The sequence below is a fragment of the Epinephelus lanceolatus genome, chromosome 7, assembly GCF_041903045.1.
Source record: "Epinephelus lanceolatus isolate andai-2023 chromosome 7, ASM4190304v1, whole genome shotgun sequence".
Classification (NCBI taxonomy): Eukaryota; Metazoa; Chordata; class Actinopteri; order Perciformes; family Serranidae; genus Epinephelus; species Epinephelus lanceolatus.
In genome coordinates, this window is record NC_135740.1 from 20,295,950 (window position 1) to 20,397,823 (window position 101,874).

At 40.9% G+C, this 101,874-nt stretch overlaps 5 protein-coding genes and 1 long non-coding RNA gene across 8 annotated transcripts in view; 3 read left to right on the forward strand and 3 right to left on the reverse strand.

Moving 5' to 3' along the window:
* The window catches only part of LOC117260820 (uncharacterized), a 15,827-nt gene extending 8,289 nt beyond the window's left edge, over window positions 1-7,538 (reverse strand). The window contains exons 1-8 of one of the 3 annotated variants that reach the window (XM_078169278.1): window positions 7,370-7,538; window positions 4,553-4,614; window positions 4,361-4,401; window positions 4,124-4,245; window positions 2,560-2,669; window positions 2,375-2,442; window positions 216-1,932; window positions 1-179 (exon numbers count right to left, since the gene is read on the reverse strand). The exon at window positions 1-179 is cut by the window's left edge and continues 938 nt beyond it. In XM_078169278.1, the coding sequence (XP_078025404.1) occupies window positions 1-179; window positions 216-1,932; window positions 2,375-2,442; window positions 2,560-2,669; window positions 4,124-4,245; window positions 4,361-4,401; window positions 4,553-4,609 (2,294 nt within the window). In that variant the 5' untranslated portion in view covers window positions 4,610-4,614; window positions 7,370-7,538. Of the gene's footprint in view, window positions 1,933-2,374; window positions 2,443-2,559; window positions 2,670-4,123; window positions 4,246-4,360; window positions 4,402-4,552; window positions 4,615-6,897; window positions 7,002-7,369 lie in introns of those variants that run through there. The other 2 variants (XM_078169276.1, XM_078169277.1) reach the window with 2 other exon arrangements.
* A 4,386-nt stretch (window positions 7,539-11,924) lies between these two features.
* Window positions 11,925-12,889, forward strand: LOC144463886 (uncharacterized). Its single transcript, XR_013491881.1, has 3 exons — window positions 11,925-12,164; window positions 12,256-12,585; window positions 12,790-12,889. It is a non-coding gene; the product is annotated as an uncharacterized LOC144463886 (long non-coding RNA).
* An 8,134-nt stretch (window positions 12,890-21,023) lies between these two features.
* Window positions 21,024-22,087, forward strand: LOC144463887 (uncharacterized). Its single transcript, XM_078169651.1, has 4 exons — window positions 21,024-21,187; window positions 21,287-21,340; window positions 21,512-21,616; window positions 21,821-22,087. The coding sequence occupies exons 1-4, from the start codon at window positions 21,059-21,061 to the stop codon at window positions 21,932-21,934; spliced, it is 402 nt and encodes a 133-aa protein (XP_078025777.1). The 5' UTR covers window positions 21,024-21,058; the 3' UTR covers window positions 21,935-22,087.
* Window positions 22,088-30,711: 8,624 nt separating this feature from the next.
* Window positions 30,712-31,821, forward strand: LOC144463794 (uncharacterized). Its single transcript, XM_078169273.1, has 4 exons — window positions 30,712-30,954; window positions 31,046-31,099; window positions 31,271-31,375; window positions 31,555-31,821. Exons 1-4 carry the CDS (start codon window positions 30,826-30,828, stop codon window positions 31,666-31,668), a joined length of 402 nt encoding a protein of 133 aa, XP_078025399.1. The 5' UTR covers window positions 30,712-30,825; the 3' UTR covers window positions 31,669-31,821.
* A 135-nt stretch (window positions 31,822-31,956) lies between these two features.
* On the reverse strand, window positions 31,957-49,302 carry kif3a (kinesin family member 3A). Its single transcript, XM_033633350.2, has 17 exons — window positions 49,130-49,302; window positions 48,297-48,579; window positions 47,934-48,078; window positions 47,202-47,286; window positions 46,906-47,011; window positions 45,975-46,114; window positions 45,627-45,824; window positions 45,065-45,239; window positions 44,855-44,953; window positions 39,506-39,662; window positions 39,161-39,341; window positions 36,677-36,787; window positions 36,313-36,438; window positions 35,498-35,551; window positions 35,310-35,378; window positions 35,066-35,196; window positions 31,957-33,205 (listed from the first exon to the last, which is right to left on the reverse strand). The coding sequence occupies exons 1-17, from the start codon at window positions 49,133-49,135 to the stop codon at window positions 33,157-33,159; spliced, it is 2,115 nt and encodes a 704-aa protein (XP_033489241.1). The 5' UTR covers window positions 49,136-49,302; the 3' UTR covers window positions 31,957-33,156.
* Window positions 49,303-51,159: 1,857 nt separating this feature from the next.
* Window positions 51,160-77,788, reverse strand: sh3rf2 (SH3 domain containing ring finger 2). Its single transcript, XM_033632608.2, has 11 exons — window positions 77,567-77,788; window positions 76,807-77,234; window positions 70,431-70,715; window positions 67,968-68,063; window positions 66,492-66,893; window positions 54,574-54,695; window positions 54,223-54,393; window positions 53,716-53,990; window positions 53,312-53,616; window positions 51,903-52,207; window positions 51,160-51,773 (listed from the first exon to the last, which is right to left on the reverse strand). The coding sequence occupies exons 2-11, from the start codon at window positions 77,209-77,211 to the stop codon at window positions 51,593-51,595; spliced, it is 2,547 nt and encodes an 848-aa protein (XP_033488499.2). The 5' UTR covers window positions 77,212-77,234; window positions 77,567-77,788; the 3' UTR covers window positions 51,160-51,592.
* Window positions 77,789-101,874: the final 24,086 nt, after the last annotated feature.

The following is a 101,874-nucleotide window of genomic DNA, read 5'->3' on the forward strand; positions in this document are numbered from 1 at the left end:
GCATCAGTTTCTATTTGGTTGTCTTTCTTTTCAGTCTCATCTGTCACTTGACTGTTGTCCACTTCCTGCTTATTATGCTGCTCCTTGTCAGACTCCTCCACTATGTCTGCATCCCCTGCTACAGCCTCCCTAACTGCGTCAGCCTCCTCTGTAACGTCAGCCTCCTCTGTAACGTCAGCCTCCTCTGTAACGTCAGCCTCCTCTACAGCGGCGGCCTCCTCTACAGCGGCGGCCTCCTCTACAGCGCCAGCATCCTCTGCTACGTCAGCATGCACTGCTACGTCAGCCTCCTCTGCGTCCACTGCATTATCCATGTGGTCATTTTCTACATTAGTGCCCTTTCTCACTATGTGTTGCGCGTCTGCTAACTTTGACTCGGGGGACTCTTCCTTGTCCAGATTGTCAGCCTGCTTCTTCAAGGGAGTGGTCTTCAGTCTACTAGAGCAGTGGCTGGGTGGTGGGCTGTCTGCAGCATCAACGTTTACCTTCTCGCATTTATCTTCACACTGTTTTTTTATCTCTTCAGCTTTTTCTTTGTTTTCTGACATGGAGGACCCTAACCCATGCATGGTCACAACTGGCACAGGAGTCAGTTTGACTATGAGGTTCTTCATTTTGGGCTGGGTGGGTTGAGAGTTTAAGTTTTCATTTGACTTTATTTCAGCATCTTTGACTGAAATGGTATCTTCCTGTATGGGGGTGAAATCCTCAAGACCCTCCACCATCTGAAAAAGCTCATCAGGGACCGAAGGAGGTACAGACATAATGTCTTCATCAAGAAATGTTTCACCAGCTGACAGTAGGCCACCATCATATACTTCCATTTTCATTGTATTTTCGATTGCATCAGTTTCTGTTTGGATGACATTCATTTCAGCCTCATTATGCCCCTCCTTGACTGGTTCCTTTACTATGTCAGCCTCTCTTGCTGCATCAGCCTCACCTCCACATCCTGCCTCCTCTGCAACATCAGCCTCCTTTGCTGCATCAATCTCCTCTGCCACAGCAGGCTCTTCTGCTACACCAGCATCCTCTACTGTGGTAGCCTCCTCTGCTGCATCAGCCTCTTCTGCCACAGCAGCCTCCTCGGCTACATCAGCATCCTCTTCTGTGTTTGCCTCATTTGCTTCATCAGCCTCTTCTGCCACAGCAGCCTCCTCGGCTACATCAGCATCCTCTTCTGTGTTTGCCTCATTTGCTGCATCAGCCTCTTCTGGCACAGCAGCCTCCTCTGCTACACAGGCATCCTCTATTGCATTCCCCTCCTTTGCTGCATCACCCTCTTCCACAACCACCACATTTTTCACAACATTAGTGTTCTCTCTTACAATATGTTGCACTTCGTCACCATTCTGCAACTCCATGTTTCTGAATTCAGCCCCCAAAGCCTCTTCCAATGCACTGTGGGCTTTTTTCAAGTCAGCAAGCACGGTCTTGAAGGCTTTCAAATGCCGATACCTGACAGCCTCATCTCCCTGCTCCTCAGCTGTCTGCTGTATGAACTGAATGAATGTATTGTTGAGACCAGTAGTTGTTTCAACAAGCTTTTTTGTTTTCTTTATAAGTTCTTTGGGTACTTGCACTTTTCTGTAGGAGAATGTCATGGTCCCTGAGCCTTCAGTATGTTCTTTCCCATTCACAACTACTTTGTGCTCTTTGACGGCTTTGCTCTTGTGTCTCTTGCTCTCACGTTCTTTGCCTCTGTCCAATTTTCGTTGCTTGAATTGCAGTTCTTGTTTTTCCATGATGTGGTGGTATTTAGAGACCAGATCCTGGAGAGGCTCTGATCTGCAGACATAGCAGTGCCACTTTGAGTTCTCATCAGTAATGACTGAAAGCTCCTTCCTGCCCAGGTTGCGCAGAATGCACTTTTTGCAGAAGGCATTGTTGCAGTAGTCACAGCAGATGAGATTGCCACCTTCAGCACACCATCTGGGAAAGAAAGCGTGACTAAGTTTTAGGGTATAAAGCAAGTGAGGTCTTCACTTACATATTTATCCAAAATGAACGTTACTTAGTTAAGGACTGAGACCAAAACAAATCTACAAAAGACTGGTCATAAATAAATAAATACACAAAATAATGAAAAAGTGTAAGAAATAAGTTTTCAATATCTCAGTAGATGTTGCTTCCAACAGGGTGTTCGAATCATAGGCCACCCGTGTCATACACACACTTACAACAAAAAACAACCTTTCATGTGAATGTCATGTCATCATGGTTGAATAAATGCAACATTATGTTCATTTGAGATCCACAGCCAAGCCTTCAATGTTAGACTTAATATCTTATTACTGATATTGTGCATCCTCTGGTCATTTTATTTCAACAAACAAATCATAATATTTTGTGGTTCTTTTATAATATCCTTTACCTGCACTGCTCATCCATCCCATCAGAGTCTCTGGTGAAGTCATCACTTGTGTAATACTTGTAGCATGACTTGAGAAAGAGAAGATCGTGTGATCATACATCAAGAATCGAAAGACTGAAAATTGTCAGCATGAACTTCCTATAATGGCTATGAAAATATGTGAAATGTATTTTGAACCTCCCTACCTTGCAAATAAGTACTTTGAGGACAGGATGCTCGTACACAGAGTTGCGTTGAAACTGATTTACTTTTTTTCCACAGGCAGTGCAGTTCACTTTCTTCTGTAGGGTGTCATCTGTGATACAGAGAAAAGACATCAATAATTAATACTTTGTTCATTTAACTTTTTTCCAATCACTAAATTCTTTATTTTCATTCCCAGATGGTGTCAGCACATGCCTAATCACAGACAAAATAGCTCTGCGTCTTTCTGGAAGATTACTGACTGAACACCCCCCCTTAACTCCACTAACAGCCAGGCAAACAAACTGAATGAGTTCTGCTGTCAAGTTGATAGACAACGGGACCATTCTGACCCCATACCCCCTGACTCCATCTGTCAGCTCAAGCCCTTAAACTCCACCTCTGCCACTTCAGCAGGGGCCTGGTTCTTCAAAAGCAGAACCCCCCACAGCTGTAACAGATGCCATCTCTCCACTTATCCTGAAGTTCTGTGTTGAACAGCTGTCTCTAGTGTTTACAGATATTATTAATGCCTTAATTGGAGAAATACCACATACCAGCCTACATCAGGAACTCTACCATCATCTTTGTACTCAAAAAAAAAAACAAGGACCACAGGACTTAACAACTACAGGCCCATCAACCTGACCACTGTGATTACTGGGTCTTTGGAGCACCTTGTCCTACATCCCCTGCAGTTCAGCTACAGAGGCAACAGGTCTTGAGACAATACAGCCAACATGGCACTACATTTCATGCTCTAGCACCTGGACTACTTATGAACCCATGTCAGGATCTTGTTTGTGGACTTCAGCGCAAAACAATAAACAATAAAACCCCTCTCTGCTGCAGGACAAGCCCTTCCAGCTGTACGTGCCTGACTGCTTCAACACTTCCAACATCATGCTTGTCCTCAAAAAAATAAAAAGCTTTTTAAATCAGACCCGGGCCCAAAACTGCTGCCAGAGATGAGGCTCAGGTTGGGCTTGGACAGAAATTGTGTGGGTTCATATAGGGTCGGGCCTGTTTTTTCTAGAGCCTGATCAGAGCTCTAATCCTCACCTCCTGATTTGCTGATGCCACCACGTAGGACAAGGCCAAACTACAGTATTTCATTCACTCTGTGGAGAGGGTGATTGGCTGCAATCTGCCATCCCTCCAGGACTTGTACGCCTCCTGAACCCACCAAGCTCAAAATCTCTTGAAAGACACTCCACTCTGGCAGGAGGCTGCAGTCCATCAGGAAAACCACACACACACAACAAAAACAGTGTCTTCCCATCTGCAGCTTGTCTCATCAACAAGGGCCAGGTCCCCCACTGACACCAACACGTTAATCTTATCATCTACCCATGTGTTAGACTAATGCAAATCTTTTTGAACAACCATAGCAGTACACTGCATATTCTTTACTTTAAACCACTGAAGATTCTCTATAGAATGTATTTTTATACATTCCTGCCCAGCTCGCCAATTTTAAACAGTTACACTTTACACCAAAGCAGATTCCTTATGCAAACCAATTTGGCAATAAACCTGACCGACAAGTACTTTCATAGTTCATACCTTTAGAGCCGCTGCTTGTGTTGTTGTCTGCAGGGTTGTCAGAGGTGGCACCTTCATTTTCACTCTCGCCTGAAGTGACAGATTGATTCAGTCCAGTGATCTTAGCTAGAATGGTGGACTCCCTAAAATGAATTGGCACATAGGTTAAATATTTCAAGCTCTGTCTGTGAGAACTCTTGAGAATGTACATCTGCAAATAAAACAATAGCATTCACATTTAAGAAAGCTGCTTCTCACCTGTTGCAAGAGGGCTTCATAGTTTCTGCTGAGCTATCAGGCTGACAAGGATAAAAGATTTATTTTAATATGTTGACAATTAAAACCAAAGTAGTGAATTTATCCCTGAAATCATTAGGGTTTTTTTTTCCAGTATCATAAACATAGAGGTCCAAACACATTATTTGACGGCTCCAGAGGCTGCATACTTACCTCCACTGCTTTTTCTGACATCGGGTCAAGGTGCGATTCAGGAGAAGCCAGACTCATTTTACCTGGAGAGATTTTTGTTTTCCAGTGAACACAAAAGTAAATTAAGATACTGTGCAATGTTGTATCTGAATCACAGAGATCTGAGTTAGTAAATATGTGTAGATATGCTTTTCCAGCGATATAAGCCCAAAAACAAGCATGCATGTGTTTTCAACTCCAGATACGGGTACTTGATATCACAACTCCACCTCTAGCCTGGTTCCAGACCATAGACCCCGCCCACTCAACTGAGTAGGCTTGCATTACTGGTCTGGCATACTTCAATGAATTTGCGATTTATCTCGTCCAAACGATGGACGGACCAATGAACGCTGGGGGTCTAGCGATTAGCCAATCAGCGCCACGCTGATGTCAAGCTGTATGCCGGTGGGTAACTGGTGAGAATAGCAACAATGGCGACCGCTACAGATCCTACAGACCACATTAACGATGCTATCGAGGTATTTCGCCACTACTCACATTAATGGAGGGCCAAATTAAGGAAGCTGCTAAACTGGATTTAACGGCGATGCAGCTGAGCGTGCACTACGACGGAGACATTTTAAACGGGCAATGCTCGCTTGTTTTCGGCACACCCGAGGCATGGATACTAATGACGTCAGATTCTGGGTGAGCCGTTGATCTCTACTGATTGGTTAGGGAAAAAAAAATCAAATTCCCTCCCCCTTGTAAATCGCCTTCAATGGAGGCCATGTCAGACTGAAGGTTCTGGGAGCTTCAGTCTGACACTCAGGCTACTCCACCTCAACTTTCTGTCATTGTTTCAGTTTATGTTTTCACCAAGGTCCAAAATTAACTCTGGTCTATCTGCCAGTGGCTGCTAAACTGATAAAAATACAAGCCAAAATACTTATCAACCAACCAAAAACCTGCATAATATGAAAAAACAAACAAACAATTGAGCAGGTTTTGTTTGCAGTGGTGGAAAGTAACAGTATATTTGCTCAAGTACTGAAGTACATTGGTACAAAGTTGAGGTACTCTGAAATCCTATGCTACTTTATACATCCACTCCACTACATCACGAATGTATATTTTAATGTCAGTACGTTTAACTGACAGCTTCAATTACTTCTAAGATTACGGTTTTTCAGCCCCTTCCTGTACAGTGAAAACCACAAATCTTCAGATGTGATGTTGATTTTGAATGTTTGCGATTAACTGAAGGATGAAGTCTATTCCGTATGAGTGGAGAAAATTCTCCTACCCTCCTAAGCTAAATAAACTCTTAAAAACCTTCTTGGATCGGCTGGAAAACGCATCATCACGAAGCTGAAAAAGGCTGTTTTTCTGAGCTCATTAAACTTGACTTTAGAGTGTAATGGAAAACTACTGTATACCAGCAACCTATAACTTCATGTAACCTCTGCTCTGTTTCTTTACTAAGTTGTTTACTAGTGGAATACTCCAGTAACTGCCTCCATGACTGTTCTCATGTAATCCAAAATCATGTAGGGCTTGTTATGTTCTTTCTGTGTCTAGGTTATGTTGACCTGCTAACTACAGAGCTGGTCAATCTAAGGAATTCTCTGCAGAAGTATTTAAAAGGGTTGTATAAAATAAATTCAGTTATGGAAAACGTATAAAGAAAGAATAGACTATATGAAGTTGTTGGGACGGATTTTATTGTGTGTGGCTATTGATTCTTCTGTATGAACTTTTTTTTCTGAAGTAGTGATGCATGATAACATCGGTACGTCATCTGTATTGGCCAATATTGGTTTTAAAATCAAATATCAGAATTGGCCCACGTGCTTTTTCTTGTTTTGCATACTGAATAAACATCACATACACTCAAAAGTACTGTATTTCATGTCTCCATCTGCTGGTGGGTCTTCATGATTAGAGCATGCATGCATAATATGTTGTTAATTCCACCACAGAAGAGGCTTTTGACATATCAATGTCGATTATCAGTCAAATTAGTTGTCACACATCAGCATATTAGATATCGGCAAAAGATCCAATATCATGCATCTCTATTCTGAACTAGCATTGGTTGTTTGGTAACTGTAACTGTCAGACCATCTTTATTTTTGTATATCTGTGTTTTGAGAAAAGGGGCAGGTAAAATAAGATTCACATAAAAAATTAAGTTAATGAATTATAATGCATTGCTGTAGATTAATGTTATATTACGTGACAATTCATCTCAGGCGATGTTGCAGAGTAGCGCAGGAGTTATATAACGAGTGATGTAACTAATTACTTTTAACATAGAGCGAATGAATACAGTACTGCATTATATTCCAACTAATGAGTAATGTGTACTACAGTACTTTTACCTCAACACTAACAACACAGATCTCCTGACAATGAAGGTTTTAGACGATCGAGATGAGCCTCGGTAACAGTTGCAGGTTTGGTGGACGCCATTGACGCAGAGCTAACGTTACTACTCCACGAGGTCCAGTGCACGCGCAAGCCCTCCCTCCCTATGACGATAACGTTACCATGGTGCTCACAAGTAGTATCCAAACCATCAATGTAACGTTAACCTTTAGCTAGCTAGATACAAGGCACGTATTTACACCTTTACAAACAAGCGCATTTTTATATTTTAATTTCTTTGACGTGGATTACATAATGCGCACGTGCACACCTGAATCTGCGTGTGTACGAATTTAAACACTGTGCAGCTAAAAGCTAAAACCTAGCTAGCATAACTTGCTAGCGCGACTCGTCGTTGGTGAAGGCGGCACAGTATTTGTTGCACAACAAACATGTCTATACAAACAAGCTAAACAGTTTTCCTACCTGCTTGGCTGGTAGACACACGTTTAGGTTTTGGTACAGGTGACCCAGTTTAGTCCAATTTGCAGAGTTTCGATGGAGCAGAAATAGGTATAACAGCAGAATTTAGAAACTAACTCGCTCAATGGAAACAAAGGTACGCAGCTTCCCGGTGGAGGGTTCTCTGACCCGCCTTACTCGCCACCTGATTGGCTATTATATGTTGTCTTCGTTGGTTGATTGGTTAGTTTAAGCCAATCAACGGCCGAGTAGGGCAGAAGATGGCGGATTATCTCTTTGCCTTTACTTTCGCTGCATTCTGTACTTTGTGTACCCTTTCCTCAGAGGGTGAAGCATTCACCATTTGTTTATTTAAATGGCCACTTGTGAATTAGTTTTGGTCTGATATTTAGTCATGGTTACAGTCATATAGTTTATTTTGTGGACAACCTTGTGTTAATTGCCTTTATTTAACCAGGTTTGTCCCATTGAGATCAACACAATTTCAACAACAAATAAAATTCACATAAAAGCATACATTTGAATAACATATAATGATTAGATAAAACAATTACACACAGACAGCCTGGACTCATTGGGTTTCACTATGGGTTTAAACTCATTCAGGGTCATCATGTGTTGAAGCTTTATATCATTTTACAGTTGTTCCATACTGTGGGTGCAGAGAACCTCAAGTTTTTCCCCCAATTCAGTTCTGACTTTGGGCACAATAAGACTATATAACTTCCATATTTCATATTCAAGAGAGAAGATAAGTAGGAAGGAATTTTACCAAAAACAGCTTTGTAAATAAAAGCACACCAGTGACTGAGGCAGCGTGTACATAAAGCAGGCTGATCCACTTTTGAGTATAAAACACAATGGTGAGTAAGAGATCCACAGTTTGTAATTAATCTCAGAGCCCCAAGATACACCAGCATTCAGAGAAAATAATGGATGCAGACATTTCAGATAATGTTGATCTTGTGATTATTTTGGGCAAATATCACATTCATACTTGCAAGTGGAAATGTGTGCTCCCTCTTTCACTGTCTTCATAAATAACTCTGCCAACTAGGCTACTCCTAAAATACATGGAAAAAATGAATAGTAAAGCTAAAAAACATAATAGCCTGTAGGTCCTTGCCCTTTGAATGTCTCTTGATTTGCTCTTTTGTGTTCCTTATTCATTTACCTGATTGTTTTTCCTTTTTTTTTGTTTAAAATATAAATGTTCTTGGAGCCAAAACGCATGCTAAAGTGCCCTCTTGGGAGCCAAAACACACGCTAAAGTGCCCTTCTGGTTGGCAAAACACACTAAACTGCCTTCTTGGGTGGAAAAAAAACACACTAAACTGCTTTCTTGGGTGGAAAAAACACACTAAACTGCCCTATTGGCTGGTTAAAACAGGACCCCCAGACCCCCCCACGGGTTTTATTTCCTTCATACATCCATGTCTCTGTGTTCTTCACAGTCCAACCTTGATTCTACACAGTTCTCGTGGATACTGATCCTACCTACAAACTAACTTGAGTAGTCTGTCTAGTTAGTCTGTTTTAAGGCTATATAATGTGCCATTTGTATAACATATAAACATGTCTAAAGTGCCCTCGAAAACACGCAGAACTTAGTGCTCTCTTCAGTGGCAACAACGTGCTGTATGTGCCCTTTTTTTTCTTTTCGCCCCTGCCCTTCAAAAAGTCTGTGCATGCCACTGTTCTCTCTTGATTTTAAGATAATGTTTCCTCTCTTGGTCTTTTTTGTATTAAATTGTGCTGTAGCATCATTTCCACCATTGCTGATAAATTCTATCTTTTGTCTCTGTACATCTGTCCCCTGGCTTGTTCTGTATATTTTCCTGTGTTCAACTTTTTTTTTCTTTTTTTTTTTTTTAAAGTGTAGCGTAGGGAGTAGGGCAGTGGGCATCCTTGAAGTTGCATTACTGCCGCCTTCTGGTTGTAATCTTCCTTTCTATTCTATGCTATTACAGCCTTGTGATTAGTCTAGTTGTTTTCAAAAACCTAAATATCCTCTCTCCACCATGTCCCCATGCTCAAGCACTTCTTTAATCTCAGCCTCAACTCGTCCAAGCCTACGTAGCATGGATGTATAAGAGACAGCTTGTCTTTCCTCTTCATAAAATCAGGACATGCACCGCTGTCCCCTTTTAATTATACTGATTACAGTGACCAGTTGTGTTTCCCTATGACAGCAAGTGTGCTATAGGTGCTGTACAATCTATTTAATTAATCCAATTAATCTAATCACAATTACTTGCTCTTTTCTTTTGGATCCTCCTACTTTAATCTGTACTTGTCCTCATTTTGTCACACTATTCTGATACAGCTGCCACTGTTTGATTATTTTCTTCCAAGCTATGCTTTGCTGCAGTCTGTATTTCCAGTGTATTCATTTGTTGATACAATGAAAGGCATGTGCGTTTTTTTTCTTTTCTCTTATCCAACATAATGTAGCAATCTTAATAGATAGATAAACAACAACAACATCACAAAACACAGTAATAAGTTGTGGAAGAAGTATTAATTAATGGAAGTACCAACACAATGATATAATGAAAATACATGGTTACACACACACACACACACACACACACACACGTATAAATATATACCATATACCCTCAATGTCTCTAAATACATATATCACATATTTATATTTGCAGAATTCGAGCAACCACAGACGTTGGCACATACGAATTGCATTTTCTCTCTTATCATTATCATCATTATCATTACATCATTACGTTTGTTTGAGTGTTTTCCCTTACCTTATCGTGGAAATGTTGAGATCGTTAAAGTTTTAGTTGTTGCGTAGTAAAGTTGCCCACTGTGGTGATTTCATCATGTCAGTCGGAACAAATGAAAACATTTTCCTAAACTTTTCTGAACCTTTCTCTGACGTTGTGGTTCTCATCATTCATAGATAGATAGATAGATAGATATCACTGGATAGGAAACTGTTAACGAACACTAATGAACATTCCCACAGGAAATACAAAGGGACACATTTTGAATGTCAAGTTTGAAGCGGTCTGTACATTTGTATGAAAATTTGTATTTTGACGTTTGAGAACTTTCCAACTGCACACAAGTAAAGGAAGATGATTATTAGGAGCACCTCTGCCTGTCCTGTGGTTTCTCTTCAAAGAAACTGCGCTGATGTGAATACTGTGAATCCTACAAGTTACATACATCACCAGAAGATGGGGCTCTTCTTCAAAGGTTGTCAGTGTAAAAGGTGGCGATGTCAATGTGTTGCAAATGTGCAAAGATATGAACTCAAGTTCAGCTAAAACTTCCAGTTAGTCTTTTATTCTGGAATCTTGTTAACCATAGTGTTCCAGCTGAGCTCCTGACTTTGTCTGTTTGATCAGACAATTGACCAAATATGTTACTAGCTCTATTAAGTACTCCTCCACTGGTCTGTCTTTGAAATTATCGGCATATGCGCAGATTTCAGGGGGGATGAAGGGGACACATCCCCCTCGATATTTAGAACATGTGCATTTGTCCCCCCCAATAGATACATAAAGGTGGCAGAGAACTTTTATTTCAACAAAACAGACATTTACGCCATAAACTAATGCAGAAAATATTCAAGTTGGTGCATGAAAATACACCAGTATAAAGGAAATTAAGTGTCTGACACTTGAAATTTTCGGGCGGAGGACCCCCAAACAACCAAACCACCATTTCATCATTTCAAGACTGGGTCATTCTCAAGCAAGGATGGCACAAGGTTCATCACTTTGTGAAAAAAATGTGTGGGCAAAGAGTCCAACAGTTTAAGAACAACATTTCTCAGAACAGAATTGCAAAGAATTCTGGGATTTCACCATCTACAATCCTTAATAGAGATAATCCAGAGAAATCTCTGCAGGTAAGAGGCAAGACTAAAAACCAACATTGAATAGTTGTGACTTACCACCCAGTGTAAAAAAAGAAACTGAAGCTGACAGGAATTGTCTCTGTCAGTCACATTTTCCTCTCGCTGATCTGTGTGTGGGGCAAAGCTATTTACCATGTGCCCACTCAACGCAAACATTTTGACATGTCATAACACAAAAAGCACAGGTGTTTTCTAATGATATTAATGATAACGGCTGCCTGCTGGTTCACTGTCACACACTTTAATAAAAGCAGGTCACTGTTCATTGCATCACTTCCACCTGGGCTTCTCTGTTGCAACAAGCCAAAATGTGCAAAGTAAAAAGTCATTAAACATCTACACTTCACAGCAGGTTCTTAAGTTCAGCTCAAAGGGAACAGCCTTTGTAGAAAAATACATTTAATAAAATTTGAATGTGACTGTTGAGATGATGGAAATCTCATTTTCTATCCGTATACATGAAGACAACCTTCAGATGTATGAGATCAACACAAGGTGATGACCAGTAATTCTTGGTGGGAGCTTTACTGATAAGGAATTAGCCACTAATTGCTTTGTAATAACACCACGCACCTAGTGGAAACATCTGATAGTAAGACAGATACATGTCACACTTTGGTCCTTATTTGGTGTTTTCCTCTTCTGACGTGTCTGTATACTGTGGTCTCGGGGTGTCAGAGTGTCAGCATGAGGACAATATATAAGTAGCAACAGTAGTAAGAGTGAGTATTCAGCTTTCCTGCTCAACCTGACACGGCTAGCTCAGTTTCTTCTAAAGACATGAAGACCATTCAGTGTTTGACAGTGGTGGTGATGATGACTGTGATGGTCTACACAGCATCTTTACCTAAAGATGAGCTGCTGAAAGACATTCATGATGCGGCACTAAATATGTCCAAAATTAATACGGTAAGAAAACTACAAAACTAAATGTGGTTTGTTTGTTTGTTTGTTTGACAATATACTGACTTATACTGTATATCTTATTTTGTCACTGCAGACACTGGATTTGTTTGTCAAACAGATAGGACCAGATGGTGGCCCAACATGTGTGGTATGTTGGAAATCTATTCTGATAATTGTTAATATTGTACACACGTCTCACGTAGTAGATGTGACTTTGCATTAAACTTGTGATGATGACGTTTAGCTGATTTCTTTAGACTGATTCAGTACTAACTCCAGCGTGTTAAATCCCATTACTAACGTGCCTTTCTCTTCACAGCACAACTTCTTCTGTTTGGCTGAGAAGTCTCTGGAGACCGCCACAAAGGAACACCACTTGCATGGAGAAAGACTCATCCGCCTGTTGAAAAGCTTCAACAACGAGGTAAAGAGGATTTCAGTGTGATTGAACATGCTTTATAGTCCTGAACTAAAATTCATGAGTAACATTTCAAATGGTTTACAGTGACTCTGAAAGGCATCTGTTCCTGCGATGAATGTGCTCTTTTAAGTCAAACATGTTCTCTATCACTTTAGCTCAAGATCTTTGTGTGCTTAAAACCAAAACTGTCATATGGTATTATTTCAGACTGGGATTACCCATTGTCAGCTGAACACAACCAATGAGCATAAGTTTAAGGAATTTCTGAAAGACTTCATGAAATGTGTGGACCAGTGGAGGATCATCCACAACCATCAGTGAAATGACATCAATGAGTTGGAATAATCGTATGTGTTATTTAACGCCTGTAATATTCATAACTTAACTTCTATTTATTGTAAAACATATTTATTTTCCTACACATCTTATTTTTATAGTATCTGTATTTGTACACCAATAAATTATGACACAGTGGTTTGTTGTTGCAGTCAACATTTTTCACAGTGTGCATGTTCATAATGTTTAAGGTATCATTCTTATTAATTATTATAAGTTAAACTGTGCAGTCAACCAGTAACAGCTGTTTCACACAAGACTTTTGAACATGAGGCCACTTTTTAAGACACCAATTATTTACTGGGTTTACACATTCTCCAACAGCAGGTAACGCAATCAAAAATAACACGTTTATGGCTGTTACATGCCATCATGATCTTTCTTTTTAAAGCTCCAATTTAAAAAAAAGGAAACAGAGAAAGAGCAAGAAGAATGTGAGATAAAACGTGTAAAGCGCTTTTCTGTCTGCTGCTGTGCAGCTGGAAAACCACACGCCGACGCAGTATGTAAGAATGCTCTGAATGGAGCATTTGTAGAAGGATACAAGCAGGTTCTGATTGAGAGTCTCTGCTGTGCCTTTTTGATGGTGGCTCTGGTGTTGGTGCTCCAGGTCAGGTTGTCCTTGATGTACACGCCCAGGTACCGGATGTTGGGGACCCTCTCCACACACTCCCCGCCAATGAACAGGGGCTGGATGTGTGTTGTCTTCCTCCTGAAGTCTATCACGATTTCTTTTGTCTTGTTAGTGTTGAGGATTAGGTTGTTTTCTTTGCACCATACAGACAGCTGCTCCAACTCATCCTGGTATGCAGACTCGTTCCCTCCTGAAATGAGTCCCACCACGGCGGTATCGTCAGCAAACTTTATAATGCTGTTGCTGGGGTGTATGGCGGTACAGTCGTGTGTGTAGAGTGTCTATAATAAGGGGCTCAGCACACAGCCCTGAGGGGAGCCGGTGCTGAGTCTGATGGCTGGGGAGACATGGGGTCCCATTCTCACCCTCTGGGGGCAGTCTGTCAAAAAGTCTTTGATCCAGCGGCAGACAGGGTCAGATATTCCCAGATCACACAGTTTCGACACCAGTCTGTTGGGCAAAATTGTATTAAACGCCAAACTGAAGTCCACAAAGAGCAGCCGCGTTTAGTTCCCCTGTTGCTCCAGGTGGGACAGAGCAGCGTGGAGGGCTGTCGTTATGGCGTCCTCTGTGGACCAGTTGGCCTTGTAGGCGTAAACAAGTGCCACCAGATGTCAGGAGCTACATTTGACGTACCATAAGCAAACATGCAAGTCACTGAATCCTCCACAACAAGTTCCTGCAAATGTTTCATAATAAAAGTCCGTTCATAGAAATGAAGGGATTCTTTCCACTGAAATTATCATGGGTTTTTCATTTTAATCAGCACACTACAACTGTTGTCATACCATTGTCCATGGCAGCAGATCGCTCTGTGTGTCTATGGGTCAAAGTGATGGCTGTGATGGGAGAAGTCGTCAATGACATAAAGAAAATCAAACATGATAGACTTTCTGTGGGAACGTCGTGAGGCGTCCCAGATACAGCATCGGTTGTTGTCTACTATGTCACACTACAGATGAAACCATGGATTACCACAAAAGACATCATTCAGGTTCCAAGCCCACACTTTACTACACTATGATAATAAGTTTGAAGGTAAAAACTGAGTCTGCACATTTGCAACACACCAGCTACAGCTGTATGGTTGCCTTGGATACGAGACAGTAGGTAGTGGTGGATGGTTACAGTTTATTGTGATGACATATCTGGTGGACCTTTGCCAACACAATAAATTTGTGCTGTGGCTTATGTTGTCTGTCACAGTTTTTCCTCTAGATAATACATTTTGTGGGCTGCTGTGGCCCCAGTGAAACCAGTGACCACAGATGGAAATGCATGGAAATTTGGATACATTTTTAAGTACCGTGTTCGTGCTATTAGCTACACCGATAGAGCAACTGAGTATCTGCTGAAACACTACTTCACTCTGATAGAAAGATTTTCCCCCACTTGCACAAACCACACTAAAGTAGCCCTATCATAAAATCAGTATGTCATAGAGTAGGTTCATATTATGTATAACACTTATTAAGAAATGCTGTGACATATGGTAAGATATTTTTTATTTGTAATTTTATTTTATGTACTTTGAATTTTTTTTAAACAATTTGTCTCTTGTTTCGAATTACCACATTATATCATTCAATCAAAACTACCTATGTTTAAACTAGGCATGGCTAAGAATATTTTATGTCAGTCTATAGGTTTATTTTGCAGTCTAGTCATACATCTATCCCCTGACTTGTTCTGTATATTTTCCTGTGTTCAACTTTTTTTTTCTTTTTTTTTTTTTAAAGTGTAGCGTAGGGAGTTTAGGGCAGTGGGCATCCTTGAAGTTGCATTACTGCCTCCTTCTGGCTGTAATCGTCCTTTCTATTCTATGCTATTACAGCCTTGTGATTAGTCTAGTTGCTTTTTTAGATACAAATAACACTTTAGAGAAGTATCAGTCTGGTTTTAGGATGAACCACAGTACCGAGACAGCCCTTTTAAAGATTTTAGACGACATCAGGTGCAATTTCATCTCTTTCTCTGGTTCATCTCTTACCTCACTGATCGACACTTCTTTGTAAGTATGGATACATGTTCCTCAGGAACCCATGAGATAAAGTGTGGGGTCCCCCAGGGGTCAATTTTAGGTCCAACTCTTTTTAATCTCTACATGCTTCCCCTGGGGGACGTCATCAGGAGGCACAGCATCAGCTTTCATAGTTATGCTGATGATACACAACTGTACATCGCCGTGTCTCCTGTTGACACAGGGCCAATTGATGCCCTTTTAAACTGCATTTTAGGCATAAAGTCATGGATGGCAGCGAATTTCCTGCAGCTCAACCATGACAAAACAGAGGTTTTAGTCCTTGGACCTGAAGGCCAGAGAGAAAAACTTTTACCAAAACTACAGGATTTTAAACCAACACAATCTGTAAAAAATCTGGATGTGATTTTTGACTCTGAGCTCTGTTTTATTTCACATATTAAAAACATAACAAAGGCAGGTTTCTACCACCTTAAGAATATAGCCAGAGTCCGCCCGTTTCTCTCTCAGGCCAGCACGGAGGTGTTGATGCACCTTAGATTATTGTATTGTAATGCCCTGCTCTCTGGTCTTCCCAAATAGAGTATCTCAAATCTACAATTATTATAGAATTCAGCTGCACGAGTGCTGACAAGGACCAGAGGGCGGGAGCACATTACACCAGTTTTAAAATCGCTGCATTGGCTCCCCGTGCGCTTCAGGATCGATTTTAAGGTTCTTTTATTAGTAGTTTTTAAATGTCTTAACGGTCTTGGGCCTTCTTATTTATCTGACCTGCTTTTACCATATCAACCCTTGTGGACCCTGAGGTCCTCCGGCACAGGCCTTTTAACCATACCACAAGTTAGAACTAAAACACAGGGGGAGGCGGCATTTAGTTATTATGGCCCCCGATTGTGGAACAGCCTGCTGGAGAACATCAGGGCTGCAGAGACTGCTGATGTTTTTAAAAAGAGGCTCAAGACTCATCTTTTTAATCAGGTTTTTAAAGGGCCAGTGTGTAATATTTGGCATGGTTTATTGTCAATCTGAATCTGAATCTGAATATTCTACCCATTAATATGTTTATACAAGTGTATGATCGCTATAAAATAAAATTCGGTTGGTTTTCGTAGCCTTATAATTATGCTTTTATATATATATATATATATAGCAAGGGCCTTGCTTTAGAGAGGTCGCCATCTTGCGCCACCATGTATGTACGGCAGACCGAGCGGACAATCCAGCCAGCCAGAGAATGTGTTTCGCGTGTATAAATAAACCAACGAAGACAGCGGGAGGAAGGAAGAAGGAGGAGGAAACAGCAGAGAGTGTTAGTAGTTCGTCGATAGAGAGTAATGAAAAGTTTTTTTAGTTATAAAGTTTGTGAATGGACCACACTTACCACGCAACAGGAGAGAATGAACCCGAACCGTCATCTGCGAGGAAAAGAAGACGCAACTTCACTCCTTGTGATGCACTCTCTGCGGCGCTTTTCCTCCTGGTGATATCTCCCCAACGATGGTAGTGGTAGCACCGAATCCCATTCTGTGCATTCAGCCTCTCTTCTCGCCCGCTCAGCATCAAACACATAGAGTTCCTCATCTGTATGCTCCGGCTCAAACAGGTATGGCTCTGGGTCTGTGTCCGCTACAAGAAACTCTTCAAAATCGCATTCAAAGTCGTCCATTGCAGCTACTATAGTCCGGAGATATTGCTAGGCTAAATAAACAGCTGAGCTCTGTTTACAGGCTACGCTGTCAGTCAGTGTGCGGGCTGGAGGTTGGCGGAGCAGAGAGGGGAGGGGGTCCCCACTCAGCATGGTAAACCAGTATGTGTGTAAAGTTATGAAGTGTGTCTGTTACGCTAGAAGGGACGGAGTCTTTTACCCCCTGGAGTGTTACCAGAGTTTTTGGAGTGCTCAAATAAACTGGCCTTTTTCCCGAATGCTCCTCTGGTCTCCTGCTCGTGAGTGATTCATTACAATATCGTAACATGGCTTAGATTTCTAAATAAACATACACCTCGTCGCTAGATAGACCTACTCCTGAAAAACTCGTGAGCAAGGCTTTTTGTCCCTACGAGGCCACCGTCATTTACCCGACGGGAGGGGTGAGCGAGTGAGCCCTGCAATCTAGAATTTGACCACTGATGTCACTGTTTTCAACCCATTTTACACACTGGCCCTTTAACTGATCTCTTTATCTATTTTAAATTCCTTTTATCAGGCTTTTAACGGATTTATCGATTTGTTTTTTGCTTCTTCTTTTTTTAAATGCTCTTACCCTTCCTCTTTTTACATTCTTATCTCATTTAATCTTTATCTTTTGTTATTTTAGTTATAGGTTTTAGTTTTGATGCATTTTATGTCTCTGTTTAGATCATTCTTACCTAGCTATTAACTTAATTTTATGAGCTAAATAGCTTTTTGTTTATTTGGTTCATTTTATACCTTTTATCCTATCCTACTGTTTTAGTCCCTCAGTTTTTAGCTCCAGTGTTTCCTCATGGGGGCCTACCACACTAAGAGTTGTTCCTGGTCTACCGATGGGGGTGCCATCCCGTGGACAGATCTGACCTGGGTGGCTGAAGGGCACTGCACCTCAGTGTGGAGCCTCATGTCTGACCGGGTCGGGGTGATCTCTACGGCGGCGCTCCCTATGGCCGTGGACCGTGGGCCCTCTCAGTGTGGACGGCCCCCAGAGGTGGCTTTTTCCTTGCCTCAGGTCTCGGTGCTCGGCCATGTCTCTCGAGTGATAGCTAGTGTGTGTGTGTGTGGGTGTGTGTGTGCGTATGTGTATGCTTATGTATCTCTATGTGGGGTGGGAGGGTTGGGTTTTCTCTTTTCTTTTTTGTTTTCTGTTTTGGTTCTTTGTTGTTTTTAACCTCTGTGAGGCACTTTGTGTTACTGTCGTATGAAAAGTGCCATATAAATAAAGTTGATTTCATTTGATTTCATTTGATTTGACTTTGATTTCAAAAACCTAAATATCCTCTCTCCACCATGTCCCCATGCTCAAGCACTTCTTTAATCTCAGCCTCAACTCGTCCAAGCCTATGTAGCATGGACGTATAAGAGACAGTTTGTCTTTCCTCTAATTAATCTAATCACAATTACTTGCTCTTTTCTTTTGGATCCTCCTACTTTAATCTGTACTTGTCCTCATTTTGTCACATGATTCTAATACAGCTGCCACTATTTGATTATTTTCTTCCAAACTATGCTTTGCTGCAGTCTGTATTTCCAGTGTATTCATTTGTTGATACAATGAAAGGCATGTGCGTTTTTTTTCTTTTCTCTTATCCAACATAATGTAGCAATATTAATAGATAGATAAACAACAACAACATCACACAACACAGTAATAAGTTGTGGAAGAAGTATTAATTAATGGAAGTACCAACACAATGATATAATGAAAATACATGGTTACACACACACACACACACACATACGTATAAATATATACCATATACCCTCAATGTCTCTAAATACATATATCACATATTTATATTTGCAGAATTCGAGCAACCACAGACGTTGGCACATACGAATTGCATTTTCTCTCTTATCATTATCATCATTATCATTACATCATTACGTTTGTTTGAGTGTTTTCCCTTACCTTATCTTAAATGGTGGAAATGTTGAGATCGTTAAAGTTTTAGTTGTTGCGTAGTAAAGTTGCCCACTGTGGTGATTTCATCATGTCAGTCGGAACAAATGAAAACATTTTCCTAAACTTTTCTGAACCTTTCTCTGACGTTGTGGTTCTCATCATTCATAGATAGATAGATAGATAGATATCACTGGATAGGAAACTGTTAACGAACACTAATGAACATTCCCACAGGAAATACAAAGGGACACATTTTGAATGTCAAGTTTGAAGCGGTCTGTACATTTGTATGAAAATTTGTATTTTGACGTTTGAGAACTTTCCAACTGCACACAAGTAAAGGAAGATGATTATTAGGAGCACCTCTGCCTGTCCTGTGGTTTCTCTTCAAAGAAACTGCGCTGATGTGAATACTGTGAATCCTACAAGTTACATACATCACCAGAAGATGGGGCTCTTCTTCAAAGGTTGTCAGTGTAAAAGGTAGAGATGTCAATGTGTTGCAAGTGTGCAAAGATATGAACTCAAGTTCAGCTAAAACTTCCAGTTAGTCTTTTATTCTGGAATCTTGTTAACCATAGTGTTCCAGCTGAGCTCCTGACTTTGTCTGTTTGATCAGACAATTGACCAAATATGTTACTAGCTCTATTAAGTACTCCTCCACTGGTCTGTCTTTGAAATTATCGGCATATGTGCAGATTTCAGGGGGGATGAAGGGGACACATCCCCCTCGATATTTAGAACATGTGCATTTGTCCCCCCCAATAGATACATAAAGGTGGCAGAGAACTTTTATTTCAACAAAACAGACATTTACGCCATAAACTAATGCAGAAAATATTCAAGTTGGTGCATGAAAATACACCAGTATAAAGGAAATTAAGTGTCTGACGCTTGAAATTTTCAGGCGGAGGACCCCCAAACAACCAAACCACCATTTCATCATTTCAAGACTGGGTCATTCTCAAGCAAGGATGGCACAAGGTTCATCACTTTGTGAAAAAAATGTGTGGGCAAAGAGTCCAACAGTTTAAGAACAACATTTCTCAGAATTGCAAAGAATTCTGGGATTTCACCATCTACAATCCTTAATAGAGATAATCCAGAGAAATCTCTGCAGGTAAGAGGCAAGACTAAAAACCAACACTGAATAGTCGTGACTTACCACCCAGTGTAAAAAAAGAAACTGAAGCTGACAGGAATTGTCTCTGTCAGTCACATTTTCCTCTCGCTGATGTGTGTGTGGGGCAAAGCTAAAAATTGACTCAAAATATTTCCCATGTGCCCACTCAACGCAAACATTTTGACATGTCATAACACAAAAAGCACAGGTGTTTTCTAATGATATTAATGATAATGGCTGCCTGCTGGTTCACTGTCACACACTTTAATAAAAGCAGGTCACTGTTCATTGCATCACTTCCACCTGGGCTTCTCTGTTGCAACAAGCCAAAATGTGCAAGGTAAAAAGTCATTAAACATCTACACTTCACAGCAGGTTCTTAAGTTCAGCTCAAAGGGAACAGCCTTTGTAGAAAAATACATTTAATAAAATTTGAATGTGACTGTTGAGATGATGGAAATCTCATTTTCTATCCGTATACATGAAGACAGCCTTCAGATGTATGAGATCAACACAAGGTGATGACCAGTAATTCTTGGTGGGAGCTTTACTGATAAGGAATTAGCCACTAATTGCTTAGTAATAACACCACGCACCTAGTGGAAACATCTGATAGTAAGACAGATACATGTCACACTTTGGTCCTTATTTGGTGTTTTCCTCTTCTGACGTGTCTGTATACTGTGGTCTCGGGGTGTCAGAGTGTCAGCATGAGGACAATATATAAGTAGCAACAGTAGTAAGAGTGAGTATTCAGCTTTCCTGCTCAACCTGACACGGCTAGCTCAGTTTCTTCTAAAGACATGAAGACCATTCAGTGTTTGACAGTGGTGGTGATGATGACTGTGATGGTCTACACAGCATCTTTACCTAAAGATAAGCTGCTGAAAGACATTCATGATGCGGCACTAAATATGTTAACTTTGAATAAGGTAAGAAAACTACAAAACTAAATGTGGTTTGTTTGTTTGTTTGTTTGTTTGTTTGACAATATACTGACTTATACTGTATATCTTATTTTGTCACTGCAGACACTGGATTTGTTTGTCAAACAGATAGGACCAGATGGTGGCCCAACATGTGTGGTATGTTGGAAATCTATTCTGATAATTGTTAATATTGTACACACGTCTCACGTAGTAGATGTGACTTTGCATTAAACTTGTGATGATGACGTTTAGCTGATTTCTTTAGACTGATTCAGTACTAACTCCAGCGTGTTAAATCCCATTACTAACGTGCCTTTCTCTTCACAGCACAACTTCTTCTGTTTGGCTGAGAAGTCTCTGGAGACCGCCACAAAGGAACACCACTTGCATGGAGAAAGACTCATCCGCCTGTTGAAAAGCTTCAACAACGAGGTAAAGAGGATTTCAGTGTGATTGAACATGCTTTATAGTCCTGAACTAAAATTCATGAGTAACATTTCAAATGGTTTACAGTGACTCTGAAAGGCATCTGTTCCTGCGATGAATGTGCTCTTTTAAGTCAAACATGTTCTCTATCACTTTAGCTCAAGATCTTTGTGTGCTTAAAACCAAAACTGTCATATGGTATTATTTCAGACTGGGATTACCCATTGTCAGCTGAACACAACCAATGAGCATAAGTTTAAGGAATTTCTGAAAGACGTCATGAAATGTGTGGACCAGTGGAGGATCATCCACAACCATCAGTGAAATGACATCAATGAGTTGGAATAATCGTATGTGTTATTTAACGCCTGTAATATTCATAACTTAACTTCTATTTATTGTAAAACATATTTATTTTCCTACACATCTTATTTTTATAGTATCTGTATTTGTACACCAATAAATTATGACACAGTGGTTTGTTGTTGCAGTCAACATTTTTCACAGTGTGCATGTTCATAATGTTTAAGGTATCATTCTTATTAATTATTATAAGTTAAACTGTGCAGTCAACCAGTAACAGCTGTTTCACACAAGACTTTTGAACATGAGGCCACTTTTTAAGACACCAATTATTTACTGGGTTTACACATTCTCCAACAGCAGGTAACGCAATCAAAAATAACACGTTTATGGCTGTTACATGCCATCATGATCTTTCTTTTTAAAGCTCCAATTTAAAAAAAAGGAAACAGAGAAAGAGCAAGAAGAATGTGAGATAAAACGTGTAAAGCGCTTTTCTGTCTGCTGCTGTGCAGCTGGAAAACCACACGCCGACGCAGTATGTAAGAATGCTCTGAATGGAGCATTTGTAGAAGGATACAAGCAGGTTCTGATTGAGAGTCTCTGCTGTGCCTTTTTGATGGTGGCTCTGGTGTTGGTGCTCCAGGTCAGGTTGTCCTTGATGTACACGCCCAGGTACCGGATGTTGGGGACCCTCTCCACACACTCCCCGCCAATGAACAGGGGCTGGATGTGTGTTGTCTTCCTCCTGAAGTCTATCACGATTTCTTTTGTCTTGTTAGTGTTGAAGATTAGGTTGTTTTCTTTGCACCATACAGACAGCTGCTCCAACTCATCCTGGTATGCAGACTCGTCCCCTCCTGAAATGAGTCCCACCACGGCGGTATCGTCAGCAAACTTTATAATGCTGTTGCTGGGGTGTATGGCAGTACAGTCGTGTGTGTAGAGTGTCTATAATAAGGGGCTCAGCACACAGCCCTGAGGGGAGCCGGTGCTGAGTCTGATGGCTGGGGAGACATGGGGTCCCATTCTCACCCTCTGGGGGCAGTCTGTCAAAAAGTCTTTGATCCAGCGGCAGACAGGGTCAGATATTCCCAGATCACACAGTTTCGACACCAGTCTGTTGGGCAAAATTGTATTAAACGCCGAACTGAAGTCCACAAAGAGCAGCCGCGTTTAGTTCCCCTGTTGCTCCAGGTGGGACAGAGCAGCGTGGAGGGCTGTCGTTATGGCGTCCTCTGTGGACCAGTTGGCCTTGTAGGCGTAAACAAATGCCACCAGATGTCAGGAGCTACATTTGACGTACCGTAAGCAAACATGCAAGTCACTGAATCCTCCACAACAAGTTCCTGCAAATGTTTCATAATAAAAGTCCGTTCATAGAAATGAAGGGATTCTTTCCACTGAAATTATCATGGGTTTTTCATTTTAATCAGCACACTACAACTGTTGTCATACCATTGTCCATGGCAGCAGATCGCTCTGTGTGTCTATGGGTCAAAGTGATGGCTGTGATGGGAGAAGTCGTCAACGACATAAAGAAAATCAAACATGATAGACTTTCTGTGGGAACGTCGTGAGGCGTCCCAGATACAGCATCGGTTGTTGTCTACTATGTCACACTACAGATGAAACCATGGATTACCACAAAAGACATCATTCAGGTTCCAAGCCCACACTTTACTACACTATGATAATAAGTTTGAAGGTAAAAACTGAGTCTGCACATTTGCAACACACCAGCTACAGCTGTATGGTTGCCTTGGATACGAGACAGTAGGTAGTGGTGGATGGTTACAGTTTATTGTGATGACATATCTGGTGGACCTTTGCCAACACAATAAATTTGTGCTGTGGCTTATGTTGTCTGTCACAGTTTTTCCTCTAGATAATACATTTTGTGGGCTGCTGTGGCCCCAGTGAAACCAGTGACCACAGATGGAAATGCATGGAAATTTGGATACATTTTTAAGTACCGTGTTCGTGCTATTAGCTACACCGATAGAGCAACTGAGTATCTGCTGAAACACTACTTCACTCTGATAGAAAGATTTTCCCCCACTTGCACAAACCACACTAAAGTAGCCCTATCATAAAATCAGTATGTCATAGAGTAGGTTCATATTATGTATAACACTTATTAAGAAATGCTGTGACATATGGTAAGATATTTTTTATTTGTAATTTTATTTTATGTACTTTGAATTTTTTTTAAACAATTTGTCTCTTGTTTCGAATTACCACATTATATCATTCAATCAAAACTACCTATGTTTAAACTAGGCATGGCTAAGAATATTTTATGTCAGTCTATAGGTTTATTTTGCAGTCTAGTCATACATCTATCCCCTGACTTGTTCTGTATATTTTCCTGTGTTCAACTTTTTTTTTCTTTTTTTTTTTTTAAAGTGTAGCGTAGGGAGTTTAGGGCAGTGGGCATCCTTGAAGTTGCATTACTGCCTCCTTCTGGCTGTAATCGTCCTTTCTATTCTATGCTATTACAGCCTTGTGATTAGTCTAGTTGCTTTTTTAGATACAAATAACACTTTAGAGAAGTATCAGTCTGGTTTTAGGATGAACCACAGTACCGAGACAGCCCTTTTAAAGATTTTAGACGACATCAGGTGCAATTTCATCTCTTTCTCTGGTTCATCTCTTACCTCACTGATCGACACTTCTTTGTAAGTATGGATACATGTTCCTCAGGAACCCATGAGATAAAGTGTGGGGTCCCCCAGGGGTCAATTTTAGGTCCAACTCTTTTTAATCTCTACATGCTTCCCCTGGGGGACGTCATCAGGAGGCACAGCATCAGCTTTCATAGTTATGCTGATGATACACAACTGTACATCGCCGTGTCTCCTGATGACACAGGGCCAATTGATGCCCTTTTAAACTGCATTTTAGGCATAAAGTCATGGATGGCAGCGAATTTCCTGCAGCTCAACCATGACAAAACAGAGGTTTTAGTCCTTGGACCTGAAGGCCAGAGAGAAAAACTTTTACCAAAACTACAGGATTTTAAACCAACACAATCTGTAAAAAATCTGGATGTGATTTTTGACTCTGAGCTCTGTTTTATTTCACATATTAAAAACATAACAAAGGCAGGTTTCTACCACCTTAAGAATATAGCCAGAGTCCGTCCGTTTCTCTCTCAGGCCAGCACGGAGGTGTTGATGTACCTTAGATTATTGTATTGTAATGCCCTGCTCTCTGGTCTTCCCAAATAGAGTATCTCAAATCTACAATTATTATAGAATTCAGCTGCACGAGTGCTGACAAGGACCAGAGGGCGGGAGCACATTACACCAGTTTTAAAATCGCTGCATTGGCTCCCCGTGCGCTTCAGGATCGATTTTAAGGTTCTTTTATTAGTAGTTTTTAAATGTCTTAACGGTTTTGGGCTTTCTTATTTATCTGACCTGCTTTTACCATATCAACCCTTGTGGACCCTGAGGTCCTCCGGCACAGGCCTTTTAACCATACCACAAGTTAGAACTAAAACACAGGGGGAGGCGGCATTTAGTTATTATGGCCCCCGATTGTGGAACAGCCTGCTGGAGAACATCAGGGCTGCAGAGACTGCTGATGTTTTTAAAAAGAGGCTCAAGACTCATCTTTTTAATCAGGTTTTTAAAGGGCCAGTGTGTAATATTTGGCATGGTTTATTGTCAATCTGAATCTGAATATTCTACCCATTAATATGTTTATACAAGTGTATGATCGCTATAAAATAAAATTCGGTTGGTTTTCGTAGCCTTATAATTATGCTTTTATATATATATATATAGCAAGGGCCTTGCTTTAGAGAGGTCGCCATCTTGCGCCGCCATGTATGTACGGCAGACCGAGCGGACAATCCAGCCAGCCAGAGAACGCGTTTCGCGTGTATAAATAAACCAACGAAGACAGTGGAAGGAAGGAAGAAGGCAGAGGAAACAGCAGAGAGTGTTAGTAGTTCGTCGATAGAGAGTAATGAAAAGTTTTTTTAGTTATAAAGTTTGTGAATGGACCACACTTACCACGCAACAGGAGAGAATGAACCCGAACCGTCATCTGCGAGGAAAAGAAGACGCAACTTCACTCCTTGTGATGCACTCTCTGCGGCGCTTTTCCTCCTGATGATATATCTCCCCAACGATGGTAGCGGTAGCACCAAATCCCATTCTGTGCATTCAGCCTCTCTTCTTGCCCGCTCAGCATCAAACACATAGAGTTCCTCATCTGTATGCTCCGGCTCAAACAGGTAAGGCTCTGGGTCTGTGTCCGCTACAAGAAACTCTTCAAAATCGCATTCAAAGTCGTCCATTGCAGCTACTATAGTCCGGAGATATTGCTAGGCTAAATAAACAGCTGAGCTCTGTTTACAGGCTACGCTGTCAGTCAGTGTGCGGGCTGGAGGTTGGCGGAGCAGAGAGGGGAGGGGGTCCCCACTCAGCATGGTAAACCAGTATGTGTGTAAAGTTATGAAGTGTGTCTGTTACGCTAGAAGGGACGGAGTCTTTTACCCCCTGGAGTGTTACCAGAGTTTTTGGAGTGCTCAAATAAACTGGCCTTTTTCCCGAACGCTCCTCTGGTCTCCTGCTCGTGAGTGATTCATTACAATATCGTAACATGGCTTAGATTTCTAAATAAACATACACCTCGTCGCTAGATAGACCTACTCCTGAAAAACTCGTGAGCAAGGCTTTTTGTCCCTACGAGGCCACCGTCATTTACCCAATGGGAGGGGTGAGCGAGTGAGCCCTGCAATCTAGAATTTGACCACTGATGTCACTGTTTTCAACCCATTTTACACACTGGCCCTTTAACTGATCTCTTTATCTATTTTAAATTCCTTTTGTCAGGCTTTTAACGGATTTATCGATTTGTTTTTTGCTTCTTCTTTTTTTAAATGCTCTTACCCTTCCTCTTTTTACATTCTTATCTCATTTAATCTTTATCTTTTGTTATTTTAGTTATAGGTTTTAGTTTTGATGCATTTTATGTCTCTGTTTAGATCATTCTTACCTAGCTATTAACTTAATTTTATGAGCTAAATAGCTTTTTGTTTATTTGGTTCATTTTATACCTTTTATCCTATCCTACTGTTTTAGTCCCTCAGTTTTTAGCTCCAGTGTTTCCTCATGGGGGCCTACCACACTAAGAGTTGTTCCTGGTCTACCGATGGGGGTGCCGTCCCGTGGACAGATCTGACCTGGGTGGCTGAAGGGCACTGCACCTCAGTGTGGAGCCTCATGTCTGACCGGGTCGGGGTGATCTCTACGGCGGCGCTCCCTATGGCCGTGGACCGTGGGCCCTCTCAGTGTGGACGGCCCCCAGAGGTGGCTTTTTCCTTGCCTCAGGTCTCGGTGCTCGGCCATGTCTCTCGAGTGATAGCTAGTGTGTGTGTGTGTGGGTGTGTGTGTGCGTATGTGTATGCTTATGTATCTCTATGTGGGGTGGGAGGGTTGGGTTTTCTCTTTTCTTTTTTGTTTTCTGTTTTGGTTCTTTGTTGTTTTTAACCTCTGTGAGGCACTTTGTGTTACTGTCGTATGAAAAGTGCCATATAAATAAAGTTGATTTCATTTGATTTGACTTTGATTTCAAAAACCTAAATATCCTCTCTCCACCATGTCCCCATGCTCAAGCACTTCTTTAATCTCAGCCTCAACTCGTCCAAGCCTATGTAGCATGGACGTATAAGAGACAGTTTGTCTTTCCTCTAATTAATCTAATCACAATTACTTGCTCTTTTCTTTTGGATCCTCCTACTTTAATCTGTACTTGTCCTCATTTTGTCACACTATTCTAATACAGCTGCCACTGTTTGATTATTTTCTTCCAAACTATGCTTTGCTGCAGTCTGTATTTCCAGTGTATTCATTTGTGGATACAGTGAAAGGCATGTGCGTTATCCTATCCTTATCCAACATAATGTAGCAATATTAATAGATAGATAAACAACAACAACATCACAAAACACAGTAATAAGTTGTGGAAGAAGTATTAATTAATGGAAGTACCAACACAATGATATAATGAAAATACATGGTTACACACACACACACACACACACACACACACACACACGTATAAATATATACCATATACCCTCAATGTCTCTAAATACATATATCACATATTTATATTTGCAGAATTCGAGCAACCACAGACGTTGGCACATATGAATTGCATTTTCTCTCTTATCATTATCATCAATATCATTACATCATTACATTTGTTTGAGTGTTTTCCCTTACCTTATCTTAAATGGTGGAAACGTTGAGATCATTAAAGTTTTAGTTGTTGCGTAGTAAAGTTGCCCACTGTGCAAAGATATGAACTCAAGTTCAGCTAAAACTTCCCGTTAGTTTTTTATTCTGGAATTTTGTTAACCATAGTGTTCCAGCTGAGCTCCTGACTTTGTCTGTTTGATCAGACAATTGACCAAATATGTTACTAGCTCTATTAAGTACTCCTCCACTGGTCTGTCTTTGAAATTATCGGCATATGTGCAGATTTCAGGGGGGATGAAGGGGACACATCCCCCTCGATATTTAGAACATGTGCATTTGTCCCCCCCAATAGATACATAAAGGTAGCAGAGAACTTTTATTTCAATAAAACAGACATTTACGCCATAAACTAATGCAGAAAATATTCAAGTTGGTGCATGAAAATACACCAGTATAAAGGAAATTAAGTGTCTGACGCTTGAAATTTTCTGGCGGAGGACCCCCAAACAACCAAACCACCATTTCATCATTTCAAGACTGGGTCATTCTCAAGCAAGGATGGCACAAGGTTCATCACTTTGTGAAAAAAATGTGTGGGCAAAGAGTCCAACAGTTTAAGAACAACATTTCTCAGAACAGAATTGCAAAGAATTTTGGGATTTCACCATCTACAATCCTTAATAGAGAGAATCCAGAGAAATCTCTGCAGGTAAGTGGCAAGACTAAAAACCAACATTGAATGCTTGTGACCTTTGACTCCTCAGGCAGCACTGAATAAAAACAGACATGATTGTGTCAAGGATTTTATTACATGGGCTCAGAAACACTTTGGAAAACCCCTGTCGGGAAAAGCAGTTTGTAAAGACAAAGTTTAGATTCTACTATGCAAAGTGAGAGTCATGTATCAACAACATCCAAACACAGCTGACTTCTTGGGGCCCGAGCTCACCTGAGATGGACCGACACTAAGTGGAGAAGTGTGCTGTGGTCTGACAAATCCATTGTGGATGTTGTGTCCTCCAGGCTAAAGAGGAAAAGGACCATCCAGATTGTTACCAGCTCTAAGTTCAAAATGCCCATAGCATTATGGGTAATGCTGAAAGCTGAAAGGTACATATGCTGCCATCCAGACAACATCATTTTCAGGGACATCCCTGCTCATTCCAGCAACACAACGCCAAGCCACATTCTGCACGTGTTACAGTTAAAGAGTCTGGGTGCTATACTGTCCAGTCTGCAGTCCAGAACTGTCTCCCATTATAATGTGTGGGCCATTATGAAGCACAAAATGCAATAATAGAGATCTAGGACTGTTGAGCAACTGAAGTTATATCAAGCAAGAATAGGAAAAAATTCCCCTCGTAAAACTTCATCAATTAGTGTCCTCAGTTCCCATACGCTTACTGAGTGTTGTTTAAAGAAAAGGTGATGTCCCACGGTGGTAAACATGCCCCTGTCCTAACTTTTTTGGAGCATTTTGCAGGCATCAAATTCAGAATGAGTGTAGTTTTACAAAAAAAATAAAAAAAATCTTAGTTTGAACATTAAAGATCTTGTCTTTGTATAGCTCAAAAAAGATTTACAAATCATTTCATTCTGGGGTTTTTTTAACGTTTTATACAATAAAACATTTAATAAAATACATTTAAAAATGTTTTCAGTCTATTGTTTTTACTTGTACTGTAGTATTCATGTATTCTGACTGCGCTTTACTGTCTGTTTTTACAGTGTGTTGCCAGAATGCCAAAAGCAGTTTTCTTATCTTATCTTGTCTTATCTAAATTATTCTAAGTAATAGAATTTTGACTTTTTTTCCCCCCATACTAATATTTCACTTGTTGTGTTTTTTTTTAATAATAACATAATTCATTTGCATTTTAAGAATGACAGACGAGTGGATGTTTGACTAAAGCAGCTGTTTTAGTTAAACATCTGGCTGGTCACTTACCACCCAGTGTAAAAAGGAAACTGAAGATGACAGGAATTGTCTCTGTCAGTCACATTTTTCTCTCGCTGATCTGTGTGTGGGGCAAAGCTATTTACCATGTGCCCACTCAACGCAAACATTTTGACATGTCATAACACAAAAAGCACAGGTGTTTTCTAATGATATTAATGATAATGGCTGCCTGCTGGTTCACTGTCACACACTTTAATAAAAGCAGGTCACTGTTCATTGCATCACTTCCACCTGGGCTTCTCTGTTGCAACAAGCCAAAATGTGCAAGGTAAAAAGTCATTAAACATCTACACTCCACAGCAGGTTGTTAAGTTCAGCTCAAAGGGAACAGCCTTTGTAGAAAAATACATTTAATAAAATTTGAATGTGACTGTTGAGATGATAGAAATCTCATTTTCTATCCGTACACATGAAGACAACCTTCAGATGTATGAGATCAACACAAGGTGATGACCAGTAATTCTTGGTGGGAGCTTTACTGATAAGGAATTAGCCACTAATTGCTTTGTAATAACACCACGCACCTAGTGGAAACATCTGATAGTAAGACAGATACATGTCACACTTTGGTCCTTATTTGGTGTTTTCCTCTTCTGACGTGTCTGTATACTGTGGTCTCGGGGTGTCAGAGTGTCAGCATGAGGACAATATATAAGTAGCAACAGTAGTAAGAGTGAGTATTCAGCTTTCCTGCTCAACCTGACACGGCTAGCTCAGTTTCTTCTAAAGACATGAAGACCATTCAGTGTTTGACAGTGGTGGTGATGATGACTGTGATGGTCTACACAGCATCTTTACCTAAAGATGAGCTGCTGAAAGACATTCATGATGCGGCACTAAATATGTCCAAAATTAATACGGTAAGAAAACTACAAAACTAAATGTGGTTTGTTTGTTTGTTTGTTTGACAATATACTGACTTATACTGTATATCTTATTTTGTCACTGCAGACACTGGATTTGTATGTCACAAAGATAGGACCAGACGGTGGCCCAACATGTGTGGTATGTTGGAAATCTATTCTGATAATTGTTAATATTGTACACACGTCTCACGTAGTAGACGTGACTTTGCATTAAACTTGCGATGATGACGTTTAGCTGATTTCTTTAGACTGATTCAGTACTAACTCCAGCGTGTTAAATCCCATTACTAATGTGCCTTTCTCTTCACAGCGCAACTTCTTCTGTTTGGCTGAGAAGTCTCTGGAGACCGCCACAAAGGAACACCACTTGCATGGAGAAAGACTCATCCGCCTGTTGAAAAGGTTCAACAACGAGGTAAAGAGGATTTCAGTGTGATTGAACATGCTTTAAAGTCCTGAACTAAAATTCATGAGTAACATTTCAAATGGTTTACAGTGACTCTGAAAGGCATCTGTTCCTGCGATGTTCTCTATCACTTTAGCTCAAGATCTTTGTGTGCTTAAAACTAAAACTGTCATATGGTATTATTTCAGACTGGGATTACCCATTGTCAGCTGAACACAACCAATGAGCACAAACTTAAGAAATTTCTGGAAAACATCATGATGTGTGTGCACCGCTGGAAGATCATCCACAACCATCAGTGAAATGACATCAATGAGTTGGAATAATCGTATGTGTTATTTAACGCCTGTAATATCCATAACTTAACTTCTATTTATTGTAAAACATATTTATTTTCCTACACATCTTATTTTTATAGTATCTGTATTTGTACACCAATAAATTATGACACAGTGGTTTGTTGTTGCAGTCAACATTTTTCACAGCGTGCATGTTCATAATGTTTAAGGTATCATTCTTATTATTCAAGTTAAACTGTGCAGTCAACCAGTAACAGCTGTTTCACACAAGACTTTTGAACATGAGGCCACTTTTTAAGACACCAATTATTTACTGGGTTTACACATTCTCCAACAGCAGGTAATGCAATCAAAAATAACACGTTTATGGCTGTTACATGCCATCATGATCTTTCTTTTTAAAGCTCCAATTAAAAAAAAGAAACAGAGAAAGAGCAACAAGAATGTGAGATAAAACGTGTAAAATAATTTAATAAATAAAATATCCAGGGGGTTTGGTGGACGTAAACATTTGACATACATTATGGTACAAAATAAAAGTCAGTTTGCCTCCACTACAGATCATGAAATCAAATTCTCTCCACAAAAACCTCACACTAGTGCATCAGACTAAGGCATACAGTATGTATAGTGTATTTCCACATAACACAAAGGGATCTTACATTTGAATAAAGACAACTTGCTCAGATTAGCAAATGGCACTAACATAAAAGCCGGCTGGCATGCACGCCCCTATGTGTCTGACCTACAGCAAAAAGTATGAAATGCACTTTTCAGTTTCATACATGATTCTACATACCCTCCCTTCCTTGTTCCTTCCACATTAGTCTTTATCTTTGACTCTCTCCATGTTGATGATCTCTTGTTTTCAATGGGAAGAAGCACTAAGGGTTACAGCTTGTGCTCAGAGCAGAATCACTGGCTTTAATTTAAATTAGAATTCAGTTATAGTGTATTCATATCAGCACGGACCCTTTAATCAGACTCAGTGTGTCACAGGAAATCAGTCATACAGAAATCACAAAACACTTAGTGTGTTAAAATACACTCAACAAGTTTCAGAGGACACGAATGCACTTCATAGTTCATGTCCACAATTCTGTTTTCAACATCTTTCAGATTGTTGGTCATTTTCAAAACCAGTGATGTTGCAAGTGAAATGTGTTTATGGTGAGTTCCTCCTTAATGCTAGAGGTAAAAGAGCTTAATTTAAACAGAAGCTGCTGCCGCCCAAACGCGTTCCCAAGCGACATGAAAATGTTGGACACCCATAGAGAGGTCTGTCACTATATTACAAATAACAGGTCCCCATGGCCAAGAGGTCTTGATCCTGTCATAGGTGCAGCTCATTCACATTTAAAACGTTACCAGCTATACAGTGTATTCAGATAATCTTTTAAATAATGTTTAACAATAAATTCTCGCCTAATGACCTCTTTCCTAAAGTAACATGTAAGTTGCAGTGACAGCAAGCTCTCCTCTGCGCTGTCTTCACTGCAGGAGGGATTCGATCACAGCGTCTGGCTTTGCAGATCTTTTCCTGTGTAGAGATAAGTGCACGATTGGTGTTATCGACAACTTCAGAAGCATCCTTATTTCTCAGAATAACTGTATATCATGATAGCGGAAAATATGTTCACACTTCATATCACCATTCTATAAATACACTAATTATACAGAGCAGCCAACATCCTAAAGCAGTAACTCTTCTGTGTACTCATAGCAATATGATGAAAAACTGTATGAAATGCAGAGTTAAAATGGTGAAGGTCAAACATTTAACTAGAAGGTTAAGTTGCAGATAACCAGCTAAGATTGGAAACAAAATACCACAGAATAAGGGCAATTAGAAAAAGATCTGATATGAAAAAGCAGATTGGTAGAGTGGTTTGTGATGCACTCTTGCCAGATGTTGAAAAGACGTAAATGCATCAGTGCCTCCAGGATGCATGCAAAATCATTACGCCTCCCAAATGTAACTGAGCCAGTGAACCGTCTGTGTGAGTGGAGATTCAAAAGATCTTTCCCTGTGATAATGGCAGCTGAAGTGACAGTGAAATTAAGCTGAAATCAGCCATCTCTCTCTGCCCGTCACAAGATAAGCAACAGCAACAAAAAAACAAAAACAAAAACACAGCTCAGTGTTTTAGCATGCACGGTCAAGCAGGGGGAGTGCTCAGCACAACCACTGACTGATCTGTATGGGTGAAGGAGTGTTGTCGATGACAGCCTGTGAGGACTCGCTCTGTGTTGTGTGTAAATGCTCTCTTTGAATGTGCTCATGTTTGGTAAACGGTGAACACAGCGCATCCATTTGCTACTAATGTATGTAAACGTGGGCATTGTTAACTCAAACAGCTCACACGCTATGTAGTTTGGCACCCAAGGATCTACGGCACCTGGCATGCCAGTGTTGTGTCGAAGATGGTGTTCCCATACCTAAATCTGAACCAAACCTCTTCCTTTACTACGTCGAAGGATGCTTTGCATTGTAACAGGAGGGAGACACTATCAGACTTTGACACAACACCAGCATGGTTGGTGCAATGGGCGATCCAGACAACACAGCCATCGGTACTGCTGAAGCAAGTTCTGTTATTTCAAGGAGGTTTATGAAAAAATCAGTTCAGATCCCAGTGGAGCTCACATTTTTATGTAAATTGTGTCTGCTGGGTCTGAATAATGAAGTGCCAACGTTAGCCACATTGGCAACAACTTTGAAACGACAAATCGAGCTGAAGCTTCCAACCAGTCTTGGGGAATATCTGCGATTGAATTATGATCACAAGACTTAATTTTATTTGAAAAAAGAAGAAGAAATAAACATAAAGTAGGTCATTTTTTGGAACTATGTACTTAATTTGAAATTGAATCGTGCACGACGAACGTGACCTAGTTCATTTTAATCTCTGGCATCTGAACTTTGAGCTACCTCTTGTGAAGTGTCAACGTTCAGGACGTTGATCTCGCTTAGAGTACATCCATGCAAGTCATACATTAGTTACACGGATAGTTATTAGCTAGGCTGACATAGCTGTTGTTGCAACTTAACTGCTAAACAGGTATTGTTGTTCTTGCATTTTTTTGTAAGGTACAGAACAGCCTCAGGTGCATCACCCCGACCCCAGACTAGCATGTAGCCCAGAGAAACCAAGATGGATTTAATCAGATTTATAATCCAAGAAACAGAGATGCATACATGTGGCTTGGTGTACACGAAAGTGAATTAAACTACATCCTTACAAGAGATACTTGAAATGACATTTGTAAAGACCACAGACTGATGATACAACCAACTCATGAGAAACTTAGCCGTGCACTGATTAGATCATATATGCTCAATAGGATGTGGTGCTTCACGCTGTCTGTCATGCTGTGGTCTGTGAAGAAAGTAGATTACCTTCGGCCCGTCTTGGGTCGACCACTCTTGCCACTTTTAGAGGTTCGGGGTCTCTCTAGTTTCATCAGAGACTGCCGCATGCTCTCCTCTGTGTAGGCCAGATACACATGGGACAGATCCACCTCAAAAGGCTACAGGAGGCAGGGACAGAAGACGAGAGAGGTCAAAAACACATTGTCAAGGAGGGAAAAGAGAAAAATATCAGAAACATCGGTTGTTGCATAAAAACGTGCAAAGAAATTACATCTTTTTCTTTTTTGTCTGGAGCAGGGGTCTGTTTTCTCATATTGTTGCCAGTGTATGCCACACATTTCTGAAAGACACAAGATACAGTCCATAGACACACATTACTGAGGAGCAGTCCTTGGCTCAGAGATTTCACCCTTATACTGACGTATATCAAACTGCGTAAGTTGTGCAAAGTGAACTCACCAGCTGCCATTCTCCAATGTCCTCATTCCAGTGCACGTAATTCTCTATCATCTCCTGCACAGAAAAACATGACAAAATATAAAAACTAGAAACGAGGACAGATATGTCACTGATGCAAAGCCCCCTTAACCAACTAATATCAACATCAGCAGATGTGGCGGCCAGTATCGCCAATGAACCTCACAGCATTTTTGTATTAATGTGGCTGATGAGCAGTCGCTGGAAAGTGGAATAGATGAAACAGGCCTCAGGTTGACTGGGAGACTGTTGTGCTCACATCTTAGCAGAGACCTAGCTCCATCGTGGCATCCCAAATTAGGCTGCTGCAGTTGCTGGGTAGACTGTGTTCCGCGCCGACAGAGGCTGTTAATACTTTTGCCACCTGCTTAAAGGCGAGATATTCTGCAACTGTATGTTTTATAAAGAGCAGCAAGGTGGAAAAATGGTGTGAAATTGCCACCTTGAACAAGCTGTGTAAAAGGGGCTTATGTTTGGTGCACAGTCAAAGTTAATGGACAATGCTTCCCTGATGCCGAAATTTTTAACGTTATGATGTGGACCACCATACTAACTGTCCAGAGAATTCACCAGTGTTTTAGTTGCTCCTGTTTACATTCCTCCTGATGCTGCAATTCTTACACCAGTGTCACCTGCAGGCAGTTGTTTCTTTATAGCCTTTCAATTAGTTTAAATCTCATCTGGGATGATCATATACATACAGAGTAGAAAAAAAACGGCTATATGGATGGATAAAAATACTGAAAATCAGACCGAGATGTAGTGCTACAGATGTAGGTACGCAAACACATACACACCTGGTATTCCTGGGGAATAAAGTTGTCTATAATGAGCATCTGAAGCCGCAGCTCGCGACTCAGCTGGCGAATATTTTCCAGGAGTCCCTCAATCTCTCTGTGATGTTCTTGCTGCAGATCTGCCATCTTACAGACAAAACATAACAACCACAGTGGATCAATCTACATTGTTCCCCTGATTATTCAAGACTAACGTCAGCCAGGGAGACTGTTTTATTACATTAAGCTTAAGCTTTGACTGAAAAGCATTCCATTAAAGTCTCTAAAGGCATTTAGTCTCTCATAAGAGTCTTAGGGCAAATGATCCTGGGTGTTGTATGACTGTATGTTCTTTCTCAGTGTTACTCTTTTATGTCATGCTGACCTCTGATTTGGCAGCCATCAGCATGGTCCATACTTTCTTCAGCTTCTTGGTCTTTCCTTGAGCCTCCTCCTGCAGACTAGTGTACTTCTCTTCTATGTCCAGACGTTCTTGCTGTTTTAAGAGAGAGAGAGATCAGCGATTATGTGGAAGCAAGCAAGTTGTTGTCAGTAGCGTTGTCACAATACCAAAATCTTTGTTTCGGTACCAATACCAATATGAATTTCGATACTTTTCGATACTCTTCGGTACTTTTCCTAAGGAAAAGTCCTTTTGGATACAAACCTTTAGAACAATAAATAGTAGGGGTGTAACGGTACCAAGAAAATCATGGTTCGGTAAGTACCTCGGTACTGACATCACGGTTTGGTAACTCAAATGTTCCACCAAGTTTGTGTTGTCTTGTGTTGTCTCCCTTTGCGAGGCAGACTTTCTCTTGTCTTTTTTCACATGCGCCAGCTACAAATGTTGATACAGGTGTTGTCATACACACCACTTGCGCAATCTGTGCTCCAAAAGGAACAAGAAAGGCGTTTGTGTGCATAAATGAGTAAAATAAATTAACTAAATTAATGAATTGAATCAATTTCAAAGTACCGGTATTTTCCAAACGCAGTATAGTACCGTTTGGAATACTCTAGTACCGCGGTACTATTTTAGTACCATGCAACACTAGTTGTCAGTTGTCATGATTGTGACGAACCTATAAAAGGCTTAAGTCAAAATAATGTCTTATATTATTGTTTGTTTATATCACTTTTTTTTTTTTCAAATCCTGAGGTTTGCGTCACTTCAAACCGAAGTCCCCTTGGCATTACTCTGAAAAATTCTCATTCACAGGAACAAAATAAGAGAGTGAGTATCTGACCATATTTTCCAACCACAATGATGCTACCGTTTAGGTGTAAATCAAGCTGAGGTTACCACTGACTCACGTAGATAATGCGGTATCTGATGTCATATCTTGCCTCTCACTTTATGGCTGACTATTCTGATTTCGGAAGTGAAATTCTTTATGCCCTTACCAGCTAAATTCACTGCATCAAACTGTTTATTCAGGTGTTTACTAAAGGCATCTTAGCAAACTAGAATTATCGCCCTGCAGTTGTATGCCTCACCAGTCAAGTTTCTCTTAGAGTTTACATTCATATCTGTATCACATTCACGAGCGTGACACAGACAAGGTCACAGTGGCCTTGGCCCTTGACCTATGACAGCAAAAAACTAATCAGTTCATCGTTGAGTGCAAGTAGGGCTGCACGGTATATGTGGTAGATGGTAGAAATGATATAAATTTGGCTCACGGTAGAGATTTTCGCTCTACCGTCCTATCGCACCTGCCTCAGTGTGAAAATAACTGCAAGCACAGAGACAGCGGAGCAAGAGGAGCTGGTTCACGTCCATGATTTGGCGTAGCACGTGCAACATGTGTTGCTGGAGAACTTGTGAGTGAGTGAGTTAATGTTTTATGAACAGCCCCGGACTTCTCAGACTCTTTTAGCGACTTACCGCTCAGAGGGAACTCATTCAGTGTCTCCTCTGGCAGCAGCACAGTGTCTCTCCCTCTCCTCTCTCGCCGTGCGCACACGGGAGTTGGTTTTCGGCAAGAGAGTTTGTCATAAACCTTTGGTAATGTAAACCTATGTGACGCTAGGGGCTCCACAAAAAACTCCATATGTAAATGTGTGATAGTTGTGGTATCATAGCAGCCTGTCACAGGTTACGGCGTGATGATTAGAGGAGAAATGGCAGAGCATAAAGGTCCAGGTGGAAAAAACACAACTTAGTCATTTAGGATTTTGCTAAAAGAAGGAAATTACCTTTTGATATAGATCTCAGGGGACATTTCGCACCATAGAGTACTGGGTTTTAATTTTGAGTTTTGAGATCTGCATTCTGCACAATAAATGCTCTAAAAAATACATTATATCTTTGCTTTTGTTGGGTTTTTTTATATCAATTTAGCTTTGCTAAGGGACTACAAAATCCATTCAGAAACACTTCTATTATAACTTTTACACTTAAATTTATACAGCGATATATACCGTTACCGTGAAGGGATTCGATTTATACCGTGATATGAATTTTAGGTCATACTGCCCAGCCCTAAGTGCAAGTGGACATTTGTGTCAAATTTGAAAAAAATCCCTGAGGCGTTGAGATTTAGTGCTCACAAGGTTGTCCATTGCTCTGTAAGGTCCCGAAAACATAATGCCTCTGGTTACAGCTATCACCAGGGTGGAGGCATAACAAACATCAAGCATTCATCTCCAGGATGATCAGTGGACATATTGTTTGGTGACTACTTTAATTTTACCACAGTTATAGCCTGATAGTGGTTGGAGTTTTCCATGTGATTTCACGGATGCACACCTTTCATGGAACCATTTCATACTGACAACGGCTTGAATGACTCAGTAATTTCTCGTTGACTCACTTTGTGACGTATTTGGTAGTCAGATTAGTTTTTTGATCATCTATCCTTACCTCTTTCTCCTCCAGCTCTTTACGCAGCTGCTCTGCTCTCCTGCGACGTTCTTCTAGTTCGTTGTTGGACTCCTGCAAGAGCTTCTCCTGCTCCTCAGCCTTGGCCAAGAGGTCCACCCCACCCACAATCACCTTCTTCTCTAAGGCTGACAATTTCTCCAGAAGGAGGTGATGCTCCTGTCTGAGGGGTTAGAGGTGGATCGGTTATCGAACTAGTAGCTACTACATCAACACATCCACTAACGCTTAAAGAGGACATTGCAGATTATTCGAGCAGTATCATCGAGAATACCACATCTTAAAAGATAATTAAAAATACAAATCATTTTCTTTTCCCGGACTCACTGAGCTTTAAGAAGGTCCTTCTCCCTCTTCTCCAGCTCTGCTCTGGCCTTGTTCCTCTCCTCCTCCTCCATGTCCAGCTTGGCCTCCAAGGCCTTTCTTTCCTCTTCAATCTTCGCCTGCATCTCCACCATCTTGTCCGGGGAAACCTTCTTCCTCCCTTAAAAAAAGACATCCAGGGAACCATAGTGTTTTTAATTGACAGGTTGTTTTAGATGCATCTTCCTACAGTACATTACTCATCAGGGTATAGGTTACAATGACTTCAACACATATTAATTCATTCTACACTGTGCTTTTAAATCAGCATTAGTATTATTAAATATGTGCCATTGTAGATAGGGCTGGGCGATATGGAGAAAATAAAAAAAATCACGATGTTTTTGAGCAAATACCTCAATATCGATATTGTGAAGATATTACAGGGTTAACTGTAATCATCATAATGTGGATATAATGACTGAGAAAGGCAAAGAATAGAAGAACTACAACAGTCTGTCAACACGATATCTAGTTTCGTATCACAAGATTGATGTAATATCAATATATTGCCCAGCCCTAATAGTGAATCATAAATTTGCACTACAGAAGTCAAATTTATGTTTTTATAAGGAACCTCAGTCCTACGAGTGAGTGCCAGTGACATCCAGCTGCAGAAAGTTGTGACTTGCTAATTCATTGTATTCATTAATTGTTAGTGTAAGCAACATTTTAAGACAGGGGAAACTATATAAAGTGCAAGATTCTCTTAATGACATGGTAGCTATAGAGATGGAGAGCATGAGACACATGGGTGGTAGTCATACAAGGACAGTCAGAAAAATGTTAAAGGTGATTATACAATAAATTTCTGTTATCAGATTAGTCAGTGTTAAGCCGCGTTTCCACCAAACATGAACATGGATCTGAACCGTACATCTGTCTTATGTTTCCACTACACACAGTGCTCTTTTAATGTTGTCGGGGTTATTAACAGATGGTAATAGTCTCAACACTGCTCCGTCCGGCTCTTGCTGTATTACCTCTTCACCAGTGATGTCTACAAAAGAAAAGGCTGGAGTGTACAGGAAAGCTGCTCCTCCATTTTTTTTTTATCTCCAAGTGAGGAAATATAAGCTTCGCAGTTTGCATATTTCAGTTTATATTCATTAATATTTTTTAAGCGCTCGAAGAGCCAATCATCATGAAAGCGTATGTCATGCAAGACAGACAATAAAAACAAATGGAATGGTCAGAGGTATAATACTGACATTTAGGGTGTGTTGATAGATTCATGACGTCAACTCATTGAGTAACATGAAAGACAACATTCCACCTTAGCTGCTGGCAGCACTGTGGATTAAATTATCTTTTCTTAGACTATGGCCAATTGTTAACTAGTAAAACATAAAATGGCAGCAAAGCATCCTCTTATTTTATAGTTGACTAAGGTATGTAAACTTGCCTCTGCACGAACGAGGGTTACAGTCCACTGTAGTCGAGCAAGATTGTCAATTTTCTATTGATCAATCAACAGACTGCAGTGTTTCTAGCTCCACCTTTTAGAATCGGATCAGTGTGCTAAGTACCTCAGCAGAAGGGTGATGAAAAGCGGGATGGCATGGAACAGTTCTGTTGGTGCAATTCATGTTTGATAATGAAGACGCAAACAAAAAAAATGTTCTACTGTGTAACAAACTGAACCAAACTGGACTGCTTGGTGGAAACAAGGCTTTAGTGAAATAACTACTGAAACACATGGTGGCCATCTGAGTAATTTGTGCGAGTAGAGACAGCATTGCTACGGGATAGCAGGACTGTGTTGTAGATTCTTACACCAACCTCTTTCTTCTTGAATTAAGAGGTGTATAGCAAGTCAGACAGGCGGCATTTGTACCAGGAGGAGGAAAGAAAGAGAGAGAGAGAGAGAGAGAGAGAGAGAGAGAGAGAGAGAGAGAGAGAGAGAGAGACAAAGAGCAACACATTACAGAGTGATCTCGAAAGTCTAAAGACTCTACAGAGTGGAACACCACATGTGGGACAAGGAGTGGGAGAAAGCGAGGTTTCAGTTATAGCAATGCTATAGAAGAAATGATAGTGACGTGGCAAAAAACAAACAAACAACAACATAGAAAACATCAATTCACATAATGAAACATGATGTGGGTGAATTACGTCTTTGAGGGACAGGAGTTATAAATTTCGCAATTAAGCCTGGCTTTACTGTAAGGATAAACTGAGGGTATGAAATCACCATGCAGACCCATTCTATGATGTCAAAACTATGTTCACTTAGGTCATGCATGAAAATAAAGTTGGAGAGATTTGACATCAGATTGTGCCAATGCTTTTGAAGGATCGGTTCAACAGTGCAACAGACCTATTTAGATTCATGGATCTGTCCTAAAACGTTCTTTTAGCAACACCTGCACACCAGGAGCCTTTGCAATTATTTTCATGTACAAATATTTGGGACATTACAGTCAGTAGTGTGGGGAGATCTGGGCTATGAGCCTACAGGAGTGGCACAGACACAGGGAAAGTATCAAGCCCCTTTCACACATGCAATGTAATCCATAAATGCTCTGGGAAAATTCACTCTTGCAATTTGCGTATTCAGGACCTTAAACAGCTCAAGTGTCAATTAAATAAACATTAACAGAGAAGGTACCGTGAAGTGTATTTACTTTGGTCCAATAAAAAAAAAAAAAAAAAAAAAGAATTCCTGAATCAATGGTGCGATGCAAACAAGTGCAAATGCAAAAGAGATAACATGCCTCCTTCTGCCTAGACTGCTCTTTTTTTATTTTAATAATGTAAAATACAGAGTAATTTTAGTGGCAGTAAAGGTGGGACCAAGTCATTGTTTTGCAAGTCAGAAGTCTCAAGTTTTTGCACTTCAGTCACAAGCAAAGACAGGGAAGTTCCAATTTCAAGACCTAAATCACTCTGCACCAAAGGTAATGGCAGAGTAATATGTTTAATTTACAAGAATCGTACATGCTTTTTAAATTTTGTTTATTTGTTAAAACGAGCTTGTTCTAAGTTGTGTCTCCATCTGTAATTTTCCACCAGCACGTTTTGCATACTGCAATTCCATTTCTCACTGACGATCCGGTTGTTTCTGTACACGAACGCAGGTATCTTTGTATAATTTTTTCAAATGGCACTCAGAAATGTTATGTTAGTTCTTTATGGTTCTCTCCTGCAACTTGATTGGATGGATTGACTTAGTTAGTTAGTTTTTTTTAAAGATTTTTAAGATTTTTAATCTTTGGGCTTGGGGGCGAAGATATAAATTCAAAAGGCATGAGTCACTGGTGTTAAAGTCCAAGTTGAGATGCAAATCTCTGTCACACTAGGCTGATGGGCCGGGTCAAAGCGAGTCAAGCCAAGCCAGCACATGTATGGAAAAGAGCTACTGGTGGTTTAGTGGTTACAGCACCTGTCCCCATTTTATGTCCAGCTGGGGACCCTTGCTGTCATTCCTCATCTCTTTTTTCTGCAACTTCCTGTCATCCCTCTACTATTGCCTGATCAAGGCACAAGATGCCCTAAAAATGATAAACACCACTAAAATCTTAATCTGAAATCTGTACCGGAATGAATAGATCATCTTAATGAAAGGTAAAAAAAATGGGCTTTCTGGTGTTAAGTTAAATAAAATTTCATGCAGGCCTGCTGTATTAAAACATGAATCATGTGCACCCACCTTCAGACAGCTATGCAATATCACATTATAAAACAAGTACAGGGGCTGAAAAATTGATCAAGCCAACCACTGTAAAGAGGAAATACTATGAATGACTCAAGCTGTAGACATCAAGTCATCAGGAAAAACCCCTTAGAAAACCACCTACATACACAGCACAAACCTAAAAAAAAATCACCACATTCATCAAACGCTTCACAGTTTGCTCTCAATTTCAACTTTCACTCATGCCAACTGTTACAAATATCAACAGAAAAATTGTTGCTACGAACAGCATGAAAGCAATACAGGAAGTGAAGAAAGAAAAAACAACAACCTTGAAATCTTTTGCATTTCTAAAGTAATGCAGTCCGGCTGCAGAATCCTCTGCCATATTCAATTTATAAGGAAACTGGTAAGGAACATCTCTCATGGAGAGCTACAAGGTGTTTTGACAACTACTGGGGATGGTTAAGTGGGGGCAAGCCTCCCAACGCAGTGCCTGTGGTCAGCAATCAAATCATGGAGATAAACTGCCAATCAGCTGCAAAATCTGCTTTCTAATCACTTTGACAGAGTGTATGTTATGAAAACTGATACAATCCTAATCCTTGGTGTCATTTTTTGCAACTTGATATCCTCGGGCAGTGATTCCACCATGGCGTGAAGAAAATCTGGACTGGACATGAGTGACCGACGTAACGTGGAATTTTTCCGAATAAAGGAGCTCAGTGTAAAAGCCAAAAGCGACACCTTACATTATATTTAAAACGAGCAATTTAATGGGTCCCATGTGTGAAAAGGGCTTAAGTTTGTGGGCAGGTGGGTCAGTAGAGCAGAGAGCTGCTCCAACTCACTATTCTGAGGTTTATCCTCAGTGGGCGGAGGGACTGAGGAGGAACAGGCAAATTCTGAGCTATTGCTGCTGCTGCTGCTGCTGCTGCTGCTGTCTGGAAAAAGAAGCAGAGGAAGCACCCCTCCCACTAACGCCCACAGTGAGCAACAGGTAGAGGAGGAAAGCTGTTGGTTTGCAGAGCTTGAAGCAAAATGCAGGTGCTTTATGTGAGTCCCACAAATCAGGCAGCTGCAGGTGCACCATGCAAATTGCAGATACAGCACGGCACCGTAGTCACAGAAGCTGAATGATTTGGTTAATAGTAATACTATGGTATTGGAAAGAATAATAATGACAATTGGAAAATATAAAGAGATATATCCTCAGAGGCACATCTTCACAGGAACATTACTTTCAGCACTGCCATGTAATGCGATGACCTACTTATGATTGTTCATCTGAATTTAACACTTTCCACTTAAAAACAGAGAAGACCAGAAGGTGAGAAAAGGGAAACTCCTGACTGAGAACAGTGTTACATGTACAGAAGCCTGTTAACACAGAAAGCAAAGAGTAGAGTCTAACTAGTGACCTAAAAGCAGCTTTAGCTTGATAATTATCTGCCGAACTACGCTGACTCATATTACATCTAGCATGCTGACGAGAGATTATACCAGATAGACACAAATTATACAGATGTATATCCAAACATTTACAAAAACCACACATTAAACCACTCTGTGAAAAAAAACTCCCCACAGGCAGATGAAGATTGCATCAGCAGATTTTCAGTCATTTGCTCTGCTGCACACTTGCATCTATGTGTGCATTAATTACAAATCCTTACCTCTTCTTCTCCTGCGGCCTTCTCCTGCCTCCCCTCCTTCATCATCAGCTTCATCCATCTCTTCTGACCCACTGCCCTCTGAGCCAGAGATTTCTTCACCTAGAATTGCACAAAACATTTCAAAAAGACAAAAAGTCAGCCTTGAAAAAACACCATACTTGTAATCCAAACAGCATGATTATTATTTTTTTTAACTGTCTGGCTCATTACCTTCCACCAGTTTCTTCTTTAGCTCCTCAATCTCTTTCTGAAACTGGCGCAAAAGGGCATCCTTAGGATCTTCGTTGATCCTGGCTTTGTTCTTGATGTTTTTAGCCCTGTTAGCGTAGCGCAGGGTACTGATGGTCTCATCATAGTTATAGTCTGCAGGGCCTATATTTGCACACTGGTGGAGAGAAGTATGTCATTTTAAAAAGTGAGGCAAAAATTGTACTATCAAAGTCAATATGACAAAATGCTTAGAATTTACCAATGACTGAGAAATGGTCATTTTGAGGGACTTTTACATATCCTTCGAACCTGTTACTGTCAATATTACAGTATGATTTGAGACTATTCTTAAAGTAAGTGAACAGCTGAAAATTTTTGGTTATTGGGTGGTCCCTGACTTTAATGTTAGGGGGGGGACTTCAGTTTCCTGAAGCACACGCTTGTACTGTACTGCCTTTACGTCTTGAAGAAAAAGTTGACCTGCCCTCGACTGTCACTGTATAATTTGCACTCTGCTTAGAAGAAGAACACTACTCTAGCGCAGCTTTAACTTTCACTCTACCATCATGGTCTTGGAGTTTCCTCCGAGTGAATCCTGCAGCAGACGCGTCAGCTTAGAGTTCCTGTAGGGCACGTGTGTGCTCTTGCCGTCCACCAGGGCAGAGATGACGTTACCCAGTGTGGAGAGAGAGAGATTGATCTTTGTTGCTTCCTTTAAACGCTGACCTGTAGCTCCGGTCTTGCCCTGTCTCTCTGAGCCCTGTAGAAGCAGGGTGGCAGATTAACTGGTTGTGGTCAGATGGGTGGTGAGCGATAAAGCAAACATCACAGTTATGTAACTGTCTCATCTCATTTACTAGGAAATAGTTCATTTTTTTTAACTCAGAAATTTCTGCCCGCAGATACGTACTGCAAGATCGACCAGATGAAGTTTTCCCATGCGCACATGCTGGTTTCCATCCACTCCCTTCTCGCTGCACTCGATGGTGATTGTGAAGATGGCATGGGAACGGGAGCTGTGTTCATTCATGTTTGTGGCACCGACAGACCCTACAAACAGTGGAATACCATTTGATCAGACAACATGACTCATACTGTCATGAACTTTAAATTCTGAGCTGAAGTTAGAATTCTTTTAAAGATTTTCTTCAGACTTTTCTGACTACTACCGGCGTGTAAGGTAGGGAGGACATGATATCAGGTTTTCACTATGATTATCGTGGCCAAAAGAGTTCACAAAAACGATACCGTTGTGATATCTACATAAAATGTGCGAGCGAGCGTAGGGAGGCAAAAAGAGTCTGTAACCATTAAGTGTACAAAAAGAGCAATTACACTCAATGGATATGAATGGATAGTAAAAAGGCAACCAGATGCCATTGGGGGAGGAAGACAAAGAGAAAACAGAAAGAAATGGTAAAGATTTAAGAGGCACTGGATTATTTACACAATATTATCATATTTATACTATTAAGATGAGATCAATACCAGTATCCCGTGACACCCCTAAACTTAAGTATGCACAAGTAGTCTTTGCACATGAGCGCACTTCATAATAGTTGGCATATACTGCATTTAAAATAAAGAAATTATTTTATTTTATGTTTATCAACTAACTAAAGCCACTCATTGATGTATATAATGCAAAACAGAAAGACTCCTAAAGCCTCTGTGATATTCGCCTACATTTCCATCTCTTGCAAGCACAAAGCCTCTTCTTGTTTCACATGTGTGGTTTTACCACATATTCTGACAGAGCAATATCTCAGTGAAATATGAGAGTAAAGGTTGATTTTGTGGCCATCTATTTCCGTCTCCATGCTGCTAGTTATTCTGCTTACGGTTTTTGTGTCCCAGCGTCATAATCCGGTCCATGTCGTCAGCATTGTTCACGACGTAACCAGAGAGGTCTTTGATATACACGCCAACATCTGGTCTTTCTTTCACCTTTGAAGAAAAAAATTGAACTTAAGCATGGAAAACTGTTGTCAACATCAAACTGCTATTACAAGCAAATCTATTCAGGAATCTTATGCAAGTTTTCCAGTCCTGGAAATGACTGCAGTGCCCTTTAAGACAGTTTTCATATGAATCACTAAACTCTCTATCTAAGTGTTGATTTTAAAGACCCATTTACCTCCAGCCTCTGCATCTGGTCCTTGCCCAACAAGTCTCGAACTTCCTCATTGTAAATCTCCAGGTACGAAACACGAACCAAAAACCTGTTAAAAGTTAATTGTGTATTCAAAGTCAGATAAAGGCTGAAGCAGCAAATGACAAACCAACATCTGTAAATAAATCTTTCACTTATAATACATGGAGCCTTGTATTCTGCTAATATGACCTAAATCAGAAAAAAACTGCCTCCCATTGGTAGACTAAGCTGAAAATCTGAAAGGAAAAAAAAATCAATTCTCTTTAAAAGGGGTGGGCTAAGCTTTCATAATCCAGTTTCTGAAACCAATTCTAACAGATAAAATGTCCTTTAAATGCTTTGTCCAAATACTCTGTATTTTCTTAATATGCATGAGCTCCCTCACTTGAGTAAAATGAGAAATACACAACCCTCTTTTTTTCAATTACTTGTTATTTACGAGTGTGTCTTTTTAAAAGAACATTTTTGAATAGGCGATATTTTTACTTGCAAGGTAAATAACAAATGCTTGCTCCATAACATTCTCTGTCAAAAGATTTTTTTTTTTTAAAGACTGGTTGTGGTGGACATTGCATTGTGGAAAAATAAACAAAGTTTCCACTGTATCTGGCGCGTATGTACACAGTGGGGATTGTCAGCTGGACTAATAATGTGCATAGACGAAATATTTTTGGGTGATTTTACTGTATGTTTTCTGGTTGATTGCTTTCTCACCTTGTGTCACCCTCTGCCTTGGCAATGTGGCCAAAAATATGAGCAAAGGAGTTTGGGATTATCCCTCTGAGTTCTGGCACTGTTCTCACACCCTCCATGGTGAATGTTTTTCCTGTGCCAGTTTGCCCATATGCAAAAATGGTGCCTGAAATGGACAGCAGAGCGTAAAGTCACAGTGCCAGTACTGAATATGTAAATCGAAGATCAAATACAGAATATTAGTTGCAATATTATATTACAGTTAATAACAAGTGTCTGTATTAAAATTTCTCCGACTGTTAATGCAGTCATGACATTTATGAGGCACATTATACAGCAATGGTTTATTGATAAAAATGAACGCTTATGTTACAGTAATATTACCGTTGTATCCCTCTAATACTGAGTCAATGATGGGGCGGGCAGTGAGGTTGTAGACATCCAGCTGTTTGCTGTCTGGTCCAAACACAGTGTCAAATGTGAATGTCTTGGGAGGCTCATGTGGAGTTTCCAGTTTGTTAACTGTTATGGTCCCACGGATCTCGTCCACAACGACGGCCTGTTTGTGGCCCATGACCTTCTCTTTCTGGTTGAGGGGACGACATCTCACCACCACCTTCACGTTGTCATTGACCTCCTGCTTGTCAGGTTTCTCAAGCTTATTGCTCTGGAAAAAAGGGCCGTGATGAGAGACAGCTATTCCATAGGATGTAACGATGAGTTATTATGTAGTGACAATTACCATACATATTTACAGTATTAGTTAACCAACATGGATAAGAGGGGGTAGCCGGCAAAAACAATTAGCAGTCAATGACTTGGCATATACGAAGCTAGGCGAGTTAGTCGCTTGGACGTTATCTGCCGTTTCCTGGGTTGCTAGGCAGGCAACCGCTAGTAACGTTTAGGATAACGTTAGCTAACTAACGGTTAAACGTTAACATTAGCTAACTAACGCTACAACAGAGAGAGAATAATTATATGGAGAATAATGGAGAATAATTATATGTGAAACCCACACACTGCTAACAAGCCGTGCTAACTGCTTCGTGCTGACTGACAAAACCCCAACGCTGAAAAGTAAGGTGCACCATTTCCTTGTATCCTACTGTAAGCTAACGATGCTAACCGGTTAGCATCACATCAGTGAGGTCGGAGGAAGGGAGGAACCCCTTTGCAAACAAAACAAAATAATCCAAAGAGGCGTGTCGACTTACCGGCATAGTGAGAATGCAGAAAGACGATTATAGTATACGTATAATGACAATGAAATGTTTGTAAGGCTTTGTTCATTTGAGTCTAGGTTATCCGAAGAATTTAAATGCCAGCGCAGTGCCCATATCATCAGAGGCTCACATCCGATAGCTTGTTGTCAGGTCGCTGTCACACTGCGCATGCGTCATGGGGGAAGCTGGAGAGGGGGTCTTCAGTTGGTTGGTTACAGTAACTGCTGCAATGTAAATGGCTCCATTGTGTTGATATATTTCATATATGCGGGGCATACATTTACTGTAGCACTAACTATTACCGTAGGTGATTCAGTGCAATGCAGTTGAATTAAAGTACAGAGGTAAAAAATTACTGGCTGGACCCCATTAACCCCCCCATCCTCCCACTCCCTGTGCATTGTATGACTTTCCTATGCTTGAATACTGCTGTGTGTTAGCTTGATTATACACACATTAATCTGGCACATATTCTATGTGCACATCAGTGAAATTTAGGCCTTAAAAGATTGAAAGATTTTGATTAGCTCTAGGCTGATAAGCAGATAATGAAATTGGCCAAGCCCATATTAGGATATGCAGATATATGGATATAGATAAGAATCAACAAATTACAGTGACGATATTCCAAAGGAATGCTTGAGGTTATTCGTAGATTCATAGGTTAGATTATTTTACATGAAGACATAAAATTAGGTTAATTTTTGTAATATGTGTCACTTAGTACATACTCCGTAATAACCAAATTGTAGGGATCTTAATCAAAAATGCTTGTGTTTGTGTGAAATAGAATTAAAATACAATGCTATGACAATGTTTTTCAAAATTCTTAAATATTGATATTGGCATCAGCCTCAAAAATTAATCATTGGTTGCACTCTGATTAGGAACTCTTCAAGACAAAATCAGGCAGGACCCACTTAAAGCCCCTTGCTTTGTTGACCTATACTGTGCTTTAGTGGTCCTCAGTCAGAATAATGGCTAGGTGGTGGGATGTCTGTCCTATCTAGCATCGTTTCCCTTTTCACATCTGTCTTCACACTGTTTTTGCATCTCTCCATCTTTTTTTTTGTTTCTGGACCAAAAATCTTGACCTAGGTGTTGTAAGAACTGGCAAAGGAGTTAGTTTGACCATGAGGTACTTTAGTCTGGGCTGGGTGGATTGAAAGTCTGTTGAGTTTTCATTTGACTTTGTATCAGCTCTTTGACCAAATTGGTATTGTCTATGAAAACAAGGTGGAATCCTCCAGACTGGTCTCATAGATCGGGGACGACATCTCACCATCAACTTGACATTGTCATCATTGACCTCCTGCTTGTCAGGTTTCTCGAGTTTATTGCTCTGAAAAAAAGGGCCGTAATGAGAGACAGCTGTGACATAGGATGTAATGCTATGATATAATGTAGCGTCAATTAACTTGCAAACCTACAATTTCAGTTAACCAATTTGTATTGTCTGTAAGAACATGATGGAATCCTCGAGACTCTCCACTATCTGAAAAATTCATCAGGAACCGAAGAAGGCACAGACATAATGTCATGATCTGGAAATATTTCACCACTTGACAGTAGCCTATCATCACATACCTCCGTTTTCATTGTATTTTCAGTTGCATCAGTTTCCATTTGGTTGTCTTTCGTTTCAGTTTCATCTGACACTTGATCGTCCCCTATCATTTTTTTAAGAATTCAAATGACCACAAACCAGATGACACACTAAGCTAGTGGGGCGCCAGGTAATCCAGTCATGCTGCAGTCAGCCAGGTTGCAGAATACGTTTTAACATGTAGAACATGGGGTAACTCCCAAAACACAATATGAAGTGGTTTACTCAGCTGCAATACTAAAACAGTTCTTGCATGACGAGTTTAACATGCTTCAAAAACAGGTCAGCCTCTTTTTGTTGTACTTACAAATGTTAATTTGCAGTTGAAGTTTGATTGCAAGACTTTTGCATTAAGGCAAAGATTTCTCAGTTATGTTATTGTTGTCAAAGAAGGTAAGACACTAAACTACAAACGTTCTGGAAGTATAGTTTATTACCACATTAAGCAGTACATATATTTTACCTCATAATTTCTCTAAATATATTTAAATATAGTTTGTTTCTTTGTGGGTTTTGACAAAGGCACTCACCAATGCGTGTAACATGGATATTAAACAAGGAACAGTCATTAGGTGGGATTTTGTGCAAATTCTTATAATAGTAGGCTACATGTGTAACAAACATGCACATACTGTAAGTTGAAGAACACACGATATATCTCCGGGGAATTTAACCACACTCTCATATACACTCAGGACAAAAATAAACACTTTCTTCAAAGGATTGTCAATGGCAGTATTAACCTTTGGACCTCAACACGCATCTTGTTGTTCAGCAGGTCAGTCAAGTCATTTGGCAGTTTGAACACATGGATTATAGAAATATACACTACTACAGTAGTACTACAGTCAGCTGAGCCTCTCGAGGTCTTGAAGAACAACGCTGTGGAATAAGCCTGTCTGCCCGCTGCTCTCCTGAGTAATCAGAACTCGTCCATCAGGTCGAGGTCTGTGGACGAGGACGAGCTCTCCTTGAAGCAGACTGAGCTCTGAATCCGTCTGGGCTAAATGCGTTGTGGTCACTCTGTGTCTGGAAAAAAAAAAGCAAAAGATGCAAGAGGTCTTTGTCAAATCAATGACAAACTTTCAAGTCTGCTTTGTCTGTCTGATAATCAATATGCAGTTTATTTTTAAGGAAAGACATACAAATCCAACCTACCTGCTGGGGCTGAACTGAGCTGACACGGCTGATAGCGACGGCTGTAACGACATTGGTTTCTGTTGGTTAGAATTTAGATCTGAGACAGTTGTTTCAAGGCCTTTCCTGAGAATAGGAGCTTTTCCTTCTTTGAGAATAATCCCTGGTCCGTCTCTTCCCAGGGTGAGCGATGGGGCCCACACTTCTAATGGAGGGGGGCCAGGGCGGGAGTTGGACGGAACCTGATTTCCTGATGACCAGGAGGAGGTGCGAGGTCTTGGAGGAGGGGAGTCTTCATCTGTGAAGAACCGCACTGACTTTGCCGGCTAGGAACGTAAAATATTTACAGTAAGGCACATGCAGAACAGTTATCATGGGAATAGTTTAAGAACAGTGGGCCTCATTCACCAATATCTTCCTCATTTTTTCATGAATTGAAAATGAAAATGAAAATTCTACATCAGATTCATGACGTATTCTTAAATCACAGATTTGTTTGCACCCGTGTTCTTATAATGATGAATCACCTTGTCCTCGCTACAAGCATATGCAAGCTGATCCTAATTAGCATGGTAAACACCCACAAAACCCCATAAAAGGGCACAAAACTGCAGGGCTGTGTGCGCACACAGAAACTGAACAAAAGGAAGAGTTGAGAGAATTAAGTGAAAAATGCCTGAGTAAAAGTCTGAAGAGGGTGCAGGAAGTGAACACCAAACAAGTTGTCACATTTATTAGCTTCAGTAGTGGATATAAAATAACACAAAAAGACATGGGAAGCCGAAATACGTGTTAATCAACCACTCAACAAACTGCACGTCTTTATGCATTATAGTAGCACGATCGTCAGGCTTGAGAACAGAGACAAGTACGTAGTGCTCTCCATGCTACGTGCATGTGTTTGAGAGAGAGTCAGAGAGAGAAGAGAAGGTGGAAGGTGGACTATTTCACCCAATGTCTCTGTAAGGTATTGCAAACTTAATCTGCATACTACTTTGTGACTTACACTTGTCACAATTATTATTAATTATCAGAGGGCATGGTTACCATTAACATAACTGATGTGAATTTAAGTGTTACTACAGTGTTTATTTTTCAAAGGCCATATGCTTTTTTAAAAAAATAATGAAAATAATTATTTAAAAAATTATAAAAAATAATATTGTATTTGAATTTCTATAATATTATACAACTGTAGAATTGAAGAAAATGCAATAACCAGTTATTTTTGCAAAGAGATGTTGGCACAAAATGTGCTTAGGAGTGCACAACAGTATGTCAGAATCTTTGTAAAAACTGCACAGGTGGGTTTTAAGAATAAATTCCTTCTTAAGAGCGGTTGTTGAATGAGGCCCAATGCACACAGAGTTCTTAACTTTAAACAAATGCATGCTCATGTCTCTCTCAGGAAATAATCAGTTTGACATTACCTTGTCTGTATTATTCTTGTGTGAGTCGGGTCTGACTAGAATTGAGTGAGGCCCATTGGGAGGCTGTCTGTCATGCTGAAACGTTGCCTCTGGTAAAGAAGTGAGCTCCCTGTCCTTAAAGACTGCAGCAGCAGAGGGCGCTGCTGGCTCAGTCATCCAGCCCCGTGGTCTGACAGAGTTGGACAGGATGCTGCTGTTTTTCTTCCTCTGCATGGCAGGTGAGTAGCCGGACGCCTGAACTTGTGCAAAGTGCTGTGAGTTGGACGGAACATTCAGATTGGACGTGTGGGAGACGTGGTTTGAGCCTGAAAAACAAAAACATTGAAAAGACAGTCATTGACAGCCTGGGGAAATCTCTAATTTAATCATCAGTTAAAGGGTAGATGTGGTGGTTTATCACTCACCTCTATGAGGGTTAAAGATGCGTCTCACAGTGTCCCAACCTTGTGAACTCCCATAGAAGGACGGTTTTACAGTGCCAGTGGATGACATTGCATGCTGTGCTCCATTTGGCACAGATGGGACCTGTCCTGTTGAGTATATCGCTCCATCAGAGTTTACCCTATCAAGAGCAAGGACCACAGCAGGATTCTTGGCAGCTGTGGGTTTCTTTCCAGCTACTGTGTTGTACTGTGAGGACGCATTAGCTGCTTTGGTCTCCAGGAGCCTGGCTGAGGTTCTGCAGTGAGGCAATGAGACACTTTAGTACATGCTGAAGTACCTGCTGAATATCAATTGTTATACTCTGAAGTTTCTTTGAACCAAGCACCATCCTCAGTGTTTTATTCCAATTTTATGATTCACTGAGATGTGTGCATGATGACATGTCATCCTGCCTACACTAAATTACTGTCTGAATCTAAATGTCGTTCAGCTCCCACTTTCTGCAGTCAGGGATCACAGCCTCTCACCTGAGCACAGGCGTTATGTAGTTGCTGGGCAGAATGCCCACTTTGCCCGTTCTGAGCGATAACCCACGCAGCCAGCCTTCTTTGAACTTTCCATACACTCCCACCATCTCTCCTTTCCTCAGCTCCAGCTCCTCGGGCCGACGTGGTTTGTAGGAGTACAGGACGGCACACCTGAGGAAACACACAGAGGGTTTGTCTATGTTACTACAAAACTTTCTACAATACACATCCAAATTGTGCTGCCTTTTTTAGGAGTATTTGAGTGTGTCTTGTTGCTTTGCCTATTCATATCTTGCACCTGTGATGTGACATTATCATATAATTAATATAATGTTTAAAACAGTGACTCACACACTGATGGAGAGCTGCTGCGTGGAGGAGGTTCTGTTGTCTGCAGAGGCAGAGGACATTTGGGGGTTCACCAGAGCCATAGAGATGGTGGGTGGCGTCTCACTGGTCATCTTCCTCTCACTCTGTTAGGGGATGGATTCAAATTATCTTCTCATGGAACGCAAACACTGATGCATGCCACAATATTTAAGAAGTTCTTGTATTTCTGTTTGCAAATTCACTTGCCTCAAATTGGCCCTGAAGGGAATTCACTGCATAATTTGGCGTGCTTTGAATGCTTCAGTCAGCATACTAACATATTCACAGTGACAGTACTAATATGCTGATATTCAGCGAGTATAATGTTTACCATATTCACAGTCTTAATATTACTTATACATTACATTAAAGGGATAACTCGGAATTTTTGAAGTGGGGTTGTATGGGGTACTTCTCCATGGTCAGTATATTACATACAATAGATGTCAGTCAGCACGCTCCCAGCTTGGAGAAGCAGCAGGAGTGCCGACAGAGAAGCTAAGCAACATATTACTGTGACCGGGTGCAGCAGCAAACATATTTTAGCCACCCAAATAAAGTCACAGTTAAAAAGGCTATGTTATGTTTAGAGTATTCCCCATCTATGATCTCCTAAGCCAGAATTTTGTGCTAAAAAGACAGCACCTTTAGAAAATGTCCACTTCATTTACATAACTCAGATTGCTGAAGCCTCGCTCTAACTATAGATAAACTTTGGAACATATTTCAGCAATGAGTGAGGACTGTGGAATTTGTCCCCCATCACTTCCTGTGGAAAGTCATTAGGATGTGATCTGTTAATGGTCAGTATGAACAGGAAGAATGACTACAACAAGCAAAAACTGTTTCAAAGGTATTTTGTGTTTTAAGACAAAATTGTAAACTTTAATATCCTCCTTCTCACAATGTAAAATAAGCTAATTAAACCAAATTATTGGTAATTTAATGATGGTGGCGGAGACACTGTCTGACATGTCAATCTCCCAGGTTTTCAACTGGGTAGAGTTATGGTTAAGATATTCTGCAACCCTGAATGTCAGATATGATTCACTGGGTTTTCTTTGTAAATGCACAGTTTTACCATCAGCTCCATCAATACAGGAACTGTGACGCACACCTTTTCATATTACGTAAAATAAATTAACAGATAGAATTAATATAATGGCCCGACAGACCTCTTTAGCATTTTATCTTCACAGATCCAAGCTGCTCTTTTTAAAGCTGAGAAACTGACAGGCTTTAAGTCAGCAGGCTGTGAGTCAGGCCTGACACAGCCAGTGAGTCACTGACACTGACTGAGGTGTGTCTCACAAAAAATCCCAGTATTATATGAAACTTAACCAATAATTACTTCACATCGAAAAAGATCCTTTCAGTGATTTTATTCTATACTTTTTATTTTCTCCTCCGACCAAAAGAAACCCTCACATAATGTTTTCTTGTTTCTATCATCACAGAGAGGCGGCAGAAACATTCCCAGCACCTATTATCTCCACTGTGACGTCTACAGAGGGTTGCTGCTATTTACAGCACCACCACTCAACAACTGGCCTGTGGGCCTGGGGTTCCCTCTATACAGCATGTGCCTGGATCCTGCAGCTCTGCCACTGTCAAGGCTGCAATGCATTCACACTGTACCTCAGAGAAGCACAAAAGGAGTCCTAATTAAGAGGAAGCCATCACTTTCAGCACAGCATCACTTGACAAAGGCAGCGCAGTGAGGCAGAAGTAAAGCGAGATAAAGTTATGATATAACGTGTAGAAGACATACCAGCCCTCCATCATATAGGAGAGTGGATGGACAAGCATCAGTGTCTTCTAAAGATTGTGTCTTTTGTGATATTCAAGACTTCCTGTGTCTCTTTTCTTTGACATAAAAACGAGAAAGCAAAAGCAGCAGGATGGACAGAAAGCAGTAAACATCTTTATGTGCAATTAATCACTATCTTTTAACAGCAAAGCACTGCCATCTTCTTAAACTCTGGTGTAACACAACAACAAAAAAGCCCAGCAACGGCTTTTTTCATGAATTATTTACTTCTTTTTATTACACTGTGTCCTTTTTCTATTCTTGGTTTGTGTTTTATCGGATGCTGCTTCAGTTATGCTGCAGTCACGCAATGGCCAGGTGCAGTGACCCAGCAGTGGCAGTGGCTATATTTATATGTAGAGAATAATTCTGCTATTGGTCAGGCAGTGAATAAACTCCTACTTGGTGTAAATGGTTGACATATTCCTGCAGTCAGAATTACTGCTGCCATAAATAAACCAATTAACAGAAAATTAATGTCCACCTCTTTGTGTCCTCCTGCCAGCGACAACGGTAAATCAGCAACCTTTCGCCTCACATAATCACAGTAAGACAGTGGTAATGAGAGGATTTTGTAGTTATACTAAATTATTTTACTTGTATGGTGGTTTATTTCACAATGTCTCATAGGTTTGGTCACACCAACTGCATTATGTCTTTCAATATGAGCCTATGACCAGGTTCCCTACTAATCATTTTAAGAGCAGTATTCCCCCTGCAAGTAAATATAACAAATATCCAAACCATGTACAGAACTAAGAAAGTACTAGTTTTCAACATTACCACCTTCCATTCATCTATTTTCATCCACTTATGTGCGGCTTGGTCACAGCAAGGCTTTCCAAATGTCCTTCTCAGCATTTTCCAGCTCCTCCTTTAGTGTTTTCCAGCTTTTCCTGAGGGATCCTATGGCATCTCCAGGCCAGATGAGATATACAATCCTTCCAGCATGTTCTAGGTCTACCATGGGGCATTTCTACCAGTTGTACGTGCCCGGAAAACCTCTAACGGGAGGCACCAATGAGCCCCTCTCAACGCAAAGGAGGAGCGGCTCTGCTCCGAGCTCACTGCGGATGTCTGAGCTCCTCACCTTATCTCTAAGGTTGACCCCAGCCACCCTACAGAGGAAACTTATTTCAGTCTTTTGCCTCCACTGTCTCATTCTTTCAGTCACTTCTCAGTGCTCATGATCATGGGTGAGGGTCAGAATGTAAACGGGCCGGTAAATAGAAAGCTTTACCTTCCAGCTCAGCTCCTATGCCTGCATCATGGGTAATACTGCACCAAACCACCTGTTCATTTCAGCTCCATTTTACCCTCTCTCATGGACAAGACCTCTAGCCACTTGAACTCCTTCGCTTGGGGCAGTAACTGTCCCCCAACCCAGAGGGGGCAATCCACCATTTTCCATTTGAGAACCATGGCCTCAGACTTGGCTGTACTGACTCGCATCCCAAATGCTTCACACTCAGCTGCAAACTGCCCCAAAATGTGCTAGAGGTCACGGTGTGATGAAGCGACAGAAGTGACAGAACCACATCATCTGCAAAGAGCAGAGATAAAATTCTGAGGTCCCCAATTGGACACTCTCCTCCCCCAGTTGCACCTTGAGATCCTGTCCATAAATATCAAAAACAGAATCGGTGGCAAGGGGCAATTCTGGCACAGGCCATCACCCTCTGAAAATGTGTTTAATTTTGTGTTGAGTATATGCACACAGCTCTCACTTTGGTTATACAAGGACTGGACGGCTCATAGTAATGACCCTATGGCCCCTCCAACAGCCCTGCAAGGGTGAAGAGTTGGTCGGCTGTTCCACGGCCTGGATGAAACTGGCATTGCTCTTCCTTAATCTGAGGTTTGACAATCTGTTGGAGCCTTTTTTCAGCACCTTGGAATAAAGTTTCAATGATTTCAAAGATGCCACTTGCGCTAAGAACTAAAACACCTTCTAGTATAAGAAATTTTTAATCACTATTAGATTTTTGTAACTCGTCTTATCGCAAAGAAACAGACAGCAATACTTCCTTTTGCACAAAGTGTGTGAAAAACCCCAATCCCACCCAAAAAACATATATTATAAAGATAAATTTCTAAAGGTCACCATTAGCTCATATTGTGTAAGTTAAAGTGTGAAACTCAGACAAGGTTTAAAGTAAATAAAATGTGGGACCAAAAAAAAAAAGAGGTTAGACTTGTACTTTGCTTTGTGATCTATAAGTTACACCCAAACAATACCAAGGCGCACTGCTTTGCAAGTCTAACCTCTCTTTTGTTTGTTCTGATACAAGACCACCTGTTGTTTGATACCTGCATGTGTGAAGTAGCACTCTTCACCCAATCTGCTTTTTAAATGAAATGTGGTTTTAGACACACAGGATATACAATCCTGTTTCTGTTAGATGACCACAAAGTAAAAAATGTGCCACAATTTATTACTGACGTAAAGGCCCTGCACACCCAAACAGGTGTTTTCAATTACTCTGGATAATGAGACCTCTAATCACGTTGACGTTGGGTGGAGCTTTGATGGAAGTTATGTGATGTCATCATAGTCTATTAAACAGTGAGGCTTGCTGAAGATGAGGAAGGACACCAGCGATCATCATACAATGCATGATGTCAGAGCACAACGGGAAACGCCTGCTTTTATCACTTACAAGAGCTCATTGGCTCAGGTGACTGACCAGCAACACTATGTTGTGTAGAAAGTCTATATTTTCTGTTAAAATGTAAATTTTTGGATTTTATTAGTCACATTTTGTACTATGAAAGTTTATTCTTTTATACAAAATAAATGTGTGGCTGATAACACCTTTCACAAGCCCAGAGAGGCTGTAGCTGGGCTGCGACTAAGGTTGAGGTAGAAACATTAAATATTCATGCAAAAGATTTACGTTATTAAATATTGAGGTTCACATATAAATGCTGTTATGTCGGTATCACAGATACACTCAATTTTTAACAAAGAAATATTTTTATCTTTTGGACAAAAAACATTTTATTTGGGATCAGTATCTGATCAAATAGTAAATAATTATACAACCCACTGTATATTCTGGAAATTGTTCTCAGCAGACTAATAAAACTTATACATCACAGTAACTGCAGCTTTTTGCACTGTGGTAGGGCTGCAGCTAAACATTATTTTCAGTACTCATTAATTTGCCAGTATTTTTCTTGATTAATCAATTAAACATTTGGTCTGTAAAAATGTCTGAACAGTTTCTCAAAGCTCAAGATGACATCCTCAGTTTGTATGTTTGTCTGACTAAATGTCTAAGACTGAAAGATGTTCATTATTATTGTGATATGACAGGGAAAAGGGCTGCAAATCCTCAAATTTGAGAAGCTACAACAAGAGAGTGTTTGCTTGAAAAAATGCTAAAAATCGTTTTATTTCATTCCATCCATTCTCACCTTTACCTGCATCAGCAAAACATCCTCGGACCGCTTACAAGTGGTCTAAAATGCTGCTGCCGCTGAACTTTCTACCAGGTCCTCTAAAATGTCTCCTTTGATACCGTCTCTGTTTCTCTGCAATGGCTCCCTATCACATTCAGAATTCTATTTAAGATTATTGTGATTGTTGTGTTTATTTGAGCTCTGCATGGTCAGGCACCAAACTATATTAGCCAGTGGGTCTCTAAAGTCTTCTGATCAGGCTTTGTTGGTTGTTCCTTGCTCCAGGCTTATACTGTAACTACTGTGTTTGTAAAACTCTACCTTTGGACCTAAAGGGGCAGTTCACCCCCAAATCAAAAATACATATTTTACCTCTTACATGCGGTGCTATTTCTCAGTCCAGATTGTTTTGGTGTGAGTTGCCAAGTGTTGGAGATAATGGCTGTAGAGATGTCTGCCTTCTCTGCAATATAATGGAACTAGATGGCACTCAGCTTGTGGTGCTCAAAGCACCATAAAGATATATTTGAAACACCCAAAAGCAATGTCTCTTTCCTGAACACATGACCCTGTTACTCAGGATAATCCACAGACCTTGATGTGAGCAGTTTCATGTAGGAACTATTTTCTTTCTGCCGAACTATACCCGCCAATTGTATCACCGCGCAGAAGGAAGCATGCATTCTGCTAGCTCACCCCTGCTGAGCTAGCTAACGTTACAGCTCAGCCAAGGAAGACACCATTAATATTTACATCTTTCACTGTCACATGCAGAAACCTTTGGCACATAAGTAGATGCCATTGACTGTAAAAAACAAACAAACAAACAAAAAAAACAGGCATGGCTACTGTGACATCATCCATTGGCTTGTGGCTTGTTTTGAGGACTCAAGTTTGTCATTTCAGCATTTCAGGTTTTTTGGAGCCAGAAGTGACCATATTTAGACAAGCAGGTGGAGCTGTGGTAGCCTGGAAATCCAGACCCAAATCTAAAAAGATTTAGGGTCTGGCCATGAGTAATGCAAATGGCCCAACTCGAGGGGCGGCACCAAGCATGCATTTGTAAATATCACTGCACGCAATTGGATAACACTACGACCTATCAGAACAATACACGGGGTGACGTATACGCTTATAGCTACCAGCGGAGCTAACTGGTAGATTAGACTCTTGCTGTATCCGGTCAGCAAAACAGCAAAAACGTCTTTCTTGCAAAGGAAAGACTCGAGGGCCGTCTTCTGTTCCTCTTTTAGAGAAAAAGCCAAATCTAACTCGTTCATTGTAGCGGCCAAAGCCGTTTCAAACAAGTGGTGTTCATCCGTAGCCATCTTGCAATGTTTCCTGACTGATTCCGGACTTCGTCGTCGCAGCGCTGTCGTCATCTGTTTAGCTCGCCTCTGGCCCGCCTATATCAGATACACCAATGTGGTTGGTGCAGCTTGGTTTCATGGGCATAGGTAATGAGCATCACTACTCATTGCCAGAGTGACTCGCTGAGCAAATTCAAATCGTGCTCTCGCGAGAACTCTGGATTTCCAGGGTAGAGCTGTGGAGGAGCAAGGGGTGGATCTGACTCAGACTGTGGTTATGTCTTGCAGACAACTTGCCACTCAAAGCTGCCACACCCTTAATTATGCATAACACTAAGCCTTAGTAAAATGTAATCAGGTGAGTTATATAAAACTTCACCCACCGTACAGTTGTCATGAAGGGAAAATTAGCTGTAGAGACCAAAACTGGTTTTTGTACCAGGATGTAAACATGTTAATTTCTGCTGTTCAGTTGGGCATTTTAACATGTGGGTCTATACCGTGCTTCGGGAATTACACTCCTCCATACCAATGGGATTTTTTCGATTATTAATAAGCTCTGGGCCAAACAAAGGTTTATGAGACTTAAATGTTTTGCTTTGCAAGCTAATTTTCACAGATGAACATCATTTTTATGATATTTTAAGCGTAAATGCAATTGCAAGAAGTAAAAAACTAGCCTGAGGCTATCAACAAACTACATCAGGGCTGCATGACTTTAATGTTGTGTTTGATGCAATTCGATGTGATGAAATTATGTAGTCTCATTTAGCCACTTATTAGCAACCTTATTTTTTAAGACATGTAAAGGCTTTAAAATTTACAGGTGGGGTACTTACTGACATATTTTATGTCATAGAGCAAAACATGAGTCTCTTGATGAGGCAGTTAGAGCTACAGGCTACAATGAGGCTAAAAACAGAGTTCAAATGACGTTTTTCCAAACAACTTTTTATGTCGGGGCTTCAGGACACTTGGATCACTACGGACGAGCAGTATGGAGATATTTTGTGGTTTTAATTATGTGTTTCTGGACATTTGAATCTGGGGCGCCATAAGCCTCCAGTAGGTGGAGTTTTGTTGCTACCCCCTCTCCCCTTGGATCTCCGCAAGTGTTGTGAGGACTCTAAAACTTCACCTGATCCTCCGTCGGCATGAGGGTGAGTAAATAATGGGTGAATTTTCATGTTGGGTGCACTATCCCTTGAACAGGTGTGTAAATCCAGGGTAACTAGCAGCTATCGCTCGTTCATGGCAAAGTCACGGAGGACGAGGGGCGAGCTTGTGTTTGATAACATTGTTGAAAGTAAACAGAAGTGATGCCCACCAGTGCTTAGTGTGTCTTTAACTACCTTCTGGAGCCACTTCACGTTGGCCTCATTTTTCAGCCCCTGTGGTTGCCGCTTGGTAGATGCACACTTCCCTCTGCATGGTAACACGGTTGGCAAGTGAAGTTCAATAGACAAATTAGCTCCTACATGAAACTGCTCACGACAAGGTCTGTGGATTATCTTGAGTAAACAGGTCATGATTTCTAGAAAGAGACATTGCTGTTGAGTTTTCCCAGATATATTTTTTGGCGCTTTGAGCACCACAAGCCGAGTGCCATCTCGTTCCATTATATTGTAGAGAAGGCAGACATCTCTACGGCCGATATCTCCAACACTCTGCAACTCACACCAAAACAATCTAACCTGATAAGCAGCACTACAGAGGAGAAATATGTATTTTTGATTTTGGGGGTGAACTGTCCCTTTAAAATATGTGGACACCTTTCAAAAGCAGCTCAAGACCAACATGTCTAGACGTGCTTTTGTGTCATTTCTATTTATACCTCATTGTTTTTACTCTTCTCCAGTCATTTTTTCTAATTGTTATTTTTGTATTGGAAGCACTTTGTAGCGTTCTGCACTTGAAAGAGGATTTATTAATAGACCTACTTGATAATCAAACACACTGCTGAGAGAATTGCTGAATCATTTCCTGTCGATCAGCTAATAGTTTACACAATTCATCATTTCAGTTCAATTCTAGTCAGCTGACAGCTTTCAAGGGGAACTCATATGAGACCTTTTGTAACAGTGATTTCAGTTTAGTGCACCAGTGAAGTATGATGTGAAGTTTTCTGTGCTGCATTTAAAGATGTTTTTGCTTTTGGCTCATTTCCATCCTAAATTCTGCTCTTACATAATCATGCCAATATTCACACTAATACGCATCTTTTCATCCACAGTCAGTGGGAAGAAGCATCTCTCTGCGAAACAGTGGAGCCAGAGGTGAGAGCTGATGGGATGCAGCGCTAAGAATAGCACACATGCTGCCTTGGTCAGTGGGGAGCTCAGCCTCGGCTTTAGGGACAGAGGCCCTCCACTCCTTTAAAAAGGGTGCGTGGCCTGTCTGCTATTACTGGCCCACTGATGTGAGAGTGAGTGTTACCTGCTTAGTGAAGAGGAAGGAGTTTGAAGGCAGGGGAGAGAGGGGTCTGTTATGTAACCAACTTCACCAGTGACTCATCATCATCAGCCAGCATGAGAGAGATAAGCAGACCCACTGAGGGACTCTCCAAGCGTCCCACTCTCTATATCTTTCTCTCATTTTTCCTCCTCATTTTTCCTACTTCTTGTGTTTTGCCTTTTGCAGCTCACACCGTTTATTTTCTATTTCCCTTCCCAGCACTACACCATCTTTTTTTTTCTCCCAGTATTTCCTCTCACATTTTCCTCTTCCTCTCTTATCTCTCCCGGTTCCTGCTTGTTATCTCGTTCCAAGTCTCGTCCACCTCCCTTCCTCTCCTGGTTTTTCTCTGACCTGCATGAGGTTTAGCATTTTTAGGCTCTGACGTGTATAATTGCAGGGTAGAGCTGTGAAATTTGAACTGAATCAAAGGAAATCATTATCTCAGGGAGCAGGGTACTTGGCAGCAGGTTGCATTATTAAACCTTGCAGAGCCTTTTATGTTGGCACTGCACTCAGACACTAGCTGGCTATGACTTTATGCAGCATTCACAGTAGCATAACCTAACACATTGTTTCTAATGTAAATGAATGGAAATGTGTCCAGCTGCATAAAACTGTGGACATGACAATGATGCCATCCATTTAAAGGGACATTTCAACTCCAAATTAAAAATGCCATTTCTCTGTGGTGCTATTTATCAATCTAGATTGTTTTGGTGTGAGTTGTTGGAGATATCAGCTGTCGAAATGTCTGCCCTCTCTTAAATATAATGGAACTAGATGGCACTCAGTTTGTGGTGCTCAAAGCGCCAAAAAAATACTTTTGAAAACTCAACAGCAGTGTCTCTTTCCAGAAATCATGACCCAGTTACTCAAGATAATCTAGAGACTTTGGTGTGAGTAGTTTCATGTATTTTCTTTCTACATAACTACACCCACCATCTGTGCCGCCACGCAGAAGGAAACAAGCATCTGCTCATGGACGAGAGGCTTGTGCTTGTGGCAGCGCAACATGTAAACATTAATGGCGTCCTCCTTGGCTGAGCTGCAAGGTTAGCTAGCTCAGTGGTGCTAGATTAGCTAGCAATATTGAACTAAGATGCATGTTGTCTTCTGTGCAGGGAAACGGTTGGTGGATGTAGTTCGGTAGATGTAAAATTGTGTCAACATGAAACTGCTCACAATGAGATCTGTGGATTATCTTCAGTAACTTAATCATTTCTGGAAAGAGACATTGCTCATGAGTTTTTCAAATGTATTTATTTATTTTGGTGCTTTGTGCGCCACAGGCTGAGTGCCGTCTAGTTTCATTATTCTGGAGAGAAGGCAGACACCTCTATGGTTGATATCTCCAACACTTTGAAACTCACACCACAACTATCTAGATCGATACATAGCACTACAGGTAAGAGGAAAAATATGTATTTTTAATTTTGGGGTGAACTTACCCTTTAAGCTAAGGTGATCAGAACTAATAAATAATATTATTTTCACAGTTTCACTAAAAAACAAAATTGTCTCATGGTTCATAATCCATCTATTATCCTGCCATGTGATACAGGATGCATAAAATATGCAGCAAGTATCATGTTGGTCACATGAAAAGAGTGGGATAACACTTCATCCAGATATCTTGAGAACAAAATGTTCCTAGATCATAATCAGAGGTTGAAGTCATAGATGTCAAAGGTGGCCCTGAAAAAAATTTCAGACCAGAGGAATTTTTTCATAGATAGAAGAGCCTCCCTTTTTATTGTTTCTGCACTGCAAGAACTAGGAACAATCAGATTTTTCTGAACACAGTTTGGAGGCATTTCTTCAGCTCCTACTCTCTGAGCACAAGAGGAACCATGAGTGTGTATGTTGTTTCCTCCAACACATGAGTGTAGCACCACTCTTAAAAACTACTAGGTGTGTAAACAAGAAACAAGACAAAACACAAACAGGTTGTCATGGAAAAAAACTTAAGAAAACGGACAAATGGACAGCAAAGTCCAGGCTTTACTGAGAGGGAAAAGCAACATGATTCAAAGCTGAATATAAGAGTCTATGGTGGCATGATGTTGCTATACCAACTGGCTGGTGAATGCAAAACAGAAAAAAGCCCTTGAAGGTGGGCAGTTCATTTCAGGAAGTCCCCTGAACTGTTTGCTCTGAAAAAAACCTATTGAAACAAAAATGTAAAAATGGTACGTTGCAAGACAGACTTCGTCACACACACTCTTCTTGTGACTAATTTAGAGGACATGATTGCAGCAAGGGTGAGCTCAGGTTTTTGTGCTTCCTACAAGTTAATAGACGTACTTAAATTGGGCCTCCATATGTTTTACACTTAAACAATTATTGTATCAAATGTTAAAGTCAAAGGAGCACATTAAGACAATTACCCAACTTCTCTCAAATGTTCTATCTCCCTGAGCTGAAGAGAGACGCAGGACACACACCCTGTTAGACAGCTATTCATCTGTGAGAGGAAACCCTGGCTTATGTCCCGGGACCCTTGATTAAAGACCTTTCAAAGTTTCAGTCCACGCACCTCCAGCCCTCAATCCTTCCATTTTGAGCCCTTTTCCACATCTGTGTTGTCTTAATGAGAGCCACTTAATCATGCAGCGGCAAACATAAGGGCGATGCCTCTCTCTCTCGTTCATTCCTTAAGCCTCTTGTCATGGTTCCCCCCCTGCATCCCTGAGGACAACTTGATCCCTCTGTGACTCAAATAAAAACACCTATTATCTCACAGAGAACTGTCTCGCCTTTTGCCAGCCACATGTTTTCTATTTAAACAAATCACTGCGAACAAAACAAACCCAAACACAGTTTAGCTCAAAGATCATGAGAAAGAGGAATCTGATAAAAAAAAGTTTATCACATTAGTGTAGCATGCATAAAGGCAGATATGTCGGCACATGACTCACCTGTAACAGGTGTCTGTGCATAGTGTCAGAGTGGCGTCTAATTCGCTGAGAGTTCACTTTAGAGGGATGAGGGTGGCCCCGGGCAGCCCGAGGCACAGAGAGGTGGTGAGGCTGACCCTGACGGTTGAAGCTGTTGAAGGTGCTGATGTTGGTCGTTTCTCCTTTGGCAGTCTGATAAAAGTTGATGCTGCTGGCTGCGGGCTGTTTCCGCTGGCTGGAGAGGGGCAAAGCATTGATGATGGGTGTCTTTGCCGGGACCTGAGGGACTCCGTGATGGGTGGTCCTATTGGATACGTCAGTGGCCTTGTCTTTGCCCCCACTCCCTGTCCGATGCTGAAATTCTGCTGAGTCACTCCCCCTCCGATTCTTTCCCTCTAGCAGTTTGGCAGCCACTGAGTTTGGCTGAAAGAGATGAACACATCAAGAGAGAATCGGGATAAATCCTGACACAGAAAATAGTCAATCCTTAGTCAAGAAAATCCTCTCCAAATCGCTCCTACCTGCTACTAGCGCCTGTCAACCTGTGCTCCTGCTGATCAGCGAAACGGCTGTCTAAATACACCCACTTGTCACCACTCCACTCACCCCTACAACTTGTTGGACAGGCAGGCAGGCAGGCAGGCAGGAGCTTAAGTACCAGCCAATAAGCCAGGAAGGGTGCTGAGAGAGGAGCTGCACAGACAGCCAGGCAGACAGACAGGCATGGCAGGGTTAATGCTTTCACTCCCCACAGTGATGTGCTGTTATGCCACCCAAGCAGAGAAAGCATTACTGTGTCTTCACGCCTGGCTGCACGACACGAGGAGAGGAAGGCTCAGAGAGGAGAGGAGAGAGGAGAAAAGAGGAGGATGAAAGAATAGAGTACAGAGGTAGAAAAAGATGGAGAGCACCGCTGAGGCGGGGCTTTAGGAGAAGACATGGTTGGACAGGAGACAAAAGGAGCTGAAAGAGGAGGGGAAGAGAAACAAAATATTAGGGGAAAAAATATAGAAAAACAGATGACAAGTGAGGGAAGTAAACAAGAACCACATTAACCCCACTGTAGGAACAAATACAGTTTCCCCCGGCACGGATGAAGTTAATTCCTGGAGGCAGAAAGTACAGAGGAAAACAAATGACAGTCAGCTTGCTAAGCGAGCGCTGCCAACCTGAGTAAGCCACATAGTCACACACTAATGAGCAGCTGCAGACACAGCAGGGCTTCACAGATTAGCTCTCTGCCTCAGCACTTTGCAGCGCAGGAGTGACATTTACGGATGAATCAAAGATTTGAATGAAAATCAAGGTAGCGCCCCGGCAATGACCTGGAATTAATGACATCCAGAGACGACATCTATGGTTCAATTCATTACAAGAGCTACACCATTAGACCACAGTGCCAAGCGGCAGGTGTCAACCTTGATCATGCTGAAAAGGCCGTGACACACATTCAGACACTGAAGGAAGGAAGACAGAAAGAGAGCACTAAGAACTCACCTCTGTAAACTGCAGAGGGCAAATTCCAACTTTCTCCCCTAGCTTGGCTTCAATCCAGTGTTCATCCACCCGTCTAATGACAGTAAGGATGTCCCCCTGTTAACCAGAATTAAGTAACACACACACAACTGAATTAAGAGGAAGTGGTGAAAAGGTGTGAGGCAGATAAACCGCTGCAAAAAACAAATAAAAAAAAAAACAGGATTCCAGGCGCTTATAACAGTGTGTGCTCGCCCTGGAGACTGAGCACTCAGCTCTCCCAGCTCTACATTTCTCCCGCAGCATGTGACATCCACTGCCTTTGTGTCTGCAGGCCCAGTCCTTTCTGTGGCCAGCCTCGCTCTAAAAACCATTTGACCATCTGCATTTAAACTGGAAAAAAAACCAGAAGCTGAGCGCAAGTGTGCTTTAATGGAGAGCGCACAAGTGCTGAGGCCCTTATATAACTCTCAGAAATCCTTCAGGGCCAGTAACAACCACTGCAGCAGAGGTCTGAGCCTCCAGCTGCATAAGTCTCGCAAAGCAGTGAAAAGAACAAAAGATAAGAAATTAACTGGGGAAATCAGCTAATTTTAGAACTTTTGGAACTATAAAAAGCAAATATTTTAGAGATGTGATTTGTCGATCAATCAGTTAGTCGACAGAAAATTAATCTCCAACAATATATGGATGTAAATCACAAGTTTCATCACGTTATGATATAATAAGAGCTGTCAAACGATTCATTTTAAAAACCTGGTTAATCGCTGAGTTTTAATAGTTAATTGTGATGAATCACACTTTTTAATCACAGTTTTAAGACTCCATAATTTTGCATTTAAAACAGTTTTGAAGTCCACATTAACAAGGTGAAGCAAGTTTTTGATTGGGAATCAAATAAATGCAAATAAATTTACTTTATGATCTTGACTTTTAGATTTATTTCTTCTTTCTGGGGAGACAGCAGGTCAACAGTAGAAGTGGTGTATATCACCTGAAAGCTGGAAACCTAAAGATTAATTTGAGGTGTAGCTCAGCACTGTGTGTCAAGCTTTTCTAGTCATGAATCTGTAATAAGCACTGCATGCAAAAAAATGCATACTTTGTGTCCATAACTGTATGGGACTAACATAGAGTGGACATGTCTGTAAAGGGAAGGCTCACGGGTACACATAGAACCCATTTTCATTCAGTGATCTTGAGGTGAAAGGTCAGGGACCTCTGTGAAAATGGCCATGCTGTTTTTCCCTCGCCAAAATTTAGCCTAACTTTGGAGCCTTATTTAGCCGCTTTTCTGAGAAGCTAGAATGACATGGCTGGTACCACAAACCTCCTACTTAGGTTATCTAGTTTCATATGATATCACTATCATCACTCTAGCTTTAAAACTCAGCCGTCTTTAGCCTCTGAAAGACAGGCGGTGGCAAAAAAAAGCAACACATGATTAACACAATTTTTAAAAAATGAACGCGTTATGTCTGGACCTTAATCACATCGCTAATAACACATTAATGCTGACAGCCCTAGGTTTAATATTTTAATTATTTTGACAACGATAGGATATTTGCTGATATGAAAACGTCTGCCAAGGTGTGATATCAATTCAATTCAGTTCAAGGGCCTGTGAGTGACATGACATGACGTGACATGTTTAAATGTTTAGGAAAGAGGTGCACTTGGACTCAAATTGTGACACAGATGCCCCATGGGAATATCAAAATAAATTTGTATCTTAAAGATGAATATATTTATTGAAGTTTTCACTTAGCATAGATAATACTGGATCACTGAAGCGATATATTAATCTAGATCGAAGTGTCGTTACACCCCAAAGAGACAACAATTTGATAATCCAATATTTGAAAAGTCATTTTTAGGGTAAAATGGCAAAACCTTACTGGCTCCAGTTTCCCACATATGAATACTTTTCTTCTTCCTTGATAGTAAATTGACGAATCTTTGGATTCTGGACTGTTCGTGAGACAAAACAAGACCTCTAAAGATGTCACCTTTGCTCACTTATGAACTCTACGATTGCTTTAGACCTTAGACATTATATTTTAGCACCAGGGTTTCCCCAGGTAATTATTTATCAGAACTGGTTAGCCACCCAGATCCTTATGTATCTCATCTTAAGATCAATTTAATTGGTTGATGATGGTCTAAACAACAGCAACACATTACCTGACAAATTCGCCCAAAAATCTCAAGTAAAACATGAGCTCCCTGCCTCGTCTGGTTCCCAGGCTAATTACATACACTATAATTAAGATGAAATAGCACCTTTGCTCTTTTCCCCTGAAGGTTACTGCTTCATTATTTTCTGTAGGTTAAAGCTAAGTGTAATAATTTTCTTTGCACATTAATTAAAAAGTAGGAAACCCTGCACCTATTTTAAAAGACAGAGTGCAAATACACAAGACTGAACCTCTGAAAGGAGGTAACTTTTCCTGCTGTGCTGAGTCAGTAGTTTGAGAGTCAGACCTTGAGGAAGCTGAGACAATATTTACTGTCTTCCAGATTCATCTCTTCAGGGTTAAAGTCGTGCAGCGCCCTGCAGAGGGCCGGAGGTTGGAGCTGCTGGAGGGGATGCAGCTGAGGCATCTGGCTGACGGCCTGCAGCGTGCTGGCAGTGACAGACGCACCAGCGTTTCCGTGGTGCCAGCTCTCATCCACTTTGTGCTTCGGGGTGATACCGTTACCAGGCGTGAGAACCAGCTCTCCTGGCGAATCACCTCGTTGGTTACGCATCGAAGCTCTGAGAGCAAGCTGAGGAACAGACATAAAAAAACCATCATCAGCTACTGTGTGTTCAAATGAAGTGGTGAATGATACACATGATGATATACATTCCTGAAGGTGGTAAAATCAATGTCTTTAAAGATTTTAGGGGAGTGAAGGCCCTCCAGGTTGCGCTCTCCTTAAAGGATGAAAAAAAATGATGTCTTGCCATTACAGGCACATTTTCAGGAGGTGAAACACGACACTGTTTCTTTTGTCCTTTACTTTAACTGTGACAAAGTGTGAGCAGAGACTCACATGTTACAGGCTCTGAGTTAGTGTGTCTTATTCAGTTTCAAGCGTCAGGGCATTTATTATCAACAGTGTTGGATGACAAACCTCTGTGTGCTCTTTACAGATTTTGCACTTATCAGATATGCAAATTTGTTTAATGTGACACATCCTTTTTCCCTTTAAAGATGATATCAAGCACTGACTCAAGCTTTACTGTTAATGTCTTTTTTTCAGTCTTTTTTTTTAGTGATGTTCGGGGTGAAACAGCACAAAACACCACTTATTTATTTTCTGCAAAAGTTACATCTTAATTGAGGACACAGAACTGAACACCTGGTACAGCATTATGCATAATACAGTGTTAATTACACATTTTGAAATATTCTCATACAGCTCACAGTCTGTGAATGTGATCACTGTCATCCTACTGATCACATAACTCAGCTTTGTGAGGGCATAAAAAACTAATTAATACGCACTTCATGTCACACTTACAGGATACCAACAATTTCACAGATGCTTAGTGTCCCTCAGTGAGAATTCCCTTAATTAAATTCTAGCAGTGAAGCCATAAATATGTCCTACTTTGTCACTGCAGGTAACCCGAATTTTGTGCTGTTTATTGAAGCTGAAAAAACTCAAAATACAGCTCAGTATCAAAGTGAAAGAAATTAAAGAAAGTTGCGTTATATAATTAATTTGAATAGAGGTTTTCAGGATTTCAAATCAATATGCAAATAGTCACAGAATCTAAGAAACCACCCAAATCAATCTACTTTTCCTTCTTAGTGTCAGGCCGAGTCAAGGGCCTCAGTTTGTGTTGAACTTTTTTTTAACAGTACGTAACAAAGGCGATTACTGGGTCAAATCACATCAAAAGGACATAGCCTCAGCTACCACCAAGGGCGTAGGTTTTATTTTAAAATTGTGGGGGACACATATGAAGTTGGGGTGGGTCTAAGGTTTATTCCCCAGGAAAATGTAAGCATCAGTCACTTCACTGCATTCTGGGAAATCTCTATGCATCAATTTATGGGACAAGTGTCTGTGTCTAGAAGTGTCTCTCAAGGAAAACACAAAATTTAGATGGCAGGTGACAATTCAAAATATAAAAATACAGTGGAATATAAAGACGTGAGTCCACAAAGCATTTTTTTTGTTTTTTTTGGAGAAAAGCGGTGGCAGAGCGCTGGGGAGAGCTTCATTTCAGCTGCTCATAAAAACAAAACAAAACAGAGAAAAACGCTTCTGGCGTCTTTTTTTCCCACCTGGCTTTTGTTTCTATGACAACAATATCTTGACACTGCCATTAGATAGGCAGCTGACATAACACTACTTTAACAGAAGGTTGAGCACACAGTTAATTACAAGCTTACAGCGTAAGCACAACATTCCCCAGCAACATTCAGTGTGCGGCTGATTTGCTCCCACGGGCTTTTCTGTCTTTGCTGTGATAGTTTCACACAGCTCAGGATAGACAGTAGCTAAAGTAGCAGCAGTGATGGCCACATCACCTCTCTGAGAACGTCAGAGATTTTCAAGTGGAAAAAGCAGGGGCGCTCTGAAAGAGGCGCGGGGCGCGGTGCTTTTTCTTTAGGCGGCAGCATGTGGCTGCTTATGCTCTCTCCTCATTGGGAACAACTGAAAAAAGATGCTGGTGCTCAAAAATAAAAAGAAATCGCTATGTGGGCACAGGCCCTAATGCAGCACGGCTCACAGACATTGTGCATCACTTTCAAATTTTAATTCACCCGTAGATCAACTTCTCTCACTGAATATTATCCCTGCTGAGTCAACACACGTAGGCATGATTTACTCCTCCATGCTCTTTTGTGTCAACTTCTTTAAACGTGCATGTGGCACCTTTTTCACATCAATGATACATTATTTAATTGTAACTCATTTAGAAACCTCTGTACGTCAATAGCTCATATGTGTCGTCAAGTTCACAGAAAGAGAGAGAAAGAAAGACTTAGACTGTGACAAGATATTGATCAGCGCAGGCACATTTGGGGATCATTTTAGAACCAGAAGGCTGGGGGCGATTTGTTTTTAGCCTAAGCAACTTTTTTTTGGGACAAGGCACATTTCTTTCTTTATTGCATTGTATGTTTTATTATTGTGCGGACAAACTTTTCTCAAAGTCTTCTCATTTGATAGCATTTCTTGCTGCAAAATATTTTTCAGAACATTTTCATCAAATCATGCTTTTAACCTGTTCAGAGCCCAGTGATGTTGTGAGCACAAAAAATATTGTAATGGTGTATCTCTACTCTAAATGCACTTGATTAGGATGCTTGATTATGTGGGGGATTTTCCTCGTCCAATCCAATGGTCAAAGATTCTCAACAGGGAAATCATCCGATTGGAAAAATGTGACACATTGCATGTGTATAATGCATTGTATTCATTATCACGACTCAAAAGTTCCTTATTTTTGGTAAAAAAAAAAAAAAAGTTCCTACTGTACCAGTATGTTGAAAACCTCATGAGATGAATACTGTGTGTACATAATCAATAAAATGCACTATGAGCTGATTGTATTATTAGAAATTCAAATTAGAACAGTATCTCCCCTATTCATTTTATAGTGATACTCAAATCCACTGTCCATTTAAATGGACGGACATATTTTTTTTTTTAAATCCTGAGTAAAGGCTATACATGTTTAATAGGATTTTTTGACATGTACAAGTAATATAACATATCATGTTTACTTTGAACACAGTTTAAACACAAGTAATGTACTTTAACAATATGATTAACAGACTGAAATGTGTCTTGCACTTCCTCCTTCCTCCTGGCCTCACTCATGGTCAGCCACACTTGTTTAAAAAAAGGGGGCATGGCTCTACTGTAGTCCACTTTAGATGATGTGGAACAGACATCCCATCAAATCAGTATGTGCACTTGGGGGGAGTCAGATGACAGTAATCGTAGATCTAGACATGCTAGAAAAGTTATGTCCATTGGAAATGATGGGGGATCTGAACGGGTTAAACAGTGCTGGGGACAAAATCGACTATCTCAAAAAGTGGTGAAGACATGTCCCCAGCGTCCCCGGTGTAAATGACACCTATGGGTCCAGCTTGCTTTTTTTTATCAGGTTCCTCCTCGCAGAGTTATCTACAGACCATACGCTGTTTCTTTTCAGATAAGCACACTGGAACTGTTGTGACACCTGGCCTTAGGAAAAAGGATGTTAATGGAAATTACAGTATATAACATCGTTCTTCAGTGTGGTTTTCTGATATACACCTTTAAACAGCAGAGTGATCACAAATTCACACTCATGAACTTGGCTGCGCTTTTTGAACTCTGGCTGAACTCGAGCTGAGGATTACAAGTAAACTCTTAAACACTCTGAGCAGTTTGTGCACAGGACTACAGAGAAGGCAGGTTTCTGTGTTTCCCACCACCTCAGAGAATAAGACATCAGCATCAAATACAAACTGCGTATGATTTACTGACTGTGAGGTGCCTTTATGATCCTCAGATCTCTGTTGGGTTGTATTAGGTGACAATTGCACAGACCTGCTTTATACAGAAATGATTTTTAAACACGCACCAAAACAGTCTTATCTTAGAGTTTTTTGACAATAATATATATATTATTTAGAAAAATCCTGCTGTTTGGTCTTCCTGCACTTATTACCCTGTACAGTAGGTCTTTAAAGGGACAGTTCACCCCAAAATCAAAAATACATATTTTTCCTCTTACCTGTAGTGCTATTTATCAATGTAGATTGTTTTGGTGTGAGTTGTTGAATGTTAGAGATATCGGCCGTTTTCCACCTTCTGTCCAATACAATGGAACTAGATGGCACTCGGTTTGTGGCGGTTTCATGCAGGAACTATTTTCTTTCTACCGAAGGAAGTGTGCATCTACTGCTCAGGCCCCCAGGAAGTGCTCCAGGCTTTAAAGCCAATTTTCGTAGTGGCCAAAGAGTGCTACTGCAATTGCCTGTGTCCGTCACATGATGCCCTGCAGCCCAAAAAGACTTTTTCCTTTTGACTTACATTGGGAAAGAGATGTCTGTAAATAAGTGGATACATTTTTTGAGCACCACAACCCCCGCGAAATGACTCGTTTCACCATCAGCATTTGATCCATCCGGTGCAATAACATTTTGAAAGTCTAGAGGAGCCCCAAGATGAAATCATTTTATCCCCATTCAAGTTAGCAGAGCGATTAACCAGAAATTAGCCATTCAGCTGGTAGAAGTTAGACGTTTGGCTGCACTTGGTCATGCTCGGCAGGGCTTGGCTGTTGTAAGTCTCTAGTGCACATGCTCTATGGGCCACACACTGTGGAAGTAGTGCCAGACATCCCTGGATCATCCTGGTAATATTATACGTGGCAGTTGAACCATTTCGGCTTCATGCACCACTGAGCAACTTTTACAGGAATGCTACTGCTAGCTCACCTAGCACCACTGACCTAGCTAAACGTAACAGCTTAGCCAAAGACGATGCCATTAATGTGTACTCCTCACGCTATGACAAGCACAAGCCTATCATCCATGAGTAGATGCACCCTTCCTTCTGCGCAGTGATATGGTTGGGGGGTGTATTAATATATTTTTAAACTGCATTTTTTGGCGCTTTGAGCGAGTGTCATCTACTTCCAATATATTAACGAGAAGGTAGACAGCTCCATGGCTGGTATCTCAAACACTCAACAACTCAAACCAAAACAATCTAGGTTGATAAAAAGCACTACAGGTAAGAAGAACAATATGTGTTTTTGATTTTGGGATGAACTGTCCCTTTAAAAAGTTATAATAGAGCTCTCCTCCTTGTCTGAGGACAAGGAAAAGATTTTCCTTTGTTCTCCATGATGTGAGAGGGAAATCAACCTCTGTCTTAAAAGCATCTGTGGAATAATGGCAGACACTAATCATACAGGTTTGAGGATATCTCATCACTTGAGGCCCAGAGGAACTCACACCTCCTCAGAGGAAACATTTTGGTAGGTGAGATCCCGTTCGCAGCTCTTCTGTCTCACATAATCTCATACAGTGAAACTTAAGTTCGGTGAACAGGCAGTGATGAGTAATTCAAATAGGTCAGGAATGAGACGTGAGATCCCATTCCACAAAGTGCAAAGGAATAAATCAATAAGATATCACAGGGTTGGGCGAGAAGACAATAAATACCAAGAGCAAATATACATTTCTCAACCGTCAGAGATTTCGTCACAATGTCTATACTGAGCGAGCTCTCCCTTTAACATGTGTGGGTGTGTTCGGACACTGTGGGCAACGATGCAAATCAATGTGCAGCATTGTTTTATGGCCATATTGAATTTCTTTAAATGATTTGTTGCATCAATGTGATAAAATACTTTGATTTGTTGGGTATTTGATTTACTGAGTTTACTGAGTACTGAATTTGCACTGTTACTATGTATATATTGTGATAGAAAATGGCTGAACGTATATACCATTGAATTCCCTAGGAGGTCATGTTTAAATCCAAAGTAAGGAGGAACAAATGCATACAAAATCTAAAAATGTTGGGGTTTTGGAAAATGGTCAGCTATCATATAATGTTTGAATAAAAAATGTTTTATTACTCGTAGTAAACAGGCTGACCCATATTTTGGTAACCACTGAGTGAGCAACTTATTCTTTGTCAGGCTGCACTGTGTAGTCAGTAGTACGGTTTCCTTACAGTGACAATTACAGTGATTTATAACCATCAAAGGATTGTGTAATTTACTGTAATAGAAATAAAAAGTCATCATGTAAGACTATAATTGTCACCCAAAGGTGAGACAAAGTTGTTGTGGGTTATATTCCTGACAGACACGCAGAGCATTAGGCCGGGGTCGTGCACTGACCTCATTGTGCCCTTGCTTCTCTCTGTGTTGACTCTCAAACTGCTGCTGACCTTCCCTGACTGCCAAGCCGCCCCTGACCAAGGGCACAGCGTAGTGGGCTGCCTGTTCATCCCCTCTGGGCCCCGTTGAGCCCTGGAGCCCCTCCAGGAGCCGTACCAGCAGGAGGTTTGCGGGAAGCTCCTCCACAGTCCTGACAGGGACAGGAGCGCAACACTCTGGGCAGAGCAGCTGGGAGTGGGCTGCCTCCTGCCTCTGCAGACAGGACATACAGAAAGTGTGCTGGCAGGGCAGGACCTTGGCTGACACATCCAGTGGCACAAAACACAGAGGACATTCCAGCAGGGCACTTAGAGCCAGCTCCTCCATTTTAAAAAGGGCCACCTCTCTTTGAGACTCCTGCTGCATCTGAAACACTGTAATCCACCATACTGAGAGAGGAGAGGAGAGAGGAGCTAAGTCAGTGGTACAAGTTACTGTCAGAAATTCTACTATGAATGAGTTACAACATCACAGACCAAAGTCCTCCTCAACTGTATAACAGCCCATAATACTCGCAGACACTACCATAACTTTAAATAGTTTGATAAGGAAGAATCACAGAGATAAGACGCTTTGACGTAAACACTACACGCTGCTGGCTTACAGGTGTTAGCTCACCTGGCTGCACAGGTAAGACAGCAACAGGAAACACCCGAAGAAGACGAAACATTTCCATATCTTCATATCATTAACACAGAGTATAGAAACATGAAGTACTTACACGTGTATCTGCTGACTGCCACTGTGATATTCACAACACTCCGGTTAGGAAATGCGTAACTTTTTCACCGCCGTCGCCATGACGCAGTGCGCGAGGACGGGACAGTGCGTCGCAGGACAGGCGCGTGAGCTGTACCGACCGTCTCGAGCCAAAATTTTTGACGTCGGGAAACCACCTGAGAAAATTAGACTTGAAACAAAGTAGTGACGGGGTCTCACACAACCCACAACCGGGCTAATTCATCAGGAACTGCATCAGATTTCACACTCACTTTAACCCTTAACAGCTGATCAGCTCTTAAATGTACAACATCATTAATTTATTGACACCAAAAAATGGCAATGTGATTAAAAAATAATGTTAATTGTTAAAATAATTATTAAAAATATTTTATATGTCGAAACAACAGTTTAGGAAATGCTAGACTAGTTTTTAATTAAGTATTAATTTAAAAAGTTTTTAATTTTGTACTTTAGGCTAAGTAGATGCCTAAATGATTAAATCCTGCCCTTTAATTCAGTCTGATAATGGCATGTGGACATTTACGTCTTCTTATTTGTTTATTTTTTCAGTGAGCAGATCCACTTTTATTGATTAAAATGTGCAGGAAAAGGGGGAAAATAAAGCAGAGCAGTGTGTAGAGCACTGTCATGTGACATGGTCTCCCTCTGCTGGTTCATTCACTAACCAGCTCTGCAGCTTCACCTGCAAGAGCCAGCAGCACACTCTGAATCAGTCCCACTGAGCAAAATAAAACAAAATAAACCTGACCTCCTGCACACAGCCATCATATTAGTCTTTGCTGGACATGCAAGCCAGTCACGCTTATTGATAGGTATGATAATGATGAGGCACAGTCACTAGTTTTTTATCCATTTGCTGTATTATTGTTTGGATTTGCACAATCCAAACCCCACATTCCCTTTCTGGCATCCAACGACTAAATAATTTACCCATATTGGCTATGTACCGAAAGTTCAGGACATCTGTTTGAATTTTTTAAACATACATGAATCTTTCATCTCTTTCTTCACGTCAGCAGAACTCGGGGAATTCTAAAAATGTGCACACGGCTTTTACAGAGCGAGAGAGAGCCACAGAAAGAGAGAGAGATTAGCCATGACTTATTTACATGTTCATATCAGTGTTGGTACAGGCCCTTCCTCTCAAGCCTCTCACAGTTTAATGGCTCTGGCAGAGAAAACGGGGAGCCTAAACAGGGCCTAATTTTAGTTCATGTCTGGGTAATGTTTTCTCTGGATTGGAAGTTAACTTCTTGATGACTGTATCAGTGACTGTGTGATGGATCTTCTGTCATCCAATCAAAGATGCAGAGGAGAGAGTGCACAGAGGAAGTCAGTGCATAAGTGCTTATCAGCTTCTTACAGCCCGACGGTCAGTCTGGCCTCCACTGAGAAGCCTCGGATGCTGTGGGATGAGGGCCCGTGTTTGATGGTTCTGATACATAGTCTATCTGATGGAGAGGGAAGGGTCTCCCCAGGGATGGCTCTGAGCTCGGTGTGCTGTCTCTCAGAATATCATGGCTTGTCACAAGTTGCTGTATAAGGAGGAGTGCCTTCTTCTCCAGCTTTCATGTTTTATTTAAAATGCTGTCTTACTCAGAGAGCGCTGCTAACTCATTGAATGTGATCTGTCTCAGCGTTGCCTTTCCTTCTTTTTGTGGGTCTCTTTCTCCCCCTCTGTCTGCGGCTCTGTTTGATCATTTGACTGTGGTATATGTGCAGATGTGCTTCAAAGTGTATGTGGATGTGTTTCAGCAGTTTAATTTGAACAAGGTGTCAGTCAAAATGCATAATCCTTGTGCAGCAGTTTGATGAGGATTAACCACCAATCGAACAGCACTTTAGGTGGATCAAAGCCACGTAATTAACTTCTCTCTTTCAGAGGGAACTAATCCTCCACCCAAACTTAGTCGCCGGCATAGTTGCAGCAGTTCCCAGGTGCTGATTAGGTGACTAAGTATTATTGTTTCTGTTTCTTTTCCCATAGATGAATTGTCTAACCTCACTAAAAGCCAGCTTTCTCTTACAAAGTAAACACGTGAGGTTGGGCTGCAGTCTGTGTTTGGAGGAAAAACACAGTGCACCAGTCAAACTGGCTCAACCGGAACGTCTGCAGTTTTTTTGGATAACCATATGCAGACACCTCACCTTTTATGCAGGTGAGGTGTCCACTCCCATTGTGTGACAGGCAAGAGTCCAGCTGACAAAAGAGTGCTATGTTAATGGCTCGCAGTGTGTTGTCACTCCAGGTCAAATGACTGCCTGAAAGCCTGGGAATGTAATTTAGGACGAAAATGTATGCAGAGCAGCAGGCTGCCTCCACCAGATGCTGTCATTAACATCCATCCATGAAGCAACTTTGCGATTCTTCCACCCACAGTTTGTTCTGCCTGGTCCTCCTCTGCCAGCGGATTGAAACCTATAAATATTTCATATTTGATAAATAAATGAAACAACCTCTTTTCTTACTTCTGGTTGCTCCCCTACCTACGTATGCAGGAGCTTATTATCGCAGTTCTGACATTGTTTCAGTCATCGCCTAAATGAGGTTTGGCTCAGGGACATTTTCATTTATTTTTCAAATGTGCATCAGATGCATCCTTTCTGCCAGTAACAACAAAAGTGTTGTTTTTATTTCAGTACTAGGTGCTCCTGCTCAGTTTGGAGCCATTACCAAGGTATATTTTAAGATTTCCCAAAGCATTTCATGAATTAAATATTTTTACACCATAACGGTGTCTCAGTGTGTCTTTGGGAAAAGAATAAACATGCTTTTCTCTGACTTCTCCACAGCCTATAAGAAGCTGAATGTTTTTCCAGACGACAGCAGAGTGACATCTCAGCCCATCATGTCATTAATGACCCCCTTTAAACGTTCTCTCAGCCAGTTGGGACCCTCCATACATTACTCACATGGGACCTGTATGCTATTCACTGCTGTCTTTCTTGTCAGACTGCAGGCGATGTGCATCAGCAGCACTATGGGGTCATGTGACTTTACGCTAGAGCTCACCTTTGTGTTCGTGTGTAAAAGTAACTCAACCTAACTTAAAAAACACAACCTGAGGGGAGTGATGCTGAAGGGCGGGCCCTCAGCTTTGAGCTGGAACACCTGAGCCAGAGTAAAGTTTAAGCTTTTCTTTGTCTGCAGGAATGATGGTGCTGAAGTCTTTTGGTGTGCAAATGCTCCAGCAGCTGTTTGAGTTGGAGATGTGCATGAGGGAAACTAAAAATAGGACGCGCACACCTCTGAGCCAGCTGCCTCTTCACTGCCTTTGGGACTGCCTTTGCGTCTCCCCTCTCTCCTCTTTCAGGCCTCTTGCTCTCCTCCGTCTCGTAGAGTGGCTGTTGTTACCCCCCTTCTCGTTCTGTTTTCCTACCTACCTACCTTCCTCCCTTAATCAGGCCTTGTGTGTCTGGCCAGTCCTGTGCTGGCATGAAAGACCTGAAACGGGACACCACTTCCCCTCACTATGGTCCATTATTCAACCTGATGGGAAACTAGAACACTGTGGCACAGTCCTGAAAATGTGAAGCGGCTGTCTCATGAGTCTTGGATTCAGTTATTTGAGGAGAACACAGAAGTTTATATCCACACTAAATAAAGATGATCTGGTGGTTAAAGGGATGCTAATATAAAAATAAAAATGTCTTTGAATAGGATCCTAGAAAAATGCTAAATATTTTTATATTCCAGGGTTGGCGGGACATCAAGCACGCCTTGGTGCAGTTGGAGCTTTATCTTTGTACTCTTTCTATTAATAATAAAAAAAAGCTTATTTCCATCTCAATAGACAAACTTTTCATCTGACATCTGACAATAATACTTTTGGCATTGCCCATATATACTGTTGTGGCTCAGCAGTGGAAAAGACAAACACTGGCAATGCTCTGCTTTTTTTATTATTATTAATTGTCAGTAAATCTCATGAAAAGACCCAAACCAACAATAAATTAATTTGTCTGTATTTCTTGTGTAGCTAAAGCCAGAGCTTTTTCCTTTGTTGTCCAAAAACTGCTCACTATTGCTGCACTGGATCAGTGACACGTCCCTTCAAACCATATCACCAGACAAGAACACCAATAATGGACAAAACTGCAAAACCCCTTTTAAGATTCAATACCAACCTTTTTAAAATGCTTGCTTTTTGCACGGTCAATCGTTCATATTCGATAAAGATTGTGGTTATGGATGATTGAACGTGGTAATGGTACGTTAGGGTTAGCAACTGCAACACTTTCTGCAGATAAATAATGTTGATGTGGCATTCACCACATTACCATGTGCCTGATTTACCATCCCTCTCGCTCCCACTGCCTCTCTCTTTGAACATCCATGACCTTTCCCCTCTTCTGTGCATGAACACAAATGACCCATGTTGTTGATTGGCTGGGATAGTGTTCAGTCCAAATCACATTCTTTCTTTCCCATTTAAACCTGTATATGAACACTGGATTTTCTTTTAAGCGCACACAGAGCTACCATGAGGAGATAATTGCTGAATTTTTAAGAGTGTTTTGGATTAGAACTGCTGACTGCACCTTTTACGTTAGAGAAATCTTGTTTCTAATAATAAAAACATGAACTATAATTGCAGGTCTGTGACGGGAGGCAAACTCCTGTCACCCTGTCTTTCACCTCGCTACATAAAGGGAACACTACATCCTGTGTTGGTACTGAATGTTGACCTTCAATGTAAATTGTGAGGTGTAGAATTGTCCAGTGTGAAAGGGCACTGTAGTTTATTTCTACAGACTGTCCTGGCAGCAATTAATCCACAGCTAAAAATAGTCCCCAGCAAATACCCTATTTTTTTTTGTTTGAGTAATGTTTTCTAAAATCTACAATACCCAGTTGTTTTAGGAAATTACTCATCCTTATTTTCAACAATGAAACTAAATATTTGTGATCCATTTTTTAAAATTTATGTCAGGAGGAACAAAAGGGCTTGGGACTGAGCAGCAGAGTAACCTGATTGCAGGAATAACTGTTGGCATTGTACGTTTCTGCAAACCACGTTTATGTAACATTTTTACGTTATGTTGACACCTCACATTTCTTAACATTTTATCAGCACTGTGGTGAATGCATGGTGAGGATTAGGCACAAAAAGCCACTTGGTTACGGTTAGGAAAAGATCTTGTTTGGGCTTAAAATACCTGGTTTAGGTGGCACTATTGCTGCTGGAAATGTGTCTTGCGGAAAAACAACCGGTTTTGTTGTTTGTTTGTGTCGAACAGTACCTGCTTGGCAGCCGTCTTGCCTAGGTGTCACGTCATCCACCATCCCCTCCTCCTCCCGATGACAAACTAAACTCACATACATGTAATCATCATCAGCATGTGCTTGCTGAAACGTACAATGTCAACATTTTCCTCTGGCGACTGGGTTGGCCACAGACAGGAAAGAGAATTCTGAAAACACTGAGAGACAGACTAATTTAAACTTGTTTTTGTTGGCTTTGTCTTTTAAACAAAATATTTTTTCTTCTAAATAGAGCAACAAAAGGCTTTTGTGCTCGTAATTCTGCAGAGGATCAATTCAAAGGTGAAGCAGTGTTACAGACAAAGATTTGGCTCTTTTCCATGAAGGACAAAAATCAAGCAGGCCTGTACGCATGTATGCTGCGTGGCCTATGAATAAGAAAGTGGCCTCTATTTCCCTCCAGACTCTGCGAACAGGAAAATTCTCTTTCACAAAGTAAACGCAGTAACATGATTATTATGGCCTGCCGTATGTGTGCGGATGATGAAAGTAATTCACATCTGAAATAACTGGCCGAGTTTCTTTCACTCATCTCCTGTGGAACAAACCCCCTCAATCACACCCTTTGATGTGCTTTTGTGTGTGTCTAATTCCCATTCAGTAGGCAGATACATGTGTCACACTGTTTGCTCGGTATCAATTTTGGAGAAAGACTCGGAGCATTCAAAAATAGGTTACGCAACCTCTCCCTTTCTCTCCCTGCCTCATCGTTATTCATGCACGTCCATTACAAAAACACATCTGCGATACAGCGCTCCGACTAAATTATTGTTCAGGAAATTACCTGTTGGGCCAACCTACTGTGGATGATTGGAAAAACCAAGGTTGGAGATGCAGAAAAAGTGAATATATGCGTGAAAATTCAGGTTGGAAATTTTACAATAGTAGTAAAGCTCTTCTGTCAGTCAAGCGTCACTACCCTGTGACATTCTTCGATAGTGGATGGGGTCATGGCAGTGATGGAGAGTGTGTCAGAAGTGATTAAGGTGAATGCTAACTAGGGGCCAGATCAGGACTCCTGTTAAACCGTGGATATAATCTGTATGGCGCGCAAAACCGAGAAATGTCACCAGTCCCTTGGAGGGGTTTACATATAAGCTCCAGGCTCAGACACACACACACACACACACACACACTCACACAAAGCAGCAGCAGCAGCAGCAGTAACTGAATACTGTTTTTGTCATACTCACTTTTTGTCAAAATTTAACAATAGTTCTGCCAAGTAGTCCAGTGAAAGACTAAAACACAGATTTCTAAACACCCTGTGTGTTATTTTCTTAAACGAGAGGTTCTCCATCTTTTCTCAGCCAAGGACCACTTACAAAATCGAGAATATACCAGGGACCGCCTCATGTATGTTTCTGGTGATAGTGTGACTTGTTTTCCTACACTTCTACATGGACTAAAAATATCTGCACCATCTCTATTCATTTCGCTGCAAGTAACACTGTACCTAAACAAAATATTCAAGAGAAAAGGCTCATCTGAAGTGTGTTTCAGAATATAAACATACACACATCGAGATGAAGGGTCACTCTTAGTGCATACACAGCCCAGTCGCCAAAGGGAAATATTACCCTTATACATTTCTGCACACCACAAATATGTTACATTTGCATGTTTCATATGTATCATACCAACACCTCTACAGTGATGTTTTTTTATAAGCTGGCTTTTGCCATCATGCGGAGGAGGGGATGGTGGATGGCATGTCACCACCATGTTTTTCTAAGTGGCCTTTGCAGCATAGAACCAAGGTTTTTTATACCAACACAGTGCGCCATTTCCAAGCTGCATTTGTGGCACCAAACCTGGGTGTTTTTCACTGCCTGTCTGTGCTTTTCCAGTGGCCTATGTGCCACCAGATGAACATGAACACGCTGTCACCACCTCAGTGTGGTTGAGAAATGTTAAGTTTTAATGTTCCTGCTGCATATACATGGTTTGCAGACACCTACAATGAGAACATTTTTTCTGGTGGTTGGGTTGGCATACATAAATAAAATGAGGATTCTGATTATGCTAAATTATTGTAATTCTAATGTAATAAAAAAGTATGTTTTATATCATGATGATTTCAATGAATTAATCTGACAACTTCTTAGAGACCCCTGGCAGAGCGCCACAGACTTCGCTTTGAGAATCACTGCCCTTAAGAATAATTATAATCCTGTGGAGAGTCAGGTGCTCTTTATCCTGTATGTAAGTCTCGTCTCTGTTTCCTTGAGGAGCTCTGATCCTGCTTGGCCAGGTCTGTAGTCTCCTTTATCTAAAGTTAATCACTCAGCAGACCTGTCCCTGACTCATGGCTGGCACCCAAACTGTGGATTTATCACACACACACACACACACACACACACACACACACAGGGCAGCTCAGTATCACCCAGCGCCCACACCCCGCCCTTAACGCACTCAACTTTCCTCCTCTCTCACCTTGACTTCACTTACTTGAACATGACCTCTTGTAACTTTAAAAAAACGACCGTCCAGATGTTGATATTTCTCCTGGCAAAATGAGACTTGAGGCAGTAAAACGACTGATGGACGGAACTGTAGTGCAGATTTAATCAGTGTTACTTTTGAGGCTTTGGTTCAGCTGTGTAAGAAGCTTGTAGGTTAAAACCACACGAGTAAGCTCTTTGATTGTGTGATAGACTGCGTCTTCATGAGGGTGACTAATTAACAGTGCCCTAATTTGGAAATCAGTCATTCTTTGGTGTAGAAGCAGGCCGTGATTTAATACCACAATCAAAATCAAACCCAATCACCCAGGCTTTCAGGGTCTGCAGGATTATTTTTGAGTTTGTTGCCATGGCAATCAAATCCATCCCATCGTGGCGTTTCCAGCGCATAGTGAAGGATTAGACGGTGATGTCAGACATCTGTGTCAAATCCTCCTCCAGCTCATTTCAGCCATTTGTCATGTTCTCAGATGACAGATGACAGCCTGACACTGGCAGAGGAAGTGAATGCACTGCGGCGCCATGATGAGTTTCAAACTCTTGTTTATATCCCACTTCCTTTTCCCGTCTCTTGGCCTCATAGCTTACTATCCCCTCCCCACCCCCTGAGGTAATATGGCCTTTGAGGTAAATACCATTTGTTTTGTGGCTTTCCTATGATGGCTGAATAATGGCTTGAAGTATGTGGCTAAATGAGAGTCTGAGGCCGGGGATGGGAGTAATCTCGCCTTTCTTTCTGAGCGGTGACACAGGCCAATAGAGATTAATGAGAGCAAAGGGGTCTTAACACTTTCACTGCTACAAGAGAAACAGCATCTGCTCGGCTCTGTGTTGTTTACACTTTTACAATCACAAACAGCCATTTACTTGCCCTTCATGGTTGCGTTATATTAGCATCAACACCGCCACCACACAAGTCTTGATGAAATAGAGCAGTGTACGGATGACACTGTGGCCATAGACGGGAATTTAGAAATACATTAAGGGCATGAATCCTATCATAACCTTACCATCTTTCAACCCTCAGAAAGTCAATACATTTTTATTTCAAATATTGTATTTTTAGCCATGTATCCTGTTGGTTTTTGGTCCAGACTGAAATATTTACATGGAAATTTTGTTTTGGTCTCCAGATGATGAATCCTACTGATGCTGGTGATCCCCTGACCTTCCTGTTCTGCCACCAGCAAGTCAGAGTTTCATTTATCCTGTTAAATATCTGGACGTAATCTTATCCCTGCTCATCATATATTGATGCATATTGACGCATCATATATTTTTGTGTTGTATCCAGAATGCTCTCATCCCAAGTCAACATATATCTCTGCTTTGTCAGTGACCTTTCACGTCTGTATATTATGTGCTAGGTATCCTTTCTGTATCTGCTGTTAATGTTCCAAGACGCCACTACCAATGCCAAGATATTAACAAAAGCACATGGTAAGGTTCAGGCAACAAAAGCATGTGGGTAGGTTCATAAAAAAACCCATCATGGTTTGGCTCTACATTCACCAGGCTCCCGGGTGAAAGCCAGGGCCCATCCATCACCCCTCCCACCCGCCCTACAGGGACGTTCCAGCTCCTTATATTATGCCGTTACTAGCAGTGTTTCAACAGAACACTGCCCATCTGTGTATCATACTGCCACAACAGATGCCATCTGGCCAAACGATGGCATATCTTAACACCACAAAAGGTTACGTCCGGCTATGTTACATAGTGATGCTGCCCGGCTGCATATCGTACTCCTGCGAAAGGCAGCTTTTGGTGTCAGGTGTCTGAAGCCAAAATCACTTACAAAGTGGCAGTATTCAGCAACTGCAACCGGGATGAGAATGGACTGAACAGGGTTTCATGCTACAAAACTACTTAGTTAGGGTTAGAAAAAGATTGTGGCCGATGTTAGTCATATCAGTCGACTCACATGACTTGCGTCAACCACTGACTGATGGATGAGTGACTAATGACTAGTCCTCCTACACTCTTTATTCTGAATACCTATGTTTAAATTGTATACTTTCCACTTGTATTAAGTAGTTATTGGGTTCTGCCAGTGTTTTTGTGTTGAATTGTTAACTTTATATCTGTTATTTATTTTATTTGTTTTGTGTCAGTGTGATGGCACTAGAATGTTGTTTTTCTCAAATGTGTCTGAACAACCCCATAAGGGGTGGGCCATGTTGAAACAGCCAGACACGAAAATAAACACTTCATTCATTTGGCTAATGAGTGACCAAATAACTAACAAGTGACTAACGACTGTACTGACAAAATAATACAACGCTGACTTTGAGTTTCACCCTGGACATGAACAACATTCTCCTTGGTGAAAGTCCTGTGCCTGTTGGTCCCATCTGCAACTTTCGTGCTCTTTACACCATGTCCATTGCTCCGTGTCTGATAATGACCCTGGTGGATTTATATTGGAGTTGGTTGAAACCCCAGTGCGTCTCTTACAGATGCTAAAGAGCGCATTGTGCGTACATATCTGATGCCAAGGGACAGTGCCCAAGCAGTGTTTTTGACACCCTGCCCAAACAATGTGTCTTAATGACTTTGGTGATTCTCAGACTTTTTCTCCAGCCCCACCAGCAGGCTGATATTTGTGGTTTTGAGTAGAATGTCACCAGGACTATTCAATAAATTGGCATAACAGTTGGTACAAACATTCATGTCCCCCTCACGATGAACTGTATACACTTTGGTGATCCTTTATTTTTTTTCTCTCGCACCACCATCAGTTGGTTAGGTGTAGGGAGAGGAATTCTTGTGTTTTGTGGATTTGTTTTATAACTGAACAAATCAAATCTTTTGCTGTGTGTACTGGTTGGTTTGTGTCCAAAATATTCCCATCAACCTCATCTGTACTCTGTGTTCATTACTATTTAGCAAATGTTGCTAATATATTTAACATGATAACACACTAAACCAAGATAGTGAACATGGTGCATGTCAACTTCATATGTGCTAAACATCAGAGCCTTGTCATTGTGACAATGATTCTGAATGTCGGCTTTGATTAGCACTACTGTGCCTAAGTTCAGCCTCTCAGAGCCACTAGCATAGCTGTAGACTGTTAACGCCCAGACACACCAAACCAATGTCAAAGAACTAATGGCGACAAAGGCAGACGGTTGCGTCGCCTCATGTTGCCTGTGCCTCAGCCTTTAAGTTGCACTTGAACACACCGCAGAAACTACAGTCAATGAGCAACTGGCACATAGGTTCTCGAGGGCTTGGAGCCAGAGGGGCATAAGTGGCTTTTGACAAACTTTACAGGAGAGACAAAACAAAATTTTGACCACACTTCAATCAACTGTATCTATTAACCTTAAACCACAACATTGCAACCACAGACATACTTACATGAATGAGTATTTAAGTAATAAACTTATGGCATATTAACACAATGAACATGTTCCAAAACATTTTAAAATCAAAAAAATATGGCAAAAATGTCAGATACGCTGAACAATGCAGATCTCCAGTGTCTCCACTGAGTGGAGTACGAGAAAGGTTCCTGTAAAGTTACGAGCTGCCTCTGGATGTGACGTAATCGTTGCGCAACCATTTTGACCGGGGCGACGTAGGGACGCCGTTAGCCGATAGCGGTGTCTGTAATAACTCACTAAATGGCCCATGAAAAAAATATTTTTTCCAGCGGATGTCTTAGTTACAACATGACTGAGCTAACTGGAGTAGTTTCGTATCCGACAACGGGAGGCTTTTAACAGATGACATCCTGATGTTAGCTTTGCTGCTGCTGTTAGCTGTCCCTGTCAGCTGATGCATTCTAGACATCGTGATTTCCCAAAACTGAATAAATACCACACATATCAACACAAAACTGCTTTGCTAGCTCAATCATGTTGTAACTAAGATATCCGCTGGAAAGAATATTTTTTTCACGGGCCATTTAGTGAGTTTTTTTACATGGCGGTGAAAGCTATATGAACGAGCTAACCCTCGTCTGCTGAGTTTTAAAAATGCCGGCTATTTTGTTGCTTTCTGTTGACGTCACATCCCTCTTTGAGTATATCCAATCAGCACCAAGTAATCCCCAAGCCCCAGCCAGGAGTCTTTCGGGTCGTTCTGAGTACCTACCCCGAGGCAGGGACTTGTTTAGCCCCCGTGAAAGTTCCAGTACTCTGTCCTTCGGGGGTGGTTCCTGCAATGGAGACATGCACCAATGGCCCCGGCCCCGTAAAATTACTCCTAAGTTCCTGCGGTGGAAACGGGCCTAATGTCTACTGTCTCAGTCCCTCGATCCTCTTCTGTCTCCATGTGTCCCTCATCAATTGCATGATCTGTCTCCCTGTCTGTCTCTCTTCCTCCATCTTCTGCTGTCTCCATGTGTCCCTCTCTCTCTTCCATCTCCTCATCTCTCTCCCTCATCTCATGCTGTGTTCCTTAATGATATCATTAATATTTATTAATATCCTACATGAATGCCCTGATACTAATAATTCAGGGTAAGGATTAGATAAGGTGAATGTTCAAACTTATTTTCTATGCAAGTCAGAACTCACTTCCTCCATCTTGTGCTGTCTCCATGTGTCCCTCAAGTTGATCTCTCTTCCTCACCTCATGTGGCTGTGTCCCTTAATGATTAACATATTAATATTTATTAATATAACATCCTACATGAGTGCCCTGAATCTATTAGTTCGAAGCTAGGGTAAAGTAGATTATGAGAAAGTTCAAAAGAATATTCTGTCCGAACACTAGGCTAGCTAGCAGGCACAGTTAACCAGATCAGACCAAAACAATGGGATTAACATTAGCCATGCTAGGCTAGGCTAACAAGGTAAGGCTCTCAAGGCATGATAATGTCTTACTGTCATCACTCTTGTGAGGAAATACATTCAAAAGCCACTCTGACTCACCTTCAACTTCTTCAATATAGGATTCATCAGTTTGTTTCATAATATTAATCAAAATCTTTTCTGCCTCAGACAGTTCCATGTCCGTGTCAGCCATTTTGAATGCTGTTTAAGGGCACCAACTACACTGACGCCCTTCTGGCTCTGAAACATGTGGGTCCTATATGTATTTTTCAGAGCCAGAAGGGCGTAAGTGGACTTACGCCCTTCTGGCTCCAAACATTATTCACACTTTTGTGTTAGGTCTTTATTGTTTTGTTGCTTTATTCAATACAGTTTGATCTCAGATAGGTCTTTGTGGCACCATTGGATAGAGCTCATCGAGACCTTTATTTTGATATATTGAACCCATATTCGCCCAAAATGCCACTTACGCTCCTCTGGCTCCAAGCCCTCGTTCTGCTCCTGCGTGAAACAAAATATGTATTCGTCTGAAATACATTTCGTATGAAATGTATTCGTCATTCAGAAAGAGAAACCAGAGGACCAACAGAATGGATTGAGGACACTAGTTAGTTAGTTATGGTGCGTTCGTTTTGTACTCAGAGGTTGGAAGTGGGAATGACGTCGCCTCCAAGTTGACAACAGTTGTTGCATTCAAGTTGACAACAGTGGACAAGTCAGGAAAAAAACATGGAGGCCCGCAAGAAAGCCTTTGTTGCCCTTGCACTTTCGGAGTATAGACAGCTTCAAAACCATCATGCACTCCAACTGATGAACGCCGCAGATGAGGATAAAAGATGGAGAAGGTAGCAATAAACAAATAAGATAAAATTGCTATAAACAGAACTTTAGCAGAGTGTTTACTCACTATGTATGTGACTGGCAGCCATCTGGAATTCGTAAGTCGGGGATGATGCGGTTGCTCCGAGTTTCTGAGTTGGAAATCCGATCTCAGGGTGAGTTCGAGTTTAAACTTCTGACTGGGAACTGGGAATTTCCGACCTCCGAGTACAAAATGAATGCACCATTAGCACATCAACAACACAAACCAATGTTGAAACAAAAAAGGATATTTACCATGTAATAAAAAAAACCCCACAACAACATGTAATCTAACAAGTTTGTTTTGATCTCATGCCCTCTTGACTTCAGTTGTTCGTTTGCTTTCCTCACTTTCGTGTTTTTGCTCTTGTGCAGTGAGTTGAACTGCCAGTCAGAGTGACTTCATTCATTGACGGGCTCTGCCAGCTCCGACCTCAATTCAACATAAATCAGCTGGAAAAAAAATCTGACAAGGGCCATCTATAGTGCCAGTGATGCAAACGCTCACCCATGGCCCGACATTGCCTTATGGTCAACTGTTGGTTTGGTGTGTCAGGGCCTTTAGACTTTTATTAGTTTAATACTGAATCACATTTTCTGAACATTTTATTTCCCTACAAGACAAACTGACAGGAGTAATATTTTTAAGTAAAAAAAATACTGAAATCAGTCTGAAAAATGCCAAGTGTAAGTGGCATGACCTCAAAAAGCAATTGTTTGCCAGGGTCTATGTAAAATAGTGTTTGTTTCTATCTTAAGCACCATATTTTTATTCGGCTGTGTTCACTGTTATTATTAATCTGTCACAAACTGACCAGAGAACAGTAATGCTTTATTTTCACCAGAGCAAACACCAGAATAGTGCTGTATTCATTCCTTGAATTTCATGTTTCCAGCCTGATATGCTTTTAGGTAATCTGTGCAGATATGTTGAATGCACTGTTGATAATCACAGAGCAATGGTAGCAGGTCAGCTGATGTGGATGCAACATGCCCACCATCTGTGTTCTACATTTAATCTCTGGGAGGATTAATCTGCTACTCCAACATGGGGGATTTCTTACGTACATAATGGACTCAGCTTTCTAAAAATACAAAAAACACACCCTGCAGTCTTGCATTGGAAGGTGACAATAAGATAATGACTTCTCCAGAGAAAAGAATGCAGTTTAATGAGTGTAGAAATAAATGTTTTTGGCATAAATATGCAGCTTCTGTTGTGTGGTGCTGTACCCCCCATCCTTTCAAAACAACAGATTACCACTGAAAATAGATTGGATTTCATTCAAAGAATTGTGACAGAGAGAAAGAGAGTCCTCTTCACTGCATGCCACATGATAGTCACCTCCAATATGAAACTGATTTCAATTAAATGAAATTCAGCAGACCAAATCTCCAACAATGATTTTTGTTCTATCAGTTAGTTTAAAGCACAGATTTGTTTTATTAAACCTGAAGCCCCTATGTCGCCTCGCAGTCAAATTAAATGCTCAAATTTAATACTGAGATTATTTGCTTATACAGTAACAGCCCTGTAATGCATTCAGAGCAGGCTTTCTCCCTAGGCCCTCGTTAAAAGGCATGAAATAAATTAACAGCGAACAGAGTCTTTATCTCGCTTATATGCTAAAAAGGGTTACACATACAAGGAAAAGTGCTCTGAAGCTATTTGAGGATGTTTTATAAAGCAATGACACCTCAAGGTATGGTTCAGGCATGCAATTCTAATTGCGCAGCACTGGGAAAATGTTGAGAGGAATTAAGACAATGTTCCCCTACTGATTATTTAATAGGCCGACACATTAGCTGAGCTCAGCACATTTTGACTGTACAAAATTTGGCTCAACAGAAAAGTGAAACCTTCCGTTTTCTCTCCAGCACAACAAACTCCATCATAAAAGGCCAAAGTGTAGAAGGTTCTTGCCATAATGTCAGCCTCCGAACAGACATAAGAAGGTGAGGAAGTCCTTGTCCATTGTCCCATAACATCATAACTGTTTACCTGTCCTGCTGTATTCATTGTCTGGTATCACAGTTCACAGACAATCAGTGATTATTTTCCAGATTTACGATACGGTGTCCTACAGTATTTTACCCTCTGCAATATACTCCGTACTCTTCCTTTGATTTATAATAGCCACTGCCCTGCTCAGCAGCACACACCGCTGTGAGCTCCTTTACGCTGTGGTGTAGCAGTGCTGATCAGTAGCCCTTGGAGGTGATTTATGAGCAATGGGATTTCCGGTCAGAACAGCTTAATTGAGCCTGTATATTCTCCAGAGCAGTCCTTGAGAAGGGGATAAGGTAATGAGGGGGAAAATGACGAGTGGAAGACACTTCAGCTGTAAATCAGCCTCCTTACAGCTGCCAAGAGGAAACGTTTAAAAACAACATTAAGTACACCTGCACAAATGCTGCAGAGCTTCAAGTTCACTTGACTGACCTCTTAACAAGGCAGTGAAGTGGCCTCTCTATTGCACCCTCATTTTTCTCCCTTCCTTCACCCACTAGTGGACTCTGTGTCCCAGGGGGAGCACAGGTGAGCATGGGTAGGCACCCAGCTCTCTCTTGCCCCCACTCTCCTACACTCGTTGTTAAAGATCCCTGGATATCTTTGACTAATTAGGAGCTTTGCACCCCGGATTCAGAACCTGGGTTTTGTGCAGTGCAGGAGGCTGGATGGATCCCAGAGGATCCCAGAATGTGTGGAGCTGCAGAGATAATACATATAACTAACTGTAATGCTGACAGCAGTTGTCTAGGAAAATGAATGATTGTGCGGTCGTTGTTGTATCTCAGTGCTGGCGCCAGAGTGGTGAGCTGATAGCTGAGATAGGGCGCCAAAGGAGTGCAAAAGTAGACTCGCTGTGGACTCAATGCCTGCTGAAGTCAGCACCATTGACTGACACCTGTCACTGCAGTATTTATATATATATATATATATATATATATATATATATATATATATGTGTGTGTGTGTGTGTGTGTGTGCACCTGTAGTAATGAGAACCAGCCCTCTGAGTACCCAGGGCCTAATTTGAGGAAACCCTACAGTTTTTGGTCCTCAAATGTGCATTCATAAATGAATCAAGAGACTCAGTTTCCAGGCCTTTAATAAATCCCTCTTGTATGGAGTGCTGCAGTGATGACATTTTTTGTAGGCTCATGCGGAAGTTAGCATCGCCCTGGTTCCCTCGTTAGAAAGTCTGTGGGATTTTTCCATTGGATTCTGAATTATTGCAGAAAATAAGCTCTGTGGCAAACAAAGGTTTATGATGCTTACACATTTTGTTCAGCAAGATAATCTTCACAAATGGACACCACTTCTTTGATTCTTTGAAGCCTAAATGCAAATGGCATAACTAAAAAGCTAGCGTTGCGCAAAACAAACTACACTACAAGTGGATGACTTCGACATTTCCACCACAACGAGGCTGTAAAGCCGTGTTCAGTTTGATGTTGTTCTGTAGTCTCACTGAGCCACTTGTTAGCAGCCATCATTTTAAAGACATATACAGGCTTTAAATTTCATGATTTGGGGTATGTGTGTTAACCCCAGACCTTATTTCAGACATCTTCCCAAAAACCCACTGACTTTGAGATGAGGGGCCCTCCAGTGGTGTCATGAGTAGAGCAGCACCTTCAGTCTCTTGCTGCGGGGAGAGCCCCCGCCAAAAACCAGCTAAAATCGTATTTCACTGATGCAAACTGCTGACAACAAGAAAACGCAATGTCTGCGCTCGAGGAAGAAGAAAAGACAGGCAGAGCAAACGAAAAAGACAAGAAAAGAGTGGACAAGTGGACCCCTTGCCACACACGGTGACGCATGACTCTGAGATGAAGGAACTGCAAGTGCAAAATGCTAACTCATTTTCAGGTTCCAGGACTCATTGCTGCACCACTCTATTTAATTTCATCATACTGTGAAGTGTCTCTAATATTGTGCTTACCCTCACTTATCCAAATGGGTGGACAAATTAATACTGTGGCTTTTTCTTAACTTTTCTTGGTTGTTTTATCATCTATACTTTTATGTATTTGCTTACTTTAAATTTGTATTTGATTTGATGAGTCCTTGTGTGTAGCATTTTGCATTTAGCATTTTGTAACAGTTGTTTTGAAAGGTGCTACATAAACTAAATAATTATTATCGTTATTACATATTGCATTACCTGCATTAGATTTAGCTCTTTTCACACTTCTCAGTTTTGGAGCCCCTTTTTGGTCCACAAATTTGCAAACAAGCAGAGATTTTTGTCAAATAAAATATTAAACATGTTGTGTGTGAAAATACTCAGACCATCCAATTATAAATGAATACTTCAAACACAAAATGAGCCTTTATAAATCAAATAGTCATGCTGTGTTACCTTGAATTTGCACAAAACCCTCAAACAAAACAAAACAAAACAAAACAAAACAAACTAATTATTGGAGTCTGGCTGTGAAGAGAGCATAGATCAGTTTCACTTTTAGTTTGGTTTTAAATTGTCCAGTTTTAGCAAAAATGCATGTGTTTGGGAAGTACTGAGCATACAACTGGATAAATGAGACTTTATAATGACATTATACTGCAAGAGTTGTGTGAGAGTTTATAGATGAATAATTTGATGTAGTTCTGGTGCTGTTTAACATGGTCTCCAATCAATCAATAAATCAATATGTTGTATGTGTGGGTGACGTTATACTTTAAGGGGTTGGTTCACTCACATTCCAAGACAACATATTTTCTCACTTGACTGTTATGCAGATGTTTTGGTTTTGAGAGCTCTGAGATTTCAGTTCCCACCTCCATACAATGGAGGGAACTGGAGTTTTGTTTGTGGTGCTCACAGCACTAAAAATCAATAACTCATAAATCGTTTCAGAAGTCAGTCCCTCGTTATCCTGAATAATCCACAAACCTGAGTGTCAGCTGTTTTTAAGGCGACTATTTCTTCAGTAGTTCCAAAGAAACCAGAGAAATCTTTTGCAGAGTAACTAGGACAGTGTATTTTTGAAAGAGATTGTTTCTGCTGCATTTTTAACTATGTATATATAAATATATATATATATATTTTCTACTGCTTTAAGCAACACAAACAAAAGTTATTTTCACTTTTGTTGTACTGGGATGGCAGCAGAAATCTTAGAGACACATATCTCAAAACCAGGACAGGATAAATCTAAAACTCCTGCATGACTTGATGGCACCAAAAATGAGAATGTGGTGTGGTTTTGGTGAACTGTGCTTTAGTGGCTGCTACTGGGAAACAGTTACTGTCCTCCTCTTTGCTAGCAATGTTAGCATCGTCCTTATCAGGCTCTTTACTAGCTCTATATTCTTACTCTATATTCTTACTATATAATGACGAAAATCTGTGTGTGTGTGTGTGTGTGTGTGTGTGTGTGTGTGTGTGTTTGTGTGTGTGTGTGTGTCTGTTCCACGTTTTTCTCCTCACTGATTTGGTCAATCCATGTGAAATTTGGCACAGTGGTAGAGGGTCATGGGAGGATGCGAATGAAGCAATATTACATCACTTGGCCAAAGGGGGGTGCTATAGCAACCGATTGAAATTGCAAACTTTGAATGGGCATATCTCATGCCCCGTATGTCGTAGAGACATGACACTTTGCACAGAGATGCCTCTCCTCATGAAGAACAAATTTGCCTCAAGAACCCATAACTTCCGGTTATATAGATTTTCCACCATTTTGAATTTTTTAAAAAACACTTAAAATCGATCTCTTCCTAGGAAGTTTGACTGATCTGCATGAAACTCGGTGAACATAATCTAGGGACCAATATCTAAAGTTCCCTCTTGGCAAAAGTTGGAAAACTTACTAAAACTGAGCTTCTATAAGGCAATGAATATTGCGGAGGGCGTGGCTCATCACATAAAGGTGTATAACATCTCAAGGGTTTCACCGATCACCACGCAACTTTGTAGGCATATGACCACACATAATCTGAGGGGACCCCTCCATTATTGACCCCATCAAACAAAATGGGGGCGCTAGAGAGCTAATTTCTTATCTAGGCCTAACCGCCGTCAATTTTTACTAAACTTGGTAGATATGTAGAACAGGACACCTCAAGGTGACTGGAGAAATTTAACTCTAATTGGCAACTGGGTGGCGCTATAACAACAGAAAAATGCTTAAAAATGGCTAAAATGCGACCGATCGCTGTGGCTCCCCCTGTGGCTGAATGTTTGTTTGTTTTCCTAATTTTTGGTATGACTAAGTCATGGTATGGTATGCTGTACATAATCACGGAAACTGTCAGTGTATCATTCTGTCAGTCAGTCATTCTGTCTGTCCCACGTTTTCCTACTCACTGACGTGGTCAATCTATGTGAAACTGCACATAGGCATTGAGGATTGGCATAGGTAGAAGGTGACAAAGCTACCAATGGGTATGGACTAGCTCTATTTATTCTATATTACAGCTTTCGTACCATTTCTACTATCCAAGTTCAAATGTTCACCTCACTAATCATCATCATGATTCAGGTAGCAAATCCAGAATATTTTTCCTGATTGCAAATAAAATAAGTCTACACTCATTGGTTCATATTTCAGCACACCTAAGTGTAGTTACATAATGTCAGACAGTTACAGTAAAGCCTTGTGTTAAACGTGCCTCGAGTTGGATGCAATTGCAACATGCTGTAACAATTTTTCTGTGTTTTTAGCCACGACTCAGATTTTTGATGCCGTTTCATCAGACCTCTGGGAACTTTTGACCTAGTAGGTAGAAAATAGTAAAGTTATATAATGTTAGATAGTCACGTTAGCCTGACAGCAGTGCATACATGTACAGACTTGAAATATTATTATTAATATATAAATATTATACTCAAGAGCATTTACTCACTGGCCAAAAACAGTCTTATCAGTCACGGACCCAACCGCATACAAAATAGTTACAGTCTACTAGACTCATGCACACTTTCATCGGCTTGCTGTATAATGTTCGTAACGTTGTCAACACTGGGCAAATCAGTGAAATTCTGGTTAAAAAAACAACAACAACACTTTTCTTCCCAGCTGGCTGCCAACATCAATAGATGTTGATGTTTGGTTAAAGTTAGGTTGTGGCATTGGATGACCAAAAGTCAATATCAGAGCAACATAAAAAGCCAAAGTCAAGTCCACATAAAATTCTGACAACAAATTGATTGATTGGTTGTACGATCTGTTGTCAAGGAAGCAAAATCCAATTTCTTCCAATGTCATCTTTACATAGAACAATTACATTTAGTCGAAAGGTATGGAGAACAAAAATGTCTGTAAAGCATCATAATGTTAACGTCCACACAATATAAAATTCTAACATCGGTAGCCATGCAAAAAAACACAGATTTGATTTTCACTGTAATCAAAATTTCACATCTTTTTTGATGTCATGTTGATGTCCGGTGCCAGCTGAGTTCATTTCGTGTGGATTACATCCAACATCACTTTCACTCTCTGACAAAACATGCCGCCTGCAGGTTCATCCAACCCTTTTACGTAGTCATGTTCCTGTTTCCAGTCACGCAGTATATGGATTTATCACTTCCTGCCATCATCTGAATTTTGTGCATTATAATAGCCACAAAATTACAAGCAAGTTATATATTAATTTATTTGATTTGATTTTTTAATAACGACAAAGACAGGATGATTTTGTTGGGGTTTTGGAGGCCCCTAGAGGTTGGAGGCCCTGAGCACCGGCCCAATTAGACTGGTGGATAATCCATGCTTGCCTTTAATTTTGGCTATTTCTTACTACACAGACTCAAAGAGTTTGAAGTAGAGGACACCATGGTAACAACACTGTCAAATTAAGTTGAAATTATATATAGTTAAGCCACAATTTCATGAAGGATTATGTCCAATAAGCGATCAGTAAACAAATGTGTGGATGTGCTGATAATGGTTTGAAGTGTGAATGAGATGAAAAGGGACTCGGGGCTCACAGACGTGCATGTACCTCCCTTTGAGCCTGTGTTGCGTCTGCATGTGTGTGTGTGTGTGTGTGTGTATCTTCCTCTCTATATTTGCATTAAGGAGGTCCCACTATGCAGGATATCACTCCCAGTTTTCCGCAGGGCGCGATGGTGATGACATTCACCGTTATTTTGTCATTTATTCCCCTGGACTCATTTGTAATCAGTTCCATTGGTATTTCCACACATTGGACTTGGCAGAATCAGGCCAGAGTTAGACCCCAAATGTACTCTAAGGCTGTAAATTGGCTCCCATTTCTCGAACTACGTCCCTGCAGGCTCGTCATGAAAGAGCACACAGTATGTAGGTTTAGTATAACTACAGCTCGAAGCACAATGTGGCTTAAAAAGGGGAGGTTGACCCTGATAACAGTCATAAAAGTCTATGAAATATGTTTTTAACAAATAAATAAATGAAGTGGCATTAATGGGAAAACTGAGCCCCAGGGTTGTGACGCAAGGATGTAAATGTTTTTGCTGTGACTAAGCTATCTGCCCGTTTTTAAAAAAATAATTTATAGAAGTATCTTCTTGGCAAACCAGTTTGAGCCACTGTAAGATTTTCGGTGAGCCAAAAGCATTTGCATATGATCGTTATCTGTCATGAAAACGGCAGCACAGTCATGGGAACACCCTTTCTCTGCCATCATGATGAACAAATATAACAAAGATGTGAACCTCAGGAGGAAGATCTTAAGTCTCCCAGTTAGTCAGCCGCATTTCCATTCACTTCCTGAGATGTCAGTCATCTAAAATTAGATGAGTGAGCAGAAAAACATGTTGGTCTTGGATATTTATGGAGACGTGCTGCAGGCAGCGGGACCTCTCCCACTAAGAGTCTTTTTTCAGAAGAAAGAGATAAATTGCATGTTTCATCTTTCAATTCCCGATGTCAAGCTTTGCAGAAATTATCCTGTGCCTGCCTTGATGTATAGCTCCAGACGTCTCCCACATTGCTACAATAACACCGGTTATCACCTCGGATTTATAACATTACAACGCAAGTGAATTACGGTCTCTTTCAAGCCTTTACAATACAGTCTTATTTCATTTCTCATACAATGGATGTGAGGATTAATCCTTATGTTCATTGTATGACAAATGAAATCCTGTTTTCTTGGTTTTACATCATGCCTCTATTATTCCATGTGCGAATAACAGTCTTTTCTGGTTGCCTAATATCTGATAAGCAGGGTTATTCTCCCACTCTAAGGCTTTGCAATAATTTTCTAATACAAGGGCTGTAATCATGCTGTCAGACCTGTCTCATGCCAAAGAAAGCTGTTGTGGGAAATGCAAGGCCTGCAGGCAACCCTGCCGGATAATTGAGGGCCTTTAGTGGTGGCAGTGATGTTTTTTGATTGAAGATTTAATGTTACTTTGCATCCTAGAGGAAGATGTTGGTTATCGACCGTCTTTAAAGACTGTAAGGCCAGGGCCAGGATCTGAGGCTATTGATCGGTCAGGAAAGCAGAGTGGCAACAGCTGCGTTCAGGTGGTTCTGTGGGATAGGCCAGCAAGGTCACCTGGGCCAGGTCAGGCCATGCACTGCCGTGACGTTGTGTATATTTGATATGCAAAAAAAGATTCATTGATTTTTTCATTGGGGTATTAGGATTCAGACTGTGCTAAGTGCGAGGCGAAACGCCATCCAAAGCGGATCTGGTTTTCAAAGACGGGAAAGGGGCATTGGATTTCAAACTGAGAGATTTCATGCTGTGTTCCTATTGAATGGAGGCTGAGAGGAAGAGATATGCGTCCGGGTGCAGAGTGGAGGAGAGGCCACTATATCCCTGACAAATTCATTATGTTACAGTCCCCTTCCAGGTTTTTGCTATTTTATTCTCTGCTGGAGTATTAAGAATCTAATACCCCCCTTTTTTATGAGTTTCTGGTAGTCCATTCACATCCTCACCCATATCTCTTCTTAGTTAAATAGCAGCTAAATAGACTTTAAAAAGAGTTTTTTTTTAAACTTTAATTTTTGTAACATATGGGTGCAGACTGCTGTCTTTGTTGACCATGATTATAGGTTTCAGTTTGCATTTATGCCTCAGCTGACAAAGGTAGAAAGGCTTTGGGGGTATATTTCTTATAATCTGGTTATTGTCACATGTATTTCTGCACATGGAGCAAAATGTATCAGAGCCTTAACAAAGCTTTTTCCTTTGAACTTGTGTTGGAGGACATTCACTGTCCCAAGAGGGAAGCAGTTCTTCATCTATCATCACACACAGGCTGTTTTCGGGGTTGCAGCGATTCAGTCCCCAAGCCTCGCTCCTTATGGATGCAACGTGGCGAAATCTGCTCACTTAAAATAGGGCTCTCTATAAATGGTGCTTGTGATGCACAGCTATGGTTCTCTTCCTGTTTCACTGTGATCCTCCCAAGAGGATGAGGCAAACATTGAAATGTCAACAAGGAGGGATCTGTTTCACTTCCTCAATGCAGCCAGATTGGTGTGGGGTTGGTTGGTTGGTTGGCTCACGGTGGTGATGGTGGGTGCAACACAAAGAAAGACACCTTTGTTTTCAGTGCAGCTCAGTGTCTATATCTGGAAAATAAAAATCTGAAAACAAATCATTATGCTAACATGCAACAACCTGTCACCTCTGACCAGAGAAACAGCGAAAATAATGCTGTCACTTAAAGAAAAATTCAGGTATTTTCCAAACTGGGTCTTGGTCGTTGCGTAGTTGTGGCCATTTTTGATCATGTTAACTTTGCACCTCTGTTGCAAAGATTCGAAGGATGCAACTCAAGCAAAAGAACATACATGCGGGCAAGCCTTTTTAATCTTTTCAAACAAGCGTAATCCCTTAAAACCTTCTTGGTATCTATGGCTGCATTAGGTTACACAGTAAGCTAGTTAGCCAGACATGCTAATGTGGCAACTTGAGCCAATAACAATGTAAAGATAGACATCA

Bases quoted from the DNA above. Each gene is read 5' to 3' on its own strand.
- kif3a (XM_033633350.2), bottom strand. The intron at 47,012-47,201 runs GTAAATGGGTCT...TTTTCTTCAAAG, and splicing joins ACCAGATGCAGAGGCTGGAG to GTGAAAGAAAGACCAGATGT. The intron at 36,788-39,160 runs GTAAGGATAGAT...CTCTTAAAACAG, and splicing joins AAGAGCTGGAGGAGAAAGAG to CAAGAACGTCTGGACATAGA.
- sh3rf2 (XM_033632608.2), bottom strand. From the start codon at position 77,211: ATGCAGCAGGAGTCTCAAAGAGAGGTGGCCCTTTTTAAAATGGAGGAG. The intron at 70,716-76,806 runs GTCAGTGCACGA...TCTGTTCCTCAG, and splicing joins AGAAGCAAGGGCACAATGAG to CTTGCTCTCAGAGCTTCGAT. The intron at 53,991-54,222 runs GTGAGAGGCTGT...GCCTCACTGCAG, and splicing joins TACATAACGCCTGTGCTCAG to AACCTCAGCCAGGCTCCTGG.
- LOC144463887 (XM_078169651.1), top strand. From the start codon at position 21,059: ATGAAGACCATTCAGTGTTTGACAGTGGTGGTGATGATGACTGTGATG. The intron at 21,188-21,286 runs GTAAGAAAACTA...TTGTCACTGCAG, and splicing joins ATATGTTAACTTTGAATAAG to ACACTGGATTTGTTTGTCAA. The intron at 21,617-21,820 runs GTAAAGAGGATT...GTATTATTTCAG, and splicing joins TGAAAAGCTTCAACAACGAG to ACTGGGATTACCCATTGTCA.
- LOC144463794 (XM_078169273.1), top strand. From the start codon at position 30,826: ATGAAGACCATTCAGTGTTTGACAGTGGTGGTGATGATGACTGTGATG. The intron at 31,100-31,270 runs GTATGTTGGAAA...TTCTCTTCACAG, and splicing joins ACGGTGGCCCAACATGTGTG to CGCAACTTCTTCTGTTTGGC. The intron at 31,376-31,554 runs GTAAAGAGGATT...GTATTATTTCAG, and splicing joins TGAAAAGGTTCAACAACGAG to ACTGGGATTACCCATTGTCA.